Source organism: Canis lupus, chromosome 14, assembly GCF_011100685.1.
Source record: "Canis lupus familiaris isolate Mischka breed German Shepherd chromosome 14, alternate assembly UU_Cfam_GSD_1.0, whole genome shotgun sequence".
Taxonomy (NCBI): Eukaryota; Metazoa; Chordata; class Mammalia; order Carnivora; family Canidae; genus Canis; species Canis lupus.
In genome coordinates, this window is record NC_049235.1 from 56,973,901 (window position 1) to 57,118,079 (window position 144,179).

The following is a 144,179-nucleotide window of genomic DNA, read 5'->3' on the forward strand; positions in this document are numbered from 1 at the left end:
AAATGATGTGACATTTATTTTTTATTACTCTCTAATATGTAGCTTTAGAAAATAGTGAGTATTTATGACATTCCTGAATTAACTACAGCTTCCAGTGTGTGCAAGCCGAGTTGCTAGGATGTCATCACTTTGTACTGGCATCTGAAAACTTCTATATTATAGGATTTATAACTTCCTATTTTCTTATCCCAATTGAACTTTTAAAAAGTGCTTCTGATTATCTGCTATGAGACATAAAGGATTCTTGCATCACTTTCTCAGCAGATAGACCACCAATCCAAAACAGGGAAAATAAACCCTCAGTGCACGTACCAGCAGAATCCAGACTGATCTTCGTTCCTATCCTCTCCCACCTACCATCTGGACCTCCCTGCGGTGATGGGAGACACAGCAGAAAGGAGCCCCCCCTTCCCTCCATTAATCACTCCTAGAAGCAGGATTCAGAAAAAGAGGCCCCAAAGTCAGGATTTTCCTCCATTTTCAGTATCTTACAGACCTAACAGGAACTTTAGGAGATCTTCTAATTCCCTTTCAGATTAAAAAAAAAATCTGTAAATCTATGAATAATTAATAAGAAAAATTAAGCTTTCAAATGGAGCATTTTACCCCTTTTTACCAGGATAAGGGACTCAATTAGATCAACTTCTTGATGGCAGATGTATGAATAAATTACCAGCTCAATCCCTGCTACCCCTCTTGCATTTAAAATATTTTTTAAGCTTTAAGTTCTTCTCATAAAACCATCTTTCAACCAAGTTAGTGGTATTCCACTGCCTGGAGACTTCTTCAGAATTGTGTTCATCCGTATTCTCTCTCTGTCTCTTCTTCTGTCCCTTCCTCTCTTCAATTCTCTATTTCCTGTCATTGGTAAGTCCCGCTCTGCCCTTACTAGAGAAAGCTGAGCACTGTCTCACTGTAGCTGCGATCCCAGATCCCAGATCCCAGATCCCAGGTCCCAGATGCCATCTTTCTCCTCCCTCCATGACTACCGTCTTCTGATCCTCTTTCCCACGGGCTGGTCCCTTGTGCTGTCACTCTGATGAAGCTACAGTCACCATGGTCAGCAATGGCCTTCCAAGGAAAACCAACATTCACCTTGCTGCCACCATTTTATTTTGTTCATTTAGTCTTTCCTTCTTAAAATTTACTTCCATCAGGATCATGGACACTACATTCTCCATGCTTATTTCCATTCCACTAGAGTGGTTGCTGGTTTCTTGTCTTTTGCCTGCCCCTAAACATTGGTGTTTTCTTGAGTCCTATCCTATGTTTTCTTTCTCTTCCTACGCACCCCACCCAAATGATAATTCTAGGCCACCCCCATATACCTCCATCTCACTTTTGAGTTCCACATTGATATTTTAGATTTTCCAGTGGATATTTATTCTTTCCTCAAACATTCACTAGGTCTGTATATTATGCCAAATAAGAAACAAAAATAAGTAACCTGACTACTGATCTCTTGCCATCCATTTTCTCCTCTTTTCAGTCTATATTTTGTTCAAAGCATCAATTTTTTTTTAAAGATTTTATTTATTTATTCATGAGAGACCCAGAGAGAGAGGCAGAGACACAGGCAGAGGGAGAAGCAGGCTCCATGCAGGGAGCCCGATGTGGGACTCGATCCTGGGACTCCAGGATCATGCCCTGAGTCAAAGGCAGACGCTCAACCCCTGAGCCACCCAGGCGTCCCCAAAGCATTGATTTGATCATATTACTCCTCAGTGTTAAAAAACTCAGGGTCTCCATAGGGCTCAAATGAGAAATCCAAAATGTCAATCCTGGCTTCCTAAGTCCTCTTCTATAGACTATTCCTTCAACTTTATTGTCTTTCTCTCTCTCCCCTTATGCCCCTACACCCACCAAGCAGCCATACATACGGTGTGCTCCTAACCACATTATCTTTGTGCATAACATTGGGTTTCACCACTAGGCTGGAATACTCTTCCTCCCTCTTTCTTCTTTACCAGGTCAAATGTTTCTTCCTAATTTAGACTTTTCTATGTTTTTCTACCCCCATCCCCAGGTTTGTTGATCTTAACATTTTTACTTCATTGCAAATCTTACAAGCAACTGGGTCTCCCCACTGCCTGTGTTTATCACAATTCCTGATACACAGAGACTCTTCAAATGTATGAATTAACTATATACTCACCAACTAGCAAAATTTGAGTGGACAAAAAAAAAAAATGAGAAAGTTTGGAGCTCAAGCGAATAAACAGGACTTTCCTAGACTTATTGTGGTGACCACTTGTAGCATATATTATTGAATAACTATGTCGTACATCTGAAACTAATAAAATATTGTATTAGAAGCAGACTCCTCATTGAGCACGGAGCCCTAGGCGGTGCTCTATCTTAGGACCTTGGGATCATGACCTAAGCTGATGGCAGATGCTTAAATAAAGCCACTCGGTGTCCTAAGACTAACATTTTTTTTAAAGACCTTATTTATTTATTTGACAGAGAGAAAGAGAGAGAGAGAGAGAATAAGCAGGGGGAGCGGCAGAAGGAGAGGGAAAAGCAGGTCTCCACTGGGCAAGGAGCCCCTATATGGGACTCGATCCTAGGACCCCGGGATCAGGCCCTGAGCTGAAGTTAGATGCTTAACTGACTAACCCACCCAGATGCACCAAGACTAACATTTTTTGAAGCTATGCCTAAGGGGTGCTAATACAGGAAATGCTAAAAACTCAATACCACCATTAGCCTTTGCTTACGGAGAAAACAAGTTTACCCAAAGATACAGATGCAATGAAACTCCGGGACACCTGCACCCCGATGTTTATAGGAGCAATGGCCACGATAGCCAAACTGTGGAAGGAGCCTCGGTGTCCAACGAAAGATGAATGGATAAAGAAGATGTGGTTTATGTATACAATGGAATATTACTCAGCTATTAGAAAAGACAAATACCCACCATTTGCTTCAACGTGGATGGAACTGGAGGGTATTATGCTGAGTGAAGTAAGTCAGTCGGAGAAGGACAAACATTATATGTTCTCATTCATTTGGAGAATATAAATAATAGTGAAAGGGAATATAAGGGAAGGGAGAAGAAATGTGTGGGAAATATCAGAAAGGGAGACAGAACGTAAAGACTGCTAACTCTGGGAAACGAACTAGGGGTGGTAGAAGGGGAGGAGGGCGGGGGGTGGGAGTGAATGGGTGACGGGCACTGGGGGTTATTCTGTATGTTGGTAAATTGAACACCAATAAAAAATAAATTAAAAAAAAATAAAGTGCAGGTCGAGGAAAATAAAAGACATGCCCAGCGAGCATTCTAAGGGGCCTTTGGAAGGTTGACAGAGAAACATCCCCTCCCTCAGTGATGGTGGATGACTACCAAAGATTGCTTAGAAGGGTATGAAATTTGAGTCTTTTTGACTCTAGCTAGTGGAATCACCTCTCTCTCTCTCCTATCTATTACCTCCTGAATTACTACTCACTCATCAGCAGAAAGAACAGAAAAATGACCTTGTTTCATAGAGTGAGGGATACCTCTCTACTCAAATAGCTAGATCTTGCTGGTGGAATGGCACTTAGCTATTTATTAGCTTCATATCTCTGTTGAGAACAATGTGCTTACTTAACCTGTACATGACATAAAAAGCTCAACATTTGTTTCTACTCTTACATATTTTTTCCCATACCATTAAGAGAAGGTAAATAGGACAAATAATGCACAATTGTGGCAGTTCAAAATACCAACTTTTTCTAAATGCAAAAAGATTTTCCTTTTAAATGACAGTTGCTCTAAATATGGGATAGCGACTATGTACTTGTTTTTATTATCCCTACTGAAAAGTCTCTGAGAAATAAATAATTCACATAGTTGAATTTATAAGGGCAGCTTGGTTACTGTTGCTTTGGAAACTAGTTCTTCTGTGTATGTCTATTCACCCAAATGATATCGAGCCATCATTTTTCAAATATCAAAAATAATTCTGAGTTTTCCAGAGAGCTTTCTTTCTCTTTATTGATTGGATTAATGCTATGTGAATTGTGTAGAAAAGGATCTGATCAATAGTTACACGTAACTTGCATTTTCTAACTCTAAGGGCTGGAGAAAGGATATAGAACTAAGTTTTTGTGTTTAATCGAGGAAAGCTGGGTTAAATCCTGGGTTCCTTTCTGGCATTATGAATCTGACTCTCATCTCAATTAATGTAGTAGAGGTTGCTTTGTGATTCTCTGAGGAATTCATTTAGGAAAATTCAATTAAATATTTACATGAATAGATGCTATTAATAGATATTCATGCTCTGTTTAAAATATTTAATAAGCCAACACTGCAATTACTTCTCCTCTGTTCCACCGTAATTATACAATTAAAAAATGACTACTATTATTTAAGAAAAAAAATTAGAAATAAATAAATATCAATTCTATGCATTCAGGACATCCTCCTCTAGTTAAAATTGTACAAAATTATACAAAACAAAACAAAATTGATAGAATCGTACAATATAAACATGATAGAATATTGGTGTTGGAACAAACTTTGGATGCCTTCTAAATAAAGGTACAGGGATCACACTTTGATGAGCATAAAATGAGTGGAAATGCTATATAGTTCTAGAGTTGTAGACTGTTCAGTCAGATAAAAGATATGGAAGATGCTGCCAAGGCAAGTCGCAGAGCTGTCCCAGAAACAAAAGATACACATAATAAAAAATCTAAACCATCCAGACTTCATCTAAATTTATATTCTGCTAAAAAATGAGTGCATCAGTAAATATTTTCCTTATCTTCTAGATATGATTTGTTAAATTGGGAATTAACTAGGCATGTCATAACATCATTTAATTCATATTTCACCATCTTATCCACATGGATACCTGGAAAGTCAAATTGACTGTTAAAATTCACATAGTCTTATGAAATGTAAAGATGTTCAACAAATGCTGAATACATAACTGAATTAAAGAACTGGAGGAAACTTGGAGAAATAAATAGAAATGATCATTAGATGGTGATATGGGGATAATATTTGTCCCTTTTATTGCTACTACAATATGTTTCTATGTTAGTAAAGAACACTATTAAATAACTAAATTTAGTTATTTGATTTAATTAAGCTAGGGACCTTGCTACCCAGCCAGTTTTAACTTTTGTTTCCTCATCTATAAAATGATTGTCTCATCCAAAAATAACTAACTTGGTACATAATGTTTCCCTGAATTTCCATTATGATAATCCTATAAAAAGAAGCAGCAAATCTAATTTGTTGTAACTTGTCTTTTATGGCTTCTGACAGACACCACATTCTATTCCAAGTACTCACAAGTTATCAGTTCAATCATTTGTTCCAAATGCTGCCCAAATTTGATATTAATCTAATTGTTTCAAACTTACAGTACCCACTTTTTTCTTTTTTAAAAACTGTTGAGAAAAATATATTTGTCTATATATTTAAACTATTGTGTTAAAGGAATGGCATGACTAATAAAGATGCACTATCTATGAGAACAAAATACGTGGGATTTGTAATGTGTTTTTATTGCTATTGTTTTTCTTGCAAAAGACATTAGACTGATTCTGAATTAGCTTGTGAATTATTCATTTGGTATCAAGTAGTAATGCCATTCACTTCCAATTGTCTGGTACTAGATTTAAACTTGAAGTAAAAAATTAGAGCCCAATTACTCTTCTTTACCTCTTATGAGGTGTTTCCAAGGAGCTCTAACTTATAGACAAGGTCAAAACATCTTCTTCATCATTCATTTAATAAATACTTATTGTATATACTTTATCCACAAAGTGCTGTGGGGTGAATTAAAACTTTAAAAAGTTTAGTTAATAAATGTATGATGTGATAAGAGAGTAAGAGATGCATAAATTCCTTAACTTAAATGGTAGTAGTAAGTTTAAGAAAAATATCGGTGTTAGGTCAGGACTTCATGGAGGAGGCAGCATTTCCTAGGTCTTTGAATAGTGATAAATTATGTAGAAGAAGAAGAGATATGGGGGGGCAGAAGGGGTACAGGGTTGATATGGGGAGGTACTTAGCCCAAAACCTCAGGAGCAAAGTTAGGAGTAAAAGTATCAGGCACTTATGGAATTTTTCCACTTAGGATGAATATTACAAAGGCTATAATGAAAGACAAATCTAAAGATTAAGGTTTGAATAATATTGTAGGAAGTGGTAAATTCCAGGCTAAAAACTTTGGGCTTTTTCTATAGGAAATGGGAACTCATTAAGGTGTTTACACGAGAAGTGACGTTATCATAGCTGCACTCCAGCTATGTCAGCAGTGATATTTTCAATAGATTTTAGAGGAAGAGTTTGAGAGACGGTTGATTAGTAAGAGTCCAAATGAGTAATGAGGAGGGATTGATTTACGTGGTGGCATAATATATTTTATTAATCAATATATCTGAGTATTTAATACCATGCTTTGTATGATAAACAAATCAAAGAAAATGTTCATTCAGTATCTTCTTAATTAAAACCCAAGCAAGACGTCACATTAAAGATTAATTAGGGTGAAGATAAAATTAAAAAATAATTCGACCATTACTGACATTAACGGGTACTTAGTTCATGGGTATAAATAAGAGACCTAAAAATCTCACAGTATTTCAGAAGCAAGTAGATATGAATAAAAAGATAATCTAAGGAAATCAGACCTCTGCCAATAAAAAGCAAAGCTGTGGTGGGCACTGCCAGTTGTCACCACAACATCCTTCTTCCTTTTCTTCCTTAGTACTAGAACCTACAAATTTATCAAAGCATGTGACCACCCAGAATCGAGGTTATACTTCCCAGCCTCCCTTGAAGCTAACTAGGGTCAGGTCATTAAATCCTGGCCAATGGAATTTAGCAAAAATATCCTGTATGATTTCTAGAAATTGTTCTTAAAGGGGAAAAAAGGTGTTCTGTCTTGAATCTTCCTTATCATTATCATTAGCGGGATTGTGGCCCTCATGATTGGAACTTGAGCATTGTCTTAAAAAGTCAAGTATTGAGGATAGCAAAGAAATTATCCAATTCTGTCTTTTTTTTCTTTTTTTTTTTTCTTTTTTTAAGATTTATTTATTTGTTTGAGAGAGAGAGAACATGAGCAGGAGGGGCAGGGGGAGAGGGAAGAAAGAATCTCAGACTCCACCCTGAGCAGAGGCCAATTCAAGGCTCAGTCTCACCACCCTGAGATCATGACCCGAGCAGAAACCAAGAGTCACACATTTTTTTTTTCCCAACACTTGCAACTATACCTAATCTTCAGAATTAATAATTTTCTAGATCTTGAAAGATATCACCACAACAAAAAAATTTTTTGTGGCTATGTATGGTGAAGAATCCTAACCAGACTTACCAGAACCATCATTTTGCAATATATACAAATATGAAATTTACTCTGTTGTACGCTTAAAACAAATATAACCTTATATGTCAAATTATACTTCAATAAAAGAGAATAGAACTGATAAGGAGAAGGGCTGGCATATAAGGAAAGGATGCTGGGCTGGGAGTTGGGAGACCAGCAGCTTACCCAACTTTGCCAACTATTTACATTTGGTCAAATCTCTTAACTTTTTGGTGTCACTCGTATCTTGTAGGCTGGCACTACTAATCCTTGTGCCTGCTTTAAATTTCAGTATAAATTGTAAGGATTAAATGATATCATAGCTATTAAAAAAGGATAAACTTATTTTTTAAAGAATTAATATTGTTCTAGTACTTTTTATTAAAATGATATCAAAACCAGGGATGTGGGATATGATTCTAGGGGACACTTCACCCCACAGCTGCCACAAGGGTGGTACTAAATGGGCATCTGTGGGGAGCAGAAAGAGGGAACAAAGAAAGAGAGTTTGCTTTATATAAATGTGTAAATCCAAATCTACATCCTTCACAAGATCCCCAGTGTTACAGACGTATGCTTTTCCTGTTGATCAAGTTGGTGTAGGTCATAAATCATGAATACGGGTCCCCACAAATCAAAGTACACAGTAAAACCTAGATATCTGGATAAACCTGTTCTACAAGGTGGGATTGGTCCCTGATGTACTCCTGGATTTGGAAGAGGCTTACCATCCTGGTAGCTTGGTAAATTAGCTTGGGATTACAAAAAAGGCCTCTCCCTGCTAGAATTGCCATTCAGGAGGTTTGGGTGAGAAAAGAATATGTAAGTGTAAGAGCAATTAATAAAGAAGTGGATTTTTAAAAGTACATTAAACTTTTTTGTCATCAACTTAAGAATTGTACAAATGGGTCTTCCTCACATAAGGTACTCAAGGATATGCTTCCTTGTTGCCCCAAAACACCCAGACTAGAGGATTAACTAAAGAAATATTTTTAAATTGAGGAACATGCTCTCCATGGCCTTAACCAAAGTCTAGAAGACTGAAGGGACCTAGGCCTGATCTATGAGGGGTTCCTGGCCTAGGAGACGAGGTAGGTCCATTGGCATGGGACAGCAATTGGGGCTTTTTTTACTCAGTCACATATTGGAGCTCGACATAGGCAAAAAGGAGTCTGCTTCAGCAATGATATTCAAAAGCCAGAGGCAGGGAAAAGTCTGGGCAGGAATTCTGCTTCCGGGAGGTCTGTGAGTGAGCGAGTAGTAGATCCCAGTAGACAAGCTCTGCACAGCCTGAGGGAGTCTGGAAACAGGGAGGGCTGGCTGGCAGGTGGACTGGCAATGAGTGGTGGGACTCCAGCTGGGACTGCAGCATGGGCCAGAGGGAGACTAGCAGCTGGAAGATGTCAGGTGCAAATCGAAAACGGAACTCAGAGTTGGAAAGCAAGATGGAGGCTTTGCAACAAATGCTGACCATCAAGACAAGGTTCGAGGTAGAAGGTTAGAGGAGCCAGCAATGAGGTGAATGGATCCTGAACTACTGATATGCATTGGTGTTTTTTTGACTCGGGCCTGGAATGAAGTTAACAGGGGGAGCCAACTGGCTTCATATCTGGAGCCCAGAGGACTTTGGGGAGAGGTAGACGACTAATCACAAACACTGAACAAGAACGACTCAGGCGTGCAACCAGGAAGCAGCTGTCCATGCAAACCCACTCAGTAGGCTTGGTTCTTTCCTGGCTTCCAAAGGTGCGCCTTAGGGCAGGCACTGTTGACTTTTCTGGTCGCCCTCAGAGTAACTTCTGGTCATGTTTATTCCCTAAACCAAGTTCTGATATTAAAATGACCAGTCCCACGTAATTGTAAAAACTTCCAACTCTATTTATACCAAATCTCCTCCTGCCTAGATCAGATCTGTTCGGAGGAATATCAGCTTTATTCCTGTTTCTATCTTATCCTTCTGTCACTCTTCCTCCAGCTTGCTAACCCATGGTTTCTGACTTCTCCCAAGATGGAGCTGGTGGGGTTTGGGGGGGATGAAGTAGCAGGAAAGATTTTATTCATCATACACTGTCATAGAGAACTGGGGATGACATTCTCCAGGCTGGCAGGTGTTTACAGCTCTAGTTCTTTTTTTGGGATGCTTTTTAAGGTTCTTTGGAGAGAAGCCCATTTCTGGGGAACACTTCTCCAAAGTGCCTGGGGTGGAGCGCGAAGCATCGCCCCTGGCTGATTGCCTACCCCAGGCCCTAGACATCCACGGTATGGCCCCAGCTTCTCTCTTCTGAGAGAATCTTGTTGGGGAAAACGTAAAGCTACCCCACCTGCTCTGCTCTATCTCTCCATTCCCTCATGTGAGAACGGAGAGAAAACTATCACATGTTCTTTCCTCTGCAAAATTCTGGAAGAACAGACTGCACCAATGCATTGGTTTCTCTCAACTCCGCCATCAGGGCAGCCAGCCAGCCACAGTCAGCTTCCTACCCTGTAATTTGTCTGGCTTGAGACTGTGTCCACTATGCCTTCCAAGTAGCAAGGGACACGTGCCAAGCTTTCCGAGTGGTTGCTTTGATGCCTACTTTCCTGAGCATAATCAAGAGGCAGAGGGTAGGGGACTCGCAGGTTCCTGATAGCTCTCCCCATAAACCCGCTTCTAATCTCCATGCCTGCCCTTTTCTACCTTCAACAAGGGTGAGGACCGACACAAATCTCCCATTGGACCATCTCCTTTGCAAGTCCCATGGGGTGCTCTCACAGCTCATTTCAAATAGGGGAGTGGTCTGCGCATACTTGTAAGGCTTCATCCAGCCCACGCTAAGGCTTTCATTAAATGCTTTCACTTTAGTATGCGATTAGAATCATGGACATCTAGGTTCTTGTTAAAGTTTACATTTTTATCAAGTTTTGGTAATTCTGATGAGTTTCTTATTATTGTTTCTGACATTGTTTCTGACAATCATTGGCTTACCTAAGAGATTCATTATCAGAAATTATGATGCTCACTGAACATGGTAGGACAGCACACTGGGGTGTTTGCCCAAAGGTACATCCCCACCCTGATATACTCACGCAGTCTCCCTTAAAAACAGTCACAGGTGACATTAAGTACCAAGAAGCCATCTTTTGCTGTGGAAGACTTAAATATCCCCATAGGAAGTTTCTCCCCACTACTTGGTCATAAAGAGACTCTTTTTTAAAAAATTCAAATTCTTCTTGATTGACGTATTTCAGGACATCTAATATGGTACAGTTTACTTTAGAACAGGAATGGTAGGGTCTTAGGCAACTAGACAGTGTTCCAAATTTCCATTGGCTAACTTTCAGGAAATTTGCTTAAACTATTCTGGGTGTGTATGCTATTATCCCACCTTTTTTTTTTTTTTTTTTTTTTCATCATGGGTAGCCATTGTTTTTTTGTTTTGTTTTGTTTTTTGTTTTTTGTTTTTTCCTATTTAAGTTGGTACATCTGCAAAGATTGTTACACAACATTCCAAGCTGACAATAATGCCATTAAAGATACCCTGCATGGCTGGAGAAACTTAAGGAATATAACAAGTAGGAAACATTTACTCTGTTGGTTTTTTTTTTTCTTTCTATTTTTGGTTTAATGGAAGTATAGCAATGGTTCAGCTCTATTGTAAAACCAGCAAACCAGCTTTCAGGAAAACCATAGAATAAGATATGAAAACTTTCCAAATAAATTATTCTTTTGCATTCAGGTTAAATAATTGGGGGGATTTTATAAGCTAATATCTAATTAACAGGCCCCTGATTGAGAGCTTTGCATCTCCTAATTTTGATCTTTGGACATCGCTTCATTGCAGACATGAAATAAAAAAACAGACACGTGGATACACTGTAGGAATGAGAGAGAGAGAGAGAGAGAGAGAGAGAGGTCTGCGGGAATGAGAGCAGGAGACCTGCAGTATTACCACCAAATACAAGTTGATGGTTGACATTCACAACTAATCACTTCATTCACTGAAAAATAATAAAGTCTCTACTCAGTTAATAAGATGATTCCAGTATTTTCCATGTATTGGGAGATATTACGTGTGTGGCAGTAGGAAAGAATAAAGAAGACGAAGGTGTTTGGTGTTGTAAGGCCTGTGTTTTCAAGGTATTATACATGTGAAGCAGCATTTTAAAAATGCACAAGGAATGGCCAGCCTGGGTGGCTCAGCAGTTTAGCGCCGCCTTCAGCCCAGGGTGTGATCCTGGAGACCCGGGATCGAGTCCCACGTCGGGCTCCCTGCATGGAGCCTGCTTCTCCTTCTGCCTGGGTCTCTGCCTCTGTGTGTGTTTCTCATGAATAAATAAATAAAATCTAAATAAATAAATAAATAAATAAATAAATAAATAAATGCAATATTAAAAAAAATAAAAATGCACAAGGAAACAGAATAAAGTACTACTAGCACCTGCCATTGATAAACTGAAATATGTTCATAAGAGAACTATAAAACTGATAAAATCAAACTGTGCTATGTGAGGAGAAAAGAAACTGGGCATATTAGTTTGCAGCAGAAGAAAATCTCAAGGGACTATGTCAGCTATTTCATGTGTTGGAAGGATTGTCATTTGTAGAGAGAATATTCTGATTCCTGGTTTCTTAAAGAACAAAACCCATGAATCTCAGTTTGGCATACAAAATTCTGCCCAATCTGATTCCAAACTACCTTTCCTACTTCATGTCGAATCGAGCCACACCAGTTTCGGACAGCTTCTTTCTTACTTCTACATTTTCTATGAATACTATTCCTACCTGGAACGTCTTATGCCTCTCTTCTGCCTAAAAGAACAATTACTCGTCCTTTAAAGATCCTTATGGGTTTCTAGATAAACAACTAATTTCCTATTCTACACTCGTATCCTTATTGAAATGACAAAAACACAAACAGAAATACCTTATATAAGCTAGAATATCTAGGGGTGTCTGCTAGATATAGTGCAGGTAGGTTCAGGTGGAGAAAAGACACCAAAAATAACTTCCCACTTTCCTCCTTGAAGGTAGCTGCTATTCCAGGAAGTGAGTATAGGAGATTCTGGATGCTTCCCATGGGAACATACCCCCAAGGTCTCCTTGGTTGAGGTCTTGACAGTACTCAGAAACAGCTCTGACTGTATCCCTGAGTTCTTAAGCCACTATTACAACTAGAAAGGCAGTATTGAGCAAAAACATGAGAAATGAAGGGCTAGGCTAAATTGGGTATGGAGAATAATCAAAATAATTAAAGCAGTATGTTTTGATGTAACAATAATCAGAAAGCACTGTCTCAGAAACCAACTCAACTATAAATGAGTTGTTGACTTCTCTTATTCTCACGTTCCTCAGCTGTAAAGCAGAGATGACAATAACAACAGGGTTGTTGTGATTTTTTTAAGTAAGATAACACATATCAATTGCTTAACGCAATAATTCCTAACTTCAGAACTATTATTGTTGCTATAATTTTCCACTATCTTTTTTATATAATGGAATTTGGAATTTTAAAACACTTTGGAAATAATCGTACGACAGCACTGATTAAGAGTTTCGGAGAAAACAGTTTGACCATTGCTTCCTGAATTGCTTCTTATAACTACTGATGAAAAGTTAGCTACACAACCGTGGCATGCAGAAAGCCTTATATAGCAAGCATAAAGAGACACAGTGCATGAGGAAAATATTGCTTGATTTGCTACACAGAAATGAGAACAATTGTAATTAAAAAAATTAAATGGCAAACAACGTGAGTCCCAATATAAGTGAAAAGTTAAATATATTTAAATACACAGAGCACTTACGAGTCAATAAGAAAAATAAAAATACACTGATCAAAACATGGGAAAAATTAAATAATGTCTGAATGTCTTCAATAAATATTTACTAAGTAACAACTATATATCCACTGCTAACTATATATCCACTACCACATTGGGAACTAGAATATTGGGAACTAGTAAAATAAGAGATATGGTATTTACCTTCATGAAGTTTTATCTTTAGGAAAATTCACAAAAGCAAAATAGAAATAGCCAATAGATATATTAAAAAAGTTTCCTTGTTAAAGCCCAGAGATATGAAAATTAAATTAAAATATACATTTTCACCCATCAAGTGGCCAAGTTTCAAAATGTACAACGTTGATGATTAGGTAGAGAAATAGGTTCTCTGAAGGCAAGAAAGGAAATTAAAGATACTTTTCTGGAGGGCATGGGAAATTTTTCTTTATGATGAAAATCACATCATTAGTTTAAGAATAAGAAATTTTAAAATATATTTATGGTTCTGTAAATAACAGTTTAAGTAAGTTGCAATCCATTTGCAAAACGGACTATTATATAACTCAAAAATATCCTAGAATATCTTACGAAGTGAAAAAATATTTGGTGTCCTATTAAACAGAAAAAAATTGTTTACAGAACATTACGGCAACTTCATTTTTGTATCAAAGTTTTTACACAAGCAAATATGCTAAAAATGTCCATAAAATACTAACTCTTTTATCCTTGAAAGTTTAAGATTTTTGTTTGTTTTATGCTTTTCATATTTTCCAATCATCTACACTGAATATGAATGTTTTATAATCAAGCATAAAATTAATGGGAAAAAAACAAGTAGTGAACTCCTCCATGAATCCTCGTTCCACCTGCCTACTCAGGGCGGGACACTTCTCAGCATTTTTGTTCTCAACCACTTTAGACATGTACTGATTCCTTTCTTTCTTTCTTTCTTTCTTTCTTTCTTTCTTTCTTTCTTTCTTTCTTTCTTTCTTTCTTAAAATAAAAAAATAAAAATAAAAATAAGATTTAAGCAATCTCTACACCCAATGTGGAGCTCAAGCTCAGGACCTCAAGATCAAGAGTTGCATGCCCCTCCGACTGAGTCAGCCAGGTGCCCCTGAACATGTATTAATTCTTTATGGACCTTTTTCTGACTAGACTGAGATCCTTCAGTGTGCAATTCTTTAATCTTTTTCTTTCATCTTTTTCTTCCCCCTTTATGTTCTTTGGTTACTAATCCAAACCCTGGAACAGAGTAGATGTTCAGTGTTTTGAGTCGAATTATGTCCCCTAAAAGATATGTAGACGTCCTAACCCCTGGTATCTCTGAATATATTACCTAGAAAGAGCGTCTTTGTAGACGTTATTGTTAAGGTGCTATCATTAGGATGAGCCCTAATCCAATATGAATGGTGTCCTTAGTAGAAGAGGAGACACAGGCACAGAGTCACAGAGAAACACCGTATAATGATGGAGGCAAAAAAGGAAGTGATATATCTATAAGCTAGGAAATGCCAAAAAAAAAAAAAAATTGCTGGCAACACCAGAAGCTAAGAGAAGGGCATGCAACAGATTTTCTCCCAGAATCTTTTTTTTTTTTTTTTTCTCCCAGAATCTTCAGAGAGTGGCCCAGCCAACAGGGCCAGAAATGGAAGAGAACAAATATCTACGGTTATAAGCAATCTAGTTTGTGGTACTTTGTTACAGCAAACCTACCTATTAAACTAATATGCTAGGAAATAATTGTTGAATTGCTTCTGCATGGCCCCAGGGAATTAATTCAGAACCAGTGGATGGATTTCAGAAGATTCCTGTTCTCCATTAGAAACAATTTCTTAGAGCCATAGTAGTTCATAGGATGACCACCTCAGGAGGTACTGAGTTACCCCCGGGGCAAGGAACATAAACCTCTGCTGAGAAAATACCTAATGAGAGTGTACAAAGAAAACTCAAGCCATCGATAGTTATTGGAATCCATGATTCTCAAATATGAAATTAATAGCTAGTAACTATTTGGAAGTCTAGTCTTTGCAATCCAAGTTCCACTGACATGAGTAAGATACAGCAAGTTCTCCTGGTTTTAATAGGGGTTGGTAATACTAGCATTGGCTACTGGCGTATGAACAATGCTATGACTCTACGTTAATATTTATGCAAGTTACCTGGGATAGCAGGTAAAAGAGGATGTTCTTTCCTTTACCCTTTCCAGAAGGTAAACAACAACAGAAGAAAAAAAAAAAAAAAACAACCCAAAACTATGAATGTTTTGAAGTTTCCAAATTCAATATATTTAAGATAAATGCCTATATATGATAAAAGTAATTCATGCGTACACAAAGTTAATTCTAAACGCTTAGACTTGGTGGACCTGATTCGAGTAGAAAGGATTGCAACTGGTGCAAAACTGTGGCAAAATACAAGATCATAGCTCAACTAAACAAATACAGACTGAGTCTTTACAATGAGTTAAAAATACTGCAGGGTGGGAAAGAGACATGACCTTTTAAAATAACAAGTATAACTAATGTGTTGAAGTATATTGAGGTATAACTAATATAGAGCATTGAATTAGTTTCAGGTGTACAAGATAATGACTCAACATTATTCAATGCTCACCAAGATAAGTGTATCTTTTTTTTTTAAGATTTTCTTTATTTATTTGAGAGTCAGAGCATAAGAAAGAGAGAGAACACAAGCAGGGGGTCGAGGTAGAGGGAGAAACAGACTCCCCCCCTGAGCAGAGAGCTTTGATGTAGGACTCAATCCTAGGACCCTGGGATCATGACCTGAGCCGAAGGCAGACGCTTAACTGGCTGAGTCACCCAAGTGCCCCCAAGATAAACATACTCTTGATCTCCTTTATCTATTTCGCCCATAACCCCCCACCTACCTCCCTTCTGGTAACCACTAGTTTGCTCTCTATTTTTTTTTATAAGGAAAATCATATTGTTTTGTTCTCTATTTCTAAGATTCTGGTTTTTTTGGTTGGTATTTTTTTTTCCTTTCTTTGTTCTGTTTCTTAAATTCCAAATATGAGTGAAATCATATGGTATTTGTCTTTCTCTGGCTTATTTCACTTAGCAGTATACCCTGTAGGTCTATCCATGTTGCAAATGGCAAGATTTCATTCTTTTTTATGGCTTCATAAATTAGTAGTATGTATATATATATATATATATATATATATATATTTGTTTAAAGATTTATTTATTTATGATAGACATAGAGAGAGAGAGAGAGGCAGAGACACAGGAGGAGGGAGAAGCAGGCTCCATGGCAGGAGCCCGACGTGGGACTCGATCCCGGGACTCCAGGATTGCGCCCTGGGCCAAAGGCAGGCGCTAAACTGCTGAGCCACCCAGGGATCCCCCAGTAGTGTGTGTGTGTGTGTGTGTGTATATATATATATATATATATATATATAAAACGAAGAAGTGAGATATATATATATATCTCACTTCTTCGTTATCCATTCATTTGTCAGTGGACACTTCGGTTGCTTCCACATGTTGGCTATTGTAAACCATGCTGCAATAAACATAGGGGTGCATATATCTTTTCAAGGTTGTGTTTTCATTTTCTTTGGACAAATATCCAGTAGTGGAATTACTGGATCATATGGTAATTCTATTTCTAATTTCTTGAGGAAGCCCCATACTGTTTTCCACAGTGGCTGTACCAATTTGCATTGCCACCAACAGTACACAAGGGTTTCTTTTTCACCACATCCCACCGACACTTGTTATCTCTTTTTTTTATATATATATTAGTCAATAGTTTTTGATATTTACCTACACACGTAAGGTAATACTTCATTGTGGTTTTTATTTTCATTTCCCTGATGATTAGTGATGCTGAGCATCTTTTCATGTCTTATTTGGAAAAATGTCTATTCAAATACTCTGCCCATTTTTAATCAGATTATTTGGGGGCTTTTTTTGGTGTTGAGTTGTATAAGTTCTTATATTTTTGGCATATTAACTCTTTATCAGGCATATTATTTGCAAATATCTTCTCCCATTCAGTAGGTTGTCTTTTTGTTTTTGCTGGAAGTTTCCTTAGTTGTGCAAAAGCTTTCTGTAGTATCAAGAGTTCAATTTTGCTTTTGTTTCCCTTGCTTGAGGAGACATATCTAGAAATGTTTCTATGCCCAATGTCATATAATATAGAAATTAAAAACAAATATAATGAGTCAAAAATACTGCAAGATGGGAATACAAATATGAATCATTTTTAACAACACATTTCAACTATTGGAATAAAAAATATGCTCTCTTTATTGTGCTTGTATAGAAGAAAACATTGAATCAAAATATATTTAACTATAACTGTCTAGTGGCCATAGGGATTAAAACATCCTTTGGTTAGCTAAAATGGATGTAGCTCACTCTCAGTGCTTTTTGTCCACTATTATTTTCTGAAAGTAAAGTAAATAAAAACTCGATTTTACATGTATATGTGAATAAATGCATATAATTACATATCCGTGTATGTATTATGTATCCATAAATTTATAAAGGCTTCAAATTGTCACAGTTGAGGGTATAGATTAAACACTTATCTGTGCATATATTTTTCCCCAGCCATGATTCATCTCTGTTAGAACTGATCTGTAATAAAATGTTCCTATCTACCAAAATGTTACAATTTTCCTCCTTCACTGCTCCTTCCAGAAAGCATTTGGAAGCAAACACCACGTTACATAACATTAGTCTTTTTAACCCGAAGTTTGTGGAAGTCAATGGACAATGAAATTACATGTAATCCCCAGCCCAAATAACTCCTGGGAAAGATTATGTATGTGTCCTGTGCAAAGGTAAATTCATTGTTTCAACATTTTAAGAAACCACAGTCAGTTAGAAAGCAGTAGTGTACAATAAATGTGTATTTAAAATACGCCTCCAAACGGGCTGGAACTCTGAAATGTTAGGTCTCCTTTTAAAATGTATACCTGAATTCATGGATCTTTCAGACTGTGTCTGTGAAGAGTTGCTGACTCAAGTAATTTGTTCAAACAGGCTTCTGTGGTACCTTTCCATGTTGCTCCAATGAAAATATTCTCAAGAGCAAGGGCCCTTTTTCTTGAGAGAACATTTCCACACACTGAAAAGTTTATTTCGATTAATTCTGCCCTTGAGAACTAAATAAGCTGGGAAGTTGAGAAGGCAAAATAGATGCTTAAACACGTGTCTAGTTTTTAGGTACACGTTATTAATTATTTTTTGAAAGATTCCTTTAGTGGAGTCTCCACACAACCCGCTCTCCCCTTTAAAAAAAATCTGCCAACGGCACAGTAATGAAAATACAGGTGAGAGGGAAAAAATAAGTAAATAAAAGATGGTTAAAGCAATTCCAGATCTGTTGGAGATGTTGGGGATACCGCTCAAGTTTTAGGATCACAGCGGCAGATTCAAATCTTAGTGCTGATGTTCATCTAGCCACATGCCCTTGGGGAGTTCACTTCATTTCCAGCATAATTGCCTAATCCTAGGCAAATTAGGTTGCTAACATGCTAACATGGTTGCAAAGTTAAATTAGATCCTGCACACCAGGTGTCTGTCACATGAGGACACCCAACAAATATTGACATCCTTTCCTTTTTTGCTGAATAATTGGGATGGGGGAGGAAAGAGGAATCAAAACAACCTTAGAAATACTCATCATAGGATTTTGTTTTTTTCCTTTTCCAACATAATATTGGACAATTTATAGAGATGGTTCCAGGGAAGGGAGGGTACCATTCGTGCCTTTCAATTACTTTATTTTTGGTAGAAATCATGGGACTATAAAGTAGCATTTTCAGAGACAGGGATCTGACATCAAGTGAAGGATGAGTGAACGTGGTTGCACTAAAATATTTCTTATCTCAAGAATTTCAAGAGCACGTTCACACACAATCCCACCCACATCATTATGTGTCTGCAGTAACACATGGTTGTTTGAGGCGGAGCCAGGTGTATTGCTGGGCTTGGCACAAGTGCACATGGCAAACACAGCTTGGGTGATTTAAACTTCCATGTTTCCCAGTCATCTGATAGGCTTCCTGACAGACTGCTGTGGGTGGATGGCAACAATGCCAAAGAGCTAAGAAAAATAAAGACAAACTTCAGGGTATTATCATGGTTGGTTTCCCACCAGGGCACCGTGGCCTCCACAAGTTTGATATTTGTTCACTTATTCTTTCAACAAATATTCATTAAGTACCAACTTTATGCCCAACTTTGTATGGTTACTATCCGGAATATGGCAGTAAACAAAATTCATACTGCTCTTGCCACCAAGAACATGCAGGCCATTCGGTCTAGTATTGGAAAGAAGATGCATCCGTAAGTACTTGTGAAGATGATTAGAATGTTAATAAAGAGGAAGACTGGGCAGCCCCATGAATACAACCGACAGACTTACAGGCATCACTGGAGGACACCTAATTTCTCTGCCGATGATGTTTTTGCATTAAGATGATACATAAATGTGTAGTCACACAACTATCACTTAGGATAAAGTGGCAAAATACACTGAAAGAGAACCGTCAAAAGATTTCCTGAATATAAAACATTTTACATAATGAGTCTCATTTGGGTAATTCATAAAAGTCTGTTGATTACCATTTCTTTAGATGGAAATCTAATTTCGAGAATCTCGTCAGAAGGATTCTGAGTATCTTTGTGAGCTGGCCTTTTAGAGATAAAATATCTAGATGATTTACCAAGGTATGATATGCCTGATGTCTCTGTTTTCTGGTTTTAGGCATAAAATTGTCAAGCCTGTTGACTGACTTCAAAAGACAGCACCTCAGACTCAAAATAATGAAACCAAGCCTATAAAATTAAGAAAGATAACACCAAGAATACTTAGGTATGGTAATAAGTAGTATGGTGTCTTTCTGGGTAGAATAGGGATCACTGCATATCGATGGAGTCTTTCTTTGGCTATAAGTGACAGGCTTGCTCTGCTGCTTGCTGCTTATCACTGAAAGGGTTTTAATTGGCTTTTGACAGATTCTAGTCATTTCTTCAAGTTCTACAACTTTCTTTTCCTTCCACGTTGCCTAAGAAGAAGAAAAAACATTATACCTGCATAAATGCTTTCCCGTGTTATCAGCACGAAGTCCTTACAGGTCTTTTTCCAATCAGAAACAAGTGATTTTCTATTTTATTTCCAAAATCAATGGCTCTTATCTTCCTAAAGGAAGATTTTAAATTCCAAAGTATTTGGGGGTTGGGAAGGGGAGGAGGATGAAATAGTCACCAAGAAATGTAATTTCATTTCTTATTTCTCTCTTCCCCTTCCACCTCTAGTCCCTCACACACCCTTTTGGCTCATATATTCCTTCATATGGAACTTTTGAGAAAAACTATAACCTAGTTTCTGTGTTCCAAGTCCAGTTTTCAGACTCAGCATCTAAAACCCCTTACTTTGATCCTTGCCTTCACCGAGCTTTCCAGATAATGACTGTTTTACTTTAAAAGTACAGATCACTGGACCTTAGTATATTCAACTTCAGTCTTTCAAAGTTTCTTTTTTGTCAACTCAGGGCTTTTTTTTTTTTTTTCCTTAACAACTTTTTAGTGAACTTTCTAATTTTGACATCTATGTAGAAAATGTATCTATTTTTATTTTCTGTCTGTCTCACGTTGTTTTATTAGGAAAGAACTTTTCAGTGTGAATTTCATGAGATCAAGTGGATGACTAATTCCCATCACACGGTTGTGGGCAGGTTTCTTAAACTCCTCCCCTCCTGATTTCTGAAGATATCCCCTACTCTGTGGGGACTTCATTTGTTCAACATCATTTGCTATGCAGAAAAGGTTTAACAGAGTTAAATACAGAGTCAATTAAAAAAAAAAAAAATTACTTCAGGGAGGGGGTTTCCTGAGTGCAGGTGCTGTTATGTTTCCTGATCTTGGTTCTTGTTATATGGATGTGCTCTGTTCACTTCATGAAAATGCATCCAGCTATCCACTTATGATTGGTGCACTGATCTTTGATAAAAGGTTTGCTAAGAATATACTGACTTTAAAAATCACTTTTTGTTTAAGTTCAATTATATTGTGGCCCATTTTTCCACTGAGATGTTCATCATTATTCAATTGGTCTATAAGGGTTCTTCCAGTAACTCAGGCCAAAATCCTCTGAGTCATTCTTGACTCCTCTTTTCCACACCTCCAATCGGTTACATATAACCAAAAAATTAACACTGGCCTAGATTTATTTAGGATAAATAACATGGAATAGCCATCATTTGACCATTCTATCAAAGGATTTTGAGACCGTTCAAGTGAACAGTTTGGATATATTCAGTTATGGAATTTAGTATGAATTCAGTTTCCAAAATTTTGTTCAGGGATTTGGAAGTCTGAATACTGAAGTTCAAATGATCTTCGTAAGAAGATGACTCCATAAGGATGTTCTATGACTTAGTGAAATTAGCACTTAATAAATTTCTGTTATTATTCATCTCTCTAATAAACACTTATTGAGCACCTATGGTGTGCTCAGACACTTTCTTTGGTGTTCAGGATAGTGAGATGAATGACAAAGCTCTGGAATGTACGGAATCTGCAATCTAATGGCTTGTATCCATTTGAATTTGAACAGAGGCATTCATAGTCTATGCCGCCAACTAATTATTATGTATATATTTAAATTTAAATTTAATTAGCCAGCATATAGTACATACTTAGTTTCCAATGTGCTGTTCGACAATTCATCAATTCCATATAACACCCAGTGCTCATCACATCATGTGCTAATTATTTTCTGTAAAAAAAAAAATCTCTTCCATTTTTCTAATTAAGAGTAATTATTATAATTATTATTTTTGCTTGGAAAAAGTAATACCTGCCCCTTACTAAGGAAATATTATAGACATGTATAAGTTAGAAAATAAACTTCCTGTATGGTCATCTACCATTCGGAATTATATTTCAATGTGACTATATTCTAGACAGTGCTAAGGCTGTTTTGTAACAAGACCTTGGGATGTCTTGTCCTGAGAAAAATGCAAATGAGAGAGGAGACAAAGACAACTGAGAGGCCCTGTGCTGTCAGAATACAAATCTGGCCAAGGAGCCCTGTGATCCTTATGCGTATCTCACACATTTCTGTATAAAATATACAGTGAATACACATAACAAAGGAAGTCCAGAGATTCCCTTCAGACAAACTCAAAAGGAAGGAAGATTTATTGAATAATCGTGAAGAACAAAGAAATCCCAAAGGAAAAACAAAACAAAACAAAACAAACAAACAAGAACTGTGCAGAGGATTTCTAATAAAAGAGACCTAAAAAATGAACTTAACGGCCTAGGTCAGCCTGCCAAAGTTCAGAGCTGACTCTTCCCACTCTGCCACCCAGTCGTGAGGGACAAAAAGCCAAGAGCCCCTCTGCAAAATTCAGCCAGCAGGGCCTTTGACGGGTTGCCTCTCCTCTCTCAGAGCCATCTGGGGCAGGAGCCACCTACTCTGGCCTTCTGGGGACAAACAGAGCAGCGGGCATCAGCAATGGTGAGGTATCAAGAGAACACTTCAAAGAGCTCATCCCCCAAAAAACCCAAAACAAACAAACAAAAAGAAAACCCCAAAAACAAAGAGCTCATCCCCAAGCACGAACTGCATAAACCCGGCATCCCTTGGCAGCGACAACTACACGACCTCCAGGAGTAGCACGAAGGAGCCGAGAGGGTGGTAATGGCCAGAGGTCAAGCTGCTGCCACTGGTCTCAGGACATCTTCATACTCTTAAAAAAAAAAAAAAATTACTGAGGACCCCAAAGAGTACGTTTTAGAGGGGTTATGACTATTGATATTTCCCATTACAAATTAGAATGGAGAAAAGTTTATGTGCTATTTATTTAAAAATGGCGATACCTGTGTCTGCTAACATAAGTCTATCTTAATGGAAAACACCTGTCGAATGGCAGCCTCCGCCAACGTCTCATGCTTCAAGGCCACTTGCTGCGTCTGTGAGGAGGCCAGCGCTCTGACCGCTCGCTCTTCGGTCAGGTTTCCCCAGGGCTGTAGGGGCAGCAGAGCAGCCCTGCGGGTGAAGGGGCCCCCCCAGGCCACGACGCAGGCCTGCCTCCCGCCCCGAGCTCAGTCGGCCTCTCCAGTAGGCACCAGGGTGTGTCCAGGCCTCCGTCCAGGCCTCCGTCCAGGCCCGTGTGTGCTGCCCCTGCGGGACCGAACCACTGGGGGAAACTCAGGCAAACACCTCGACGCTCTGGCTAGAGTTTCGCTGTGAAGATAAAGTCTTTCCGTTCTGACACCAGAGTCTCATGTCTTCCGTCCGCCTCCGTTAAACTGTGGTAAGCCAATGCGCCACCTTGCAGGTGGGGTAAAGCCTCAGACCCTTTACGGTTCTTGACAGTCACAACCCCCAAAATGCAATGAAAACAGCAGTGTTAACTGCTGTTTGCAAATCCCTAATGTCTGGCTTAGTAGGAGAAAGGTTCCCAACTGATTCAATCCTCGGAATGGGTGGTCTTGGTTGACATTTATCAAGAAAAGGTGGCCTCACACGGACATGCAGTTGGAAAAGAGACAACTCTGTTCACCTCCTTTACAAGGATCTCAGGATCCCAGTGGTCCTTGGACCACACTTAGAGAACCAATGATCTATGTCTATGCAGCTCACCGACTACATTAAGATAATTTTACTACAGAACACCGTGTTTACATGGCTCACTTATTCCACACACTTCTTGCTCCGGAAGATGAAATTATGAATAACTTTGAATTGATTCTTTCCCTACTGTTATTGTTGCTTTTGTTATTTGCTGGTTATTATTTATTACAAGAACTTTCTGAAAAATCTATTTATCCAAATAATCAACCTCTAAACTTGCCCTCATCAGAGTCAATAGATCATTCATCAGGCTTATCAAAGGTTGTTTATTCTTCAAGGCTAACTTCAAAACCATTGCTGGGCCCATCCAATCCTAAACTATTACTTCATAAACTTTGCCCAATCCTAATCAGCCCTCCTACCACATTGAAAGACCTCCATTAAACTAGACTCCACAACTCTTGCAAATGCCCTGCTTTTCACCTCCCTTTCCTGAGACGCTTTCAAAACACTGCCAATAGAGTGGCCTCCCTTTAGGCAATAAGCAATTCGTTGGTCTTCCTTTATATATAGGTTAGTTTGGTAGTTTTTATAAGGTGTTGTTTGTTAACAATCTACTTATGTAGATCACTGCCTCTCCAATAAATGGGTCTCTGTTTTGAGAACCTAAGCCTCAAGTGTGCTTAACACAATGTTTCCTGCACACATTAGGAAGAGGAAGTTCTGGGGTCCTTTATTACATGGAGAAATCTTGGTATTCAATCTATCATTAAATCATATAAAATTAGGGTTGTCATATCTAGTGAATAAAATACAAGACACCCAATTAAATTCCAATTTCAGTAAAACAATGAATAATTTTTTAGTAGAAGTATGTCCCAAATATTACACTGAGGCATCTTGTGTTTTATCTGGCAACTCTACATAACACCTGTGCTATAGGACTTGTGTCCCTACTTTAACCACACACGTTCTCCATTTGCTTTTATTTATGATCTGGTAAGATCCTAATGACTTTATAAAGCCAAATTCAATAATTACCTTAGGGTCCTTCCTTTAAGTTGGTAGGCAAATTACAGATGACGTATGAAAAGAACAAAATTCTAAGGTAGTCAAAATTCTCGCTCTGTCAAAGAATCCTGAACCTTCTGTTTAGATCTTTGAGCACTCGATTTTAAGGCTTCAGCTATAACTGGAGGCTAGAAAGCTCTCTGTAATGGTAATGTGAAGCTGGATTCAAATTACACAGAGAGAAATTTGTGAGACTGAAGACACTACACACAGTACAGAAGAAAGTAAGCTGAGAAGCAGGTAAGCAGAAATGATATCAAAGATGAAATTATTATAATAACCAATGTCAAAGTTTTTCATTTTTAATAAGCTCTATATATTTGAAATGGTACAATCCTTAGTCTTAGGATTTTGGGGCATAAATGTGTTACACTTAATGTTCAATCGCGTGCTGATATCCAACATTTGTTAAGACCATCCAACGTTCAAGGTGGATGAAGAACAAGAACAATCTTCAAACTATTCTGTTATGGTCCCTATGATTTTGCATAATGAAAGCTTTTTAAGAATTAATTTTTTATGTATGAAGAGCGTCATGACATAAAGAAAAATATACCAGACCAAGAGGCAGAAGATTTGGACATTTTAGTCTCAGTCCTACAGCTAATTGGTCCTTTAACCTTGGGCAGTTTGGTTCCTGTGTTATTTTGCCATAGTTACAATAACAAAATGCTGTTGCTTAAACAGCAGCAATTTATTTTCTCACAACTGTGGAGATAAAAGTCCTACATCAAGGTCGTTGGCAGAGTTAGTCACCTCTGAGTCCTTTCTCCTTTGCTTAGAGATGGCCATCTTCTACTTGGGTCTTCATATCATCTTCCCTCTGTACATACCTGTTATGAACTGAATATTTGTGTCCCCCCACCAAAATACATATGTTGAAATCCTAATCCTCAGTGTGATGATTTAGGAGGAGGGTACTTAGGGAGGGGATTAGGTGATGAGGGTGTCGCCCTCATGATTGGGATTTATGCCCTTATAGGAGACCACAGAGAGCCTTTGCCCCTTTCACCATTGAGGACATGGCATAAAAATAGCAGTCTATGAACCAGGAAGCTGGTCTTCACCAGACACCAAATCTGTTGGGACCCTGACCTTGGACTTCCCAGCCTCCAGAACCATGAGAAATAAATTTCTGTTGTTTATAAGCCACCTGGTCATGATAATTTGTCATAGCAGCCCAAGCAGACTAAGACCCATGCTTATGTTCAAACGTCCTCTTATCAGGACACATTTCATGTGGAATTACCCTCATGAACTCAATTTAATTTAATTACTTATTTAAAGATCATGTCTCCAAACACAGTCACATTCTGAGGTACTGGGAGTTAGGACTTCAACATACAAACTTACAGGGACACAATTCTGCATATAATCGTTCCCCTTTCTGATAAGATATTGGAATTGATCATTCTAAAGTCTGTTCTCACTCTATGACTTATATAATAAATATGTATGTTCATATATATTTATTTATGTATATTTATATAATATATGTATATTATGTGTATTTATTACATAAAACCTAAATCAGATTACCTGTTATACTTTATAGACTACAAAATTAAAACTAGTGGGTATAAAGCTCAAGAAAACTAATATTCATCAACAGAAATGTCTGAAATCATACCATTACAATGTTAATGAAGACCACAGATGGTAAACGTTCATCTGAATTTCAAATAGTTGTAGCTTTTCGAGTATAGTGAAATGATTCAGCAAAATAGGCACGGTAGGAAAAAAATGCAAATTGTCTTTCTCTTATTCCAGTAGGACCTAGGAGGACATTCTGCAAATGTCTGTTGAAACTTCCAAGGACTGATACCATCAAAAGGCTTTTTACCCAGGCTACAAAAACTATTTAAGTCTAGATAATACCAGGGTCTATGGTTTGAGTATATAGCAAGAGATTTGTGATTGCACCTCTTGTTACTTTCTTTTTATTTTCCTGTAAAGATTTTACAGCTAAGTTGATAGCATTATATGTTTTTTTTTTTTTTCCCTCAAGAATCTTTATTCTCATATTCACCCTGAGAAACTCAAGGGGAAAGCCATCCGTAACTTACTTCTCCACTGTTGACTCAAAGCCTCCATAAACTCTTTAGATGCATTTTGGTCACAGCCACAGAACCATGAATGCCCTCAATGAGACATGATCGAGACCAGTGCATCATGAAATTGGTCACACGGAATGATCTGAAGAGTACCTTAAGACTATTTAGGCCTCACTTTCATACATTTAGATTCGGTAAGTCTAGGATAGAACCCATGCATAAAAATTTCTGACAAAGACCTAAACCTCAAAAAAAAAAAAAAAAAAAAAAGACCTAAACCTCTGACACACACACTCCCCACCAAGATTTTTATGTGGCTGGCCCACCAGTGTTTGGCAATTGTTGACAAACCCTCCATCTCTTAGATCTTGGAATCTATTGCAAGACCCCATCTTTCCCTGAAGCAGTGAAATGGTTTGGTTTTTACTCTCTATTGCCAGAGATACTCTGCATCCCACAAGTCAAGAACCATGTATAAGGGGATGGTGTTGTGAGGGCAGGAAGATCCATCTGTGATATTCCAACATGTTTAAAAGATTCTCTCATAATCAAGGAACATTAAGTCCCCAATTTAGTGTCCTAACTGCTTATATGAATTTGAAGAGAAAAGAGCGAAGACTATTCTCTTGCCCTGGCCCTTCCTTGGGGTGCCTTTTCTCCACCTGTACCACCCACTTATAAGAAAAAAATCTGCAAGATTTTGAAACTTAGTGAGCCCACTGTCTCTAGTTCATCAATACAGGTTATCTTTGCCTTTGCTGTCAACTAGGTTATTTTACAACACGGTAGATGTAGGAGTTAATTGTAGAAAACTGTTAGCAATGAGACCAATTTCTGGACCTAGAAATGCAAACTGTGTCCAGTAGAATGCCATTGATTATTGCCCCCCTGTGAATATTGACCAATTTGGCTAGCTTGCACCCGTTTGTAAATATCAACTCGGTGTTCTTTATCTGACAATAAATATTTGGTACTCTGAATTTTCATTTGACTGGTTTATAATATCTTAGTTGTGTTCTCATTAATGAGTGAGTTAAGTAAAAATTTGACAGATAATAAGTTGTATGAGAATCATGCCCATAACCGCATTTACAATTTATCCTTTAACCCCTTCCTTTATTAAACATTTATTGGCTACATATTAGGTACCGTATTTGTCAGAATAGTGAATGAAAGAGACACAGCCCTTGTTTTTTGTTTTTTTTTTTTAATAGAATATAGAGTTTAAAGAGAGGAACATAGAAGTACACAGGTTCTAAAGGAGCAGGCAATGATAGTCCAGTGTCTTTGTGGTGGGCCCCCTTGGATATAGTCCCTCAAGGATCCCTGTACAATGCTCATCTGCTCTTATGCTGTCCTCCCCCCTTGAGTATGGGTTGGATTTATTGACTTGTCTCTAAGGCATAGAACCAAACAGAACAGAATAGATGGGATGGCGTGTAATTTCCAAGACTGAGTTACAAAAAACTATAAATTCTAGGTTGAGCACCCTTTCTTGTTCTCTTGCTTGCCTGTCCACTGTCGTGCTGCGAGCTGCCCTATGAAGAGTCTCACGTGGCAGAGAACTGATGTCTCCAACCAACAGCCACGTAACTGAGTGTGGAAGCAGATCCTCCCTCAGTCAAGCCTGAGATGACTGCAGCTCCAGCCAATCCCTTAACTGCAAACCTGTGTAAGACTCCGAACCAGAGGCACCTGCACTCCCTACCCATAGTTATGGTACCCTAATGGATGTTGTTGTTTTAAGCTATTACACTTTAGGGTACCTAGTTGGGCAACAACAGATAACAATTATAGTCTTTTTCTTGGAAAACCATTAGAATATTCTATCACAGATGCCCCAGGATGAAGCACAAAGCTTAGGGTCAGGGTAATATTGTTACCTTGTGGCCTAATTGTCCAGGAATTAGTTATACAGTATCCAGGTCTAGGTAAACCAACACTGGAAATTGCAGACACAACAGCACAAGCATCCAGAAAAGAAAAACAAAACAAAACAAAACAAGATCCTCCTGCCAGAGGGGATCTACTGTGACAACAGAATCCTAATAAATACCTGAGAAAAATAACTCTAGCAAACAGGAAGTATTAGTTTGTGATGCTGTATAAATCATGGAATAGTTCTTTTTAAAAATTTTCGTTAATTTTTAATTTTTTGGAATAGTTCTTTTTAACTCTTCAAAGAGTCCCTGGCTTCTTTGAATGCCATGATTTCTCCTTCGATGTTTTCCTACCCTGGTCCCCGTATTTTTTTCTCCTTTCTTTTGATCTTAGCTGTTCCATATGCCATCCCCTTCTAAGAAGTAGCACGGACCAGTATGAGAATTTGGTAAAAGAGAAGCTGGAACCAGAAATGTCTGAGTTTAGTTCTGTTACCGATTGTAGAGCTTCGGGTGAGTTACTGGATCTATAAGCAGGCATGAGAACGTTTACCTTTCAGAGTTGCCATGAATCTACCGGCTTCAAGATTTGAAGCAATGCACTGAAGGACCAAGCACACAGTAGGGACACATTATTATTATTATTATTATTATTATTCCCGCTCTCATTGTTTTTAAGACTGCTCCTACAGTATCCTCCAATATATTTCATTAAAAATCCGTTTGTTGTGCTATGTTTAACAGAAAAAGACGTTCCAGATCCCACCCATATGCTTATCCCAAGATCTAGAAAATTCTATTTCAGAAGAAATATTGTTTCTTCGGTGCTAATGCAGAGGAAAGGCTGTTTGTTTGTTGGCATTTGCCAAGTAAAGTAGATGCGGAATGTCCAGGAAATTTGTCATAAGGTGACCCACAAGAAGGCAGCCCTTCTGTGAAAATAAAGTTAAATATGAAATAATTGATCAACGACTCAAAACGTCTAAAAATCTTTGAACTAGGGGGCACCTGGCTGGCTTAGCTGGAAGAGCATGTGACTCTTGATTTCAGGTTCATGAGTTTACTAAAGGTAGAGAGTACTAAATCCATAAATAAATAAAGTTAAAATATACATTTTTACAAAAATCTTTGAACAAAATTCAACAATGTATATTTGGTTGCCTCCTGAGTAGAAAATACCAGAGAACCAGAGAATAGGAAGGAAAGGGAAAATTGCTCTTAACAGTATATTTGTAGGTAGCTTAAAATTCTTTGTACTATATATAAATATTACTGAATCAGAGTGTTATTAACTAAAATGTATGCACTCTGAATGATATGAACATTGCACAATTAATCTTTCCTCTTCAGTTTTATTATTCCCAATATTTTTTCCCCATTTTAGTAGAAGAGAACATTAATTCCAAACATTCTTTCAAAAGTAGTACAAGGGGATCCCTGGGTGGCTCAGCGGTTGGGCGCCTGCCTTTGGCCCAGGGCGTGATCCTGGAGACCCAGGATCGAGTCCCATGTCGGGCTCCCTGCATGGAGCCTGCTTCTCTCTCCTCCTGTGTTTCTGCCTCTCTCTCTCTCTCTATGTCTATCATAAATAAATAAATAAATCTTTAAAAAAAAGTAGTACAAGTATCAGTTTTATACCCCATAGAGACAGCTTCCCCCTCTCACAGTTTTACTTCCATTTTGACTGCACATTTCACCCAGTTTCAGTCACCTGTGCTGAGGAAGGAATCCACCTCTCTTTGGTCTTCTCCTAGAGGAGAGTAAACCCTGAGACTTCCCACCATCTCCTGAGCCAACTATTTCTCATTAGCTATTGCGTTAGGCCGTTCGCCCTACGTTTGCACCCAGGACACATCTAGAAGCATTCTTGTTCTCTCTTCACCTCCAAGAAGGCGGCTTGCTGGGACGTGAGCTGCCCTCTGATACTCTGTCCTCATCCTTGGACCATCCCAATAGTTCCTCTTCACTGAAGAGTCAGAATAAGGAATGAGGAGGGGGAGACACACTTGACAAAACTTAAAATAGAAAAAGCCATTATAATCGTCCTGAAACCCAAATAATCAGCGTAGTTTTCAATGAGCTTCGGGTTCTTATCTCTGCTGGGTGGCGAGTGGAAATTGTGCATCTTCAGACGTGCTGAAGCCATCACATCCGACACTCAGACATGACAAAACAAACATTTTCGACTGAGACAAAGCAAATTAACTCCCAATCAGCCAGGACAAACCAAAGATTTTCCACCTTTGCTAAAAAAAAGAACCAAATGAGGCTCTCATGCAATAACAGGTATGGCACTTGTGCTGGAGGGAGGTCTGTTGGTCTGAGATCTGCTTCCAGCTGGGTGGAGAGCTGAGAGATCCTGAGACGGGGCGACGGGGAGCCATGGGGGGTGCCAGGCCTCCAGCCTCCACTTCTTCACAGCCCTCTGCCTTGGCGCCGGGAATGTGCAACCATCTCCGCACTCAGTTAGGGGCCCTGTTCCTCTTTGCCTCTTTGCTGTTTCCCACCCCACGTATATTTTTCCTCTTCTAGTCCTTGACCTTCCATTTTATTTTAAGATTTTATTTATTTGTTTGTTTGTTTGCTTATTTATTTATTTATTTCAAAGAGAGAGAGAACGAGTGGTGGAGGAGCAGAGGGAGAGGGACAAGCAGACTCCATGCTGAATGAGTGCAGAGCCCGCCTCGGGGCTCAAGTCAAGAGTCAGACACTTAACCAACTGAGCCACCCAGGAGCCCCTTGACCTTTCATTTTAAATTCGTTAACCTCACGGGCTGTTTTTATTTATTTTTGTTATTTTTTAAAGATTTTATTTATTGATACATGAGAGACATGGAGAAAGAGAGACAGAGACACAGGCAGAGGGAGAAGCAGGTTCCCTGCAGGAAGCCTGAAGTGGGACTCGATCCCAGGACCCCAGGGCCAGGACCTGAGCAGAAGTCAGATGCTCAACCACTGAGCCACCCAGGCGTTTCTCTAATTTTATATTTAATCTGGTCTCTCTTAATAGGTATGTTTTTTATTGCCCTCCTAGCTGGATTTCTGCTCATTTTACCTAACAAGCTGTGTGACTTTGGGCAAGTTACCTACTCCTTCTGTGCCTGCCTCTCCTTGCTATAAAATGGAAATAGCAATGGTCCTCACTCATTGTGTTATTGAGAGAATTAAATGAGATAGAAGAGTCACCTTTCTTAGGACAGTGCCTGATATGAAGAATATATGTGGCAGATGTTATTTTTATCATAAGTTTTGCTTATTTTCCTTCTTTCATTTTTAACTTTTAGCTTATTTTATTGCACTTTAATGTTGGCATTATCTTAGATCTTTTTCTTAATTTCTTAAGTCATTGTATTTAATTTTGTCTACTGTTAGCATTCTCTAGTAGTTTACTTCAAGTACTTAGGACTATCCTTCATTTGGGTTTCATTGACCCTCTTTGTCCTCCCGTTTCTTCTTTTTGATTAAAGTCAATAGTGGTGATTTTTAATGACCTGTCTTCATTATGGGCAACAAGAAGTGAGTCTACAGAAGTGGTTACCAAACTTTAGTGTGTCTTAGAATCACCTAGAGGGCTTGTAAAACACAGATTGATGGCACCAGCCCCAAAGTTTCTAGTTCAGCGGGCCTGTATGGTGTGGGACCCAGATGATGCTAATGCTATGAGTTGGTGATCACATTTTGAGAACCACTGGTCTGGAAAAGTAAGAATAGGGGATAGAGTCCTTATTATAATCAGGAAAAACCCTTCCCCTGCATCCTAGCCCATTTTTGCCATGCACTCGCATGCTTCACTGGATTTTCTCCAATACATTTCTAGTCCCTGCTCAATATGAACTTTTTCCAAGGCCAATAGCCTCCCCCCTCTGGGTATGGGTCATTGATTGGCCGAAAAGTTTGCTTATTAAAATATCATATCCAAAAAAAATACATCACACCATTCTCCTTTAGAGAAAATATGTAACTCAGTATCCATGGTAACCAAAATATATAATAATTGGTTTTAAGGAAATCTTGGCAATTGCATTGTAGGAGAGAAGACAAGGGAACCTCATACCCAAAAACATGAAGTTCTGGCCTGACCCTTGTGGGAAGCCAACAGTAATGGGGCTCTCAGGGGTCCCACAAGAATCCAGGAATCTGGAAATCAGAGTCCTGTCACTGCTTTCAATGTATTCACCTCCAATATACTTTGGGGAGAATAATGACAGACAACTAAAACCTAGGCAGTGGCCCATCTTTGTCCCCTCCTTTTTCTCCCCAGGATAACTGTTTCCCTGTAGTGGATGCAGACAATCCCATGCATGTTTGTATAATTTTATTACGTGTGCCTACTAACAATATATAGTTTTGTGTGTTATAGGATATTTATATACTTTGTATCTTTTTTCACACTCTCTGATGATGGTCTTTGTCTACATCTACATCTCTCATCCTGTCCCCAAACCCCTCATTCTTCCAAATTCTGAGAGTACAGGGATATGGCTGGGCTGGGCTTTTCTAGGCTTTTTTCTTTGTCCCTAAAGAGTATAGGATGCTATTCTGCAAAAAACTAGAATCCCTCAAAGAATACTTTATCAAATATGCATCTAAGCCACACTGGTAACTCTGACAATTCCCCTTTTTTTGCCCCAAACTGCCTTGACAGCTTTGTCAAGCTGAGAGAATGATATCCCCCTTGAAAGGATTCTTGCTCAGTTATTAAATAGTCTTCCTGTCTTCTCCCTACCTCTCACACGCTGCCATCTTGAACATACTGCAAAGACTCAGAAAGTGGGAGGGAACGTAGCTTTCTCCAGATAGAGGGTCTCACCCACTGCCTGATTCCAGCCATTTCACCAGCGACCCCCTAACCCAGTGGGGACTAACGGTCAGTCAGAAATCCTACAGACTCATCCCCAATCTTGACTCAACTGGCTGGATATGGAGTGGACCTCTCTGCAGGAAATGGCACCCTAGCACCCGGGGGCCAGAGCTACGCAGCACCACCAGTGAGTGGGGGTGGTCCTGGCGTACGGCCTGCATTTTCCAGAAATCCTCGTCTGCATTTTGGCTGGTTGGGACCCCGACAGTAACGTCTACAGAATATTGGGGGCTTTTAATGTCCGTTGCCAGCTAGGATTCTGGATTTTTCATTAACAATTTCTCTATGTTTAGTCTTTTGGGGCTTTTAATTCTCTAGCCGTTTCCTAGGGAGTTGCAGCTAGATCCATCATCCTGACCGCTATCAGTTTTATGGCTTCTGTTGAAAATTGTCTAATGCATTAGGAAAGAAATCTTCTTCTGTGATTTTTGCGCTTGTTCCCCGGCAAGCTGAATATCTGATGTGTCTTCGTGTTGAAGTAAGCATATGATTTATCACCTAAACTGGAACGTGTTTTTGAGAGTGACAAATGCTAAACCGCTCGAGACGCCAGCACAACAGAAGAACCATGGACAGTCTAGACAAACCAGATGCACGCTCACGGTCACCCGCTGAGCGTGCACATTCCCTCCCCCAAAGGAAGCTTCCAGAGGACGCTTTCGGCAAACGGACTGCGGTGTCACCCCTGCCAGGACCATCTGCTTGTGTTTGCAGGCCAAGGGAGCCTTGAGACTCGCTAAGTCACACCAAGTATATTTGGGCACATGTGGGATCTGTGGTCCAACTGCCTGCGTTCCTGCAGTGGAGAAATCTGTATGAATCCACGTTATAAATAGAAACTTCATTATCCGCACCGCGTGTCTCTGTCTTGGCTCAAAACGCAGGAACTTCCATCAACATTTCCTTTCTCTAAGCAAAGTGTTGGAGACTTTGACAAACATTTCTGCCTTCTCAGAAATGCCAAGGGGAAAAAAGATCTTCCATTCTCGGCGGATCTCAATCACCAGCAACTTCTCGTGCAAGGAGGAGCGCCTGACCTGGTGGGGCAGGCTGGGGGGGGCAGGTGGCCGCGCTTCCCCGTGGGTCAGGGCAGTAAGAACAACGACTGGCCTGCCCTGAGCCAGTGCCATCTGCTGGGGAAGCCGCCGTGCTTGGCTGCATTAGCCCCGGGCCAGCAGCTGAGCACAGCCCAGGAGGCCACGGAGCGCGTGAGAAATGCACGATCGACCACAGAGCGCCCAGGAGAGCGACGGTGCAGGACACGGGCTCGCTCTGTGGGTGTCTCAGCTGAAGCCCTGAGCCCTGGTGGGGCCGCCGGCGGACACCCCCCACCGCTGGCAGCTCTGCGGCCCCCACCCGCCCTGGCCCGGCCGGGCTAAGCAACTCGCCTTCAGATCTGACCTTAAAGCCAAAGAGGAAACAAAGAGGAAACACAACTTCATAGGACAGTTCTGTCACATGTATTTCTGTAATGTCATTTAGCTCATATACAATCAGGAAAAATGGGGGGACGCCTGGGGGGCTCAGCAGTTGAGCGTTTGCTTTCAGCCCAGGCCATGACCCCTGGGTCCCGGGGTCGAGTCCCACGTCGGGCTCCCTGCATGGAGCCTGCTTCTCCCTCTGCCTGGGTCTCTACCTCTCTCTCTCTGTATCTCATGAATAAATAAAAGAATCTTTAAAAAAAATTAGTAAAAAAGGGGAGTAGTAGCATGTTAACAAAGTCCAACCAGCTCACACCCAGTTTTTCCTTAGCCAAAGGAGAGAAGAACTCTAATTGTCAGCAGGAAGAGAAAGCCCAGCTTCCACACTGGCAGCGGGAGCACGTTTGGCTTTAATTTTTAGAATGTGAAGCAGACATCTGCACCCTCAGAGAGGCACCAGCCCCGCGCAGTTCCTGGCTCCCGGCAGGCGGGTGCTGCCCCGAGCGCCCACCATGCGGGCACCCCCAGGGGCCCAGAGGTCTGCCTCCCTCCACGCTGTCTCTGTGCCATCCGGCACTACTGTCTCCTGTTTTCAACTGGTTCAGAATCTTGACGGAAGGAGGAGAAGTGAGGGATTTGATCCTGCTCAACTCTTTTTTTTTTTTTTTTTTTTTAGGATTTATTTATTTTAGAGAGAGTGTGTGAGCAGGGGGGAGGGGCAGAGGGAGATGGAAAGAACCTCCAGCGGACTCCTCATGGAGCACGGAGTCCCATGCGGGGCACGATCCGCAACCCTGAGATCATGACCTGACCTGAAACCACGAGTGGGACACATAGCTGACTAAGCCACCCAGGTGCCCCTAGACCTTCCTCACCTTTAACTCTGTGGACTCTGGTACAAGCAAAGCTCAACCCAAATCTTTTTTTTTTTTTTTTCAACCCAAATCTTCACTTCCGGATGGCCAAACAGAATTCCATCACAGCAGTCATCACGGTGACACAACACGCATTCAGAGAGTGTTCGCTATTCGTCAGGAATGTCCTAAGAGTATTACAGGGTCTTACACGCTGAAGGGGATCGGGATATGCCATCCCAAAATATGCCTCTTTGACAGGATTATTTTGAGCTAAAGGCATTTGACTTCTTGAAATCCCTTATCTGCCTAAATGCAGGGCCTCCCAAAAGAACTCAATTGTCACAAATCCCCTCCCAGGAGCCACTTTAATAGCTTCTGGGAGACAAGAAGTCGGCACCACACCCAGACACACATCGTCCCAAACTATCTATCTCCCATATATGCCTCCAAGGACCCATTTATCTTTCCAAAAAGCCGTTTGTTCTTCCACACACACCCTTTCCCATCCTTTCCCTGCTCAGTTGAGTGCAGAGACCTCAAATTCTAACCACTCCTTTGAGTTCCTCATCTCAGGGTGCTCCATGTGTATGCGATGGACGTGCTGAGAGACTGTTTTCAAGTTAATCTTCCTGTCTGCCAATTCACAGGCCCCAGCCAGAGGGCCTAGGAGAACAGAAGAAAAAATAATTTTTCCCCCTCCCCTACAGCTTGTGTACATTAACTCATTTAATCACCACAACCCCATGAGGTAGGTGCTTTCAGCGGAGGCATGAGACCTGGAAAGGTTAAGTGATTTAGCTAAAGACACTGTTAGTACAACGACATACCCTGGAGAAAGGCCAAGGTTTTAGAGTTGGAACAACAGCGTTGGGGGCTTGGGGGTAGGGCTGAGCAGATAAAAGGGAGAAACAGCAACCTGGAAGATGTGTGAGGAAACAGCTCTTCAAGGTCAGGTATTCTATAGGTGCGAAAAGGAGGGTTTTTAAGAACTGTTTTTGTGGTTTTTCACCTGAAGCGAGTATCTGATTCTAACTGCTTGACATTGTTTTGAAGCTCAATCAATCGTTGCCATGCTACACAGAGCAGAACTTTTGGATTCCGTTCTATGTTCATCTGTATGCTAGAATCGATCCAAAATTATATTTTGGGGAGAACTTCAACCTTCTGCAGGTATTTTTCTATATTCACCTCAAGTGGAGCAAAGATGACAAAGGCCAGCATAGGAGCACATATATCTGGATGTATATTTGTTCTGTGCTCTTTCTTCTTTTATTTAAATTCCAGTACATTCTACACGGTCACATTTATGTATCATTGCAAGTAGCTATCAATCCTTTTTTTGAAGATGATACACAAATAAATGGTAAAAGAAATATAATTTAAGTACATTGCTTCAAATATATATCTTCAAATATAAATTCAATTAGTAGTGTAAATACTCACATAGACCTACTGAAACTTCCAAAGTTTGCATAAAAATTTCTTTCCACTGAACAACTGAATTACTACCGATGAAGGTGCCAGCTCTTAACTTAAAAACCACGTTTAAAGCCTTTGCACTGAATATTTTCTTTTCCGAAAACAGGAAAATTTTGCAACAGTCACCTTTCCTAAGGAGACAGTATCACCTTGCCAGTAAGGTTTAATCTATCTTGAAAAAAAGAAAGTTGCATGAGCATTTTAAATGCACTATTTCTAAATCCAGGGATATCCAACTTCTTTGCAGGAATGGCCAAGACAGAATGAGTCATCCTCTCCAGTTGGTTTCCATTTAACAAAGGACTAAACTTTCCTCATCACTTCAATTAGCTTTATACACGGAAACACATTTTCTGCTCTTAGATTATAAACTCTTCTCACTGAAATGGTAAGATTGGAACTTATGGGCACAGGTTCAACCATTTTCACAAGTCCCAACTTTGTTCTTTAAATGAAACATGAGAGGATTTTTCTCATTATTAGATAAAATACCTAACTTTGTTTCCCCAAGAAAGAAGAGTCAGAAAGAAGATCTTGAATGCAGGCAGCTTATTTGGGTGGAGATCCTAGGACATAGGAACGAGGGACCAAGGCATGTGAGTTCAAAAAGCAGAAAAATCCAGTGTAAGTGTTCATAACCAAAGTTCTCTCCATGAGCAAGAGGAGCTCGATTCATCAGGACATATTGAGTCCTGGGAAGCATCATGCATAGATCATGCTTCCCAGAATTATTTTCCCAAGGGACAGGGGGCTGGAGCTTCCACCTCCCACCAATGTAAGGTTGTCCTAGAAGTGAACTCACCTGTATTTTTGGGTTCCCTGGTATGAGAGAAGGATTTCAGGCAGAAAGATGAAAAATCTGGCTCTCACTTGAAATGAGAAGTGCAAAGTCAGCCTCAGTTTGCACAGAAGTATACACTTTGGCTTCAGCTGAAACCAGAGGAATGTGTTCTGGAGTGTTCTGGAGGTATCTAATAAAACTACCCAAAGGAACCACACTTCTTGTGCAGTCCCCCTTCCACAGTCTTTGGGCTGAGCTTATGACTCCTCTGTTAGACTAAAACAGAACTGATACTATGCTTGTTCTGGGACTAGCCCTCAAACGACCCAGCAGCTTCTGCTTCCTACTTTCTGGAACGCAGTCACAATAACTTAAAGCTCAATGTAAGGACCATGTGGCAAGAACTGATACCTGGCTGAGAGGTCTGGCTGAGCTCCTGGTCAAGCCTGCAGATTACTGAGGCTGTCCCAGTGAGCCTGGACAACACCATGTTGGGAAGAACTACCCAGTGAAGCCATGGAATTAGAAGCCACACACAAAAAATTATTTTATGTTCTAACATTTTGGGTTACTTACTTTGTTCACAGCAATCAATAATTAAGATACCAGTCAAGAAACCTTAAAACAAATAGGGTTGTCAAAGTCCCTAAGAAGGAGAGCTTTGTTTTCCATGACATATCCATAAGAGAACTGAATTTTCCTAGCTTTGCCTACTCCTCACCAAGCCACATGGCAACCCTATCATATCCCTGACCATTGGTCATGGCTCTAAAGGATTTCAAGTCATTCTAATGCTGCTGACAGGAAATGTTTTTGATATCTTTTGCCAAATTATATTGCTGAGTAATATAGTGTGAGAAATCTTCATGTCTACTCTAAGCTTCCTTCCCAGTGTGATTGGTTATGGGGTTACCAGATTTATGTGATGCTCACTCAACAAAATAGTCGTTTAAAATCCACTGAACTGGGATTCCTGGGTGGCTCAATGGTTGAGCGTCTGCCTTTGGCTCAGGTCATGACCCTGGGGTCCCGGGATTGAGTCCCACATGGGGCTCCCTGCATGGAGCCTGCTTCTCCCTCTGCCTGTGTCTCTGCCTCTCTCTCTGTGTGTCTCTCATGAATAAATAAAATCTTTAAAAAATAATAAAAAATAAATAAAATTCACAGAACAAATATTTATTGAATACTTACTGTGTGGCAAGCCCTGTTGGAGGCACTGCTATTATAATAATGGACAAAACAGACAAAGATTCCTATCCTCTTGGAGAGGGGAAGATTGACAATGAGAATTAATACACGGAATATAAATATATAATATCTAGATAGAGTTAAGTGTTGAAAAAAACTGAAGGAAGAAAGGAGAATAGAGAAAATGTTTAAAAATAGGTGTTAAAATTTTAGATTGAGTGACCAAAAGGCGGCCTCACTGAGATGGTGGCACTTGAGCAAAAGCCCTTAGGAAGAGGGAACCACAAGGGAATCCAGGGGAAAAGCAGAGAGAACAGCAAGTACAAACCTGAGATGAGACTGTTCCTCAAGTATGCAAGAAACAGTCATGAGGTCATTGTGGCTGGAGCTGGATGAGCAAGAGAATAGTAGTGAAGAAGGTCTAGGAGTTAATGCAGGCCTGGAACACATAGAATCTTTCGGAAGTCAGTGGAGAAATTGAGCAGAGGATGGATATGATCTAAATTCCAGAGGATTATTCTGGCTTCTGTATTAAAAGTAGAATGGAAAAAAAAAAAAAAAGTAGAATGGGAAAGAGGACCCAAGAAGACTCAAGAAAACCAACCGACCCATCACGCCAAATCCAGCTGAGAGGAGGTGGACATATTCCAGACTGGTAATAGCATGAGGGGTGAGAAATGGATCGATTAGACAGATTTGGGCTATTATTGAAAAGCGAGTCAGACAACAGAATTTGCCGACACTTCAAATGTGAGATGTTTTTAATACAAGAGAGGGGTATGAAGCATTACTCCAAAGTTTTGGGCTTGGCAAATGAAGACTTAATTTCCATTGACTGAGACAAGGAAGTGTGAGAGTTTGTATATAGAGTTTAGTGTTAGACACATTAATTTTGAGAGGGAACTAAAGAGGTTGAGGAATTTTAGGCAACAAGCCTGGAATTCAGGATAGAGGTTTAAGCCAGAGATATAAATATGGGAGTCATCAGCATAGGGTGACATTGGATAAAAAAATTATGAAGAAACTGCATATAGATAGAAAAGGAAGTGTTCTTAAGACTAACTACAGGGCATTCCAAAATATAGAGGTTGGGAGAGGGAGCATGTAGAGGGAAAGCAAGAGATTGAGAAGGAACAAGCAAAGCTAAAAGCAACCCAGCAAGGTGCAGGGGAGCTAGGAAACCAAGACAATGTTCCAAGGAGGAAAATGTAACTGACCCTATCAAATACTGCCAAGAGTTCACGGAAGATGAGGCAGGAGAGATGGTTATTGAATTTAGCAATATGAATTGCACTGGTAAAAATCATAGTTTTCGTGGAGCAGTGACGGTAGAGACCTAATGGATGGAGTTCAAGAGAAAATGGAAGCAGAGAAAGTCAACCTAGAGAATTATAAAAAGTTTTGTTTTATAAAAGAAGCAAAATGAGGCCAGCGCAGTTAAAAAAAGAAAATTAATGGGCGAAATAGTAGTAGTTGGTATGGTGATGGGAATGATCCAAAAGAGAGGGAATAGTAATGATCCAAGAGAATGGGTGAGGACTGCTGGTATCATGCTTTTAGTGGTGAAAAGGGATGAGAGGCAGTGTATCAGTAAGAGGCTGGCCTCAGCGAAGAGTACGGCCGGACGTTCAAGTGCATCCTTAGAGAGAAAGCCAGTAGGGCGCATGGAGCCATGTGCATGAGGTGAGTAGATGAGGTGGGAGAGTCCATCAAAGTCCTCTGAAGGCTTCTATTTTGCTAATGACATAGGAACCAAGATCATCAGCTAAGAGTGATTATGGTAGAGAAGGCCTTCCTTGGAGGCTTGAGGTTCAGAAAGTATGAAGTAGTCACCAAGGAAAGGACGGTTTGGGGATATACAGTATTGTCGCAGCGGGACAATGTCACCTACTTTAGGAGCAGTGGTAGTGACGGCAAGTGGGAACAGTCGGCGCTGGTCGTGGGCTTCCCTTCCCTTCCGCTGCGGAGGTGCAGGAACAGCAGAGTTGGATTTAGCCAGGGTGTGTTTGGCTAATCGCAGCGTCATCACCCCCCACCCCCACCCCCACCCCCCTTGCCTCCTCATGGAAATATTAGCTATTTTCTCCCTAACAGATACTGTTCAGAGGGCTTGGTGATTCTGACTCAGCTTTCAATACTTCTCCCAATGATGTCTTGCAAAAGTTTTGTGTTTTTGTCACTTACTTTTCTTCTTCCCATCCCACAATTCATATGTTTTTCTGTTTTCGATGTTATGAAATACAGTTGTATTGTGACTAATTTCCCAAAAGGGGCGAAGACAACCGTGGAGGGAGAGATATAACTGGAGGCTTAGCAGTATCTCAGTAATGTTAAATACCATCTATGCAGCACCTTTTAACGTCCTAGGTACTTAGCGTACATCTCTAATCCTTTCCACAAGTTTCCTCATTCTAAAGGAATGGAAACTTAGAAGGTAAAATGAGTCACCCAGCTAACAAACGCCAAAGCTGAGATCCAAACCCTGGTCTGCGTGTTCCACAGTGCTGACTCTGGCCACTCCACCCTCTAGCCCTTACTAGCCAAGCCAAAATCAAGCTTGCCTTGTCCTGGCTCCAACTGTACATATTTGAATGCCGCTGAGTGGGCTTGCCCAAATAGCTTTAATCTAAGGTGCTGTTTCTGGCCTTTCTTCCCCCCCAAACACCAGACCTCATCTGCCCCTAAACTTGAGACAAAAGTTATAGTTGTCATGTTCCAAATGCTGAATTTTACCTGTGTTCTCCTGTCCAATTTTAAACCTCTAGATTCATTCATCCATCTTTATAATACCTTGGTGCTGTTGACATTTGGGGCCAGGTAATTTTTTTTCTTGTGGAGGCTGGTCCTGTGCATAGCTGGCTGTTTAGGAGCATCCCTGACCTTTATGTACTTATGATGCCATTAGCACCCTCTCCCCAACTGTGACAACCAAAAATATCTCCACTTCGGGGCACCTGGCGGGCTCAGGTGGTAGAGTGTGTGACTCTTGGTATTGAGGTTGTGAGTTCAAGCCGTTCACTGGGTGTAGAGAGAAGTTAAAAATAAAGTGATGTGTGTGTTTGTTTGTTTTTTTTTTTTTTCTAAAAAAAAAACCCATCTCCAAACATTGCCAAATGTGCTGTGGGAGGCAAAACTGTCCCTGGTTGTGAACCACTGTATTAGAAGTAAAGATTACATAGGAATTAGTTTCGTTTCTTTAAATTTTATTTAAAGTTTTACACTGCCATTTTACCCATAACAAAAGATAATTTATTTTTGTGCTTTTTGTTTTAGATTGTTTTTTGTTTTGCTTTTCAGAAGACAAGTTACATTCTCTGTAACTTTCCAAGAACTCCTTGTTTCAACATCATCACCACCGGCAGAATTAATTTCTTTAGTCCCTATGGTCCCATTATATTTTGAAATAAAAAACCTGTCATAGTGTTTACCACATTCTATTAGGGCCTTCAAAGACAAAAACAAAAAACCCCCACACACCTATCTCCAACTATCATCTGTTTGGTGACATAGGTTATATAACATTCATTTTGTGTCTCCAGCGTTTACAAAAAACCCTATCATATAAGTATTTGCTTAACTTGTGCATTTAAACTGTATTGCAAGGAATTCCAGGTACTGACTTTTTAAATGATCTATGCCTACAGTGTCCCTTTACGGGGTCTTCTGACCTACATGCACATCACAGTCCTGCCACCTAGTGGCCAATTACCCAAACTGTAGTTGAAATACCTAGTATGAAATAAACCGATATGCGGGGTTTCTCAAACATTTAAATTCCATTCGATATTGTTAAGATAAAGAAATTTCTAAACTACTTTTACACATATACACTTTTAAACTAATAACATTTTCCAATTTTTAATTTTTTGCTCTAAGTTAGTGAAATTAATTCACATGTATAAGGTTTTAGCTCCAATATATTGTATATATATATAATATATATTGGAGCTAAATTATACATACGTAATTTTTTATTATTTTATATACTATATTTTTAATATTTTTATATTCATATTACATATATAGTTATATATATAATTATATATATTACATATGTATAATTTTTATTTGCAAATAAGGAATCTGTAATGTCTACATTACCCTGCTTTGATTTTATGCAATATTCTTTCCCAACAAAGCTCAAATTCCTGCTTTTTCTCTTAGACATCTCTCTCTTTGAAGAAGAGTCTAAGCCATTCAACAAAACACCTACCAGGACACCAAAGTTGGCTAAAATCAAGACATCAGGACAAATTCCTTATCAGCTGATAAGATCCATCATCTGATGGGACCCAAAGCTGTTCCACAATTTGGACTGAAATAAAGTTTTTAACCAGTAGGTTATTAGTTTGGTTACAGGGTTGACTGAATCAATCCATCAATTCAACTAAGTAAGTTGGTAGAAAATTAGTCTAAATATTAAAATATTTAACATTTTATTGTGAAGAAGCATTTTCATTCTTGATTGAATGAACCTCCTAACTCATTGCCTTCACCAATTATGATTGGATACTTTCAAGTGTCTTCTTTATGCATTATTCTACTGTTATAGTAACAATAATACAGTTAACTAATAACACAGACTGAATGGGAAGGAGAATAAGAATGAAAAGAGGATGAGGGATAAGGGTTGGCAATTCAGTTTCAACTTTAATTATTACTTAATATTTAAGATATCATAAACCTATTACTATTTCATATTTGCGAGTTAACAAAGTGTCTTTGCTTTAGCAGGAAGGCATTATCAAATATCTCTAAACTATGCTGGATTGTTTTGTCACGTATCTCTATTTTGTTGAAATCACTAACATACTTTGAAGCCAATGAGGCATATGTATAAACTCTCAGATAATCTCTTTATTCCTAATATTAGCCCTTGATACATCATTGATTTGCAAGATAAAATATTTATTTCCAGTATTGCAAACTCATGTGTGGCATGACCCTATCTCTTTCCTCTCAGATATATTTTAAATGTCTGAAGTTCACAAGATTACTTAGACCATTCTTCACTGTATAGATGGAAAAACTGAGGTTTGGGGAGACTCTGAGCCTCCCCCAAACTAACTGAGCTAATTGTAGCAGATTAATCTAGAACTCCCAGTTTCTGAAAGAATAACCACTAGCCCCAAGGCCAACACACCATGAAGAGAATTACAAGGTAAGCCTCTCAGGACCGATGCCATGATGCATCACTAATTTGCAGGAGTCCCAGCCTACGTCGTTCTTTTTGTAACAAACTCTTAATCCACAAACTGTATATCCTCTCCACTCCCCTCTCTTGCCAAACAAACCCTTCCAGTGTGTCTCCTGTGACCCTAATCTGAATAAGCAATTCCTGTTTCTTCAAATATTTATTCCCTTCACCTCCTTGGCTTACTTGAAACCTACCTGAGCCCTGAACAAACATTAGGGCCAAGAGTCAATTATATTGAGTTGATGGAGCTAAGTGTACTCCTTGCTCCTCCTTGATACATCCAAATTATCTCACTCCTTCCCTCCTGAAAAAAAAAAAAAAAATCAGTTCTTTTAACACTAATGTCATTTGGATAGATGACTGTTTCCTACACCTACTTACACTCTTTTCCCAACCTCCTGGTCATACTTCCGCTTTCACTAGTCTTCTGTTCCCAGCAGTCTTCCATTCTGATTTCTTTTCTTTATCCCTGGTGATTTCAATACCTAAGTGGATGCCCCATCAAAAAACCCCAGCTTCCTCAATTTCTTGATTTCTGTATTCCATTGCCATTTTGGTCTACTTCAGTCAATTATTTTACAGTCACACCCTCAACTTTTACATCTCTTAAAAAATACAAATCTTTTTGGAAATTTCCTATTGAGGCATTTAACTCAACTATGGCAGCTTCCTATGTGTTCAGTGGCACAATTACTTCCCTACGACCACACAGTTCTTCAGTGATGTGGGGACATCTGATCCTCTCCTCCTCCCACTTTCTTATTATCCACCAGTCCCCTCCTGTCATCACTTCCCATCTTGTTTGGCAGATTCCGTTACCATCAACATGCTGCCTCTTTGCAAATACTTCCAACTCCCAGTTCCGTCTCTCCCTCAGCTGAGCTCACGCTACAAAACCCCAATCCATGTATGAAATCCTCTTGTTGCAGACTTTCTCCTGGTTTACACAGTAGTGTTAGTGACCACAGATCACATCATCACGTAACTAGTTTCGCTCTCATAATCTCAGGCCACAATTTGAATCTTGCTATGAACCAGAAATCTTGTTATATTTCTCTAATAATTTTGCTTTTCTGCTCTTCAGGATGATCATATTGATCTGGATTCTCTTCCATTGACCTTCTTCTCCACCTCTTCCACCTTTATCTCTCAGCAGGTATCCTTGCTAATAACTTACTGAGAATACTGAACTATCAGATGGATGTATTCTCATCCTCCCATAACTAAATCCCCAAGTCCACCTGCCACTGAACCATCATCTTTCCCATCACCATTAAACTAGGAGAGATCAAGGAACATATCAAACTATGGATGGAAATTTCAGAGTTTGAGGCAATTGGCTGTAAGGGGTAAGTTAGTAATGCCAGTTAGGAGGATGGTGAACTTCTGATCTGTACAAAATGGAAAGGCTTTGGTGGGGTGATACATGATCCAAGTTATGTTGTAGGTTAGGGGTCAGCAAACTATAGCCGTGGGCCAAATCTAGGCCACTATTTCTATTTTTTTTTTTTTAGGCCACTATTTCTATAAGTAGAGTTCAGCTCGAACACAATCCTATCTAGTCATTTGTGTTCTTGTCTGTGACCATCATATGACAATGGCACAGCTGAATAGTTGCCAGTTGCCACAGAGACCATATAACCCACAAAGCCTAAAATATTTACTATGCTTCTCTAGAGAATTTACCAGCTCCTTTCTAGAAGGATAACTCTGGCAGTGGGATGAAGAATAAATAGTAATGGGGGGGGGGTGATTAGGTGCATGGCAAATATTTGGAAGGAAATTGTGTCAGTTCAGTAAGAATGAAAAAGACTTGGTGTAGGCCAATGGACGTGGACATAGAAAAGAAAAAAGAGACAGACATTTTGTGTGTAGAATCAGGAATAAACAGGGGATAAATTAAGACAGAAAGAGGTTAAAAAAAAGTGAACCCATATTTTCTATTTTCAGTGATGGGGACAGTGGTAGTGTTTTCAACTGTGGTGAAAAGAGGCAAGAGAAATGAAAGTTTCCAGGAGAAATAACAATGGTCAATTTAGACAAGTTCAATACCTACAAAAAATATATACATAGAGCTTGCCGACATTATCCCCAATCTGATCTCGAAGGCTAATGGAGTTATGGAGGTCACTGGTCTATAACTGGTAGCTGGTGCAATGGCAATTGATGAAATCACTTTGGAAAAAAAAATAACAACAAAAGTCTCTTAAAAGCTTGTATTCAGGAACTGAAAACTTAGGTCCACACAAAAACTTGCACACAGATGTTTATAGCAGGTTTATTTACAACTGCCAACACTTGTGAGCAGTATGCCCTTCAGTAAGTGAAAATGATAAACTATGGTACACCATGAAAATGGTGAATATTATTCAGCACTAAATCAGAATGAGATGTTAAACCAACAGAGACATGGAGGAACCTTAAATATACATTACTGAGTGAAAGAAGCCAGTCTGGAAAGGCTACACCACCATATGACTCCAACTATAACATCCCAGCAAGGACAAATCTATGGAGGCAATAAAAAGGTTCATGGTTGGTAGGGGGTGGTGGGAGAGGAAGGAATAAACAGAACACAGAGGGCTTTTAGGGCTGTGGAAATATTCTATATGATACCGTGTGGTAGATACAAGTCTGTATACGTCTGTCCGAACTCACAGCACAAACAGCATCAGAAATGAACTTGTAATGTAAGCTATGGATTTGGGGTGATTATGATGTGTCAATTAGGTTCATCAATTGTAACAAATGTATGCTCTGGTGGGGACGTTGAGAATGAGGGAGGTTATACAAGTGTGGGAGTGGAGAGTATATGGGAGATCTCTGTACGCTCCCCTTAGCTTTGCTGTGAACCTAAAACGGTGCTAAACAATCAAGTTTTAATTCTAAGAGTCTGTATTTAAAAGGTAGTTAAAACTGTCATTATACACAAAAGATTAGAGAGAAGTTAACATCGATTAGCTGAATCTAGATATATCAAAACAGGTAAATCTCAAATAATGTACAGTAAAGGCAAGCTACAAAGAATGCTATGATTCCATAAATGTGAAATTTTAAAACATAGAATAACACACTGTATATGGATATAAAATGCGGAAAAGTAGATCAATGATAATACAACTTCAGAACAGGAGAATCAATTGGAGGGAAAGAATAGGAGATTAGCTTTATTTGCTATGTTATATTTCTTTTTCGAAGAAAGCTTGCAGTAAAATACACCAAAACAGAGAAAGGCGTGCGTGCATTGCCAGGAGAAAAATTAAGAGGAGACAGTAGGTCCTGGACATCAGAAAAGGAAGGAGATATGTTTTCAAAAGAACCACGTAAGACAGGCCATCCAACTCTAGAGACAAGTCAAGTGAAATGAGGATTAAGAAACTCTATTATCAGTCAGAAGCCCGAGTTTCAGCAGAATAATGGAGGTGGGAGCCAGATGGTGGGGGGTGGAGAGGGGAGACTTGGCACCAAAGAAGTGGAGGCAGTGAGAGCAAATGGCTCATTCAAAAAAAGTTGGCAAGGAAGGAAAGAGAAAGATATAATACAGCAGTTTGAATGAGAAATATTTAACGTGTCTGGTGCTTCAATTTCAGGCAGGTGGGTACTCAAATAACTCAACATTTTTTTGCAAAACATTGAGTCCTTACATTTTCAAAAATAAAAGACAGAAATAAGTATCTTTTTTTTTTCCTTAAGAGAATACCTGCAAACCATCTCACATGTTAATGTGGCATAAAAGGACATTAAGAACTTGGTTCAAACCACAAATAACGTGAACAGGAGAGTTGGAAAAGAAAAGGGGAGCCTTGAGACATCGGGGTTTTCCAGGTGTGCAGCTCACCCAGATTCCCACAAAGCAAGCACCTATGTTCATGCAATCACCCAGTCCAGGAGGCGGCCTTCAGGCTTTCAGATGTAGAGACTTGATCCCATCATACAATTAGCTTCTCAAGAAGCAGATCCACGCTGACAAAGCTCATCACAGACTGCTGTTTGAGCCGCTTTACTTATTTATAAGGAGTGTAAGTGCCAAGCAGTCTAGATACAGCAGTCTGACCACCGAGCCCAAGTATCACGAGGGAGTTTGGGAAACGAGGAAGAAGGAGGATTTAGGTTTACTGGAATGTGTAATGAAATTTGGCTTCCATGTGACGATAGCAATATCCCTGTCAAGTGGCTTCTTAATCCAGCCTCACGGAACATCCTTGCTTGCTCTAGGTGAAGGCTGCTCTTCTGGCAAATTTCCTTTTTCTGCACCTTTATTTCTAAACACCCTTCTTCTAAGGTACATACAACCATTCCTTACAGTGTTAATGCCTTTCTGCCCGGGAGAAATCAGCTTGCAGAGATGTAGGGATAGAAAACCACCTCCGTAAGCTTATTCTGCTTTTCTTTGCGCTGCATGCACTGCACTTGTTACTGGTTAGCTTTCAGAGTTCTTGGAGGGGCCTAGGATCACCTCCCCATAGAAGGTAACACTTCATTTGCGGTTACGAGTCCATTAGCACATGCTGAAGAGCAAAGTCCGCGCTCCCTGAATCCCAGTTATGCCTACACCATCTTCATGATTGTGACTTAACCTGAGGACATCTCAATATATAATACAGGACATAGAATTTCGTTAGGTCATTTTTATTCAAATAAACTCACCTTGTGACCTAAATTTATTTGTAAAAGATATTTTTATATTAACTACCATTACTTAGCGACCCAGGCTATCCTTGGCAGAAGGAAAAATAATAAGAGAATAATAGAAATAATAGGCTTCAATAGTTTGTTTCACGACTACTGTCCATCTGTATATGCCACCACTGGTTATCACAGCTGCTAAAATAGGACATTCTGGTCGGCCCACACAGGACACCAGCACTGCTCAGATTCATCAGACCCTGATGTGAATGCTGGTTCCACGTTCTTAAAAAACTTTAAAAAAGCTGTAGAAAACACAAATTGCTTATGTTGTTAAAAGGAACAATAAGCCCCAGAGTCACTTGCTAATAAGCCCCACCAACTTACATTACTATCTAACCTAACTGCTGCTTCAGCCTCCTCCAGGAGTGGGATTTTAGAGCAGTCTGGAATTTCCTGGTCAGCACTAGTGAGGTAATCAGCCTGATAAGACCCCCTGGCCTTCCCCAAAGGGAAGGTAATTTTTCCTGAAATAAAACACTCTTTTGACTTTCTTGTCTCACCTTCCCACCTATAAAAACTTTCCATTTTGTGCAATTCCTAGATGGGACGGTGGCCTGATTCATGAATCATGGAATAAAGCCAAAACAGCTTACTCAGTTGAACTTCTTTTGTTTTTTGTTTTTTAACAATGTGGAATGTTCCTTAGGATAACCTCTCTAAAATGAGACTAATTTCCATGGAAATAATCTGGCAAGTCTTTCGTGGAATTCTAGTAGAGTTCTAATGGTGCAATAAAGGGCTGTATCGTTAAATGATTTACTGCTGTGTAGGTGGCAAGTTTTGAAGTGTTTTCTTAGACATAAAGGTATAGTTCTTTTTTTTTTTGTTTGTTTGTTTGTTTTTTTTTTTTTTTAGGTATAGTTCTTTTGGACTTAACAACAAAATGTTTATTTCGCACAGCTCGGTTCATTCACTGTGCACTCTTAAGACATGGAAAAACGTTTGAAAATTATTCAGGAAAACAGAATAAGGAATTATGGGGTTTGTTGGGAAAGATACAGAGAGTGTATTTTCAGAGGTTGCTTGAAAATATATAGGGGAGCTGATTAGGTGCAGGCAACGCAGAAAGAAAAGCCTGAGTTAGCAGCAGCCTTAGGTTATGTTCACTGTCCAGAAAGTTTGTGACCATGAGTCCCTAGGAAAAAACTGTATACTAAGCTGTAAGATTCTTAGGATTTCTCACTAAGGACAGCAATTGTAAATGCCATATATGTTTAAATCTTTATTTCCAAACTTAGATTCCTGGTTATATTAAAAACCTCAAGCAAATGCAAAAGGAAAAAAATAGACATTTTAATAACATTTTAGATACTACAGGTATTACATACTTATAGGGAACATGACTCAGCTCAATAGAACTGAATTTATGAGCTACTCAGAGCTTTGGAGCTTTGTTGCATTGGTTTCAAACAGCTCTTAGGGAAAAGTGGGTATCTGTTGGCTGCTTCCTCAGGATTCACTTCCTCTTTTGTCCAAACATTTTCTATCACAGGACTCACCCTATTCCAGCACAAAGCAGCTGTGTGGTCTGCGTACCGATCCCACCCCCAGGTGAGTCCAGCAGAGCATCCTGCACTGACTGGCTCAGGGATGGGCATGTATCAGATTTCGACCAATGATATGTGACTTAATAAAGTCTCCTCCTATGAAGTTTCCTTGCTCTCCTGGGAGAGCAAGGATCTGCTCTCAAACAAGGGGAGGCCCATTAATGCTACCAGAAGGGGTGCTAGCCTAAAACAGTCTAGCACCTGGAGTAAGACAGCTGTAGGGATCAGAGGGGAGTTGGTATCTTGACAGCATCACGAACCCATGAATCAAGACTCCCCTGAAGGCCTCAAATCAGTACAGTCTGTGGACAATTTGGTTGCATGAATCTATAAATACCTTACCTTTTTTTTTTTTTCCCTTTGCTGCTCCGCTTTGGTTCACACTTTCCATTATTTGCAACCAAAAGACTCTCAGCCAATGTAGGAGCTAATTTGGAACCCTGGAGGAAAGTACTGTGCTCAGGGGTCGGAGTTCTGGTTTAGTTCAACATCACACGTGTTTGTGTGATCTTAAGTGGGCTCTTTAACCAAAAACCTTTAATCCTCATTTGTAGATATGTATGTAGGTGTGTATATATCTATACATCCATCCGTATCCTCCAGAATGGTGAAATTCTTAAAAAAAAAAAAAAAAACTGTCTTACTCATTCGATACTCTGTATCAAATAACTTTTTCTTCTTTTTTTTGGGGGGGGGGGGCACGTCAAACTAAAGATTTTTAGATAAGTGAGTTAAATCCCACTGCAAAATTACTTTTTACAGTTTTCAGTTGTGTGTGTGTTTCTTTGGAGAGGTGTCAGGGAAAGACACATTTAAGATTAAGTTGTATCAACTGCTAGAAATCAGGTCAGGCTGAGAATTTCTCAAGTATTTGCCATCATCTATTTGCCTAAGTTCCTTTGTGTGATGGGAGGAAAAAAAGAAAACAATCTTTTTTTTTTTTTCACCCTTCCCCACGGTAATGTCTAAACCCTGGGAGCATGGAGGCAGGAACAAACGGAAGCTAGAAACAGCTGTTTTCACAAAGATTCTCTGAGACTCGGTACCCATGCGGCCCTCCTTCAGAAACCAGTAACAGGCCACGCTATAGAAACGCTTACAATCTGAATATGATACAGTTTTAGCTCAATAAAGACATTGAGAACAGACTACCGTTTCGGCAACCGTGACAATCCTTCCGAAGCTCTAGAAGTTTTGAGGGAAAAGTCCCCCTTTTCCCCAGTCTCCCAGAGGCATTCACTGTCACTTGTCACTGAAGGCATGAGTCGCGGGTGGAAAGGGTCACCTTGAAGAAAATTCTCCAGCCTCCATGATCAGTAAGAAATCTGAAAGACAAGACAAGACCCCTGGTGAATTATTGCAAAACACCCGAGACGGACTCCCAGAATGACCGGAAGACTGTGAATGGGAGATGCAAATCCTGCATGAGACACGTTAGGCATGAACTAGAGAAATCGGAGTTCTTCTTGGTATGACGTCCTCTGTGTCCTCAAGCTAGGAGAACCCCCGGCAAACCCGGATACATATTATTTTAAAGAGCAATCCAATGGTCAAGTTTGCCAACAAATGTTTCAGACGATGTAAGCCTTTGTTAATGACGTCACGAAAAAATGTATTCTATGTAGTGCATAATTTTCTCTACAAGTTCTTCTTCTTTAGGATCCTGGTGTAACAGAAGATCGCCTTGATCGCAAATGAACGTGCTCCGGGGCTGTATAACTCGTTAACAAGTAGAAACGTACTTTTAAAATCTCTTTTGCCAAACTGTAATTATCTTCTGATCCTCCTAATATTTTCCCACTTCAAATAGTCCCAAAACTTAAACAGACAACAAAAACTTGAATCACCTACTAGAGTGGACACTCCGGGCTCCACTCAGGTCCCCTAAGACTGCTTTAATAGTTTTGGGGGCCGCTCTCCTGGCTTCACATGCGTTTACTTCCAGAGGCTAGACCTGCACTCTTTTCCAGAATACTGTCTACCCGTGGGTTGGCTGGGTTTTGCCCTCACTTACACTGAGCTGGGAGCCTGCTGCCCCCAACCCAGGCAGCCCCTTCCTAAGAACTGCAGAAGACATTCTTCTATATAGAAAGGTCTGCAGAGACCCCAGGACTCAGGGGGGGAATATAACAAGGTCAGTCTCACGGAAAGGTGGAGTGCACGGTCACCATCTCAGTATGATTTTTATTTATTTTTACAGATTTTATGTATTTATTTGAGAGAGAGACACACACAGAGAAAGAGCATAAGCAGGGAAAGGAATAGCGGGAGAGAGACAAGCAGACTCCACGGTGAGTGCAGAACCAGACGTGGGGCTCGATCTCATGACCGTGAGATCATGACCTGAGCCAAAATCAAGAGTCAGACGCCTAACCGCCTGAGCCTACCAGAATGATTTGAGGAAAACCGAAGAAGCCTTTGCAAACTCAACGCCCTACACCCAGTTACTCCGGGAAAGAGGCACGGGGTGGCTCAGACCTTCATTCCCACCACCACCAGATCACCGCACTGAGTTTGGCTCGGGCTTCTGGATGTCCTAACTACTTCGCTGTGGTATTGAGGAGGAAGGTGAGCTCAGACTTGGCCAAATGTCTACCCGAAGAGCCCGACGTTTGGGAGATGCACAGGCTTACTGTTGGCACCTACCTGAGGCCGGACCACAGGCCGATGGGCCAGAACGGCCACTCTGATTGATCCAATGGTGCTTTCACTTGGCCTTTGAAGCAGTAAGCAAATGGGGCAAAGGCTATACAGGAGGTAGGACACAGATCAGTCACTGTGGCCACCAGGAGGCTCATCTGGAGTCTGGGGATCTCACCCTCCCAGAGGAAGGAGTCAGCAGGTCAGAGCAGCGCTGAACTGTGGGCTCACTCTCACCTTTTCTACCATTTCACTTTTGAAGGAACATCCTGAAGTCAAGAGTCTATTCTATAAAGTTTTCTATGTCCTAGTCAGACAATGGAGTAGTTTCTGCACTCATTTCTTGCTACGTCATTGAGCCTAACTGAAATTTCAGTGCAGCAGCCTCATTAAGGTACCATACACAGGTCTCTCATTTTTGAGTGAATATCCCACTTCAGAGCAACTTGGGTGGCAGCAGGGGTCGTTTACCTAGGGGGCCTGCCTAGAAGCCCCATCCTGTCCTTTGCATCATGTACAAGATGATCAGGAGAAATCAGATGACAAGGGCTGTGGTTAGGCTGCAGCTATCCTCAAACTCAAGTGAGATGCAGACCCAAGTATCTATGATCTCTCAGTTGGGGTTTTTCCAGATACAGATCCTGAGGCAGGAATTCAAGTGCAAGTAGTTTATTTAGGGGAAACCATTAAAGGGGGAGAGAAGTGTCACAAGAAAAGGAAGGCAGCCAAAGAAAGGTGCACTATTAATGTGGCCACAGGACTGAATAACTGGAGAGACCCCAACTGAATTATCCCACCTGGATGAGGGGGTATTTGTAAACCCACCTTGTCAGTCACTGACTGAAGACCGCTCTCTGAGGGTGCTAAGTTCCTAGCATTTCCAACCTATCACTACACAGACAGGGTTCCAGAAAAAGCCCTCAAACCCAGAGAGGCCCATGTCAACAAGTGAAAGTCACTGGAGCACCCTGAAATTTTTTTTTTTTTTTAAGATTTTGTTTCTTTATTCATGAGAGGCAGAGAGAGAGAGAGAGAGAGAGAGAGAGAGAGAGAGGCAGAGACAGAGGCAGAGGGAGAAGCAGGCTCCATGCAGGGACCCCGACGTGGGACTGGATCTCGGCTCTCCAGGATCATGCCCTGGGCCAAAGGCAGTGCTAAACCGCTGAGCCACCCGGGCTGCCCACCTTGAAATAGTTTTGAGAGAACCGGAAAATGGCTGTCAAGGAACCTATGTATCTAGAAATTAAGTTAGAAGGGACATGAGATTGATGGGGGCCTTATATCCACAACGTACCTAGAAAGGATGGGCAGGGAAATTCAGTTCTCACAGAATTCCTAACACCTTAAACTGAAAAGAATGTCAGCTCATGGGTCTGATAATGGCTTTGCCATAAACTTACAAGTCAAATCTGCAGCATCAAGCTTTTAATGAAAACATATTTAAAACACATACACAAAATACTATATGGTAGAAATAACATTATTTGTAATTCATAAATCTACGATGTTAAAATGTAGAGTTTTAAAGTAAGCTTGGATAAGGTAGCTTGTTACTTTTTTTTTTTTTTTAAGTTTGAAAAAATGTAGAAGATGGATGCCTAGCTGGCGAAGTCGGTGGAGTATGGGACTCTTGAACTCGGGGTCATGGGTTCAAGCCCTATTTTGGGTATAGACATTACTAAAAAAAAAAAAAAGTATAAAAATGTAGAAGAAATAAGCAAAAAAAAAAAAAAAAAAAAAAAGGCTGAAGATCACTGTAGCTCACTGTTAGAGCATTTCTACAGTTAGCATTCTCAGTTGTCAGTTTGAAACCAGAAATGCACTTGAGCTGATTTAACCGGGAAAGGGTTATTAAAGGATATTCAGTAGCTCCGTAATTGTGAGACAGGCTGGAGAATAGGAGTCAGAAGTTACGTAGCCCTGCAGCATGTCCGGAACACACAGCGAAGCTGAAGCTGGGTCAGTTAGGATGCTGTGGACCCCGGTGCCGACCGAGCCTCAAGCTGAGGCCACCAGGAGCATCAGTAGTGTGGCTCCTTTGTGGACTCGCTCTTGCTGAGACAAGACTGCATTCGCTGTAGGTCCCAGTTCAAAGTCTGACAGTTAGAAGCAGAGCCTGGTGCTCTCCTCCTGAAAGACCAGGAAACAAGAGTACCTGATATACTGAGCTCTACCTCAGACCTTCTGATGTTGAATAGCCGAAAGCAATGATTAACATCCCTGACAAAGTGTGTTTAATTCAAATTACCACTTTTTGTTTCCAAAAAAACTCTCCGCTGATTTCCTTTATTCTACTGCATCATGACACGTCTGTGGGTTTTAGTTTCTGATGTGTATGTTAAAAGGCAGACAATTATTTATTTTCTATTATTTTTATGCATGAAAAATCCCATTACGTGAGTCATGCTCATAGGGGGTAATGACTTGGAAAACGTTTCTGCCATTCTGGACTAAAATGCCAACAATTGGAAAGAAGGAAGAAAAGAAGGCAGGCAGGCAGACAACACACATACTTCTGAAGTCTAATCTTTTGTGTTTTGTTATTCATGGTACAAATTATTAAATTCAGAAAAATGGAAGACTCATATCCCAAAGCTGGTCAAAATGGGCATTATGGTAATACCTAAGGCTTATCAGGATGATGAATTATCCCATTTTCCTGGTGGAAGTTGTGCAAACTTTATAAAGGACAATTTGTTCATATTGATATAAAAACTTTAGGGGATCCCTGGGTGGCTCAGCAGTTTAGTGCCTGCCTTCAGCCCAGGGCGTGATCCTGGAAGTCCCGGGATTGAGTCCTGGGATCAAGACCTGCATCGGGCTCCCTGCATGAAGCCTGCTTCTCCCTCTGTGTCTGCCTCTCTCTCTCTCTCTCTCTCTGCCTGCTTCTCCCTCTCTCTCTCTGTGTGTGTGTGTCTCTCATGAATAAAGAATAAAATCTTAAAAAAAAAAAACAACCAACAACTTTAGAATCTCAGTTGTTCACACTGGAAAACAAAGGTCTGCAAACTTTCTGCAAACAGCCGGACAGTAAATATTTTAGGGCTTTGTGGGCCATACGGCCTCTGTCACAACTCTGCCACTGTCCCCCAAGAGCAGCCACAGACAATATATAAATTAGTAGGTGTGGCTGTGTTCCTATAAAACTTTATCTACAAAAACATTTGGTCTGAGAGCTACAGTTTGCCAACCACTGTGAGAAAAGTTGAATATTAATAATACAGATGATGCCTAATATAGAAGAAAAACCAGAATTAATGCAGCAGAGGAACTTGTTATTGAGTAAGTTTTTTTTAAATGTCCTAACCAGAAATCTGAAGAGTTACAAGTGCCCACATCTGGGCCATTAACCTTAAATGACCTTTTGTTTATACCATAGTTTTATTCCTTCACTCTCTTGGGCATTTTCCTTGGACAACAAGAAAACTGCAGTGTAGTACAGCGGAGACTGACGTCCCAGGTTCAAAAACTGGCTCTGTGATCGAGACAAAACCCAAAGACACTGGAACCATGGAACATGTTCACAGGAGACATGGAGCCTGAGAAGACTGGGTGCTTGATCAAGAACACTGAACGTTTCAGTAAAGGCTGAGCACGTACCACTCCTTGCCCTCCACCTTACCGTGAAGACAGGATGACGAGTCAGAAACACACACATGAAGTAAACAGTAATTTGGGCTGAAGAAACCCATGTTTTACTTAATTCCACTGTGGAGGAAATTCTGGGGGCAAGCTCAGAACTTAGGGGGGCTCTGTACCAGAGGCAGAGGGCCATGAGCAATAGTACTTAAGTTGCGTATACGTGCTCCAAAATCAAATACGCTCCAATTTCTCAGGTACAGTACAGTTGATTTTCCAAATGACTTTCTTTAGTCAATATCCAGGAAGATAATAAATTAAGACATTGACTATCTCCATTAGTTTCTACTGCTGATATAATAATTACCACAAACCTAAAGGCTTAAACAACAAAACTATTCACCGTTCTATAGGCCAGAAGTCTGGCATGGAGCGGACTGGACTAAAATCAAGGTGTTGGCAGAAGGTGCTCCTTTCTGGAGGCTCTGAGGGACAATCCCTGTCCTTCCCACCAGGCCTCCTGGCAGATCGCAGTCCCTAGCCTCTGTGGGACCAGGTCCCTGCTTTCCTGCTGGCTTAACTAAGGGCTGTTCCCAGCTAAAGACGACCTCATTCCTTGGATCATGGGCCCCTTTCTCCAACTTCATAACCATGAACAGTGGAACCAGTCCTTCTCACATACATCTCTCAGACCCACCCCTTCACCTCGTTCTTTCACTTTTAAGGACTCAAGTGAATAGAGTGGACCAACCTGGATAATCCAGGCGATTCACCCCATCTCAAGATCCTTAACCTTAGTCACATCTGAAGAGACATTTGTCATACAAAGTAACATTCTCATAGGTTCCAGAAATTAGGATGTGGACATCTTTGAGGTGGGATGGGGATGATTTTTTCTAACACAATACCATCTTTGCTTCTTCTAGTCTTCCCAGTGGTACTGATACCTCAAAAATGTCAGTCTGCCTGAGTGTATTCTTGGATATCAGTTCCTTCTGATCTTTAACAGAAGTCCACGTAAAGGGATGCCCGGGTGGCTCAGTGGTTGAGCTTCTGCCTTAGACTCAGGGCATGATCCCGGGGTCCTTGGATCAAGTCCCGCATTGGGCTTCCTGCAGGGAGCCTACTTCTCCCTCTGCCTATGTCTCTGCTTCTCTCTGTGTCTTTCATGAATAAACAAAATCTTTTTTAAAAAATTAAAGGTCTACATAAAAAGACAGACATATTTATGGACATGTGCTCATCTATACATAGACTCAAATCTTGTCTTGTAAGTAAAACAATTTATTACTATTGTCAACATTACTGATTTAGAATCCATAAGGCTCTGCTATGTGACCTGACCTGGTAAGAGAGTCACCGAGCTTCTGTGGGATTCAGTTTCCGTACCCACAAGATGAGAAATGTGGACTTGGAAACTCTGAAACTTCTTTCCATCTCAAAAATCTAGCTCCATGGTCTGAAAAAAAAAGGAGGGAGTCTAGAGGTGGGAGAGTAATTATATTTTAGGTATAAAAACAAAAGAACAACAAACCAAAAAAAACAAAAACAAAAAAAAAAACAACAAACCTTTAAGAACTATTCAGAAATAATAAGAAAGCTCTGATTTTATTTTTTCCTACCCAAAACATATTTTAATGTAATTGCAGCACTTGCTTTCCATTAGTGGCTGAAGGTTATTCATGGTTAGCTTTTGTCAATGTAACTCATATATTTCACTCTACCACTCCATTTATCTTTCTGTACATTCTTACATTATTCATCCTTCATAGCCTAACTTCAGTATTTTCCCCCAAGGATACCAATACATTTTCTCTCTTCTTTTTTAAGATTTAATTTTTAAGTAATCTTTATATCCAACGTGGGACTCAAACTCACAACTCTGAGATCAAGCGTCACATGCTCTACAGACAGTCAGGTAGGCACTTCTAAATTGATCCCTCTTGCAATATAATGTCACAAGTCTAAATCAATCTATTTCTTCAGTGTGGACTACACTATTCAGCAATGAGTTTAGGCTAAAGTCCAGAGATCTAGTCAAAGTAAATTTTTTAATAGGAAAAGTATCTTTATTTTTTAAATTTAAATTCAATTTGCCAACACACAGTACAACATCCAGTGCTCAACTTATCAAGTGCCCGTCACCCAGTCATCCCATCCCCCCACCTCCCTCCCCTTTTGCAATCCTTTGTTTCCCAGAGTTAGGAGTCTCTCATGATTTGTCTCTTTATTTTCCCCCACTTTCCCTTATGGTCCCTTTCAGTATTTCTTATATTCCACATATGAGTAAAACCATGTAATTGTCTATCTCTGACTCATTTCACCCAGCATAATACCTTCCAGTTCCATTCACGTCGATATAAACGGTAGCTATTCATCTTTTCTGATAGCTGAGTAATATCCCATTGTGTGTTTGTATGTGTATATATATATACTTTTTTCTTTAAAAGTAATTTGTCTTCAGGATTATTTTCCCACTTTGTTGTGCCAAAATCACCATGAAAAGGACAATATAATTTTACCTGTGTAATAATCCAAGCCACTAGACACTAAGCTTTAAATGCCAGCAAAAATAACAAAATACAAGTAAATGCACTCAGCTTAAAATGATGTTTCTTAATTTGCTTTGTAATAGTGAAACACATTCATGATAATTTTTATTTAAAAGAGATCGAAAGGCTCAGGCCTGAGTGCTCCATCTGGATTAGACGTCCTCTTTACTTGTTATTTGAATAAAGCCACCCCATGCCGTACGAAATCAAGCATCCTCTTAGGGCAGACACAGAGACTGAAGACCTGCCTGCCAAAAACCAAAACCAAAACCAAAACCAAAAAACCAACCTGGTGCTGAGGATGACCACAGGAGGAGAGAAGTAGACAGGGGCAGATTAACCGTATAGAAGGCCTAGATTCTCTGTGGAATAGTGACAGCCTGTTGCCCTACAGCACTGTTCTGTAGAATACAAATCAGTTCAGGTGATAATTAATAGGAGAGTGATGTTAGAATAACATGGAAGGCGAGCTGGTTTAATTTTTCTAGTACTTCCGGTCTTGTGCTACCAAGAAACAACAGTTGAATGTAAAGCAAGCAGCTGAGCACATGACTGCACTAGGCCTGGGGGAAGACAGTCCCCAGATGACATCTTCCGTCGCGTGGCAGGCACCCCATTCTTCCTTTGGCCCAGCTCAGCCCCGTGCTCCACTTTGATAGGGAGTAGTGTGCAGGTCTCTTAAATCTTTGTGCAAGAGCCGTAGCAGACAATCAAGCAGAGAGCCATCTCCGGCATCTCTACATTCGGTGCAAGGTCTGCAACTGCTTCTCTCCTCCTGCAACGGCTGATGAAATGTCCTGCTCTTGCTTCCGTCACTCGGCAGTATCAACTTTCCCGTGAACTCATTTTTCAGGCTACCTTCGACTCTTATTAAAGGTGACTAAGTAACGATAACTTTTCTGTTTTTTTGGGATTGTCCCTGTTAAGGATGCAGTTCAGTGGTTCCCACACTGAGCTTCCCATTAGTCCCCTGGGGAGCTTCTGAGATGTCCAGCCTCTCTCCTGATACCATTTAATTCAGAACATCTGGGGGTGGGGACCAGAGCATCAGTTTTCTAAGACCTCCAAGAGATTTCAAAGAGAGAAAAGTCAGAGAACTACTCTAGGTCAGTTCAGGCTTTGAGTGGTCCCTTCCAGATCTATTTTTTCCCTTCAGCTGTTATTTTAACTGAGCTATTTTTTTAAATGTAGTATTTACAGGAATGTACACAGCACCTGTAGCTAAAATGTTTGTATCACTGTGAGGGTTTCCAAAATAAAAATAATGTAAAAGATGAATGGAAGTATATATATTTTATGTGTACTGCAATCCAAGTATTTTATAAAATACTTATAAAAGTATTTTATTGATAATTTATAATAATATGCATTACCTTTATAAAGTGAACCACTGGACCTCCTGAGATAGACTGGCTTTTCAGACCTTTAAGGTAAAATGAATGTCATTTTTTTTTTTTTAAGATTTATTTACTTATTCACAGAAGATACAGAGAGAGGCAGAGGCACAGGCAGAGGGAGAAGCAGGCTCCATGTGGGAAACCCGATGCAGGGCTCCATCCCAGGACTTGGGGTCACGACCGGACCAAATGCAGAAGCTCAACTGCTAAGCCACCCAGGTGTCCCAAGTCAATACCATTTTAAGTGTAACCAGTATGTTCTATGGCCTCCCCACGAGCTGGTGAGCTACATGTGTCACATGCACAGTTCTACACATTGGCCCCATCTATTTTTTTTTTTTCTAAGATTTTATTTATTTATGAGAGACCGAGAGAGGCAGAGACATACGTAGAGGGAGAGGCAGGCTCCACGCAGGGAGCCCGATGTGGGACTCAATCCCGGGACTCCAGGATCATGCCCTGGGCTGAAGGCAGATGCTCAACTGCTGAGCCACCCAGGCGTCCTCCCATCTACTTTTATCAACAAGCAGTCTGGTCTTCCTTCTCCTGGGTCTCCCTCCTCTTGCCATCCTAATTGGCCAACCACTATCACTATGCAGCCCATGATGTGCTGTCTGCCCCACTGCCTTTCTTAACCACGATCTCTGAATCATATTTCTTGTGCTTTCCATTCCTACTGCTGTGAACCAGAAACTCACACCTGCATTCTTGCTAGCCCTCTTATCCCCAGTTCCTACTACCACTAAATATTTAATGTCAGATTAATTTTCCTGAAGTGCATTTGTACTTTCTCAAGCCTCAAATTTTTTTTTTTTAAAGATTTTATTTATTCATTCACGAGACACACAGAAAAAGGCAGAGACACAGGCAGAGGGAGAAGCAGGCTCCCTGTGGGGAGCCCGATGCGGGACTCAATCCCAGGACCCCAGGATTATTACTTGAGCTGAAGGCAGACGCTCAACCATGGAGCCCCCCAGGGGTTCCTCAAGTCCTTATGCTTATGCCACTCCTAAAACCATCCAAGATTCTAACACATATGCCTCTTGCCCTTCCTTTAGCACTTAAAATGTGTAAACATCCAATTTGACCAATTAGGAAAAAAGCCGTGAACAGAGTATTGTAGGGGAATAAGCTCTGGGACTGGGAGAAAGGTTATTACCTGGGCTGTAATGTCCTTTGGTAATCCTAACTAACATTTACTAAGTGCTTATTATATGCCAAACTTTAAGCAAAATTACTATTGGTCCCTCAACAATTTGATGAGGTATCAATATTTTCATTTTACAGTTGGGGAAACTGAGGCAAGAGGGTTAAGTAATCCCTCAGAATCCAAATCTAGACAGGCTTGCTAGTTCCGGAGTTAGTGTTCTTATTCATGACTCTATCCTTCCTTCTTTCTTTCTTTCTTTCTTTCCTTTCTTTCTTCTTTCTTCTTTCTCTCTCTTTCTTTCTTTCTTTCTTTCTTTCTTTCTTTCTTTCTTTCTTTTTTCTTTTTAAGATTTTATTTATTTATTCATGAGAGAGACAGAGAGAGAGGCAGAGACACAAGCAGAGGGAGAAGCAGGCTCCATGCAGGGAGCCCGACGTGGGACTGGATCCCAGGTCTCCAGGATCATACCCTGGGCTGAAGGTGGCGCTAAACCACTGAGCCACCAGGGCTGCCCTCTATCCTGCTTTTCAATTACCAAGTCAGTTGTATTTCTTCTTTCCATCCCTTAACAAATGGGAGTTTAAAATGACTACCTTAATACCTTAAAAGACAAAAATCAAAATAATGAAAAACATTTTGGAATTTATACTGTTAAATGAGCTAATATTCCCACATCAACTATCTTTCCCTATAATTTGGCCTATTGTTTTTCCATTAATAACTGTTTCACATTTATAATTAAAGTTCTGTACTTATTCAGGAATTTCCTTGGAAGGAGAGACCATGATTTATGTCCTTTTCTGACTTGGAAAACCCTAGAAAAAGCTATTCAGTACATATTGCTAACTGGTTGACACAACTGGTTGACACTTTTGGAACTCGTAGGAATGGAAATCAATAAAAAAAAAAAAAAATGAAAGTCCGTATTATATTAGGGCTAAAAGTAGTATTTTCCATGGGCCATTCATAGGAAAGCACAAATTCAGTCTCCCCAGACCCTAGTAGGAGTCTGATTCTTCAGCTTAACCAAAGAACACAGGATACAAAGGGATGAAGTAGGTCCTGCTTCTCAGGACATTAAGATCCTCCTAAGCAGTACATCCAGAGGCCATATTATGTACACTGATTTCTACTGAGAGGAATTCCCAGAATGTTAAAGGTCTAGGGATTCTCCTTTCTAGCTTTTCTGTCCTGTTCTTGATAAATCTTGACTGTCTTTCTAGATACTGGCAACTGGATGACTAATGAGGGGGAGGCTTGCAATCGGGCTGGGAGACAGATACCATATGAGGCTAGTCTTTAATGAACTCAATATGAAAGCAAAACTTTTCTCCTTAGGGTTTAGATTCAGAACTAATGGGATCAAAGCAGTATCTATTCTAGCATCCGCTGGGTGACTCTTTCACAGTAATACAGGACCGTGTAAATGAGTAGCACTTTGAGAGGTTTGGACTGAAACTAAAGGCCTCACTGTGCCCCCTAGTTTTTTAGTTGTCAGATGCTTACGTCCTCTCCCTCTGTTACAACTTAATTTTCCTATGTGAGGTGTTGAACTCTCCATGTCCACGCACCCCCAAGGTTATGTGTATGGGACTCATTTTTTTGTCTAACTGGACTTTTATCTAGAGGCTTTCTCTCAGCACCTGTGATCCTCTGGGACTGCAGGAAACATAGCAGCTTTAAGACTTGCGTAAAAAAAATTTCAAACCAGAGATTTTGTGATGCTCCATAAACACTACACATCTGCTATTTATCTGGCAGGTTAGTTTAATGGAAACTACACAAGGTCATACACTTGGGATGTATTCCTGATAAAATTAGTTCCTTAAGTTTACATATATAACGTCAATAGACGCTTTGAAACATAAAGCAGTCTAAGGGATGAAAAACTACACGGACTATTATTCATCTTAAAAACATTGCACAGGGGATCCCCGAGTGGCTCGGGTTTAGTGCCGCCTGCAGCCCAGGGTGTGACCCGCAGTCCCGGGATCGAGTCCCACCTCCGGCTCCTGGGATGGAGCCTGCTTCTCCCTCTGCCTGTGTCTCTTCCTCGCTCTCTCTCTCATGAATGAATGAATAAAGTCTTAAAAAAAAATAAAAACATTGCACATTATTTCTTTAAGACTCCTTACTGGGATGCCCGGGGCCTCAGCAGATGTCTGCCTGCCTCTGGCCCAGGTCGTAACCGAGGTCCCGGGATCGAGTCCTGCATCAGGCTCCCTGCATGGAGCCTGCTTCTCCCTCTGCCTGTGTCTCTGCCTCTCTCTCTCTCTCTCTGGGTCTCTATCATGAATAAATAACTAAAATCTTAAAAAAAAAAAAAAGAAAAGAAAAGAAAGAAACGGCCGACCCTGCAGGCTACTTCAAACCCACCGTTCCTCACCTAAGAGACCAGAAGCCTAACTAATAACCATAAAAAGGATCCTGTAAACCCCAAGGCTCCCGCCGCTATTCTGCACGGGGACCCTCTTCTAAGCCACCCGAGGGCGGGCCAAGTGGGACTGGCGAGGTCTCCCAGGGGCACGCGGGCGAGCCCAGGTGGGCCAAGGCTACCCCTGCAAGGACACCCACGTGACCCGGCCCAGCGGCTCCCCCGAGCAGCCGCGCATGCGTGCTGGGGCCCCGGGCGCTGGAGGCGGCCCCGCGGCCTCTCCCGGGAGCAGCCGCGCATGCGTGCTGGGGCCCCGAGCGCTGGAGGCGGCCCCGCGGCCTCTCCCGGGAGCAGCCGCGCATGCGTGCTGGGCCCCGTGCGCTGGAGGCGGCCCCGCGGCCTCTCCCGGGAGCAGCCGCGCATGCGTGCTGGTGCCCCGGGCGCTGGAGGCGGCCCCGCGGCCTCTCCCGGGAGCAGCCGCGCATGCGTGCTGGGCCCCATGCGCTGGAGGCGGCCCCGCGGCTGCGCCCTCGCCACCGCTTCACTTCCGCAGCATCACCTCCCGGCCCGTGGGGGCGACCCCCAAGGGTCGTTCCGCCTCCCCGCACCCGCGCTTCACAGCAACACGCATCTCTCCCCCTCCTTGGCGTGAAAACAGCCGGCTTCGCGTCCTCCGCCAGGGACTTCTCCCTCGTTGCTGCCCTAGGACCCTCGCTCTCCCACCGACTCCTCCCTACCCCGCCTTCGGGAAGCCGCCTCCTTCCTTCCGCCCGCCGCTCGCTTTGGTCGCCGGCCGGAAACGCGGCGGAGGCCCGCTGCGCACGCGCACTAAGCCCCCCCCCCCCGCGTGGTCGGCCGCGCTCCTTCCGGTTCCGGCGCGCGCAGGCCCCGGCGCGGTCAGTCTCGCGATAGCTGGTGGGCGGGAGGCGCGGCCGGGGCCTGGCGGGCCTTTCCCGCTGCGGCGTCGCCCGGGTGGCTGTGCGGCGCGGCGCGGCGGCCCGAGCATCATGACGTCCGCCCTGGAGAACTACATCAACCGTATCCTGGGGCCCGGCTGCCGCGGGCGGGGGCGGGGGCGGGGGCGGCGGGCGGGGCGCTCGGGCCTGGGACCTGCCGCGCGGCGCCTTTTCATAGTAACCTGACCCCCCCCCTCCCCGCCAACAGCCGTGATGCGCGCGGGCCCCGGGGCCGCGGGAGGCCTGCGCTCGGCCGAGGGGGGCTGCGGCGCGAGCACGCCCGATGCGCCCGGGGGGGACCCGTGCGGCGCTGCCCGCGGTTTGGGTTTTGCTTCCGGAGGCGGCGGGGCGGCCCCAGGCGGCGGTCCCCGGGGCGAGGGCGGGGCCGGCCCCCTCCTCCCGCCGCTCCCGGGTCTGGGCCCCGCAGCCCCCCGCAGCCCCCCGGCCGGCGGCTGCCCGGTGTTGGTCTCCGTCCTCCGAGCGCGCTTTCCTTGACTCGGTTTCCCAGGAACCGTGGCAGTGATCACTTCCGATGGAAGGATGATCGTGGTAAGTCCCGAGGCGCTCTGTCTGTCCCCGCAAGCTCTCGGGTCGTACGTCCGCAGGGCAGGCTCCTGGCCGCCGCGGCCCTGTTCCCATCCAGCCCGTAGACAGGAGCCCGCCCGCCGACCCGCGCTTTCCACCCAGAAACGTGGGCTGCGAGGCGCCTGCTGCACCTGCTGCACCTGCGCGGCTTCCAGGAGCCAATCAGTGCAGCTGCGCGGCCCCCAGGAGCCAATCAATGCACCTGCGCGGCCTCCAGGAGCCTAATGCACCTGCGCGGCCTCCAGGAGCCGAGGCATCTGCATGGCCTCCAGGAGTCGAGGCATCTGTGCGGTCTCCAGGAGCCCAATGCACCTGCGCGGCCTCCAGGAGCCTGCTGCACCTGCACGGCCTCCAGGACCCGAGGCACCTGCACGGCCTTCAGGAGCCGAGGCATCTGCAAGGCCTCCAGGAGCCCGCTGCACCTGTACGGCCTCCAGGAGCCTGCTGCACCTGCACGGCCTCCAGGAGCCGAGGCATCTGCACGGCTTCCAGGAGCCGAGGCATCTGCACGGCTTCCAGGAGCCGAGGCACCTGCACGGCCTTCAGGAGCCGAGGCATCTGCACGGCCTCCAGGAGTCGAGGCATCTGTGCGGTCTCCAGGAGCCCAATGCACCTGCGCGGCCTCCAGGAGCCTGCTGCACCTGCACGGCCTCCAGGACCCGAGGCACCTGCACGGCCTTCAGGAGCCGAGGCATCTGCACGGCCTCCAGGAGCCCAATGCACCTGCACGGCCTCCAGGAGCCCGCTGCACCTGTACGGCCTCCAGGAGCCCGCTGCACCTGTACGGCCTCCAGGAGCCTGCTGCACCTGCACGGCCTCCAGGAGTTGAGGCATCTGCACGGCTTCCAGGAGCCGAGGCACCTGCACGGCCTTCAGGAGCCGAGGCATCTGCACGGCCTCCAGAAGCCGAGGCATCTGTGCGGCCTCCAGGAGCCGAGGCACCTGCGCAGCCTCCGGGAGCCGGGATGAATTGGAGATCCTACCCTCACCGCTGCCGGCCTGGTGTTCCGGCATCTGCCCGTGTTTCATGCTCCTCTTCCCCTCCCGTTGTCTTGTTTCCTTCCCCAACCAGGCTGACATTCACTACAGGAATCATAGAGATTTTTTTTTTTTTTTAGATTTTGAGTCTGCCTCTTAGAAACTTCTTTATGATTTCGATACGACATGTATGCAGTAAGGGACGGTTAAGACTTGTATGGTGTTAACGTACTTTCAGTACCTGCAGGTTGTATGACCTGTTTTCTGCAGGACAAATTATGGTCCGCTTTTTTTAAAGATTTTATTTATTTACTCATGAGAGGCACAGAGAGAGAGAGAGAGAGAGAGGCAGAGACACAGAGGGAGAAGCAGGCTCCATGCAGGGAGCCCGACGTGGGACTTGATCCCGGCACCCCGGGGTCATGCCCTGGGCTGAAGGCGGCGCTAAACTGCTGAGCCCCCCGGGCTGCCCTCAAAAAAGTTAAAGCTGTTATATTTTCTCTGTTTTCTAACTGCATCTAATTCATATGTTTTAATCTCTTACTTTCCTTTTCTGCAGTTTTTTTTTTAATCCTTGTGATTTTTATTAGTGGGTCCATGACTATTATTAAAGTGTTAGCCTTAACCATTTATTTAAATAAGTCATGGGGCAGCCCGGGTGTCTCCGTGGTTTAGCGCCCCCTTCGCCCAGGGCCTGATCCTGGAGACCCCGGATCGAGTCCCCGGTCGGGCTCCCTGCGTGGAGCCTGCTTCTCCCTCTGCCTGTGTCTCTCTCTCTCTCCCTCTCTCTCTGTGTTTCTCATGAATAAATAAAATCTTTAAAAAAAATAAATATAAGTCATGTACCAGGCACTTTACAGGTATTAATATCTATGATACAACTCTGAAGAATTATCCTTGAATTCGAGGTTAGGAACCAGGTTTAGAAAAAGTGAGTCCCTTTCCTAGAGCCACCTGGATAATAACTGGCAGGACCAAACTGGGATTTAAATCCAGCTTGACTCCAAGGCTGAGGCTAGTTGCCTTGCTCCCTTCTTAATCAAGAGAACAGTCTTTTCCCTTAAGGCACCTTAGTGTGTTTTGTCAAATAAGGACAGTTTGAAACGTTTTTATCTCAACTCTTCAAGGCATCTATTATACTAATAAACATTTGCAAATAGAAATAGTTTTTTACTTGGTGAAAATCTCAAATTTAAATTTTCCTATTTTTAACAGAATAGATCATAACTTTGAGAATTACTTTAATTTTATAGAAAGAAAAATATTTTAAAAGAGCATTTTGAGTACCAAAGTTCAGTAGTCCTGTATGTTATTGACACATGGCTTACGAGTAAAATGACATCAAGAGGCTGCGACCAGATGTGTTAACAACTACACCGACTTATCATATTGACTTTACATATTTTGATTTTCAAAACATGAAACGTTTAATAAGTGAGCTTGAGAGAATTAACCAACCAAAACTAACACGGTTGATATTTCTTTAGAAACTTGAAGAGAATCTAAGCTACTGTGTTGTGCTAGACCCATACCTTCCTTTATTCAGAACAAAGATCTCCCATAAAATTTCCTCTGAATATTTCCTTCAAGTTCTGGTTCTAATAATTACAATCCTATTTGTATCTACCTTACTGGATTTGGGGAAAATTAAGTAAGTAAATACATGGTTTCTGTGTTGAGAGTAGGCTGCGGGGAGTCCTGAGTAGAACCAGGAATATTGGCTAGAAGGCTACTGCAAAAATGCCAGCAAGGGATGATGTTGGGTTGGACTCGATTCTGGGTAGTAGGACCAAGGGAGAAACGGTCATGTTGCGAGGCTCATAGAACACTGGCCGCTAGTAAGTCCTCATTAGGTGTGAGCTGTTACTACCAGTTGAAGTCTGAAAGTTTGCATATACTTAATGGGACTGATGTGAATTTCTGAAGAACGATGAAATTCGTTTGTTTGTTCATAGGAGTGTAATGTGGTTCAGTGGTCTGGCCCTGAAGCTAGCCATTTCTGGCTTTGCTACTTTATACTCCTGAAATCTTGAGAGATTATGTAACCTCTGTGGGCCTTAATTTTTCTCCTCTGAAGTGAGAGTAACTAGTATGTGCCTCAAAGGATAAAAATTTGAGATAATGTGTGCGGTGCATTTAATAGCACGCGGCCTAGTGCTAGTGTGCAGCGTGAAGGGATACTGTTACGTTGCTATGGCTGGTATGTAGGCCTCCCACCTTCACATATTTACATGGTTTTCCTTAAATCTCATCTGTTTTAGTCTTTGTCTGAAGTTAGCTCCTGGACTATGTGGACTTTTATGCTACTTCCTTACACTGGGATATAGGTGTCCTCTGTAACTGAACAGTTCTGTCCACTAGTCAGATGTGTGGTGGGCTTTTTTTCCCCGTCTTAAAAAACCAAGAGGTAAGTTTTGTGTCCCTGGATACTGTTGGTTATAAAGAGGTATTCTATTTTACGGTGGATTTATATTTAAAAGAAGTACTTCTAAAATAATAAATTAATTAAAAATACAAATACTCTGTTGGTACAGCTGGGCACTACAAAATTTTTATGTCCTTGAATTTACACATTGAGGTAAACCAGAAGGTTTGTCTTTTTCTCCTGAATGTTTTCTTTACAGGGAACACTGAAAGGGTTTGACCAGACCATTAATTTGATTTTGGATGAAAGCCATGAACGAGTGTTCAGCTCTTCACAGGGAGTAGAACAAGTGGTGCTAGGGTTATACATCGTAAGAGGTGACAATGTGTAAGTAAAATATATTTTTTTTTTTTAAGGCAGGTTAAATATATTAGAGGTATATACTGTTTACTATATGGAAAAGAGGTCTTTATCTACTTAGAGGCTTCTTAAAATGTTCTTCCAAAATACCCCCTGATTTTAGAGAAACGTAAAGACACTTCTAGGGTCCAAGGCTAGGGTTTGAGGATGCCTTCAAAATCTCTTGTGTGAACAATTCTAAATAATTCATGTTCAGTGCATTGAATTTATAAATATTCATTATTAAGTTCTTAGTGTAATTGGAACACTTAAGATGCCCCATGTTTATGGTGTAGCCTCAGTGAACGTGACATACCAATTATGGCAGTTTGAGAAGATACACTTAAGTGGTAGCAATTTAAGAGAAGTCTGCAACAGCAGAGAGTACTACTGTCCGTTAGAACTCGTGGTGATGATGGAAATGTCTATCTGCGTTGTCCACTCTGGTAAGGTACTAGCCACATGTGGCTATTGAGTACTAAACTGGTATGACTAAGAAATTAAATTTTATTTAATTTAATTACTTTTAATAGTCCCATGTGGCTAGTGTAGTTGGATTAGAAGCTTGTTGAATCAATTTTCTAGGAAGCATAGAATTCAAACATAGCTGGAAGGAAGCAAAAGATATATTACACATCTCGTATTATTATTATTATTATTTAAGATTTTATTTATTTATTCACGAGAGACACAGAGACAGAGAGAGGCAGAGACACAGGCAGAGGGAGAAGCAGGCTCCATGCAGGGAGCCCGATGTGGGACTCGATCCCGGGTCTCCAGGATCACACCCTGGGCCGAAGGCGGCGCTAAACCGCTGAGCCACCAGGGCTGCCCATCTCATATTATTTTGGAAGACAAATAGGATATAGAAAATGAGAGAATATTTTATTCATTTAAATTATTTATCTTAAAATCACCTTTAGATGGATAAATTATTTGATGATTAATCAAAAAATCGGGGGTTTATAAAAGGTGAATTTTAGGTGTTAAAAAGTGAGCTGAAAACACACACACACACACACACACACACACACACACACAAGAAAGGCAAAGCATTTAATGGGGACCAGGTCCCCTGACCAGAATAATAATGATTATATTGGGGCTCTGCCTAATAATTGATTTTTTAAAAATATTTATTTATTTAAGAGAGCTTGAGAGCACACAGAGAGGGAGAAGCAGACTCCCCGCTGAGCAGGGAGCCCGATGTAGGACTCCATCCCAGGCCTCTGGGATCATGACCTGGCAGAAGGCAGGTGCTTAACTGAGTCACGCAGGCACCCCCACACACCCCACACACTAATTGATTTTAAGAAGCCTTCTCCTGCTTTGATAAGAAAGAAAGAAAGAAAAGAAAAGGAAAAGGAAAAGGAAGAAAGAAGAAACCTTTTTGTTTTTGAGCTTCAATTTAAAAAATTGTAAACTTTGTTATGAATTCAATGGTGTGCTGGAGCCAGCTTGACTGGCTCAAGGAAGCTGATTGTTATATTTTCAGGAATTTTGCAAGCCAATTAATTGATGCTTGTTGGTGTAGCTTGAAACTGACCATGTGGGAGTATTTGCACTACAGATAGGAGTAAACACTGCAGAGCTGCCTCCCCGTTTTCCTTTGGAGAGCTAGTTTTAAAACGTGTACCAGCACCTTACTGTCTTCCATAAGGATTTTAAATGTTACTAAATTTTTTAAGGTGGAATTGAGATCTTTGATGGGTGCTTTATATTAAGAAAAGATCATATATTTTCCCAGCGCTTGGTATTTCTATTAGAGAGCTGAAGGCTTTATATAGTTTAAAGCAAAATTGGGCAAATTCTCTATTACAAGTTTTCATCTATAGAGCCAAACTAATTTAAACAACCACTTTCTTATGGAATAATGTTTCATAATGATCTGGATATAACAATGACTATCCAGCTGGAGAGCCATGGCTTGGTACCTAACATAGTCTTAATGAGGTTAATGTTAGGTAGTGTTGAATCAAGGAAAGATTTGCTGGCTTTAAACCTAGCCAGTCACATTGAAAAACCATCTGTTAGGGCACCTGAGTACTCATTGTTATTATTTTCTTGTACTTTTTGGTGTTGGGTTTAAATGGAATGAACTGAGAAATCCTAAAAGGGAAACTAATGGATGTTATATATAAATACTGTACTATATTATATATATAATTATTATATATAAATATATAATAATATAATATATAATATATATAATGGATGCTATATATAAATACTATATAAATATAAATAAAGTTACTCAACTAGTGGACAGTCCATGTTCGTATCTAGTACTGCTTTTGTGTGGTTTTTTTTTTTTGCTTTTGTGATCAACCCCAACACAGTAACACAGTTCCTGGATTGAGATGAAATTACAGGATTGGAAGCTGTGGGGTTATCTATCTGATATGTGTGTTTTTCCTTTAGAGACTCCTGATAGAATCACACTGTATGCAATCTGTCCTTTACATCAGCTCTTAGAATGTTGCCTTCGAATTACGTCTTGAAGTAATTTGTGACTTAAATCACATTCACTGCTTCATAAAAGTGATACTTGCTTTCGCCTTAAGTAGTTTTTACTGTGTCCTTTCAGTTTTATTTAGAAATGCATTTTTTTAACTGATTTTTTTTCTCCTTAAATAACTACAGTGCAGTCATTGGAGAAATTGATGAAGAGACAGATTCTGCGCTTGATTTGGGGAATATTCGAGCAGAACCTCTAAACTCTGTAGCACACTGAGGAAGAATTACATACATTGGACATCTGTAAATCTTTGTATAGAAACTGATTATTCTGAGGATGATGTATGGAATTTTTATGAATGTAATTTTGGACTTTTGACTTCATATTGATTCATTGTAATATGATATGTAAATTAAAATATTTCTACATTTCCTTGAAAAACATTTTTTTCCCCTAAACCCTAGGTTTGGTAGCTTGGTTTTATTTTTCTCTTAAATAGTATGAAAATCTCTACTCTTTTACTTTGAAAACTTCTAGAAAAAATATTTCATATTTTAATATTTATGGAAAACTAGTTAAGAAGAGAAATTTGTGTGCTATGTAAGTCAAGCATTCAAATACCGTCAATAGTGCAGGATACACGTGTTTTCTGATTTTTAAGAAAGTCTTAAGGAAGGTAAGTCTTGTAAATTGAACCATCCCCATTAATCACACTGCCCTGGTGGTTGGTTGCTATCCAGCACCTTAGGAATGTAAGTACAAATATGTTTGGTTGAGAAAAGGAAAAATGCTAACAAAGTTGAATATTATCTGAAAAAATGGATTCCATATAGTCTTAAAAGCCACCTTAGCTTTTAATCTCAAAAAATGGGGAATTTCTAGTATTAAAGGAGTTTTTTGTTGTTGTTTATAAATATGAGTAAGTAAATCTTGTTTTTATTAAGGCAGTGCCTGCTGTTATTGTCAGCAACTTCACATGACCCCTTAGTTTCATAAACCTGTTCTCAAAAGAAATAAACATGGTTTCCCAGAGCAATAATCAAGAAGAATGGGTTCATCACTTGAGTGAATCAATAAGTGGATAATGTCCCTCATCTACAAGTAGGCTGTTTTCTAAAACCCCTTGTACAGTTGTTTGGACTTTTTAAAGAATCCATAGAAACCATGGTAAAAATAATGTTGAGATATCCAGACTAGTCCTCAGAAATTCTCATCAACTCAGTGGGGGCCAAAGTGTGTAACTTTGTGGTGAGTAGAAAATAGAAGGATATTTTGCAATCTTGTAATTCAAGCAAAATTTAAATAGTTTTTTCTTTTTTTCTTTATGAAAGTGTTTGGCAATAGGGGTTGGCAGGCTTTTTTGTAAAAAATGCAGATAGTATATATTTTAAGCTTTGAGGGCCATATGGTCTCTGTCACAGCTACTCAACTCTGTTGTTCTGCTATGAAAACAAGCATAGATAATACATAAATGAATAGTTGTGGCGGTGTTCCAATAAACTTCATTTATAATAACAGGTGGCGGGCTGGATTTGGCCTGTAGGCCATGGTTGGCTGACCTTTGGCCTAAAAGTAATACAAGCTCAGTAAGAAAAGATGAGGGCTAATTTGTATGGAATTTGGAAAAGGCTTCTGGAGTAGACCCTTTCAGAGTTTAGAGGTAGATTTCATTCATATTTTTAAATATTTAAAACTCTATTAGATATGATAGTTTTTTTGGTTCACAAATAAAACATTTTCCAGAGGAAAATTCCTTCATAGAAACAAGACTTGTAAGGAGAGAACTGTTGAGAGAATTTTCTTCACTTCACTGGTCACCAGGCACCATCACCTAGCATAACCTGGTTAGTGTTCTGATGTTCAGGCCTGCCCCTGGATTAGACGAAGTTTACTTAGTGTTGGAGACCATAAATATTTGGGTTCTGTAGTATAAGGTTTTATAATCAGTAATAAAATGAAAATAATGCAAGGTGAATAAAGCAAACAGGCAATTTAGTCAGGGACTATAAACCAAGTGTATTTAAGTAAATAATGGTATTTTAAATGGGTGAACTATTTCCGAAAATCAAATAAGGAATACTGGTCATTCATTTGCTAAGTGAAATGTTTCAAATACAAATGAAGTCCAGCTCAGATATTTTGCCAACATACTTGATAGAACACATGAACCAGTAGACAAACTACTCCCCCAACCACACGTGGTAATGAGTTTCTAATATGTAGCCTCTGAAATCTTATGATGCGTTTACCTGACTGATGTCAGGAAAATCATTCCCCGAATATGAATTGGATGTTTTTATTATTAACGGTTGCTAAGGGGAAAATGAATGAAAACACACAGAATGGTATACGTAGTTCTTTATTCCTGGGTTCACAGGGTAGGCTTTTTGTGTTTGTAACCAATTCAAATTGGATTTCTTTTTTCATGAGCATTAAAAAGGAACAACTATAAGTGGTAACTTGACTAACACACAGTGTCAGGTTTTTTAGGTTCTTTAATGAGACTTAACTGTAATCACTTTTTATTTATAAAGAGCTTCAAATCAATTTTAACCTGTAATTACCTCCATGTTCTGTGATTCAGGCACTGTCTAAGCCTAGCTTAATAATGAATCAAATTTTTCTGGGCAAGATATTTTCACTAAACTTTTTTGTAAAGGGCAATTAACTGCAAAAAGGACTTCGATTGTTTCTCTTAAATAGAAAACATTTCTAAAGAGGTGAAAGCATTGCTTTTAGGCTAAAGCACTTTGCTAAGTCAAGTGGCCTTACGTGCTGATGGTTTTGGCTTAAATATTACAAATCTTGATGCCAGAAGAATAAGATACCTAAAGATAAACTTATTAATATTTGCTTATTTTAAAAAAATTTTTATTACTGCTTACTCCGGTTTTTAAAAAAATTTTTTTTAAAGATTTTATTTATTCATGAGAGACAGAGGGAGAAGCAGGCTCCATGCAGAAGCCTGACATGGGACTCAATCCCAGGACTCCATGATCATGCCCTGGGCTGAAGGCAGATGCTAAACCACTGAGCCACCCAGGGATCTCCATAATCTGCTTCACTTAAGTATCCAGCTTAACACCTTTATAAAATCATTCAGAATTTTTAACCTAATACGAGATAGGATAAAAACTTTAGCATTTAATGTAAATATAGACTGTGTCCCTGTGTTTCTCAGACATGCAACAAAGGAGTCCCCATGTGGATGAGAAAGGATACAGTACCTTCCTGTGAACCTACTTGGGTAGTAGCCGGAATTCTAAAGCAATCCTTAACCGCAATGTAGTGTGTTCGGGGGCTTCACCTTCGAAAGTTAGCAGGTAGCATTTATTGATTGAGTGATACCGTGTGCCAGGCATGATGCTCGATGCTTTCAACAGTGACCATCTTACGTGGGAAATTGAGGCTCAGCAGGGTTAGTGCCTTAATGAGGTCACACGAGTAACAGGGCTCTAATCAGACCAAGTCTTTGTATTTTTATAAAACTGCGTATCAGAAAATATAGTGTCGAATTCCTGCTGTCAAATATCTATTAGAAGCCTGAGTGAAAGAAATATTTACATGATCCAAGGCAGTTCACAAAGCTGGGTTGTGGGTCATTTTCATAATTACCTGAGCTGCTTTAGACATTCTTGGGCCCTCTCTCGCTGATGTGGTTCAGTAGACCTGGAATGGGGCACAAAGGAATACGCAGCAAATAGCTAAGTAAGGAAAGTGGTACAATTATTAAAAGACCGATCATATGGCTGGATGACCCCTAGCTATGCTTCAGAATCCTTACCTTCAAGACATGAATAACAACATGTATTTTAGATGTTGTGACAAATGAAATTAGACAACACTTAAAAATTTTGAGATGATTTATGGGATTTCACAGTAAATAGTTTATTCTAGGTATTCTAAGGCCAAAGTGGAAAAGTTGCAGATGTGGGTCTTACCACTTTCATTTTTCAGAGTGCCTCTGGCTACCGTACATCTCTGTAAAAGACCTGGATGGATCATGTCAATTATGAGGATTAAGGTTAAGTGGAAGATAATGTGTAAGAAGTATACATTATTTAACAAACATGCAGTATGATTACATTTGTCTTCCAGCAATCCTATACTCTTGATTTAAGGGTTTTAAAAATGAAAACAGGTATTTCACTTGTGAACTATGATCTCTCCATTCTGAATTTACATGTTCTAGATCTCACTTTATAAATTTACTTTCACTCACTTTTATATTTTATTTTACTAATTTGGAGCTTTTTTTTTTTTTTTTTTTTTTAGCTTGAGCTGTTATTCTTAGCTTTTAAGTCATTGGCAAATTTAGTAAAAAAAAATTTGTTTACATGTAAGACTGAAAAAACCAAAGTTGACAAGGCAAGGTTGATGGTGATCCATTAAATAGGATAGTATTCCCATTCAACCAGCTACAGATTTGCTTAGTTACAAGATCCATAGTCCTTTTTCTCCATCTTGTCTGCAGGGATTATTTGTGTGAAATTTGGTCAGATGTTTTGCTGTGATCTTTATTCCTCGTTTAGCAGGGAAATTACGTGACGTGGGCATATTCTTCATGAATCAATGCTGCCTCCTAGTGATCACTGCTTCCTTTTCTGTTTCCACAAAAGAAAAAAGTATATTTTGGAATTTTGTCAGAGACGTTTGTAAAGCCATTAAGGTCTACTACGTACCACGCTTGCAACTGTGGATATTCCAGGGAACGACACTAACAGGTTGTCCTTGTGAGGCATGTATCTGTCCTTAGCACCTCAACCAAATCATCTTGACTCAAAGGCTTACTGTCCAAGCTCATGAGTTATTTTGTCAATTTCCTTAAGTACTCAGGGATGTAACTTCTAGGGCTTGGATTCATTTAAAGGACTAGAACTGCTTTTTAAGTGGATATAATTTGCATTAATCATTTTCCCAACCTTTTTCCTGTTTTAAGATTGCAGAGTCTGTGTAGGTTGTGTAACACTAAGGATAAAGGCAAAAGAGGAATTCACCAGCAGTTTTCTCTCATTAGGTTATAGAATACCATCCGCTGCCCACTGGCGTTATCTGGTGAATAGAGAGTTGAGAACTATTCTGCGAGACACCGTTCAGATCCTAGGTATAGCATTAAAAAATTTTAAACATCTTTATTGATTTTTTGTTATAACCCTTTACTCCATCCTTTTTGTACACGTTTCTTTTTTCAAACATCCTTTTATCTTATAGATGTGTTACTTGTCAAAAGTGGCACAGGTCAAGTACTGCTAACACTAGAATCCAAATCCCACCCTATTATTTCTACCCTAGTGTTCTTTCAACTAAAGCTTCTCTCTTCTCATTAGGATGATTTTCAGTTATACTGTAAACCTCTGGTTTTTGTTTTCCCTATATACTGGCTTTATAAATATCAAATAATGCGTGGCTCAGTGGTTGAGTATCTGCCTGTGGCTCAGGGCATGATCCCGGGGTCACGGGATCGAGTCCGGAGTCGGGCTCCCTGCATGGATTCTGCTTCTCCCTCTGCCTGTGTCTCTGACACTCTCTGTGTCTTTCATAAATAAACAAAATCTTAAAAAAAAAAAAAAAAGTGTTTAGATCTTTCAACCTGATTTGGGTAACTTTACCGTAGTTATGTAGAAAAGGACCAGAGATACTAAAGTAGGAGGTATGATTTTTAGGAATTTTTAAATTAGAGTCTGGCAAGGCCAGTGTAGCATGGCGATGAAGGGAATCAGACTCAGCTTGTAGTTTTAGCAAATGAATCTTTCCATGTCTGCGATGCTCCAACAAAAATGGGAGACAACCCTCAGTGAGTTGTTAGGAAGATTAAGATAAACACTTAGAACACTGGAGTAAAGTAATGTGTCAATGTTAATAATAGCTAACATATATTCTAATACTGAATGAAAGACTCCACGTTATCTGTTGTTACCTAGGAAAAATCCTCAAAAGTAACTAAGAGCATTCCTTGATAAAACCCTTTGATGGAAAAATATTAGTAAAATCTCTACAGAGCTGTAAGTTTATTGGAAATGAGTATCTTTCCCTTGTGCAAAAGGTGATGTGAAGTTTTGACTACCACTTTTTTTAAGTGCCAGAGGTAGAGAGAGTACAGAGAAAAGCAATTAAAGTCAGTGATTAGAAGTCCTAAAAGGATTAGATCTCTTTAGTGTGAAAAGATCAATGAGAAATGAAAATATTCTAGAAGTCTGAAATTGAGAATGAATAAGAACTTGCATGTTTTATTTTGTATATTAAAAATAAGTAATGAGTGGAAGGATAGTTTAGGGCAAATAAAATTCTACATTAAAGAATGAATAATAAATCTAAGCAATTTATCAATAATACTTCATTTTCTGAGAATTTACTATATGAGAACCTTCACTGAGAGATGACATGACCCGTAAAGTGACATTTGAAGGCGATATTATAAATGTGCCCAGTGTACGGCAGAGTTTGCCAATGCTTCTACGTGCAGAGATGTTAGGGAGCACGGAGGAGAATTCACAGAGACGGATTTGTGCTGGGTCCTTAAGGAGAGTAAGGCTTTGCACAAATGGTTGAGAAGGCTTTCCACGTTGGTAGACAACAAAGGCAAGAATGAGCAAGATGTGTAAGAATTCCTTGAGTAGTAGACTGATTTATCTCTACGGTAAAGGCTCAGATCCTGCACACACCTCCACCCCCCCACCCCCCACCAAAAAAAAAAAAGACTGAGCCTTGACCTTGTATCTTCTGGAGGATAACCTCTGAGCCTTTGGTATATCCTTCCCGATAAGAGAGCTCTTGTATGCCTGAAGCCCTGGGCCATGCCAGTTTCTGTTCAGTTTCTGAGGGTTGGAGATGCAGTAAGGAAGGCTAGTCCTGTGGGAGCTACATACCCATCTACATATCTATTCATTGTTTACAGAGCCCTGATAAAAACCCTCGAGCACTAAGACTTGAGTGAACTTCTCTGGTTCGCAAGACTTCGCCTGTGTCATCAAATATCACTGGGAAAATTAGGTGCTCTCTGCAACTCCACTGGGAGAGGACTAGTGGAAGAGTATACCTGTTTTTTTTTTTTTTTTTTTTTTTTTCTGGGATTTCACCCTAAGTGTCTTGTTCCTTGCTGATTTTAATCCGAGAAAAGGGAAAGCAATCTAATAATCTGTAGTCTTGAGACCACAGCTGAGATCTGCCCTCAAACCCTTGATGGGTGAAAACAAACTTGGTTACTACATTAACTATCAAACATATTAGAGCAAATAAACTCTAGGCCTAATCAGGCTTCTCAGAAAAAGAAAGAAAAATATTAAACCAAAGGAAACACAGTTAAATCTCATTTCTTGAAGATCCAGGATCTTAACTGCATCCCTTCTCTTGATACTGTGGGTACAAAGGTACCAGGGGGTGGGGGTGGGGGGCGGAGATTGGGTTGGAGTCTGGCAAAACTGGAGTTGAATTATAGTTCAGCACAGAGTAGCTATGGAATCATGGGTCAATTAACCAAGCCCTCTAAATCAATTTTGTAATTAATAAAATGATAGCATGCCAACTTTGCAGAGCTAATATGATGTTACACAGAGAACACGTGTTAAGCACATAATGTCCTATCTAGCCCAGAATAAAACACCGAATAAATGTCTATTCCATTTCTCTTCTTTCCCCTATTTAAGAGGTAATAAGTGGATCTATAAAAATCTATAAAAATCCTACCTGCTAATGAGTCTTCTTCAGAACTCTCGTCCATAGCTAAGAAGTAAAAATGAATTTGAATCAGCAATAGAAAAAATATGCAATGATATTATGAGTACAATACTCTTATGCTTCACTGCAAAGTATCCCTAAGGAACACAACTGGAGAATATTCCAGAGTAAGTATTAATTATACTCGTGGTAGGCAAGTGATGCATTACGATCTTCCCCACCATCACAAATCATATGCAAGGGAGGATATGATTTATCAAAATATGATACAAGTGAATTACAATGCTAGCCTACCCCAATAAAATCAACAGAAATAGCATTATGAGCAGAATTGGTATTACAGCTAGAGAATAACAGATTTGAATAGCACGATTTCTCTAGACCTCTTCCATTAGGGGCAGTAAGGAGACGGCATACCTACTTAGCTGATTCTTCAGTTCAAGGAGGGAACGTCGGTAGAGACTGTTCAGTTCAGCAGGAGGAACCCATCATAAGGTCTAGAGGCACTGATTTGTCACATTAAAAATCAGGTAAGAGACAATGATCCTTGCAAAAATGTTCCAGTGGCCAGGGGAGATGAGTACAAAAGAGACAAGTGTATTTGCTCCCTCTTCTCAGAGAGATGGCAATAAACTCATTTAGTCCTAGGCATTTTATGTACCCTGTGAAGAGAGTCCTGCAAACATGGGCTATTCCTTGGAAGAATAAATGGAAAAGTCCAATGCTAAGAACTTACCTACTCTAGACTACGTGGAGGTTCTACTCAGTAAGTTTAAGATCAACCATTTGGGGGCACCTGGATGGCTCAGTTGGTTAAGTCAACTCTTTACCTCAGCTCAGGCAGGTCTTGATTTCAGAGTCATGAGTTGAGCCCCACACTGGGTTCCATGCTGGACGTGGAGCCTTCTTAAAAAAAATAGATATAGATAGATAGATAGATAGATAGATAGATAGATAGATAGATAGATAGATAGATGATAGATAGATCGATCGATCAGCCATTGAGCAGGTTGTGGAACTTTTCCAGAGTGGAACCTGCCAGATATGTAAATAACAATTTCATCAACACAGCCAAGCTGCCAGAGGGTGACATTAGGTGTCCCTGTCTCTACTGGGAGGATTCTTGTTCATACCATGTAAGCCAAAACTGTGTCATTTAAAACAAAGTACTTTTCATGACAGAGAAACTAGTAGAAAGCAAGCCATATGGTGTGGTACGGGCTGTTTTCAGATCATCCCTCAAGAAGATCCCTTCTGCACATATATTTTCCCAGTAAAGAGATGGTCGTGGAAGAGTCGGTGATTCTAGTTTTGTAAGGTGACCTCTTGAGATTCTGTCCTTCAGTGCTGGAGACTCAACTTTTGCATAACAGGATGGTCCAAAGAGTTAGTGTTGTGCGATGTCATTTTCTTACAACAGGCCCTACACCAAAGGACAAGAAAGACCTTTTCCATTAACTTGGCATTTTCATTTTTTACCCATTCAGGGGGTCAGCTGCATGACTTAGCAGCTGAGAAAATTGAATATAAAGATCAAAGTAAGACGATATAGATATTACTCTCAAAAGCATATGGAAACACACAAAGCCAGTAATTTTTAATGTATATTGAGGTAGGAAAAATACTTTTCCTTCCCCAATATTAGAGACATACTACCACACCTTTAGGACAATTATTTGTTGAGTAAGTGAATGAAGGAAAACAATGTTTTCCTTAGAAAAGATTCTCAAAAAGCTATAGAAATTAATTCTGCTCTATAGTGACTACCTGGAAGATTAGAACTACATCTGTTTCATGTTTGACCTTCTGACATAGGTCATAGATTCATAGAATGCCTACCAATTTAGACTAAACTAGGATGGCTTCATACAGTTGTTTAGGTCTGCACTGAACAAGTCACCACACCTAAGGGTACAATTTTCATTGCAGTAATTTTGTTCCTTGACATATTTTCGTACTTCTGTTAAAACTTCAAGTCCAGAGATGGGATGTTTTGTATATTTATTCTACAAATACAAATCTAGGGGATCCCTGGGTGGCGCAGCGGTTTGGCGCCTGCCTTTGGCCCAGGGCGCAATCCTGGAGACCCGGGATCGAATCCTACATTGGGCTCCCGGTGCATGGAGCCTGCTTCTCCCTCTGCCTGTGTCTCTGCCTCTCTCTCTCTCTCTCTCTCTGTGACTATCATAAATAAATAAATAAAATAAATAAATAAATAAATAAATAAATAAATAAATAAAAATTAAAAAAAAAAACAAATACAAATCTAACTACTGGTAATAAAATATCTTTTTCTTTTTTTTTTTAAAATATCTTTTTCTAACAACATTAATAAATGTTGTGAACTAAATGTTCATGCCCCTCCCCCAAAATTGACAGGTTGAGTCCCTAATTCCAATGTGATGGCATTTGGAGTTAGGGCCCTTAGGGGGTAATCAAGTCACAGAAACCCTCATGAATGGGAATAGTGAGTGGCCCCATAAGAGACCAGAGATCTAGCTAGTAGCTCATTCAGCCATCTGAGGACACAGAAACCAAACCAAGGATTAAGACAATTAGCCAACAAATGGAAGACATATATTTTGTTCTAATGAAAACAACTCATTCTCTCCAATTTATGAAAGAGAAAGGTTAATAGATTGTTAATGTAACAATATACAAAAGAACTTGTGATTCTCAATATGGAATTGCTTTTCCAACTTAAGATAAATTAAAAATGTAACCTGACAGTGCTCGCTTTGGCAGCACATATACTAAAATTGGAATGACATGGAGAGATTAGCTTTGCCCCTGTGCAAAGATGACACGCAAATTCGTGAAGTGAAGCATTTCATATATATATATACACACATACTCATATCCTGACATTTTTTTATTGAAGTTCATATTGCTTTGTGTTTGTTTACAGTTTCAGTTTAAATAGACAGATGCTTTTATTATGAATAAATTGATATCATTTATTATAAGAATTTGTTTTAAAAATAACAAACCCATTTTATAACAAATCCACTGTTTGTAATTACATAGAAACAAATAACACTTACTTATTTGCTAATTCATACAAAGACACCATATGGATTTAATGAACTTCTGAAACTAAATTTCTCTTCGGACGTTGTTATTTCAGAATCTCACAATGAACATCTTACATAATCATAAATTGTAGAATTTTAAGCAAATGAAATTTACATATTGATTTTTAAATAGCTCTTTTATTATGAAAACTTTTATAATCTTACTTTCTAGATCTTTGGCAGAACCAACAATCAGAAGTTTCACTGATAGCTATGTTTGAAATAAATATTTGGGTCTTCTTTATTATTTTTTTCTGGGATATCACATGGGATATTTTCACATAGGAAAAAATGTCATAAATAACATTGCTATTTTAATACTGATATAATGTACCAACCATAATACATAACACTCATATTTCTCATAACAGGACAGAAGCTCATAACTATTAATAATAAGTATATAAAATTGGCATATAATTTCTATAGACTTCAAATTTCTGAGCTACACTAGCTTTATATTAGCATTTAAGTGAAAAATTGTCATCAAGTGGTCCTGAATTGAGGGCAGTACATTTCATTAAATCAACCAGGGTGACATGATATGGTGGAAAGATCCTGAAGTCCTGAAGATTAGTCTAGGCACATAGCTATTTTTTCTTGGTCAAGTATTTTCTCTTCGGCTTTTGTAAGATGTGACTTTTGCCTGACCTTCCTAACTCCCAAGTGTTGTCGTAGGGATTTAATGACATAACATATACAAATATTTTTGTGAGATTTTCACAAGGGTTTAAATCCTAATATTACTTATTAGATGGCTTATTGCTTTGGTTTATCATTTCTCAAATTGCACTCCACTACTACATTGCTTGTAACTAGAATTACATATATTATAAGCCATTAGATAATAGATTTGTGATTGCATATAAGAAACTTTAGGGTCTCTGTTAACAGTGGCCATCATGCTAATGGAAGACAGCTAACAGAAGTCAAGACTGATGTGGAAAACTATTCCCACTCTGTCCATTCACATTCCAAACCAGGTGATCTTTGGGAGAATAATGCTCAATCTCCAGGTCGATCCTCCCAATTGTTTGGGAAGGTGGAAACCACCTTTTATTCTTGGATTGTGATACATGTGTGGGTTTGAATGAACCTTCCCTAAGAGATTTAGGTCCTCTAGATTCAGAGAATCCTGTTGAACCTTGAAAATTATGACAGCCTCTCCTGAAACAGGTACAGATACAAGAAGCCACCTGGGGTTTTTTAATACTTATCAAACTCAGAACTTGAGTAGCTGACCTTAGTAGTGGGGACCTAAGGGAAGTAGTAGTCCCCCGCTGCCCTGGAGGAAAATGACACAGGAATTTTCAGTCTTGGGAGACCATCTAGGAGAAAAGAAAGAGACTGATGCCTTTTTGCAATACTATCTGAATCTGATCACTTCAGCTGGGCCCTATTAGCACTCCTTGGATTTGCACCCTAAGTGTTGTAATTCCCTCATCCTAGTCACAGCCCTGATTTCTTAGCAAGAAGAACAAAGGTGTCCAAAGGGAATCTAGCATGAAGGTCTGGGTGATGATCTGAGCTCCACATAAAGTTCTGACTGAAATAAATGAATGCTTTGGAAACAATACCTGAACACTTCGTTGTACCCTAAAAGAACCATACTCTAAGAGTCCAGGCATGGTTCACTACTAAAGATCGGGGCCAGCACTTACGGACAATTGAGCTTTCCCTACTAATTTGGATTTTCATCATGATTCAATACTGATTCTCATATATATTTGGATGTGTTTCTAAACTTCCTATTCTATTCCATTCATTTGTCCATCTACTCTGCTGTCATTAAAAAAAAAATTAGTGGAAATGTATAGATCTCTTAATCTTTTTTCAAAACTTTTCTTAATATCATCATAAAAGTCTACCAGAATAGCATCAAGAATACTTCTAATTTTTTAAACCCTGATACTTTGATTTGGTCTACAGGAAATTGCTAAAATACTAAGAGAAAAGTTTACGCATTTTAGATAAATAAGTCTTGGTTCGACAACATGGAGCACCTCTCCACTCCAAGAGTTTTTCTTAGATGCCTTAGGAAAGCATATAGTTTATACCTATCTATCTACCTATCTAAAGTATGTTGATGAAAACAATAAAGAGATCAGCACCTATTAGAACCAAACCCAGAACACTGACAAGATCAAACGCAGGTGAGGATGTGGAGCAAAAGAAATTCTCATTTATTGCCCGTGGGAAGGCAGAGCAGCATAGCCACTCCGGATGACAGTTTATCAGCTTCTTACAAAACTAAACATACTCTTACCATATAACCCGGTAATCACACTCCTTGGTATTTATGTAAAGGAGTTGAAAACTTATGTCCATGAAAAATCTTGCACATGAACATTTATAGCAGCTTTATCCGTAAATGCCAAAACTTGGGAGCAACCAAGATGTCCTTCAGTAGGTAAATGGATACTGTGGTACGTCCACACAGAATATTGTTCAGTGCTAAAAAGAAATGCGCTATTAACCATGAAAAGACATGGAAGAAACTGAAATGCACATTACTAAGTGAAAGAAGCCAATGTGAAAAGGCTACATACTGTACGATTCCAGCTAGATGTCATTCTGGCAAAGGCAAAACTGCGGAAACAGTAAAAAGAGGTTGTCAAGGACTGGAGGGAGGGTGGAAGGAATAGGAGAACACAGATGGTTTTCATGGCAATGGAACTCATCTGTAGGATACTGTAGTGGTGGATGCATTTCCTTATATATTCGTCCAAACCTATAGTGCATACAATTCTGAGGATAAGAAGCATCTGAATAAGGACGCCTGGGTGGCTCAGCGGTTGAGCACCTGCCTTTGGCTCAGGTTGTGATCTCAGGGTCCTGGGATCAAGTCCTGCATCGGGTCCCTACAGGGAGCCCCTTCTCCCTCTGCCTGTGTCTCTGCCTCTCTCTCTGTGTCTCTCATGAGTAAATTTAAAATAAAAAATAAATGACACTGACAAGATTTAAAGAAATTCCTCCTCATACAGCCTTAAAGAATTGTTAACATCATCAACCTGCTACTTTTGTACCTAGCTTAATTACATGCAAAGTGGTTTCACATTAAGGACTTCCATTTTAAATTCTATTATTCAAAATAAATCTTATTCATATAAATCTATTTAGTGTGTTTCTCTCTTCCCCCTCTTATAAATTATAATGAGATGGTCAAATAAGAAAGTGGTTTTGGTCATTTATGGTTTCTGGTCTTTCATTTTTTTCATAGAGTCATCTTTTTTTTTTTCAGTCAACTTTTGATTCAAGTGGATCTTAAAACACTAGAAGACACTGGGGGAAATATTGGCGGTGTATTTTATGAAACATACTTTCATATGTTGTGAACTAGTAATCTTAATCATAGAACTCTGTATCCAAAGGACATTAATTCCAAAGAAGAAAACATGGATAGCAAAACAAGCTTTTCAGTCTTTAATAGTGGGGGGAAAATGAGAAAAAAAAATGTAAGACCTCACAGTAAGGGAATGTCTGAGTGAATTAGAGTGTCATATAGCCAATCAATACAATTTATATCAAAGATACATGATTCCAAGGATGCTGCAGTAGTATAAATGTGGCATAAAGGAGAAAAGATCTGCCTCATGAGAACAATCTTGGGAAGCGATTAGCATATCATCTTTATATTACATTAAAGGAGCCAAGGCTATAGTTAAGAAGCTTGAGCATTCTTCTGCTTCTAAGTGGCTAGGTAGGAATTTGAGTCTGCTATGTATTTTCCACTCTGCTACTTAAAACATCAGTGGAAATCCTAAATATATACAAGAAGTGCAGAAGTTGACAAATTTTTCTCTTATAATGATTATACAGGGCAGAAAAATTATTTTGAAATCTTAATAATAACTTGTTGATCAAGTACTAACATTTTGTCAAGACTTAGAAGTCAGGAGATAAAGAAATTGATATTAGAATATTTGTGAAAAAGTGAATACACAAATGGACAGTAGCCAGATCATATATGAAAAAAGAACTCCAACTCATAATCTCTGCAATCAGCCCAGAATTCAGTGAGTGAAGGTTTTGACCAAAACCTTGTCAGTGACTGTCAATTTCCCAATATTTCATTCCTCCCTTCTTCTACTTCCAACTCAGCACAAGCCAGAGAAAGGCAAATATGCTCCTCAAATTAATCGCATAAGATGCAACACTTCTAATTAACCAATCTCTAGCTTCCCCATGCCAACTATCCGCGGACTTCAAAGATGAAGTCTTCCATCTTTTTGAATATTAGAGCTTTTCCACTTTCCTGCTTTCCTTGGGAGTCTCTGTCGAATGTAAGTGATAATGGCTGACTCCCTTGCAACAATCTCTGAACTGCTTCTATTTATCCCCATTTGGATTATCTTTATTTCCACAGGTTTCTTAGATCACTCAACAAGATTTATTTACATCACCTACCACTACAGATCCCAATTTCAACTGGGTGCAAATTCCATGGAGACAATCCCCTTTGCTTTCAGGGGCTTATTGAGTCCTTGCTAACAGAGAAAGTTATGATGGTCTGAACCTTGCTCTCTTCATGTTGAGTTTCTGGGCAATTTATCTCTACTTGGTAATAAACTCAATGAATTTTTTTAGTTTCTCAGTATAAAAATTTTTTTAGTTTCTCATTATAAAATAATTTTTTACACTTTATTTATGTTTTATGATTTACAGAGAATATTTAATAATCAGAACTCACCATTTGCAATATTGTACATTAAATTATAATATAACCCCTGCTACAAAAGCTATCTATGTTGACCCAAGATAAAAACTGTCTCTAGTTTAAATACATTAGAAATTAAAATATATATATATTAGAAAGTGGTCGTTAAGTGCTGAAAATCTAGAAGAATTCTCCAACATCTGCTCTCTTATCTCGACATTTGCTTCGAGCTTTTGTTCGAGCTTTGAAGGCTGCAGAGTTATACAGGTGCCTTTCAAAACAAGAGATCTTCATTGTTTTAAGTGTTGCAGCATCAAGCATCACGGGGGGTCCAAGCTCAAATACATTACGAAGGAATTCATTGATACTGCATCCCTGATCCAAGAACTTCCTTAAAGGTGTCATAGGTGTGTTTTTTGACCCAGCAATCAATATACATTCGTTCAGGATCAAATTTAACAGTTTCTGTTGGAAAATCCCGTTCCTCCACTGCCCTCAGGATGTCTCTGAACACTGACCGCTGCTTTCTCTTGTCCACTTTGGCACGGTGCTTACTTCCATCTGTAGCCAAAGCCCTAAGCATCTGAGTCAAAGATTCCATGTCTTCATAAAAAAAAGTCACTCTCCATCCCTCTGGCCAATTCAAACATAAGTCCCAAAGATTCACCAGCAGCTATTCTCATGTTGACATCATCAGAAGAGAGGAGGCTTGGAAGTTTATGGAAATGCATCTAGAGCTTTTTCTTCACTTCATTGATTGGGCATATGGTCAATAATAATGTCCACGCAAGAAGCGAGCTGAACTCTGCTCTCTTCATGTTTAGTTTCTGGGCAATTTATTCTCTACTCGGTAATAAACTCAATGAATTTTTTTAGTTTCTCAGTATAAAAGTTTGGTTTACACTGTACTGTAGTCTACTAAGTGTGCAATAGCATTGCATCTAAAATTATAATGTACATAAATAAAAATACATTCTTGCTAAAAAAATGAAAACCATCATCTGGGATTTCAGCAAATACATTCTTTTGGCTGGTGGAGGGTCTTGCCTTAATGTTGAAGGCTCCTGACTGACTAGGGTAGTGGTTGTTGAAGGATAGGGTGACCATGGCAATTTCTTAAAATAGGACAACAGCGATGAAATTTGCCACATAGAGGGGTTCAACCATATGAAGCAACAACTCATCTATTAAAGTATTATCATGAGATTGCTGCCAGTCATATCTTCAGGCCCCACTTCTCATTCTAGTTCTATTTCCACCATATCTGCAGTTACTTCCTTTCTTCCTTCTCCCCCAAGTCATCCACGAGGGTTGGAATCAAACTTCTGTTAATGTTGATATTTTGACCTCTTCCCATGAATTGTGAACGTTTTTAATGGCATCTAAAATGGTGAATCTTTTCAGGAAGGGTTTCAATTTACTTTGCTCAGATCCATTAGATGAATCACTATCAATGGCAGCTTGGGCCTTACAAAATGGTACAAAAACAATCATATTTCTTAAATAATAAGACTTGAAAGTCAAGATTACTCCTTGATCCGTGGGCTGCAGAGTGGATGTTGTTAGCATGAAAGTAGGCATTAGGGAAGTCTGGGTGGCTCAGAGGTTGAGTGTCTGCCTTTGGCCCAGGGCGTGATCCTGAAGACCCGGGATCGAGTCCCACATCGGGCTCCTGGCATGGAGCCTGCTTCTCCCTCTGCCTCTGTCTCTGCCTCTCTCTGTGTGTCTCTCATGAATAAATAACTAAAATTAAAAAAAAAAAAAAGAAAGTAGGCCTTAATCTCCTTACACATTTCCACCAGAGCTCTTGGGTGACCAGGTGCATCGTCAATGAGCAGTCAATCTATCTTAAAAGGAATCTTTCTGCCTCAGTAGTCAGTGTCAACAGTGGTCTTAAAATTTTCTTGTGAACCACATTGCAAAGAGATGTTCTGTCATTTAGGCTTTGTTGTTCCATGTTCCGAGCACGGGCTGAGTAGATATAGCATTATTCTTAGGGGCCCTACAATTTTTGGAATGGTAAATGAGCAATGGCTTCCTCCTAAAGTTACCAGCGTTAGCCCTAACAAGAGAGTCAGCCTATCTTTTGAAGCTTTGAAGCTAAGACATTGACTTCTCCTCTCTAGCTATGGAAATCCCAGATGGCCATCTTCTTCCAGGATAAGACTATTTTGTCTACATTGAGAAGCTATTGTTTAGTGTAGCCACCCTCATTAATTATCTTTTTTTTAAAGATTTTATTTATTTATTCATGAGAGACACGGAGAGAGAAAGAGAGAGAGAGAGAAGCAGAGACACAGGCAGAGGGAGAAGCAGGCTTCATGCAGGGAGCCCGATGTGGGACTCGATCCTGGGACTCCAGGGTCATGCCCTGGGCTGAAGGCAGGTGCTGAACAGCTGAGCCACCAGGGATCCTCTAATTATCTTAATTATTATTATCATTAGCTAGATCTTCTGGATAACTTGCTGGAGCTCCTATATCAGCACCCGCTGCTTCATTTTGCACTTTTATGTTATAAAGATTGTGTTTTTTTCTTTAAGCCTTATGCCAATCTCTGCTAGCTTCAAACTTACCTTCTGAGGCTTCCTCCCTTCTCTCAGCCTTTATAGAATTGAAGAGAGTTAGAGACTTGCTCTGGATTAGGCTTTGATTTAAAGGGATGTGGTGTGTGTGATCTTCTATTCAGACTACCAAAACTGTCTCCACATCAGCAATAAGGCTGTTCTGCTCCTTATCATTCATATGTTCACCAGAGTAGCACATTTAATTTTTCTTCCAGAACTTTTCCTTTGCCTTCACAACTTGATTAACTTTTTAGCACGAGAGACCTAGTTTTTGGCCTACCTCAGCTGATAACATGCCTTCCTCATAAGCATAATCATTTCTAGTGTTTGACTTAAAGTGAAAGACTTAAGACTCTTCCTTTTACTTGAATATTTAGAGTCCATTGTACAGTTATTAATCATCTTAATGTCACAACTGTTGTGTCTTAGGGAATAAAGAGGCCTGAGGAGAGGGAGAGAAAAGGGGAACAGCAGGTTGTCAGTAGTCAGAACATACACTTATATCGATTAAGCTTGTTGTCTACATGGGTATGGTTCTTGGCCCCACAAGATAATTATAACACAACATCGAAGATCATTGATCACATCACCATAACAAATATAATAATGAAAAAAATTGTAAATATTCAGAGAATTGCCAAAATGTGATACAGAGACATGGAGTGAGCAAATGCTGTGGGGAAAATGGTGCCAATAAGCTTGCTTGACGTAGAGTTATCACAAACCTTCAATTTGTGAAAAAAAGAAAAAAGCAATATCTTCAAAGTACAATGAAGCAAAGTGCAGTAAAATCAGTTATGTCCGTATTTGGCAATTGAGTATTTAGTATCATCAGACATTTTACAAGCGATAAGGATTTAACTATGAACAAAAAGTTCAATCTCATGGATCTTCTTATTCAAAAGGCAAGGAGGGGAGGAATAGACAATAAAGCATCATAAGGGACAGGATGGCAGGGCAGCCAGAGAAGGCTTCACTGGTGTGTCATATGAGGGGAGACAGGAGACAACCAAAGGAAGAGTCTTCCAGGGAATAGTCCCGAAGCTAGACCATGCTAGACGTGGTCAAGGTATGGCAAGGAGCACAGTGAAAACTATCTGTATTATGTTTTTAAAAAGAAAAATGCAAAATTGTAAATTCCCTTTGAGGAAAAGAAAAAAGTTAAGCAGATTTTAAAAGATTACAAAAACATGCCAGGAATTTAATGTATGTTTTGCTTGGGTGATATGAGACTCTGAGTGATACATTTTCTTAGTTCCTTTTTTCTTTTCTATAATACTCAATTTTTCTTACTATGTAGGCAGCAGCAAAGTACTTGTAGAAATGAGGTTACATGACTAGAAAACAAGTAATATTTGTAATGTCTTCATTTATGTTCAAATATTTTTACGTCTAAGTATATTTCTTAAATTCTATGCCTCAGCTACAAAACAATTATAATTTAGCATTGATATTTCTACATTTTATGGTCATTTAAAAAAAATGAATAATTAAATGATCCCCTTGGAATCTGACAAAAACACAGCCTTTAACATTGACCATCTTTTGCAATGTGTTTTGACAATTTTCTTGACCTAATATTTCTATTATGCTTCAAAATATACAAAAATAAACATTTCACTAGAAGCTGCAACATGTATGGCCATGGGTGAAAGGATTGGGGGTATTTTTGATTTGTTTAGCCTCAGGAGATACTCAAAATATGAAAGAGGTAGTTTTAAGTTTCTACTGCTTTTTTTTCCCCGAAGAAGTGAAGTATAAATCCCAGAAATTCTTTATGCTTATAGGACATGAGCATTATAGAGATGAGAGCATATAGAGAGAGGAGCATATAAAGACGAATAACAAGAGTGCAAAAAACAAAATTTCTTGAGTGTGTAAGCTTAAGTTATAAAGGAAAACTCAGGCAAATTCTCTCTTAAATTCACTTACCTAAAGGCCATAGAACCAAGCACTGTTCTAAGGATCATAAAGATAGATTTGAGGGGATGGAGAGTGTTTGAATAGTTGTGACAGTCATATATGATCTATTGCCATCAGGTTCCCTCTCTTCCTTAAGTTTTCTTTCTCTTCTTTTTTACACTATAATTGAAGGGTGTGGGGGGAGTGTGGGTGCTGGTATATTCACAGAGAATAACTGTAATAATTTTTATGTCATCCAATGAAAAAAGGTTAATGTAAGACATATCCGCCCCCCCCCCCCAAAAAAAGAAAAAGCTATGTTTTACAGACCTAAATAACTATATGGTATTTTTAAAAAAATAAATACCAAAAATTATTCTAATAGGTGCATGGTATTTTTAATTAACAAATTGCAACTAAGTTTAAGTTTTATATAATGATTAAGTATATATTATATTAATAATCATCAAATGTACTTATCTGAAATGTTTTTAGACTAAAATTAAAAATTTACTAATAGCTTTATATTTATTGTTAAAATTTGTTTTTATAATGAGTCATTACTATTATAACTAGTCACATTTTATTTTTTTACAACTAGACTATGGATAAAAATTATCTTAATCATTCAGTATCTCTACATTTTCAGTCAACACAGTGTCAGAATATTTTAAATACAAATTTTCTTAAGAACAGTTCTTAAGACTAGTTAGCATTTCAAATAGGAGAAAAATTTCTATTTCAAATTTAAATATTATTTGAGAAAACTGTGTCCCTTCCTAAAAAGCAAACAAATAAAAAACATTAAAACTACTTGTTCAATTTTGTATCTTCTTACCGTCCCTGCAGTTCTTCTGTATCAAATGTAGAGCTGGAGGTTGTATCTTCAGAGTTAGATATCTGCTCAACATTCTTCCCTCTTCCATAAGTGGCAATTAATGGATGATATCTGTCCATAAAGAGAAAAAGAGAAAATGTATATAAGTTCCAGCATTACAAATAGTTATAGTCACAACACATAATCATCAAGTCAAAACCTTAGACATTAGCTAATACCTTCCTAAGTTTGCCACACACTGGCTGCTGACCTCAAGCCTCCTTTCAAGCCAATTCCACTAACAGACCCCATTTTCATTTCACATACTCCCATTCTCAGTGCTTTTCTTCCTGCCATCACAAATAAACAACTAGCGAGGGAGAAAAAGTTGCTTTAGGTTATCGCTGGTATATTAGTTTGGTAAGGTTGCTGTAACAAAATACCACAGACTGCACGGCTTAAGCAACAGACATTTATTTTTCTCACAGTTATGGAACCTGGAAGTCCAAGATCAAGGTGCCAAGAGGGTTGGTTTCCTCTGAGGCCCGTAAGGGTTGGATCTGTTCCAGGGCTCTCTCCCTGGCTAGGAGATGACAGTGCTTTGCTGACTCTTCACCTAAAAGTTGCCCCTCTGGCAACAAGCACCTTTCGTGTCTCTATGTCCTAATCTTAGTCAACCTGGATTAGGACCTACTCTACTGCATATTTTAATTTAACATCTCTTTCAAAGCCCTCTCTCCAAATACAATCATCCCAATTCTGAGGTACTGGGGGTTAGAATGTTGACATATAGTTTTGAGGAGGTAGGAATAGGAGACAATTCGGCTCATAACAGTTGGGTCTAACAGCAAATTGGCAAAGTGAAGACAAGTAACTCAGGGACTGAAACATATCCAGTAAAGAATAAATCTTTTCCCCATGCCTGAAAGAGCCCATCACTTATTAATAGACAAATGGTTTCAGAATTTCAGTGAGAGGAATGAGGCAATATGCAAGTTAAAGCTAAATGTAAAATATCTAAATATAGTTCTCTCATTTAACACAGTTCCACTTATTTTTTTAAATAAGTGGAAATAAACATTTTTATTTACTAAAATATAGTAAATAAATATTTTTATTTACTAAACCCACTTTTACTAAGCTATAGAACCCATTCGCCAAAGAAGAGAGCTAACAAGTGGTGCTGATAAGCAGAGGCTATGTGCTCAATGTGGTAGATAGGCCACAGCTACTCAAGCCACAAAAGTCACAATTACAGAAAGCTTCATTCCCATCACAAAAGAGAGACAAAAACAGAAAAGAGAACAGGAAGAATTAGATTGAGCTTAGAGTTATTTGCAATTTTTATTAAATGTTCATAGTTCCCACATCCTAAAGGTATTATTGCTTGGTCGTGAGGAAGTTACTTACCTCTCTTCGCTTTTACCTCTTTGAAAAAAATAAATGTAATGCTCCTAGAATTTTCAATATTGAAAATATTAAAATAATACTGAGAGGATAAATAGTCCATGGTCAACACGATTCTATTTCTTTTTAAATTAATGATGGAGCAAACTACAAAAAAGAATGTTCTAAAAAGTCATTTGGGGGAGATGAAAGAAGATGGTGAGATTTCCTTCCCATCGAACTAGCCAAAAGTAGCTTCACAAGATTTATAAATGTAAACAAGTTATTTTAGATATACAGTGTTGTTTTTAGACCAATGGATATTTTAAGCATATATATATGTATCTCCTAGTTGCATATACCCAAACTTTTTTTTTTAATTAATTAATTTGAGAAAGAGAGAGTCGGGGGAGGGGCAGAGGGAGAGGGAGAAAAAGAGAATCTTCAAGTAGACTCCCTCTGAGCACAGAGCCTGGCATGAGGCTCCATCTCAGGACCCTGAGATTGTGACCTGAGCTAAAATCAAGAATTGGCGCTTAACCAACTGAGCCCCTGTATCCAAATTTTTTAAATGATGAAGAAAATTTAAAGGAACAGGACCTTTTTTTATAAAATGGAGGATCCTTTCAGAGCATAGATATTCATCAGTAATTTATGTCTTTAAATTTTTATACACATGGTTTGCTTAAACCAAGATAAAGCAAGGTACATATGTCCAGTATTGCAAAGAAAATACTGTATTCAACTATGGTTCATATATTTAATGGATTATGAATCCTTTAGTTTATAAAGTTCAATTTAGACTTTAAAAATAAACATCTGAATGTATGTATAAAAATTATTTCTCTCTCTTCTTTTCTCTTTTCTCTCCCTCACCCCGTAGTATTCATATGGAATTAATGATCAAAATATATTACTAAAATGTGAATAAAGTAGGTGGAAGAAGAATAGGAAAACAAAAAACTAGAAAAGTACCTATGTATAATTAAAATTTTGCCTTAAAATGAAATTATAAGGAAAATACTTTTATGTTGTTTTGACTTCATTAGCTGTAATGTAAATTTCTGTTCATTGCATCTTACTTCCTCATTGACTATTAAAATTAGAAATGCATATTCATACATGAAAAGTTTTGCCATTTAGTTTAATAAGAATATACTTAAGAATTCTGAAAACTTATCAGACTAAAACAGCTAACAAAACAATAACAATATTCAAAATTTGAATAAAATTTTTACATTACTAATATGTAAAAAATAAAAATGAAAGAGTCTTGTATAGATAAATCATCTTTAGCCCGACGCTATTAACCCAGATGTTTTGTTATTGACTATGTCACTATTTGCTGAAATCACTGTCCTGAAATACTTCAAATTCCAGTGCCACCGGGAATTCATCTGTACACTCAGCCTACCTGCAGTTCTTATATCGATTGGACCCTACAAACAAGTGAAATCAGGGATCCCTGGACCCATGGGATCAGAATCCATAATACGGCTCGCCCTACTGTGGTGCCTATTTCAGCTGTGGTTGCACTTTGAGGCTCATGGTTCTTTCCTTATGATCAAATCCCATGCAATTGTTAAAAGATATGCAGTATCACCTACACAGTAAGACCATTAAAAGAGGCATATTCCTCAGCTGTGAATCCATAAATATCTTGGCAAGATAGATCCACTTCTTGCTGAAGAAGACCGACTAAATTTGTTGGTTCATCACTTAGAGCAATCATAAGGGCTGTTCTGGAGCAAGAGAGACACATGAATGTGTATTTATGGATCTTAGACATATATTATACTTTTAAAAAAAAGTCTTCTAAATTTACTATTCAAATGTGGAATCTCTAACGGGGAAAGAGTTAGGGCAAGGATTAAAAGGTGGGGCAGATTTGCTAAAAAAGGTGCACCAATCACAGGTTATCATGGAGTTTAAAAATAGAAGAGTCTCTAGGAAGCTGCTCGCTCAATGGTTTTCAATCCTTGTTCCCTGGAACCCTGGTGTTTTCAAGATGTCTCAAAATACTAGGGAGGGGCAACCTGGGGCTCTGGGTCCCCTAGCCCCATTTAACTATAGCAAGTAGGATTTAGAGATTTTCTGTGTAAGATTCAAATTCTAAGGTTATAAATACTACTATTACTATTAATGACCTACCAATTTGGTCCAACTGTTTGATTTTACAGAAAAACACATCCTGGGAATCTAGGTAGTTTGGCCGAAATATATGGCCAGATCTTTTATCAATATCACAAAATATATTTACAAATATACACAAACACACACACACACATTGTCTTGTTAGGAAGCTATAGTTATAGCTTAATTTAACTTGCTATTGTTAAATGCTCTTATTTGGCGTGTATTATACCTTTGATTGTTATCTGAAGCATTCACATCTGCTCCTCTTTTCAGAAGATACTCTACCATTTTTGCATTATTTTCAGTAATGGCAAGTAACAGTGGAGTATACCCATCCTGAAAAAAAGATTTCAAAATGATTACTTAAAATACTGTACGTACATTATATGCCTTTTAGATTTAAGTTCAATCTAAAAGACACTCTAATTTTTAAAAAGTTTTGATACATAACAAAATATGATTTCAGAGACTAAGAAAATAGACTGGAGGTGGGTCATTCAAAAATAAAATTAAAGTTTTTACTTTAGGCCTAACTTGAATTGTGGACAAGAGCAGCCTGGAGTATTTAAGCAACACACATCACACGCTTCAGGCAAGTATTACAAACCATCAATTGCATTTAGACCTCCAAGGTTGGCATTTGTTTTGGGCTGTCATAGAGAGAAAATTTCAGTGACCTTAAGTGTTAGGACGCTTAAACAAGAAAATAACAACAACTCATCTCAATAGGAGAGTTGGATTCCTTTTAGGACAGTGATTTTCCAATTTAACCCTATTATCATTATCTGTGAGTATTTAAGTTAAGACAGGAAAAAATGCAGACTTACGGTTTTTAACCGATATCAACTTATAGGGAAATCAGATATTTCCCATTTGATATAGGCCTTTGAACACTTATCATTGTTAAGTATAGCATTGTTTTGGGGTTCAGTGTTACAGTCTGAAATGAAATGGACCAAGACTTTTTTTTTAAGACGTTATTTATTTATTCATGAGAGACACAGAGAGAGAAACAGGGACACAGGCAGAGGGAGAAGCAGGCTCCCTGTGGGGACCCCGATGGGGAACTCGATCCCAGGACGTGGGATCACGCCTGAGCAGAAGGCAGACGCTCAACCACTGAGCCACCCAGGAGTCCCTGGACCAAGACTTTTAAAAAAGGAAAACCTTACCAGTATTTGATAATCTCATTCTTCTTTTTCTTTTCCCCAATTTCATTTTGGAAAATTCATGCTTCATACAACATGTGTTTCATCAGATATGAATTATCTGTAATAAATACCTTCTTCCATTGCTTTCTCTAAAATATGTTATTTTCAATAGACTTATTTTGATCTTCAAGATTAGCTTTGTGTTCAAGCAATTTTTCAACTAAGGAGACACTTTGGCCACAGACGGCACAATGGAGCGCAGTATTGCCATCTAAATCTGCCAGATTCGGGTCTGCACCATGTCCTAGAAGAATGGTAGCACAGTCCTCCTTAGCACACTGTACTGCCTGTCAAGACAACAAGAACAGATGAGCAACCAACCCATTACTCAGGATATGACGTATTAAAACTGTTTAATACTATGTTTTAAACTGAAATCCAACAAAAGTTAACTAGAAGAACTCAGATGCATTCCAACTGAAAAGGAAAAATTAACACACCTTAGTCAATGGAGATCGGTTTTCACTATCGCAGACATTTATTTTGCGCAGTTGCTCAATTAAGAGAGAGACAATATTTGAATATCCATTAGCACAGGCCAGGTGCAAAGGTGTTCTACATCAATATAACAAAACACAGAGTTAGAGAGAAGTCTTAGTTTGAGAAGTTACAATACCCAAGAACATGCCAGATCATATATTGTTAAGATATTTGCTTCGTGCGCTTACTGATATTCATATACAAGTTATATTAATTACAATTGTTTCTTACTGTATTAAAAGGGCCATGCAAATGCCCTTAAGATCAAATGCTGAACTGGTTTCACTTCAAAGTAAGTTTATAATGAGTCAAAAAATACCTGTGTACGCATTCATAAAAAAGTGTCTAGTAAGCATTTATGATGGCTAGGCAGGATTCTAGGTGATGAGGAGACAGCAGCAACAAAATAGACAAAAATATCTGCTCTTATGGAGTAAGAAGAAGTAAACAAAAAGCTTAAAACAGAAAGCATGCCAGACAGTGTGCCAAGTAGGAAATGTCAGCAAGGAGAGAACACGCAACTGTACATAGGGAAGCCAAGGAAGCCCTTGCTGATAAGGGGATATAATTAAATACGCAAAGGAAGGAAGGGAGGGCGGGAGCCATGTAGATATCTGGGGGGAAAGCACTTCAGGCAAAGGGAGTAGCAGGGACAAGTGCCCTCATACATTTCTGGATTTCTGTGGAACATTGAGGAGGCCAGGGAAGCTAGAGATGAGTGAAAGGGAAAGGAGTGGGTCTCAAGATCCGAGAGATAGCAGGGTGGGGGGTAAATGTCATGTAAGGCCGAACGAGCCATTGGAAGGACTTTGGCCTTCACCCTAATGAAATGGAAAGCCAGTGGAAGTTGCTAAGGCAAGGAACGACGACGCATTTCACATACACTTTATAGGCTCATTCTGGCTACTGCATTTAGAATAAACAGAAAAAGTTAAAAGACAGAAAACTAGTTAGGAGGCCACTGCAGGAATTTTGATTAAGATATGATAGAAGCTTCGACTAGAATGGTAACTTGTGAGGTTGGCAAGAAATAGTTGGATCTTAGGGGCACCCGGGTGGCTTAGGTCAGGATCCTGGGGTCCTAGGATGGAGCCCCTTGTCGAGTTCCCCGCTCAGAGGCGAGTCTACTTCTCCCTCTTCCTCTGCCTCTCCCTCTGCTTGTGCTCTGCTCTATTTATTCTCTCAAAGAAATAAATTTTTAAAATCTTAAAAAAAAAAGAAATAGTTGGATTTTAGAGATATTTTGAAGGTGGAACCAAAATATTCCCAAGATGGGTGATATGAAAGAAAGAGTGGAGTCAAGAATGACTCTAGGGTTTCTGACCTAACAACTGAAAGACATGATTTGGTATTTCTAGAGAGAGAGAGATGTAGGTCTGAGGAGGAAAAACAGGAGCACAGTTTGGGGATGTTTGAGATGTCTAAAGAGTGATGTGATGGCGCTAGTGGCTCTCACAAGCCAAGTGTTAAATTTGCAGGAATGGTTCAACCCAAATGACATCACACTGGTAGCTTGAAATCAGGGCTTCTCCTCCCTTCGCTTTACCCCCACCGTCAACTAAGAGCCTGCTATTAAACATTTGCCAGGACACCATAGTCTATCCGATATACATGTTCAAGTGTAGGTATTTACATATAGGAGTCTGGAGTTCAGGGCAGAGAGCTTGCTGGAGATAAGCTGTTGGAAGGCACTGGAATATAGACATTTAAAGATAATCTCTCTTCACAGGGCAAGTGAAGAGTAAGACACAGAGAATCATTTCAAGTTCTGAGCCCTCAAATATTGACCAGACAGGAAAAGAAATCAGCCAAGAAGTCTGGAAAGAAGTGCCCATGGAAGTAGAGGAGATGCCAGGTGAAGACGCCAAGTGTCCTGAAAGACAAGACAGTATTTCAAATACTACTGACAGGGCGAGTAAGATATTGGGCCGGGATGCCCACTGGGTAAGACTGAGAATTGACCACTGAATGAAGTGATGTTGAGGTTACGCATGACCTTGGAAAGTAAGTCAATGAGGCGGTGTAGGATAAAAGTCGGATACATTTAGATAACCGTGTTTTTGTCGAAGGGAAGGACATAGAACTATTAGCAAACTGACACGAACCTTCTTTATAACCATAGTTTCCAGTTACCCAATTATGATGAAAAATGATGTTTTTCATACCGTATGGCTTGCAAACTCCCCAAAAGATTTTAAGGTAGGCATAGACAGTACGTATTTTCTGTTATTAACACCAAACACGTAACGTCTTCATTTCTTAATGTATAAAATTAATTTTGTTTTTGCAGTAAGTGATTGCTATTGGGCTTTTTTGAAGATACTCAGCAATTGGCAAAAAAAAAAAAAAATCATAGAAGATCCACATTAAAAAGTCAATTGTTTTGCTGTCTCAATGTCTTAAAATCTTAATAACCACTACCCTGGGAAGTCTCCTCTACTTTTTTCCTATTAGCACATCAGTAGTATGGTACATCTTGGGTGGGTAGGGAGTATATATAGCAAATTAAAAACAAAAACAGCAACGGCAGTTTGGGTAAAGAGTGAAGTGCCAGGTGGAGATTAATGTGGTGGGAGGAGAGGAGGCAATCAGGGAGGACACCAATGACCTCAAATATCATTTTTAAACACTTTTAAAAAGAACAAGCTGGAAGTTGGGAGTGTGACCCTCTGCCAGTGGTTACCAGACCTCTGTCCCCACTATGGGAAACCTAGAGGGACAGCCGATGACACGGCCCAGACAAATCCCGCTCCTGCTGAGCCAGCCTCCACTCCACGGTGGCCTTCATCCATCTGGTCACCTGTATTCTCTGTCCCGTACATTCACATCACGTTTCTTGAGCTGAAGGTGCTCCTTCACCTTCTCCAAATGCCCCACTGAGGCTGCCTTGTAAAGTTTCTTTAAATCCTTATCTTGGAGGTTGTAGCCTGGCAGGGTGGGGTGATGGGTACTGGCCCAGCCTGCGGGTGGGCTGTGGGGCTCAACCTTCCTTCTCCAGGAGGCGAAGAGCTTCATGGTGGTACAGGAGACAAGCCCTTCAGTTGCATCAGGGCGCCTCCCTGCTCTCCTAACGGCCCCATCTGCCCCTTTGGTCTGGCCGCTCCCCACCTCCCCATCTCTCCTTCCCCTCACTCTCCCCTCCTGCCCCCCACCCCACTGAGGACACATCCAGTCAGGTCTTCACCCCACTCCTGGAGTCCCAGCTAGCCAGGGGGAGGGCCTGGAAGTGGGCCAGGGACAGGAAGTGGGCAAAGACCAGAGACAGGTGGAGCCACTTGCCTGGGGCAACACAACCACTCCAGTTCCTGGCAACACACAGGGCCTGGTGCACAGCACCCCTAAGAAGTCGGTACTGGGGGCGTCCAGGCCCAGCTTCTCACTGAGGTCTTTGATTGACAGCTACACTACCAATCTGACTAGTACATCAAGAATCTTTTGGTAGAAACCTATTGGCTTTCTTAGAAATAACCCCTTCTCCTTCAAGGATAGACCTAATGACCTGAACTCTTGAGAACAGCTTTACCTTCCTTGTGGTGAGGATGGATCTCCTCCAGGGGTTTTGTCCTCAGTCTAGAGCCACCCCCCACCCCCAACCTGGTTCACCTGATCTAGCACATCTTTAACAATAACAGAGAGCCCCCTGTGATCCCAATTTCAAACTTACTTTTGAGTGCGGCCTCTCATATTCCAGTTCACTCTCTCATGTCACAAAATTTCAAAAAAATCCTTCTGACACATTGCACCCACAGCCCCTTAATTCTGTTACCTGTCACTGGCCTTTACCTCCCCACTCTGTCTGCATTTCCCTACCTAACTAGATTAAATTACGTGGTGAGTCATCATCACCATTCCCCTGCATATACCTTCAATCTTTTTCTTGCTTTCTACCTAAACACGGTCCTGGTTAAATGTAAAACTCTGTCTAAACTGGCCTGTCCTGAGCCACTGAATGTGGCTAAAGGAAAAACCAAAGCCATGAGCCATGATGTCTTATCTCATTTTTAGTTCATGGAAATTGACCTTACGTGGGTTGCTATGCTTTCCGGCAGCCCTCAGCTATTTCCCTGATCCACTCACACTTGCCTTGATTATTTCAGATCTTTTCTCCAAATGCATTCTTGGCTGATGACCTGGTTTCCTGATCCATTGAGAGAAGAGAATTATTATTATTATTTTTATTTTTTATTTTATTTTATTTTTTTTAAGAGAAGAGAATTAATGAGAAAAGAAATTCTGTAGGCTCTCAGGACATCTACCCACCTGCCTGTCCCTTCCCCCCAAATATTTTACCTTCTCTTCTGTTCCTATTGATATGTCCCTGTTTCTAGCAAAGGCCAGCGCTTCTCTTGCAGACTAGAACCCATTCTCTATAGCCTGCCCGTGGAAATTTCTTCAGCAACCTCCTGCTTTCTTATGTGTCTATAAAGTTTGTCTCTCTGTTAACTAATTCATATTAGCACAAACACACGCTACTATTTATCCAACCTACAAACTAACAAAACTGATCACACCTCTCTCTGTAACCATCATCTCATTGCTCTCCTTTATAGCAAAACTCCTTAGAATTGTTATAATCTTATAATGTCTTGATATAATTTTTCTTCCTCTGTTCTCCCAGCAATTCCTATCATTACCTATTTTTTTATTGAGGTATAATTGACATATCACATTATATCACTGTCAGGTATACACATAGTGATTTGGTATTTGAATCCACTGCAAAATGATCACCACAATAAGTCTACTTACCATCTGTTACAAAAGCTACAAAACCTTTTTTCTTGTAATAAGAACTTTTAAGATGCACTCTCTTAGCAACCATTCTTTTGTTCCCATCTCTCTCCGTTGATACTACTTTAAGTATGATAGACCATGACCTCGGTCATGTGAAGTCACATTGTAATTTCTCGGTTTTCATATTAATCCAGTAGCATTTGCCACAGGTTTCAAGGACCATTGATTGCTCCTTGATACACTGTCTTCACTTGGCTTCTAAGATATCACACTTCTCTGGTTTGATTCCTTCCTTTCTAACTCTTCCTTCTCGGTTTGCTGATTTCTTTTTATCTTCAATATTGGAGGGCCCCAGGATCAGCCCATCAATAGCCTCATTTTTTTTTTTCTCCAAAAATCCTTGGAGTCATCCTTGAGTCTTATCTTTTACATCTACATTTAAATTGTCAGCAAATCCTGTTAACTCTAACTACAAATATATCCAAAATTCATCTGATTTATTCCCCTATCCGTATTCCCTTCTGGGTGATCTCATTCAGTCCATGGCTTAAGCCATCTATATGCTACAAACTCCAAAACTGGGAGTTATAATCTGGTCCTCTGTATTGAACTCCAGACTACTATTTTCTTCCAATGTCAGGGCAAAAGTTGCTCAGGTCAAAAGTCTTAGTGTCATCCTTAATGTTCCCCTTTCTCAAGGGCCACATGAGTTAGCAAAACCTCAATGCGTTACCTCCAAAATACAAACGAAATTTGACCACTGCCATCCATATAGCACAGGCCAACATCACTTTTCTCATTTGTACTATTTTACTTTAATATTTTATAGGCGAATCCTGGCTGGGCTTCATGCTTTTGCTCTTGCTCTTGAACATTACCCTTGCCCCAGTTCATTTGGAACCCAGCAGCCCAAATGATCCAGTTAAAGTGCTTTCAGATGATATCATTTGTCTGTTAAAAATACTTCAATGATTTCCTAAGTCCCTTGCAATAAAAAGCTAGATTTCTTATAGTGACCTCCTGACCCTGTACAATCTGTGACCCTCCTCCTCCACACCCCAGCCTTTACTTCTCTGGCCTTCAGTCCTTCTTATTACGTAAGCTCACATTGCTCCAGCCACTTTGGTTTCTTGGTCTTACCCCCAACACACTGAGCATGTTCTTGTCTAATAGCCTTTAACCTTGTAGCTCTCCTTTCCTGAAGTGCTCTTCTGGCCACCATACTGCAAGTTTTGAAAAGATAGCTATTTTTGAATGCTTTGTTTCCAGACTAATGCTCAACCTCCATCATGTTTGACACATTAAGTGCTCAATAAGTGTCTATCGAATGAATGGATAAACATTTGAATAGTAACCTCTGCTTCTGTCTAATAAGAACCTCCTCTTCTACCTTTTCAATTCTTTTTTTTTTTTTTTAATTCTTTGGTGCAATTTTGAACACAGAACTTTTACTTAATTCCATGGATTGTAGGTAAAAACCAGGATGTAATATTTAAACAGAACCTTGAAGGTAGCAGATGAGAGTGTGAACACAGAACTTAATGTGAAACTGGCCCATCAGATGTAACTGTTGGCCCAAATCACAGACCCCAGTCCATCTCCACAGGAGCTTTCAGTAGGCAGCTTCCGGGCCATGAAGAATGCCAATCCCTCATCAACCCTCAGTGTGCTCCTAAGAGCTGAAATCTTTGAAGAGTAATACATAGCACTCAAGGCATGCAAAAAAAAAAAAAAGAAAAATAATCCACTGGGTGGGGAAATATCAGAACCTCTTTATATCTATTATTGTATGTTGCTCTGAAAATAATTGCATAAGTTCGTATGTTCTGTAATAGACATGATATATTAGTCCACTGACACCTGCACACGTATACATACGCGACAATAACTGACACTTGGCACGTATTGCTCCAAGTGTTTTGCATAGCTAACATGTAATCTTCACATAGTCATGTTGAGATAAGCACTATTCATATCATCATTTCATAATGAGGATACTGAGGTGCAGCAAAGTTTAATGACTTGCTCGAGGTTATTGAACTAGGAAGCTGAGAGCTGGGATATAAACTCATGCACCATGGATTTGAACCTACCCCGTCTGACTCTAGAATTTGCCTCATTGGCCAAAATACCACATCGTCTCTCTCATGAATAGATACCATCCCTGTAAACCCTATTTTTAATGGCTAAGAAGAAAGGTTTAGTGCTATTTGCAAAGTATTTAAGTCACTTATTCATTTAAATACATTCGTTGAACTCCTTTCTAGTGCTACACGATGTGGAAGAAGAAGGTGGAGGAAAAAATTGGACAATTCCTGACGTTAAGTCAACACACACTGCTTTCCACTGTGGTTTAGATCAGTGGTTCTCATCCAGATGTAGTTTTATCCCATCAGGAGTATTTGTCCGTGTTTGGAGAGTTTTGGTAGTCAAGAATGAAAAAGAAAAAAAAAAAAAGCTGAAGAAGAAAACTGCTAAATATCCCACAACGCACAGGACAATCCTCTACAACAAATATTCAGCTGGCCCCAAATGTCAGTAGTTTCCAGGCATAAAAACTCTGATCTAAGTTCCCTATTATTTCAAGGGAGCAAAGATGGAAAAGTCATCCTACATCCTCTGCCTTCAGTAAGCTCACAAATGCTTAGTTTTTTTTGTTTTTTGTTTTTTAATTTTTTTTAAATTTATTTATGATAGTCAGAGAGAGAGAGAGGCAGAGACACAGGCAGAGGGAGAAGCAGGCTCCATGCACCGGGAGCCCGACGTGGGATTTGATCCCGGGTCTCCAGGATCGCGCCCTGGGCCAAAGGCAGGCGCCAAACCGCTGCGCCACCCAGGGATCCCCCACAAATGCTTAGTTTACCTCCACTCCTGCCTTCCCCCCCAAAATCTTCCTCAACTATATAAATTAGTGAGGGTCAGATTATGTGCACTCTATCTTTAATGTTAGCGTAAAGGGAGGGAGTGACAAACTACCTAGATCAGGTTGTGGAGGGGCAGGGGTGGTTTCAAATAAAAAAAGAGCTTTGGGGCTAGGCTTGAAGGATAAGTAGAGTTTTTCTGGGTATTCTAATAAAAACTTACCCATTATTATAAAAGGTCTTTAAAAGATTTTATTTATTTATTTTTGAGAGACACACAGAGAGGCAGAGACACAGGTAGAGGGAGAAGCAGGCTCCATGCAGAGAGCCTGATGTGAGACTTGATCCTGGGTCTCCAGGATCACACCCTGGGCTGAAGGCAGGCGCCAAACCGCTGAGCCACTCAGGCATCCTGATCATAAAAGTTAATTCATAGTGGAGGCACAAACAAGACACCCAAGGATCAGAGGATCACCCAGTATCAGTTGTGGAACCTTGACCAAATTAGTCTGGGATCTGAGTCAGGTCCTAAAGATTGGGTGGAATTTTGATATGGTATATCTATAAATCAATCAATCAATCAATCAATAAAAACTAGACAGAGAGGCACCTGAGTGGCTCAGTGGTTGAACATCTGCCTTCTACTCAGGGCGTGACCCCTGGGTCCTGGGATCGAGTCCCACATCAGATTCCCCTCAGGGAGCCTGCTTCTCCCTCTGCCTGTGTCTCTCCCTCTCTCTGTGTATCTCTCAAAAATAAATAAATAAAATCTTTAAATAAAAGGAAAGGAGGGCACATTTTTCTACTTTCAAAGGTTCTTCTCATGGGCCAGCAGTGTCCCTGTTTCAGCTCCATTATAAATGCTTCTGACTGTATTTCCTTGGTTATCTCTCTCTGACTGCAGCTGCTGTTGGCACCGGCCAGTCCCTGGGGGCTGGAGCTGCACCACTGTCTTCCAGAAATCCATGGACCATGACTTTGCCTGGTCTACTGATTCGGCTTGTTTTAACCTCATTTCCACGCAAAACAAGCCCTTCCCAATTTTGATGGGGGTTGCTATCTTGTTCTGTTTTTCTAGCTGCCTATTTTGAAAGAGTCACTTCCTATGCCCATGGACTCAAGAGTTCAACTTTCCTTAATGATACGCTCCTGAGTTGCCATCATGGGATACAAACTAGAGGGACTTGTGCAATATTCTTAACCTTTCTGAGCTTGTTTTCTCACCTCAAAACACCTGTGAAGATGAAACACCATGAACTTATTCAGCACAGCACCTGATAAAGGGATGTTATCAAAATGTTGGTTCACTTTTCTTTCCCTTTGGGTTAAAGTAAAAATAAAATTAACTCAGTTGTTTCTTCTTTTGCTCTTTTCCTTACTTGCTTGGGCTTACTGTTGGCAGTCCTGTGCAGACTTCAATGTAAAACTCCACATACACTCTGGCTGTCACCGATTTCCAGCGACGCCAGCTCCATCATTAGTTTCCTAGTTTGCCTGAAGTGTTACGGGATTATGGTAGATTGGACTATTGTTCAGCAAATATTGTCTCCTCTTCAAGGAGTGACAGGTTGCCTTCTTCTCAGAGAAGCCCACTGCCCTCCAGCCCTCCTACCATCCTCCATGAGAACAGCATGCTTAGACGGCCCTTCTTCAGCCTGGATCCCAGCATGAGACGCACACAGTGCCGCTCTGAACCCAAACCTCGCTGATACCAGGAACCCAGTGGGGCCCCACAGAGCCACAACCGACGCTCCCCAGGGAGACATATTATTTATCATTTAAGCCACTGAGCCAATGAGATCGTTTATTACCCTAGCAAAAGCTCATCGGGATAGAAACGGAGAGGGGGGTCCTGCAGCGCCTGGCATTTCACTCACCCAGTCCCCAGGACATAAACTCTGTGCTCTCTTCCTGGACTCTACATCCCTTCCCTGGTTGTCCTAGAGCAGCTCAGCCCTGTACTCCATCATCAGCCTCTTTTATTACGCAGAATCGTTTTCCTGTTGCCTGTGAAACGTGCAAGGAACTTGTCAGCTCTGGAGTGTGTATCTCACTTAAAATGTGCTAACCTAAGTACATTATCAAGAAATCAGGCCTTTCTCCACAAACAATTATTTTACCAGTTAGAGGGAAAACATTTTCATTATCTGTTACATAAGACGGATGCTTTTTTCCCTCAATAGCCTTTTCTGAGACGTAAGTAAACCTTATTCTAGTATAGGGGATCACTTTCTTGCATTAAAAGAAATAGCTGATATTTCTTTCCTAAGGAGTTGCATTTTTTTTTTTTTATTGTTGCTGTAACAACTTTCCACAAATGCAGTGGCTTAAAACAACACGAACTTTCTGATCATATAATCCTGGAGGTCAGAAGCCCAAAACAGGTCTCACAGAGCTAATATGGAGATACTAGCCTTCCTCTCTGGGGATTCTATGGGAGAATCTGTTTCCTTGCCTTCCCTAGCTTCTAGGTGCTGACCACCACGTTCCTGGTCTCTTGAATTCCAGAAACAGAATTACTCTGAGCTCTGCTTCTATGCTCACACCTCTTTCTCTGCCTCCTCTGCCTCCTTTTCTCATGATTAAGGAGCCTGTTTGCATTGGTTCTCCCAGGAAAATCCAAGATAATCTCTCATCTCCAGACGCTAACTGTAATTGTATAGTTTATCCTTTTGTAATAGAATATATCTTGTGGAGAGGTACTTTTTCATGATACCCATCCTAACCGGTGTGAGGTGATATCCTATTATAGTTTCTGCATTTCCCTGATTAGTACGTTGACCACCTTTCTACATACCTGTTGGCCATTTGTGCATCTTCTTGGGAAAACTGTTCAGTTACTCTACCTATTTTTTAAATCTGGTCGTTAGCTTTTGTTCTCTTCAGTTATATGAGTTCTTCATATATTTTGGATATTAATAGCTTATCAGATATATGAATTGCCAACATGTTGGTCAGTTCCATAGGTTGCCTTTTCATTTTATCGATAATTTCTTTTGCTGTGCGGAAGCTTTTTAGTTCCACAGAGTCCCACTTGTTTATTGATTGGTATGAATACCTGAAATATTAAGCCTACTGATGTGTTACTTGTCATTTTTATTGCATTCGACAGTATGTAGAGATGCTTTTAATTTGATTCAATAGATATTAATTTGGTAATTCCTGGTAGTAAGCAACTCCACCGCCACTAATATATTTATCCTTCACTAAACTATTATGCTATTTAAATATGTTCTCTTCATATGATCATTCATATTTCTCCTCTAGACATAATTATCATTTATAAGTGATCACAGTGTTTTTCAGTCTAAACCATCTTACTGACAGGGCTGCTTATGGTGCATTTTCATTTTATTTTTTTCTATCTTAATGATGAATAATTGTGAACCATTTATTTGGTCCCTATAGTTAGGAAAACATTTCCTCCCTATAACCTTTCTTCTATTTATTTATCTTTGCTTTGTTTTCTGATTCATAAATATGAGGTAATAGGAATCTGGAAAGTGCTTTCAGATATTTCATTTGGTATTTGCCCTATTTGTAAAAACAGAAACAAAACTGCCTTTTCTTTGTAACTAATCTAATTCTACAAAATCTTTTTTTCTATGGTCAGTCTCCCTGTGTGATCATCTGCCATCTAGTGGAAAGTTTAAGTATTTAAGCATTGCTCCACTCTGTAAGAGGGATGTATATAGGATGTATATAGAGATGGAAACAGGTCAGAGATATTTTGGGGCAATGTGAGATTTCCAATCCTATGTACTAGTTCAGATTATATAAGATAAGAATACTTAATCTTTCATTTTGTCCTTATAGGCTGATATTAGAAATACATATACTTATCATAGATAAAATACATAGCTCTTATCACAGATTTAATATTCAGAAATAGAAGATGAAAAGCTGATTTATGATGCGATGAGCACTGGGTGTTATACTATATGTTGGCAAATCAAACTTAAATAAAAACAAATGTAAAAAAAAAAAGCAAAGCCGATTCATAGAAAAGTAATCAACAGTTATTTAAAAGAGAAAATACAAGCTGGAGAGAGGAGGCGAACCAGTAGATAGGATAGTGGTGAGGAGAACAAGGGATCTAATGTGAGACAGAGAAGAGAAAAGGAGAAAGAGAAGGATACACGGAGAGAAAGGAAAATGGAGAGGTAGAAAGAAGTAGCAAAGAAGAAATCGAGGAAGCTGGGAAGAGGCAGCTGGACAAAGTTGAAATGGGAAAGGGTATTAAAAGTGTGTTCAAAAGAGAAGAAAGATGAGTGGAGAGAGAATAGAAACGTTTTGCAATGTGTCACCTGTCTAGAAGCACCACCTCTCTGATTTTGTCTGCCAGATTCCAAGCAAGTGGTCCATACATCCTACTTCCTGGTTACTACTATCAATGTATAATTCACATTATGTATGCATGTGTGATGATTGAGTTTTTTCCTTTTGCATTTTTCCTATTTAGAGTTCTCATAATGCAGGGACATAGTGTATGAGGTTGTGCTTCCTTTATTAGAAACCGATTTCGGGATCCCTGGGTGGCGCAGTGGTTTGGCGCCTGCCTTTGGCCCAGGGCGCGATCCTGGAGACCCGGGATCGAATCCCACGTCGGGCTCCCGGTGCATGGAGCCTGCTTCTCCCTCTGCCTATGTCTCTGCCTCTCTCTCTCTCTCTGTGTGACTATCATAAATAAAAAAAAAAAAAAAAAAAGAAACCGATTTCACTTGGGATTTTGTTGGAATATTCAACTAGTGAGGCCTTACAAGTGGAATCTAGGACACCTGATTGCCTTGAGTAATTAAGGCACTCAAGAGTGCTGGAGAATAATGTTGATCAATGTATTCTTTCAACTTCAGCTATTTACAAAGAAAGTCAGGTGTTCCATTTAACAAATACTGAGTTCTCATTATATGTCAGGCATGTGGTAGACGGCACTGTAAGGTGAAAAACATCTTACTGTCCAGTAAGATTTGTAGTTAACTGGAGAAGTCACAGATTGAAAATCTCTTATCTTTCTTCTTTACGAATTATGTTTTAGCTTATGTGAGTCTCCCTGCCTTGTGTGTTAGGCAGAATTAATAAGATGACCCCCAGGGGCGCATGTCCTGAATGTGGATGGAACCTGTGAGTACAGTGTGATATTATTTCTGTGAATATGTTACTTTTAATGGCAAAAAGGAGCTTAGTCTATTTGGGCCTGGTTTATTTATTTATTTTTTATTTATTTATTTTTTTTGGCGAAAGATTTATTCGATCTGAAGAGAAACCAGAGTATTGGGCCTGGTTTAATCACAGGAGTCCTTTAGAGCATCTAGAGATCAGACACAGAAGGCAAAGATGTAAGTATGAGAAAGATTTCAAGAGAGAAAAATTCTCTTAGTGGCTTCGAGGATGAAGGGGGCCATGTGGCAAGAGCGTGAGAATGGCCTGTAGGAGCTGAGGGCATAACCTAAACAAGAGCCAGCGAGGAATAGATCATCTTAGTCTTAAAGACACAAATCACTGAATTCTTCCAACACCTACATGAGCTTGGAAGAAACCCCTGAGCACCGTACAGATTATGGATATCTTGATTTGAGACCCAGAGTAGAGAGGACATAGTAATTTTTATTATAAGGTTCTTATCTATATGTGGAATGGTATAATATTATTGGAAGATAGACTGTGATAAGATGTGTATATGTGTGCGCATATTTTATCTAGGAGAAACCACAAAATTAAAAGTAATAGATGTAACCAATAAGTCAGTAGTGGAGATAAGATGTAGTCATGAAAAGTACTTATGCAGTTATCTCAAAAGAAGGTAAGAAAAAAGGGAAAAGGCCCCAAAAGTGGGCATCTACAAGTAACGTATTGCATCTACATTTAAACATATCAGTAATTCATTAAATGTAGATGTTCTAAACACCCAAGCAAAAGGCAGAGAATATCAATATCAGGCAAAAAAGCAAAATCCAATTCTATACCATCTATACAGCACCCACCTCAAAACAAAGACAAAGAGGGATTAAAAAATAACACAAGAAAATGACGTGCCATATAAACAAATTGAAAGAAGATTAGATTAGCTATACTAATATTAGATGAAGCAGGTTTAGAACAAGAAATATTGCCAGGAATAAAGAGGGTCATCGCATAATGACATGGGGCTCATTTAATAAAGAAAATATCCAACTCTAAATGTATGTATACAGTAACAGATTACATCAAGTATATATAATACAGTAAGTAAAACTGATACAACTAAAAGGAGAGACAAATCTACAATTCTAGTTACAAACGTCAACACTCTTCTTCCACTAATTTATACAACAAGTAGACAAAAACATCAACAAGCATATGGAAAGACTTACCCAATTCGACATAATTGACATTTATGGAACACTCCATCTACAAGAGAAGAACCCACTCTTTTTTTTTTCAAGTGTACATAGAACATTCACTCAGACAGACCTTATAATGCAAATCTCAACAGATGTACAAAGACTGAAATATTAAAATCATGTTCTATGATGACCATGAAACTTGAAATAAAAATATATCGGGAATATCCCTCAATATTTTGAAATTAAACAACATACTTCTAATTGATCCTATCTCAAAGAAGTCACAAGGTAAGTTAGAAAATATATTGAATTAAAAGAAAATTGAGAACCTGTAAAAATGTGTAGACTGCTTCCTATGTAGCTTTAGCAAAGTGGCTAAAATAGTCCTTAGAAGGAAAGGTATAGCTATCAATGCTTATATTAAAAAGAATTGTCTCAAACAAATGCTTTAAAATTCTACCTTAAACTAGGAAAAAACATACAGCATGAGGAAAAAAATAAATAAGCAGTAATCAATGAAATAGAAATAAAACCCAACAAAACTAAAATTACTAAACCTAAAGCCAGAATGATCAAGAAAAGAGAAGATGCAAATTAAAATCAGAAATGAATAAGGTTGTGATTGCTGATCCTACAGACATTAAAAATATTATAATGGAATAATGTCACAACTTTCAATAAATATAAGCGCATAGATGAAATGTACAAATTCCTTAAAAGATGTTAACAACTAAAGCTCACTCAAGAAGAAATATATAACATGAATACACAACCATTAAGGATGTATAGTTAAATACCTTCCCACAAAGAAAATTCTAGATCCAGAGGACTTTAATTATTCAATATAGTGCTAGAAGTTTTGGCTAGTGCAACGAAGGCAAGAAAACAAAGATTACTAAACTCTTTCTAAAGATTAGAAAGGAAAAAATAACCTTGTTCCTATTTTCAGATGAGATGGTTGTATACATATTAAATCTGAAGAAATCTACAAAAGAACTACTAAAATAAGTATCTGTCAAAGTGGCAAGAATAAAATAAACATACAAAAATCAATAGTATATATATCAGCAATGAATAAATGAAATGTTTTAGAAAACGTGTACAGGGCTTGTATACTGAGCACTACAAAATGTTAATGAAACAAATCAAGGAAAATCTCAATAAATGGGAAGACATAATATGTTTGTAGATTAGAAGACATATAACGATGACAGTTCTCTTGAAGTAGAGGCAGGTTTAATGCGATCTTATCAACACATCAGCAAGATTTCTTGTAGATACAGCCAAGATTCTAAAATTTATATGGAAAGGCGATGGTACTAGAAGAGCTAAAGTGATATTGAAAAAAGAATAAGAGTTAGAAGAAGAATTCTTCTACATGATTTAAAGACTTATTATGCAGCCACAGTAATTAAGACTCTGTGGTATTGGTGGAGAGATAGCCATAGAGATAATGGAATAGAAAAGAGAACACAAATATGCCTGGCTTTTGACAAAACAATTTTGTAAAAATAGTCCAATTGAGGAAAGATAACCTTTTCAAAAATTGGTGCTGGAACATTTGGACATCCATAGACAAAAAAAATAAAATGACCTAAGTTTCACATCTTATATGAAAATGAACTCAACATGGATCATGTACTTAAATATAAGACATAAAATTATACGTATTTCTTTAAAATTCTGTTAGAGAAAAGAAAAACAAGAATCTTCAGGCTCTATAGCTAGGCTGAGTTCTTAGACCTGACAACCAAAAGTATGGTCTACAAAAGGAAAAACTGATAAACTAGACTTGAGAAAAATTTAGAACTTTTGTTTTGTGAAAGACCCTGCTTTATCATCTGTTAAGAGAATAAAAATAAAGCCATATTCTGGAAGCAAATGTTTATATATTACATATCTGACAAAACACTAGTAGTGTCTGAAATATAAAAAGAATTGTCAAAACTGGAAAGTAAAAATAAATAAATAAATAAATAAATAAATAAATAAATAAATAAAGCAATCCAGTTAGAAAAAGGACAAAAATACATGAAAAGACCTTTCACCAAAGATACACAGATGACAAATAAGCACATGAAATGATTTTTGACATCATTAGGAAAATGCAAATTAAAACTACAATGAGATACTACCGTATATCTATCAGAACGGCTACAATAAGAAATAGAGTCCATGTCAAACTCTAATTAGGTTTCAGAGAAACCGGATCACTCACACGATATGACAGGGATTTAAACATTTTTCTAGACACTCTAGAAAAATTATTTGGCAGTTTCTTCAAATGATAAACATGTTAACTACCGTACAAGCCAGCAGTTGCACCCCTGGGAATTTATCCCAGAGAAATGAAGACTGACGTTCACAGAAAAACGAGGACCTGCAGGTTAACAGGAGGCTTATTTGCAATAGCCACAAACCGGAAACACTCTAGATGTCCTTCAAGGACCGAATGGTTAAACAAATTATAGCAGATCCATCCATGGACTCCCACTCCACAATACAGCAAATGAACTACTGATGCACACCACCATCCGGGTGAGCTTCCAGGCAGTTAGGCTGAGTGAAAAGGCTAGTCCCCTAAGTTTGTATACTGTACGATAGATACCATTTATCTAACATTCTTGAAATGCAAAACTAGAGAATTGAACAGATTAGTGACAAGGGATCAAGGAGCTGATGGGAGGTAAAAAATGAGTGGGTGTGGTGATCAAAAGGCCACAAAAGATACCCTTTGTGATGATGCCCTGACCCTATCAATGTCAATATCCTGGTTTATTGAAGTGTGGTTTTGCACCGGGAGAACCAGAGGAAAGGATTAACAAGGGGCACCTGGGTGGCTCAGTGGGTTAAGCATCTGCCTTGGGCTCAGGTCATGATCTCAGGGCCCTGGGATTTAGCCCCACATCAGCATCTGGCTCCGTTCAGCAGGCAGTCTGCTTCTCCCTCTCCCTCTGTGATCTCTCTCACTCTCTCTCTTAAACAAACAAACAAACAAACAAATAAGTTTTTTAAAAAAGGATAAATAATATTTCTCTATTCTTACAATTGCATGTGGAATGACAACAATCTAAAAATGACAATGAGATACATAGAAAAATAATTACGAGGGCAAAATGTGCTCCTCTGAGGACATGGGCACTTAAGAAGAATTTACTTCTTCCCTAATATAAATATCAGGGAGCTTCACTTAGTGTTTCTGTGTCTTGAAACCTCTAATTATTCTGTACAATTGGGCAGCCAGCTTCTATTCTGTTTACAGTGTTCATATTTCTCCAGAGATGGGAAAATTGTCACTTAAAATAGAATTTTAACAAAAATGGTGTACTTATTTTTCTAAACAATAGGTGGCATCTGAGTTTCACAAATAAAATTGATGATTCATGCTCCTGTATCCGGAAATGGAATTGTATTTTTCAAATTAATTTAAATCTAACTTACATACATAATACTCCTCATCGCTGATAATACATTTTTACGTATTTGTTAACTGTCTGAAATAATACACTTTTTCTTCTAAAGTTAACACTGAGAATGCTGCCAGTTTTAGGGGGAAAATATTTAAAAGTAACCTGTAGATTTCATAATGCATTTTTGGTGACTTTCAATGTATTAAAATTATACATAACTGAAATCTAGTAAATTCTAACACATATCAAATGTTAACTTTTCTTATTTTAGTTAATATTATTGAGATGTGTAGAAAGAGCTAGCATAAATATTCAATATATGAATAATACATAACTTCTTTTTTTTTAAAGATTTATTTGAGAGAGAGTGAAAGAGATCACAGAGAGGGAGAAACAGACACACGCATGAGTGGAGGGGGAGCAGAAGGAGAGAGTCTTCAAGCAGACTCCCCACGAATTTGGGAGCCCAACATGGGGGAGGATCCCACGACCCCTGAGATCATAACCTGAGCTGAAATCAGGAGATGGCTGTGCAACCGAGTGGGACGTGCAGCACCCTCATAACTTTGTTTTCTAATAAATTTTACATTATTTGGAAATATTAGTCTTCCACCTCTATGACCTTTGACTATTCTTTTATATCCTTAGGCACCAAATGTCTTCCTGTTCCTCTCTCTTTGAACTTATCCTGAGGCTATTTTAAGCCTGAGGAACCACCGTAGGTGAGACTACTCACTTCCTGTTGCTTTCAGGTGTTTGGTGTTTGTTGGCTACCTCTACCCCAGTTAAAAAAAATAAATAAATAAAAATAAAAGAAGCCTAACTAGTCTTTTGTGTTATTTCTCTGGTTGTAAACTCACATACATATTCAGTGCAGTTGACTTTATTCTTCCCTAAGAACCACTAGGCTGTATTATTCCAAATATATTTATATTTAATGTCATTTTTGTCATGGTGCCTATTGCCCATAGCCCTTCAAGAGTCCATGAAGAAATCCACTTTCCAGCCTTGCTGTGATTATCTGGGTCCTGGCCTTCAGTCTCTAGCCCCCAGCGTAATAGGATAAAAATCCTAAACCCTGACTCAACGAGTGGTAGAAAAAAATTCCAAGTTTTCCATTGAGAGATTGGATTTGATTCTATGTCCAGCCATTTCTGACCTCTGAAATCATGCGTAGGACTCCAAACCAAACCTCAGTTTCATCTACAACATGATCTGTTATGAGAATTAATTTAAGTTAAATAATATATGTGTAACCTATTCTTTAACAGGGGTCTTATTGTTTTCTTTTTTTGATGTTCATTAGAAAACAGAATTTTAAAAAATGAATTCAATGTATAAATTCAAGTTATGTCAGAAGTGTATTGAATATAAGTTGCCAGTAATATCTAGCCTGCAGTTTTCAGCTACAGGAAATTTAAATTTAAAAAGAGAGAGAGAGACAGCTGGGTGGCTTAGTGGTTGAGCACTTGCCTTCGGCTCAGGTCCTGATTCCCTGGATCCCCGAATCCTGGGACCGAGTCCCTTATCAGGCTCCCCATAGGGAGCCTGCTTCTCCCTCTGCCTATGTCTCTGCCTCTCTTTGTGTCTCTCATGAACATACAAATGAAATCTTAAACAAAAATAAAGAAAGAAAAAGAGAGAGAGAATGAAGAAAAAAAAACCAACACCTCTTTTCGCTTTTAGCACTCAGGGTAGAAATGTTCCATTTTGTCAGCCTCACCTTGCTTGATCAAAATACTGCTACGGGATCTTTGAGCTGGGGGTCTGGACCAGCAGAAGCTGCCATGAAGAGGGTTGTTCTCACTAGAGGAGGTTAGGACAGCCTTGGGACAGGTGAGCATGCCAGGAGTGCGACGGGAGAGGCTGATACCAATACTGAATTGAGGATGAGAATGCGTGGTTTAAAAACCTAAACTAAGACATCATTTCACAGCAATACACTATACCATCATTGTCATATCCTGTCAGATGTTGAATAATTTCTGTGGGAATACATGAATATATCTTATCTCTATAAGCACAGCTTTTTGAGTGGTGGTGCTTTATAGCTTCGTGTCCCCTAGAGTGTCGAGCACTATTATATATAATCTGTTTATATAATAGATAAGGGCTTAAATTAGCCTTTCTGTCTGTAAAAATAAATTCTTAAACTATGCATCCAGATTACAAAATGGTTTTATTTAACTCTGAAGTTATATTTTATTTCAGCTTTTACTTTTATGCTCTTCAAGGATTTACTGTAGCTAAACCTCTTTAATCGAGTTATTTATTTTCTATAAATTTAAGCCATTGTAATAAGATAGGGAGGCCCCCAACTATATTTCCTACTTGAATTAGCTGGTATCTTTAAAATATATTTGTAGATGCCAGGTCTGGGTAATAAGGCAAGTGTTTTGCCTAAGACCTTGTGTATAATTAGCATAAGTAAAAGCAAAGAAAGCAAAGCCCTGAAAGCAATGGAGGCAACACAATGACTTATTTGAGCCATCTCTCAGAATCTACTGTGAATCTGACTTATGTAGGACACAGGGAATAAATTTTAGGTGACTTGAGGAATCATGTCTCCACAGTGATTTTTCCTTTTACTCCTTAGTTTATGCTATCTATAAATTATCAAAGACATTAACAAATGATTTAATAGCACACCCAGATTTTTTTAAGTACATTAACTTTTTAAATTTGGACTCCATGTCAGAAAAGTTGTGTGACTGGAATGAACATGGTTGAAAATGAAATAGAATATGGATTCCTTGCAATATGGTGCTTTGACCGGATTTACTTTCGCAAGCACTATATTTGTAATTAACTAGCCAAATCAAATTAAACCTACCAAATTTAGAGCAAACATGACCTTTGTGTTCTGTGCTGACTCGTTCATCCACAAACTGTCAGCAAATCCCATCAATATTCAATTCCCCAGCCTGTGGTAAAGCAGAACCTTTCCCTGCCACACATACACCCATGGGAAGAAGAGTTAAAGAGGAGGGCGATGATATGGTCCGTGGCTTTTTATTTATGAAAACATGGTTCCCATCTTGTCTGCACTGGGTAGGAATGCAATAGCACGTTGCAGACACATTCACTGTTCACTTACCTGTGGAAAATGGTTTCCATGAGCAAATTTAAATAAGGAAGAAATATGCTTAGATTTTTTGTGTGTATGTAGAACCAGTGACACCCTCATGTAATATTTTTTTTTGCTTGGCAACACTGCTGAGCTCAGCATAACCTGTTGGTGCTGTAAACTGTCTAATAAATCTTCAGCCCTGCTGTATATTGAAAATAACACAGTGATATGATAGACACATCAGCGGTGGGAATGACTGTCCGCGCAAAATGATCTACCGCTAAGATTAGTTTAATTTTATTGGCATTAGTGAGCATTCTATATTGTAGGAAGTCTTGAGGAGATCTTGTTATTCATGTTCCCTATTGATCTCAGTAATCTGGAAGCTAATCCTTCAACTGCTGAATCATAGCTGTTCTGTTTTTGGTGGCAGGTGGCCCCGAGTTCCCCCCTTTTCTGGTAAGTGCTGTTTATGGAGAGTTTCATCGACTATTGTAGTTCAAGATGACTAAATCATAACACAAATGGAGTGACTTTAAAAAACAATGCATGTAATATGTGTAACAGATAGAATCGTCATTGCAATAATCAGAACCCTAGAAAGAAACAGAATCAAACCCAGATGATATGAGACTTTAATATGAATATAGAAATCAAGGAATTATGGCAAGATTAAGGAAACCAATGAAGAGGTTGAGGAATTTAGAGACTGGAAATGCAGAGATGTCCTTAGTAGCCCAATGAGAGCAGGAGTTCCTAGACAGGGAGTGTAGGCCAGAAGCCGGGGTAGGGTAGGAGATGTAAAACACTGCCAAGAAACACATTTTAGAGAAGCAAGAGAATGGGTAATACGCAAACCTCTTTCTAGCATCCTCTAATCTCGGATGTCTCCAACTGGCTGAAAGCAAATAGGAGCCAGTTGGCCACAAGCAATCCACAGATGCAGTCCACAGGGTTCAGCATCTTGGAACCTATCTGGCGCAAGATAAGTGGACAAAAGTTGAATAATCAGCAAACCCACAGAAAATTTTATTTTATTTTATTAAAATAAACTTTTGTAATGGCTGCTTCTTAAATGAAGTTTTCTATTTTGGGCACCAATTAGAGCTTCAATGGTAAAGCATCAACAACACTCAGAGAGAGGTTCTTTATGTCAGAACTTGAAGTCCTGGGGCTCAGAGGCTTCTTAGTGATGCCCCAATTCCAAATATCCATTTGCATGTCCTAAAATACACAGAGGCCACAGAGCTCAGAAAGAAAAAGCCTTAACTTCTGTTCATCAATGAGACTCAGACAATTGGATGGTTAAGGGGGCTACAATAAATGCTAGTTTGCAGAGAAAAAGGGAAAATGGAGTCTGGTGCTCTAGCAATGGAGGCCTGGTTAGCAGAGTTCAGGTCCTATGCAAAACTACACAGCTGAATTTTGGCAATTTTACTACTTCTCACCTCATTACTTGGAAAGTCTTTGCTGAAACACTGTTGTAGCATCGTCGGTGGTGCTGGAACCAGAGGAAACAGTCTGCTGTTCAGGGGCAGTGCCACTCCACAGGATCATCTTATCCTGAGCTCTGAAATCCCAGTTTGGTTTGCTGTGGTGACTGCTGGAAAAGCTGTTGTCACTCATCACCAGAATATTCTATATTTCAAACAACAGGATAAGTTCGCTACCTCTGTTATAGGTAACCCAGAAGATTCCTTCTTCTTTTCAAGAGCAGTAAAGAAGATTTTCTACTTAGTAACCACAGTAACCACAGCATCTCAAAGGTAGTGCCCACTTTTGTCTACTTTGATGTAGTAGATTTCAAGCCTCCTTTGGCCACAGTTTCTGTAAGTCTGGAAACAAAGGAGATGACAGTGGAATTCCAGATCCCACTGTGGAGCTCAGTTACCATTATTGTGGGACAATTCATGAGTTCTGATTTGTCAGCACAGCACACACGTGATTGGGGTTCTGTGACAAAGCCTGAATTTCGCCTGGCCAACAAGTGGGTAATTGGGGACAGGGCGGTTTGAAGATTGATGTCTGAGTCTGCCTGTACCACCTGGTGAAGCTCACATACTGAAGTCATAAATAATCTATGTATAAAAGGACAATCTACTAAAATATTAATTTGAGTATGTGTTCTCCCTGCAGTGTTCCCTCCTCCCAGTCTAGGTAGGTTTGGTAGGTTCAGGGATATCTTGCCTGAGAAGCCGGGAAGATGTGAAGCAGAAGAGCCTAAACTCAAAGGCTCCTCTCTTCTTTGACAAAAGCAAGAAGGGTGGTTTCTTCAATAAATGGTGTGTGAAAAATTGGATATACACTGCAGAAGAGTGAACCTGGACCCCCAAACCTGAGCCTTTTGAAGAAGAGAGGCTAGAGGGGAAGAGGCTATCGAACACAGAGACACAGGAAAACTGCCCAGAGACTGGGAAGGAAGGAGTAGAGGTTTGCAGGTTTGGGAATGACTCATTTTCCCTTATTAGGAATTCCCTTTTCAGAGAAACAGCGGGCCGTTACAACCACCAGGGCTCCCATCGGCCCTGTAGGTTCCCGCGTCCCCCATGTGGCGTGGATGCTAGGGAGGCTGACTGGGAGAATGATTGTCAGTACAGGCTGATTGCTAATGGGCAAGGGCCTGCCAGGACCTCAGGACCTCCGCACAACCTTGCAGTGACTTCAAGCTATATTACAAAGCTTTAGTAATCAAAACAAGATGGTATTGGCATAAACACAGACACACAAATCAATGGACCAGAATAGAGAGCCTGGAAATAAACCCGTGCATGTAGTCAATTAATCTTTGACAACAGCTCCGAGAATACACAATGGGGCAAGGATACTCTCTTCCATAAAATGATACTGGGAAAACTGAATATTCACCTGCAAAAGAATGATATTGGACCCCTATCTTATACCACACACAAAATCCAACTCAAATGGATTAAAGTCTTAAGTGTAAGATCCAAAACTGTAAAACTCTTAGAAGAAAATGTAGGGGGTAAGCTCCTTGACCTTGGTCTTGGCAATGGTATTTTGGATTTGGCAACAAAAGCATAAGCAACAAGAGTAAAAACAAAACAAAGCAAAATGGAAAAAAAAAAAAAAGAAACTATACCAAACTAAAAAGCTTCAGCACAGCAAAGGAAACCATCAAGAAAATGAAAAAGCAAGCTATGGAATGGGAGAAAATGTTTGTAAACCACACAGCTAACAAGGGGCTAATACCCAAATATATAAGGGATTCATACAACTCAATAGGAAAAAAAAATCCCAAATAATCCAATTAAAAAATGGTCAAAGGAACTGAGCGGACATATTTCCAAAGAAAGCACACAAATGGTCACTGGGAATGAAAAGATGTTCAACATTGCTCATCATCAGGGAAATGCAAATCAAAACCACAATCAGGTATCACCTCGCTCCTGTTCAAATATCTGTTATCAAAAAGACAAAAGATAAATGCTGGTGAGGTTATGGAGAAAGGGAAACCCTTGTATGTGTTGGTGGGAATATAAACTGGAACTGATAGAATTTAAAACCATAGGGACACCTGGGGGACTCAGAGGTTGAGCATCTGTCTTTGGCTCAGGCTGTGATCCTAGAGTCCTGGGATCGAGTCCCACATTGGGCTCCCCACAGGGAGCCTGCTTCTCCCTCTGCCTGTGTCTCTGCCTCTCTCTCTGGGTCTCTCACCAATCAATAAATAAAAATCTTAAAAAAATTTAAAACTGTAGATGGTTATGTAGGCTACCACCTTCATCGGTTCTTTTATTGTCTACCTTTAATGAACTACATGGGCCTTGGACTTCAATTTCTTTTCTTTTCTTTTCTAGAGCAGGGTTTCTCAACTTCGACAACTAATGACACTTTGTAATGGATAATTCTTTGTTTTGGGAGACTGTCCTGTACATTGTAGGATATCTAGCAGCATCCTTGGTTTCTACCCACTGCATGCCAGTTAGCATCTCTCTGCCCCCATCACAACAACAAAAAATGCTTCTAGATGTTGCCAAATGTCCCATGAAGGTGAAAATCACCTCCAGTTGGGAACTACCTTCTAGAAGGAACTAATATAATTCACAGTTAAATGTCTTTTGGGATAGGCTGTTAATATGCACAGCACATACTGAAAGTTTTATATTCCCTTTTTCCTTTTTTTTTTTTTGTTTGTATAGAGAATCATTGAGCATTGGAAAAATGCATTGATGGTGTTCTGTATGTATTACAGCGATTTCTCTCAGCTCTACAGAGACAAACCTTGGGAGAGGATCTTTTAAGAAGGCAGCCTTTAGATTAAACAGAAATATATACAAATATAGCTTACTCTTATTTATTTTTACATGAATATGTTTAAGTATACATTTATTGTTCTATTATATCTGAGAACAGAAATTCAAATGAAAAGTGGGGCTTAGCTTAAAGAACCAAGCTGAAGAAATGTTTTACCGTTTCAGCACCAAAGAAAAAGGAAAGATAAAAATCGTAATAAAATTTAAAATGTCAGCATTTTGAAGAAGTTTGCCTTAGACACAGAGAAATAAGATTTCCTCAAAAGGTAATCTTCTAAAAGATATACCCAAACAGAATTTTTCTGTGTTTTAATACAATATAAATTGTCTTAAATTTAATTTCTGTGTCTTTAAGACAATATAAATTTTATATTCAAAACATTTAATTTGCTAATAATACCTCTTCATTATTAAAAGATTCCTAAAAGTCATACCATAAAAAAGTACTCCGTTATTTCCCCTAAGGCTTCATTCCAAAAGATAAGCAATCTCAAATTTAAACATTTTTTTTATGACTATGTTAAGTACATCTATTACACTACTTGCTATAAAATCTCTTCTGATAGAAAGCAACAAAAATTAAATCTGCTTTTTCATGCCAAATCTTCAGTGTTTCCCAGCTCTGCTGGTGTTCCAAGGCAGGTTCTTTCTCTTTGGAGTCAGTGTAATGATGTATAATTGATGGTGGCAATGATACGATCAAGCATGAAGTGAGCACTTCTCACATAAACTCACTCAAGAAATTCTGTGCAATCACTTCTGCGTCAGTCTCAAGTTTTTAGAGTGAATGAATAAAATCATTAAAAAAAAAAAAGGAAAGGAAAAGAAACCCACTAATTTGAACATGGTTTTTGTTTTTTGTTTATTTTATTTTATTTTATTTTATTTTATTTTATTTTATTTTATTTTATTTTATTTATTATTTTTGCTGGCCCATAAATCTCGAAGTTCTTTTCTTGTTTTGGAGGTTTAAAGTGGTTTATTTTTTAGAGCTTGAGTTTCCTCCATTCAATGATTTCTTCTTCAAAGTGTTATGATGGGGGATCCCTGGGTGGCTTAGCGGTTTGGCGCCTGCCTTGGGCCCGTGGCGTGATCCTGGGGTCCTGGGATTGAGTCTCACGTCAGGCTCCCTGCATGGAGCCTGCTTCTCCCTCTGCCTGTGTCTCTGCCTCTCTCTCTGTGTGTCTCTCACAAATAAATAAAATCTTAAAAAAAAAAAAAAACAAAGTGTTATGATAGCTTAAATAATCTTGAGAAAAAAATAATAAATCAAGTATAAGATGAAGAAATATACTTCCTGAGGCACCTGGGTGGCTCATCAGTTAGGTGTCTGCCTCTTGGTTTCAGCTCAGGTCATGATCTCAGGATCCTGAGATCAAAATCCACTGCTTCAAGCTCCATGCTCAGCAGGGAGTCTGCTTGAGATTCCACCCCCTCGCCATGCCCCTACCCTCTCTCCATAAGCACAGGTGCCCACCCATGCTCATTCTCTCTCTCCCAAATAAATTAATCAGTGAAATCTTAAGAAAAGAAGAAATATACTTCCTGTGTTCTTTTGGGCGCTGCTACAATTTTGCTGTGAACTTTCAAAGTAGTGTGTGGCATGTTATCTTATTAGTGCATGGAAGGGGTGCAAAGCGGTAGCTTTAATAATGTCCTGGTGAGTAAATTGTGCACACATTTAAAGAAAAATAAATGCAGAGAGGCCTTTCATAAAAATTATTAAAAATTCAGTTAGAAATTGCTAGATGTGGGAAACAAAGACAGAAGGAAATATCAATAAAATTAAAGGTCCATATAAACTGCAGCCCATTGACAAATCCTTGAGGCAGGCAGAGTATAAAGTTCCTCCAGGAAGCTCCCAACTGTCTTTTTTTTTTTTTTTCTCCCAACTGTCTTAATGTCAATGACTTGCCAGCAGAAAAAATAACCTTGGTTTGACAACAGCAAGGCCTGTAGTATCCTGCGAGTCTCCTTTAGCAGATGAAAATCCCATTGGAACTTCCCTTACCTTTACTTCCCCCAACCCCAAAGCATCTCATCAGTTGCTCTTGACAATCCTGGAGCAGCAACAGCTCCTTCTGCCCACGGGTCCCGTCCCTGCGTTTTAGTAAAGCCACCTTTTTGCACCCAAGACATCTCAAGAATTCTTTCTTGGCCGTCAGCTCTGGACCTCACCACCCTACTCCAAAAATGACATCATCACAGACTTGTACAAACGTGAAATCATAATTGAAAGAGAACGGTAGACGTCCTCAAGTTCAAAACTTCGAACTCACTGCAAAAAAAAAAAAAAAAAAAAAAAATTCTTTCCCAAATCATGGTGATCCCTGGAATTAAATCTGATGAGGAACTTCAAGGAATGATGAGGCGTCTGGAGCTAAGAGCCTATATCTTCTCTTGGCTAAAATCTTCACAGCCCCGTAGTCGAGGTGTCAGTACCTTCATTTCACAGAAGGGAGAACCGTGGCTGAGGGAAGCTAAAGGAACTTGTTCATGAGGCCACAGATGGGAGGTAGTTGAGCGGGCATTTAAACCTCAGTCTTTCTGAATTTGAGGCCAAAGCTCTGCCTGTTTAATAAATTTCTATAATTCCCTTTTTACCCCAAAAGAAAGTTTCAAACATTCAGAAATCTTGAGTGGATGTATAAACGCTCTCTGCCTGGCTTCTTGTGTTTTATGCCCGCATTACCACATACCCATCTCCCTAGATCGCTGCTCATCCACCAACCTATTTTTGTAAGGTGAGTCACAGACGTCGGTTCACTTCCTCTCAAACACTTCAGCATGTATATTAGCTAGAGTTTAGTATTTGTATCTTAAGATGACATTTATATACGGTGAAATGCTCAGATCCCAAGTACCCCATGGGATGAGCATCTGTAAATACACGTATCTGTGCAACCCAAACCCTACCAAGCTACGGAACCTTACTCGGGAAGACTCCTCCTGTCTCTTAGCAGTAAAATCCCCTTCCTCCCTCAGAATTATTTTGATTTTTTTTCCCTACCCTAGATTAGTTGTGCTGAATCTAGAACTTTACATAGAGCGATACAGTATATACTCTTCAGTAAAGCTTCTTTGGCTCGGCATCCTGTGTAGAGCTCCATCGATGCTGTCGCAGGTTGTGACTTTGCCTCCCTTCTGGCTGATGAGTATTCCATTTGAGAATAGGGCACCTTGTGTTTAGCCATTTTCCTAGTAATTGATACCTGAGCAGTTTCTAATTTTTTAGGTGTCAAGAATAAACTTCTCCTTTCCAGTTTCCGGCATATAAGGGATGAGGGAGCAGAAGGCAAGCTGAGGACAAAGCAGAAGCTGACGCCTCCCAACCTCCCATCCAAGGTGGGAGCCTGCGACATTCCTCAAGCACCCCTGGCCACCCTAAAACAAAGACAGAGGGAAATGCAGGTAAAATGAAATCTCCTTAGAACTTGCAAACCATTGACAAATACTAGGTCGGGTAACAATCTTTCAGGAAACTTCCAACTGTATTAACGTTAATGTCTTGCTAGAGGGGGAGCCGACTTCAGCTTGACAACAGCAAGGCCTCTGGTATCCTGTGAGTCTTTGCATATGAAAATCCTTTTAGAAACCTCCCTTTTCCCTTCCCTCCCCCAGTTCCCAAGTATATAATCTGTCACCTCTCACTCCTGTAACGCAGCTCCTTCTGCCCACAGGTCCTGTCCCTGCATTTTTAATAAAATCACCTTTTTTTTTTTTTTTTTTTTTTTTTTTTTTTTTGCAGCAAAGACATCTTAAGATTATTTTCTTGGCTGTCAGCTCCAGACCTCACCAACATTCCAAAACTGCATCATAGGGAGCCTGGAAGTCACCACTCTTAACAAGTACAGTGCTGAACAGACCGAAGAATCAGCAACTCTTTTTGGGTCCTAAAGAGAGGGAAGGACACAGGGTAAACCTCCTTCCCCCAGATTGGAAAGAAGTCGAATCTGGGGAGTCATGGCTTACCAGAGATTCCCACGCAGAAACTGCCACCAGAACAAACACAGGGGCTTCGGGGAAACCTGAACTGGAGCAGACAGAGTGCTGGAGGCTCCGTGTGGACCCGTCAGGGCTCCAGACTCCAGGGGAACCCGGTGGCAGGGCGCCCACAGGATTGTGAGATTTACCTCCAGGAATCGTGCCAGATTCTCACAGTAAATAATGGGAAAAAATCCCTCCTACTTCAAGCAGAGGGAGGGCAAAGGAACCCTTTGGAAGCTTGCCAGAGCCTTGGGTTCCAGGACTAGCACCTGGCCTCGGGGACACTGATTAACCTAGGCCCAAGCCCGGGTAGGGGTAGCCTCACCCCCCGGGGAGGGAAACACCCAACCCCAGCCCACTCGAGCCTCCTGTCCCACCCATGTGGGAGGAAAAACAAACCTGACTTGTGAGATCTGCCGTCCAGGGGCGAAGGCTCACGAGGAGACTGAGCTCTAGCCAGAGGCCTAGTGCCTGCTTCTCCTCCCCACATAGGTTATGCCACGTCGCAAAAGTCCTAAGTGAGCACTTCCTTCTACTGGTAAGTTCTGTCCAGCTGCCAAGAAAGACGTACCAGGCCTGTCGGGGCACCCGGGTGGCTCAGTCTGTTAAGCCTTGGACTCTTGACCTGGGCTCAGGCCGTGATCTCAGCGTCCTGATGCTGAGGGACCAGAAGGCCGGCTGAGGGCAAAGCAGAGCTGACACCTCAGGACCCCCCGCCCCAGGCTCGGGTGGCACTGCCTCCGGCCCCCTAAAGCCAAGGAAAGGAAAAGCAAGTAGTTAACTTCTAGAGGTCCCGGCCTGCGAGACCCGAGTCTCCCTCAGGTTATAAATCTCAGCAATTGAGAAGAACGAAGCATTTTTGTCAAGAACCGGGTTGCCCCAAGGAAACGGAGGTACCGTCCTGTGTCCCTACAGCCTGCTGCCCACTGATGGGGACTGGGGGGCAGAGAGATGGCCCTCCGGGAAGCTCCCAGCTGCCTCAATGAGGCAAAAGTAAAACCAACCTTCATTTGACCAAGGCAAGGCCTCTGGTATCTCGTAGGTCCTCTAACACAGGAAAATCCCTTTGAAACCCCCCTTTTCCTGTCCTCCCCCAACTCCCCAGTGTATAATCAGCCTCCCCTCAATGGCTGGGATCAAGCCCACGTCAGGCTCCATGCTGGGAGTGGAGTCTGCTTTAGATTCCCTCTCTCTGTCTCTGTCCCCCTCTGCCCCTTGGCCCTGTCTCCCTCCCTCTAAAAGAAAAAGAGACAAAAAACAAACAGAAAAAAAAAAAAAAAGTATTACCAGACCCACCAAAAGGCAAACCACAGTGCTTGAATAGACAGAGCAAGCACCAAAACAACACGGGAGGCGTGTTAGAATGGTCAGACCGGACATTTCGGGTAACCACGCTGGACACGCTGAGGGCTCTAGCGGGCGAGGTAGTCGGCGTGCAAGAGCAGGTGGGCAGCGGGAGCAGAAACATGGAACTCCTAAGCAAACGACAGACTTTTTTTTGTTGTAAAGATAATTCCTCATCGTTGACAAAAGTAATAGATGTTGGTGAATCAATGACATAGGCAATGAGGCTTCTGGAAATCATATTACTTGAGAAATGATCGATATAGAGAAGACACACAGAGTTACAGGACGTTACCAGCAACATTTTCCGACCAGGAAGTCTCATTCGTTATTTTTTCCAACATTTGTTAACACTGAAGCCGGAGAGCGAGGTTCTTGTCCCGTGGAGTCAGTCCAAGGATGAACCTCGGGACACAGGAGGCTGAGGAAAGCGCTGGGAGTTTATTAAGCAAGGATAAGAGAAAGCTCTCAGGAGGGAGAGGGGTCCTGGCGGGGTTGCCCACGTGGGCCCCACGGACGGTCTTTTATGTGGAGCTGACCGGGGGGCTTGTGGCCTTCTCATCCTTGTGATGGCTTCGTGTGAGTAAGGACTCGTGATACCATCTTTAATGGCTTCTTTTCTAGGTCTGGTGATTCTTTGTTGGTCATGGGCGACTCTCATAAAACAAAAAGAAAACAAACCAAACACCCTCCCCACACCTAGGGAGGGGTGGTCCCGTTTGTCCCCTTATCTCCGGCTTCCTTACACCTCAGCATTTTGGGGACTTCCATGAGCCTGATCCTGTAGCCCCGTCTCTCCCTACCTTGCCCTGCCTGTCCCTTACTCAATAATGTTAATATTGACTCACTTTTAGAACAGGACTCACTTTTAAAATCACACCCTAAAACTTTGTGCTCTTTGGCTATCATCATTATTCTCAAACTGGAAAATTACAACTATGTTGATACCCAAACTTGGGGGAAAAATAATTTTGAGTTTATTTTTTTAAGTTTAATTTTTTAAAGATTTATTTATTTATTTATTATGATAGACAGAGAGGGAGAGAGAGAGAGAGGCAGAGACACAGGCAGAGGGAGAAGCAGGCTCCATGCAGGGAGTCTGATGTGGGACTCAATCCCCGGTCTCCAGGATCGTGCCCTGGGCCAAAGGCAGGTGCCAAACCGCTGAGCCACCCAGGGATCCCTCAATTTTGAAAGCTTAAAAGTAACCATTACTTTTCTGGGAACTCTGCAGATTGCTGTATCTGGACAAAATTACTTTATAGTTTTCATTATGATAATATTCTAAGTCCTCCCAATTATGGTCAGCTGCCTTAATATGTATCGTGTCTTTATAAACGACCTCATTATTTTGGGGTGTGGCTGGAAAGGTTCGTCTTTAAGAATGATGTTAAATGTGTAAATTAAGGAATCGTATAAAAAAGAACGATTTTATTTCAAGCACATGCAGTAATTAAATTGCTAACGTGATTCCAGGTAGAAATCTGTGTCCTTACTTTGACAAACGGATGAACTACACTTGTAAATACTTCTATCTGCATTGGTTTAAGCAGTAAGCCTTCTAAATCTCCATACAATTTATTTACTTTTTTTAAAAAGTGGAACTCGATTTAGAATTTGGTGCTAAAAATGACTTTGGATATCATTTGTCAATTTTGGAAATCAACTTGTTTAGCAAAGCCATTCTTTACAGAGGGAGCATTGGTACATTTCAGCCCCATTTGAATAAATGATTGAACATCCTAGATTATATTGCATTTGAATACTTGAGATGCAAAAATAGCAAATGTCTGATTTTGGCAAGGGCATGTATAAGTATATACCTTCATAGTTTCATTCTTGACATGGAAAATTCACTATTTTGGTGAAGAGAAATTTAATTTACAGTTAAAGATAGTTTTAAAGTAGCCAGATATTATTTTTGACCAAAATAAAAGTGTGCAGTTCATCTTGTGACATTTAAGCATTCTTATTTGCAGGGAAAAGGGCTTTTGGCCTTAATTACAAAGATTTACATTTTCTACATCAATAAAAATTCTTAAAAGTCTTAGAAACTTTGGAGTTTTTAATATTTTTCCTTGAAAATATTTCAGTTATGAGGTGCTCCATATATATTTAGTGACTACAGAAGTTAATTCTGGGTTGAGTACTTCTACACAATTTTGAGTATAATTATTATTTAGTTAACCAAAATTTACTTAACAGAATTCCAAATTTGAACAGTTTTGAACTTACTTTATAAGTTAAGTTACAGATTTGCTCCAAAGGACAACAGCTCTCCCTTCACGCATTGTCACGCACCCTGTCCACTGGGGCACCCACAGAACTTCTGCAGTCATGGAAATACTCTACATCCTTGTTCTCTGATAGGGAGTCACCACTACATGTGGCTACTGAATGCTTGACATGTGGCTAGAGTGAATGGGGACTGAATTTTTAAATTATGTTAAATTTTAGTTCATTTAAATTTAAAGAATCACACATTGTTAGTGGCTACTATATTTGACAGCACCACTTCCAGACTCTCATGTTCCTAGGTGGTAATTCTTTTTCTATGCCAAGAAGTTCGAGTGAAATATAGCTATTGTCTAATTCCTGACTCTTCTGAGATATTTTCAAGTTCAGCAGCAACTGTTTTTACATTTCATCATCCTTTCGTTATGACACTGCCATTTGTTAAATGAATAAATAGTTTAGAAATCGGATGCTCAATACAAAATTTACTAATTTACAATTCCTATTGTTACGTGTTCATCAATTGCTAGATACCTGAATGTTCCAATACACATTTCACAAAAATCATTGTTTATAAATGAAGACTGACCACTGCTCCATTAATTTGATGTGCTCTTCCTCTCATAGAAGAAAAAAATGAATAAACAGAAGCATTAAAAAGAGATATTTGAGGTGTGCATTTGAGTTTAACATAATGGGGAAATGCAAAAACAAAGCTTAAAAAATAAAAGAGCCAACCCTCTAGTCTATATCTACATCTATTATTTCATGACCAGTGACTTTTACTCAAAAGTCAATGCCAGCTAATTTCAGTGCTTGAAACGCTGTACATGGGACCAATGACAACTTAGTCTGTTCAGGTGCTTCCCATTAATAACTCAAATGTGCACCAGTATGACTGTCATCTTCCTAAGACTTCAGAAGGCAGCAAACAGGATGAAAGCAATAATGACTATAAGATGCTTACCACAGTGTCAGACACAAAATCATTGCTCAATAAATGCTAGCTAATGATAATAAGCATTAGTAAGGACCCTGGTTCAAGTTTGGAGAATACACAATATTAAAAATTAAAGGGCCTCCACTATGTTTCTGATATGTAAATATCTAAGTATGTCCTAGGTAAATCCAATCTATATTTTGAAGAGAACCAGGTTCTGGCCTGGGAACAATGTCCAGAAGTGGCCTGGGTCATCTGAAGACAGAAGAGATATATAATAAATGATCCAATGCAAGTATTTACTGAGCAATTTTGGTGTGCCCAGCACTGGATTAGGTAAAGTGGTGGACACAAAAGGAATTTTAAGATATTGCTTATTCTCTGAGTGAGTTTGCAATTTAATGGAAGGAAAGAAATAAACATTATTGAATTTTGGAAGATGCACATGGGAAATAACAATAAATCCGGATGAAACAGGCTAAGGGAAGGTAATAAAAGATACACAGCTGTAAGTGTGCAAGGGGAAGGCCCAAGACCTAAAAAAGAGAGAGAGATTCACGTGGATACCATCTTGAACTAGACAGTCATATTGTTTCCAATCTGAATATTATAATCATTATATGATTATGATACTGATTATAAGCATTTGTTTTTCAATTGGAAAGACTTCTGGTAATTAATTTAAGCATAATTGCAATTGGCAGCATAAACTGTTTAGCTAGAGTAGAGGGCAGTGCTTCCTTTCTTGGGTTTTATAACCCAGGGGAGAAACCTATGAGTTGGGGCTAACGGATGCCTGTGCACAAAGTCAAACTTAATTTCCCTCAATTTAGGACTGTACTCTTAGACACCTCAAATAGTATTCACTGTTTGGGGCAAGGAGTTCTATGGGATTTAACACATGCATAGATTTTGGTAACTACTATTTCACCTGATTATAGCACAATTGCAACACGCCAGATACTTCCCTATTGTCGACTTCTTAAATCAGGATCTCCTCTCCCCTGCTTTTAACCCTTGGATACCTCTGATTTGTTCTGTTCCAATATATTTTTTTCCAGGATGTCATATTAATGGGATCACTTGCTATGTAACCTTTTGAGACTTACTTTTTTTTACTCAGCAAAATGCCTTTGTTGTTGTGTGTAACAGTAGTTCATCCATTTTTATTAATGAATAGTACTGCTTTGTGTGGATGTACCACTGTTTTTTTCATTCACTCATTGAAGTGTATTTGGGTTAATTCCAATTTTAGGCAATTGTAAATAGCGCTGATATAAACATTCACGTATATGTTGAAATTAGAAGCATTTTCTCTGAAAAGAAGTTGAGAACAAAAGGACCAGCCACAAGACTAGGAGAAAGCATTTGAATATCACATTGTACCCGGAATATAGAAACTTGATTCTTGAATTGTATTAGAACGGGTTTGCCCTGAAACAAGGAAGATAATGTTAGCGAAATTGAATGGTAACGTTGTTAAGCCAGTTGGGATTACATTTTGCTCTGAAATGAAACAATAATAGGAGCATTATAATATGGCTATAACAATAATGTAAAATAATATGAGAACTGGAGAGGTGCCTAAATACGGGAAGGTTAGATTTTGGTAGATGTAGATCTATGAAAAAAACGAAAAAGGAGCAAGATATTTAATGCAAAAATGTAACAGAGGAAGAAAGAGGTCATTGCATTTATAGGGCTTCTGCACATATTTAAAATATGAGAGCATCTGAGCATGAGCCCTGGCATTTGGAGAGCTTTAGATGTTAGAAGCCAGGTCACAGAAGTGATCAACCAAAATGCCATTATTCACAAAATATGTGGGAAGGAGGGACACGTGATTTCCTGGTTGTCTTAAGGCTGAACATATTAATGGAGAACAGAGGATGGAATGGAAATTTGAGCAGAATTAAATCATAAATCACCTGGAGCTTATAAGGGCAGGTGATGTTAAAGGCTTTGGGAAACAAGCATAAAAGGATCTGCAGAAAGGATGCGAATGAGAAGGCATTTATGAAGGAGGTGGGAAGAAAGGACAACTAGGTGGTAAAAAAGAAATATGCACAAGTGGCAGCTTGTGGCTGTGGGTGTTTCCCGAGATGGCAGTCCCATTTCTGAGTGCTCTCCTAAGGACAAAGATAGATACTTGGGGGGAAGCAGGAGCTGTGCACATAGAAGAAAGAAATTCACATTGCTTGCAGGAGGAACTGTCTTGGAGAAATTTAATGCTGGTCCCCACATTCCTTTTCCAGATGTTTTCTGAAATGAAACTGTGTTCAGTCCCTGCTTTTTTAACCTTGCGCTGCTCCTGGGGACCACCGTGTGGAGCGGCGGCTCCTGGAGGAAAACCACCTTCCCCCAAAAGGATCTGCGTTTTAATTAGTGACACTGAAAACAGACAATATGTCGTAAAAACACAATAGTAGAGGGTGATAGACAACGAAATTTAATAAGCATCCATTATTTGGTTTTATGGGGCTAAGTGCATTCTAAAGCTTCAGTTATCATTTAAAATAGTAAAATGTGTCTTGGGGTCATGGGATTGAGCCCTGTGTTGGGCTCTGCTGGGAGTCGGCTTCGGATTCTTTGCCTCTCCCTACCTCTCTCAATCAATCAAATCTTAAAAAACAACAACAACAACAACAACAACAACAAAAACAGAGTAGTAAAATATGCCCCTCCTGGATGTTAGGGTACAAGGCAGTAATGATAGGAAATTTTCTGTACTTAGATCACTTAACTTTTTTTTTTTTTATGAGTAGCAAATTCATTATCTATTTTCCCATATCAATACATATCTCTATCTTTGTGCGTGTGCGTGCGTGCGTGCGTGTGTTTAAATATTTTAAAGCAAAACAGGAGAAAAAGACAATGAATTAAAGGTCTGGAGCTGCTAGGAAAAAAAAATAGGTGGACAAAGAACTAGTACTTTGGAGGAGCATCAGGCAGCCCTGTGTTCAAATCCGAGCTTCAGGTCCTGGACAAGTCATAGGATCTTACAGAGACCTGACTTCCTCAGCTGTAAAGTGAGGGTGAGCAACACACCTACTTCTTGATTCCTTTGGGGGATTGAATGAAATATGAGTGTCGGGAGCCTAGCAGAGTGTCTCACGCATGATAGTTTCTTTAAAAACAACGCAGATTATGATCTCTTTCCCTGGCCTCTGTAGTACCACTCTTGCCAAACATTTCCTCTTGACCCGAGAGACTGAAAGTTCTGACTTTATATTTTCATTCGTTGAACCGCCTTATAAATCATCGGAACCCAGAGTTTTAGATTTCAGCTGGCATCTCCGACAGATCCATCCTCCGGGAATTAGGGAACATTCCCCTTCAGAGGCAGTTCCCACTGAAGGCCCCTCCACCCCATCAGAAATCACTCATCTCAATACACAGAAGATTGGGAACTCAGGGAAGGGCATTAAGTGTCCCCCGAAACTGCCACGGTTCTGCTGTCCTTGTCGAGTCCACCTGGAAAGCCTCCCCCCACCATCCGAGGCCTGTCTTAGCGCTGCTGCCACAGAGTCAGCGCGACTCGCTCGGGCCTGTACATACATATAGGCTGTCCGTCTGCGCGGCTGCTGGGTCCACGTGAAGTTGGCATAGACTTTGAAATGACCCGTGTGGCTTCTCTCCAGGGAAACTGTTAATACGGGCCTTCAAGTAGACAAAGTAACAGCGACTCATTTTATCCTTATGTAGTCAGGTAGCAGGATGAGGTCAGAGCGGTTGTTTATCCCACAGCAAGTCCTTGACCAACGCCTGGGCAGTTTCAGCTGCAGCCAGAGCACCCTGTGCCCACCTGCCTCAACCTGGGTTGACTTCTTGTCTTGCCCACCTCTCCGGTCTCTAACCAGACTTCGTCATTTCACTAATACGTGACCATCCTGAAATACACCCAGAATACAACTACATTTTACTCTCTCTACTGCCGCCACCCTGGCCCAACTCCCACCACTGATCCCCTGGGCTATTGCAATACCCTCTCAATCAGGTTGGTCAGACTTCCTGGCTTCAGTCTGGCCTTCATTTTATTCTAACCAAACATCCAGAGAGATCTTTTGCAAGGTAAGGCGCATCTTCTTCTTCCTTTGCTCTTGGGTCTCCTGTGACTTCCTCTGAGTAAAAGCCAAAGTCTCCAGAGTGACTGCGAAAGCCTAGAAAATTTTTTAAAAAGGCTTTTTTATGTCTGACCTTTCTTCTCTGCCGTTCCTTCTCTGACACACTGGTTAACCAAGTGAGCGAATGGCCTAGCTATTAAAAAAAAAAAAATTCAGGAAGAAAACAATTTTTAAAAAAATAGTCTTCTACCAAACAGTTTATACACGGAGCACTTGGCATTGGGTCTGTCACTGTGTCATGCTGGATAAAAACTTCCTTCCCTGTCCACCCTAGTACTTTTTCTTTAAAGTTAATATTGTGTCTATTCACATAAAACAGAGTAGAGAAAATGTGGGGTTGAGCTAGCTCTCGAATCCTCTAGCACAGTCCTCTAAGGAACGACCAGAAAGGCGGCGTAGCCCAGCACGAGTCTCAATCTGCCTGCAGGCCTGGCTGATGCCAGTGTCGTGCTGGAGCTGGTCCAAGACTATAGGGTAGTAAGAGGCATTTTAAGAAAAAAAAAAGTAGTGGCTATAGTCAGCTATAGGAGGATGGTTTGACCCGGGGAGGTATCTGAGTTCTAACAGCATTCCAGCCGGCGGGGACTGGGATAAGATGTGGAGCTGGCAGGCATGAGATAAGACATCAGTGTGTCAGCCACATGGACTGGGTTTTATGTAGGTTTTTGTTGGGCTTTGCTTTACAGGGGACACTGGAGGGCGACCAGATTTGTGGAGGCAAAACTGTCCTAAGGAAGGAGGGAACAAAACCTGTTGGTGTTAAAAGAGGAGGCTAGGATGCTCATTACCATAATGCGGGGCATCTACATCTAGTAGCTCATTTTAACTTTGGATAAAATTGTCCTCAGGCTTCCCCTGGGCATACCAGGCTTGAGGCAGGAAAGTGCATTTTAAACCTGACCAAGGAGATATTGCTGGACTAGTCGGGCAGGCTTACGTGGGCCTTGGATAGACCCGAGCCTACAGGTTGTCGGCCTTGAATACACAGGGCTGAAAGGAGCCGGGATGGCAGGTGGGCATTTCCTAAACCCTGTGTTTCTCAACTGTGACACAGATCCACGGGGTGTGCAACCGCTCCCTGGTGCCTCTTCATCACCCCGGGGACTTGATGGAGGTAAAGGGAACCAATGCCAACGCGAGGCTCTGTCTGCTGTGTCGTAGGCGATAAACTACCTAAACCCGTTTGAACGAGTTATCCCCTTGGCAGCCCAGGGACTGCCCGTCCTGCTGCCCAGGGACTGCGTGGCGCCTTCCCAGGCCTGAGGAAAAGGTGCTAAATGTCCTTAATTGTGCCCTTTTGTTCCTCTCCCAAGTCTATCCTATCAGTAGAATAAGAGTTCGAGATTTCTTTTCCAGATCTTGGGAAGTTCAAAAGGATAGATGTTCCAGGAAGAGCCCCCTAGGGAAATAGGACGTGTTTATTGTTTCCAGGTATCTATATTTGCACAACTTGGTTAATCCATTTACACATAAGTGAGTATTTTTCTGTTCCTGGTTGTCCCTCCCCTCCTCCCACCACATGACCAAACAAAATTAGTTTCGGCCATTTAAAAAAATATCCTTAAAGGAGACATAGATGCCCCAGAGCTGAGTCCCACATATTTAGAAATTTGACAAATTTTCGAGTTGCGTGTGTTTGTGATTAGCTGTGTCATGCCAATGTTGTTAGGTGATACAACACGGGGACTGAGCCTGCTACATACATAGGACACATCTCTGAACGAGATGACCTGGGAAATCGAAAAAAATTCTAGCATCTTCAAAAAATCATTCTCTCTGGTAGAAATAACTCATTTTATGCTGAGGGATTTTAAATGGGTTGGATTTATCCCTGAAGCATTGGAAAAAGATACGGAGCACAACTTACCAACTTTCTGAGCAAGGCTCTACTAGGGACAGAAAAACACTTTGAAAGTAATGTCCTTGCTACAGACTTTAAGGGGGACAAAATATACTGCCAAGGTTACCGTGTGGACAGAAATAATAAAGTTAGTGTGCAAACTCAAAGTTTCACTAAAATCATAATGAGTATTTCAGTTTTCTGGAGTACAAGAGAACTGCGATTGCATGCTCCCCTGGGATTAGTTTGCCAGTTGTCAATAGAAAAATACTAATATTTAAAAACAAGGCCTAGCACAGGAGGTAAGCACAGGAAACTAATAACTGAATATAATTATATACACGTTGGGTGAGAAGGAGACTACTTAAGATTCATTATAACACCTGCTAAGAGAAAGAGGAGGAAAATCATTTTTCATGGTGCGGAGCTGCTCACGTTAATGCGAATATACATCGAAACTGCCAAAGTCCAGTAGCAGCTTCTAGGACCTGCCATGTCCTGATAGGTAAGTGATATCATTCTACCCACAGCAATAAATAAAAGTAGTACCAAATTTCTTTAGGGAGGAAAGCAAACAATTATTTTCAAATTTGAAGGAAAATTCAAGTTGGGGAGAGTTAATGGTAATTTTGCTTCGTGCTGTGTGTTTAATATACTGGGGCCTTGGATGACCAGCCTAGTGGCTGCGAAGACCAGGATGATGACACAACAAAGGCTATGTCGGATGCACTTCCCACGGGGACCTTTATTCCATTTCACCTTAGGTTTTCAGGCTCTTGATCCCCCTTGCCAACATCAAAGTGGTTCCACTTGGACACCTTAGATGGCTTTTTTTTTTAAGGTTTTATTTATTTATTCATGAGAGACACACAGAGAGAGAGAGAGAGAGAGAGAGGCAGAGACACAGGCAGAGGGAGAAGCAGGCTCCCGGCAGGGACCCCGATATGGGACTCGATCCCAGGACCCCGGGGTCACGACCTGAGCCAAGGGCAGACTCTCGACCCCTGAGCCCCCAGGGCCCCTTAGATGGCTTCTTTTTAGTTTAACCCCAAGGAGTTAAACCCAAGTGTCCAGCTTTCTGTGGGCTTTTTTAAAGACCCGGAAATTGTCAGTTGCTTTTTCATTCATTCCTCAGGGGAAAAACCATTTATATTAATAATGAGAGAATGTCCCTTTCTATTGCCAGTATATTCATTTTATAAACAAATGAGCGCCCTAAAAGATTTCTGAATACGTCTTCTATTATTTAAATTTTACACACAAAGGTCTTTAGCGTCCTCCTTAGCTCCATTAAACATCAAGAGTCATGACTTCTCTGAGGATTTTTTTTTTTTTTTTTTTAATTTATGATAGGCAGACAGTGAGAGAGAGAGGCAGAGACACAGGCAGAGGGAGAAGCAGGCTCCATGCACCGGGAGCCTGACGTGGGATTCAATCCCGGGTCTCCAGGATCGCGCCCTGGGCCAAAGGCAGGCACTAAACCACTGCGCCACCCAGGGATCCCTTCTCCAAGGATTGATAGAAGTGGATGCAGAATTGCCCGATCTAGATTTTTCCATAAAAAACCTTTTTTTTTTCTTCATGATGTGATGGAAAACAAAAATAAATATGTATATATTTAACGATGACAACCCTGTAGCTACATTCCTCCTAAGTGAGCATCTTGTTGCAGCAAGAGATTTGTTAATTTAGAGCAAATAAATCAGAGTCACCCGACTCTTTTTCCACCAGTGTTCTTTAGTGGCATAATTTCAGGAAACCTTATCTCTTTTAAGGGAGATAAAGCAGACATCTCTTGATAACACGAATATTCTATATTTAAAAGGTATAGCTAATTAATCATAAAAAATTAGACCAAATTCGTGCCATCATACAGCCAACAAGACCTAATTCTGATAAGGGTTATTAGCAAGAAAAGAGCTACCAAAGTATTTTTTTAATTGAATTTCAGTTCCCTGTGATCTGAAGATGTATCTTTGCACTTAAGTCTTTGATTATTATAGGTTTTGAATTTTATATTTGACTGATGGAACATAAACTATGGACTTTTGAAAATAAATCTTCCTAGCTTAAAAAAAAAAAAAAAGGAAGTCTGGGAGGTAATAATACTCCTGTATTTTTTTTCTAATAACGTTTTCAATATGTAAAATGCAGTCCGTAGCATATATTTAATTTGCTCAGTAGAGATTTTACCACCTTCTGTTACCATATTGGTTTTTACTTCCCTGGATAACAATTTTTGTTTGATGTACATATACAATGTGCTTGGAGCTCTGAGGATTAAAAAAGTCAATAGCCTTAGTTGGAGAACTTGTATCTCTAGTTGGAAAATTCGCACATTTTGGATACCTGCTTATTTTTTATATGATTTGTCTAATCTTTAAGAAGTAGGTGTTGTTTTCATGCCCAACAGTGAACAAAAACCCAGACTTGGAAAGATGAAATCACTTTCCCAAGCTGAGTAGCAGAGACTGAATTCAAGGTCATATATTCTGATTTCAAGTTCAATGCTCCTTCCGTGATTTTATAATACATCACAGTACATGGCAGGTTTGTGGCTGTCACACGCCTGCCATCTTTAGAGGAAAGGTGATTAAATCCTCCTGGGAGAAGATGATTTGCTCAATTGTTTTTGAGGGAATAAAACTATAAGGAAAGAAATTTTTTTCCCCACAGTGTAATGAATGGTTTAAAGGGGGAAAACTTCTGGTTTGTGGAGTGTGAATCAAGGTCAAACAGGGACAAAGGAAGTTCCTGAGAGCAAGAGGTAAGAGAATATGGTAAAATATGATGAGGTAAGATGCCAGGGCTTCAGATGGCCACGGAGGGTATCCCAGTCTGGGAAGGTGGGGGGCTGTCATTATGGCCGGATGTGTTACAAACAGGTGTCTTTTGCTAAGCCATGGTGGTCACCCTGACGTAAGTGACCAGGGTGCCCCCACTCTCGAGAGGAGTTTAGTAGGTGGAAATGGCTGACTTTCACCTAATTTTCCCCAAAGCTGCACCAGAACTGGGGACAGAAAACTCAGTGAATTCAGAAAACTCAGTGAATTGGGGCCCTGTGTCAAATGAAACCTTGTGACATCATCCGAGAATATACCACAGCAGCTCAAAAAGGTCATTGTAGGTGCATCGGCATGTCTCTGGAAAATAGCTTTTTCTAGGATCGTTGGGTGGTGTGTAAATTACACATACCGAGTTCTTCTGTTCTTCTGGTTTTATAATTCAGGGAGCTTCCTCTGACTTCCCAGGCATCTGCTACCCTGTTCAGTAGGATCCTACTGAACCTTCTCTGTAGACATAATTTTATGGCTCTAATGGAATTGTCAATTCTCTCCTGGAAAGAAACTGAAAAGCCAGTGAAAACGGAATCATTTTCAATCTTTTAAATGGCTTTTAGGTCTGTGCTAATACATTTTGAATCCATAGTTCATAATTTTTGGTTCAAACTCATAATTCTTCTTATTTTGTTTACAGTCTCAAGAGCCTTAGCATAAAATGCTACTTTCATCATTCTAGACCCTAAAGAAAAATTACCTGCCAGTTTGAATTAAAGGTAGCTTCTTTTTTACAAATACTGTAAGAAAACCTTGCTATTTGGAAGTACCCAACAAGCTGAAACTTTTTGTTCCCATACTTTTAAAATGTATACAAAAAGATCAAAAACAAATAGAGAATTCTACGTTTAAACTGTTTTGTACTCTAATTCTATGTTAACATAGGAATAATTTTGTCATGAATTATTCAATAGATGAAGATTATAGAAAATATACAGGAAGGTAGCACGGTACAGTGAAAAGTGCAGAGAATCCTTGGCTTGTTTCCGTTTCTTCTTGACTGTGTGACCTTGACTGAATCATTCAATCTCTGGGTTTCATGTTTTATATCTGTGAATGGGGATAATATTTACCTCTTACCCTTTATTGGCTGATTGAGTTATGCCCCACACGTGGCTGAAAATAATATGTAGGAATCTCATGGCACTACTTACATTAACTCCTCGTCTTGATCAATACCACTGGTAGGTAGTGATTTATACCGAGTAGTGAAAGGTATTTTAGTTATAGTTGAAAATAATAGGGCTTGAAAATCCCTGCTGAAGGCACGGACACAGCTTCTCAACTCCCTGCTGGGCAGACGCCACCAGACCACTGTGTTCTGTGCTCATGACCTAGCCATGTAAACTCCTCGGTTTGATTACAGGACCTCCTTTGATCAAATTGAGTAGCGTAGAGGGGCCTGGGTGGCTCACTCAGTTAAGCGTCCAACTCTTGGTTTTGGCCCAGGTCATGATCTCGGGTCCTGGGATCGAGTCCTGTGTTGGGCTCTGTGCTCAGCATGGAGTCTACATGAAATGCTCTCTCCCATGCTCCCATGCTTTCTCTCTCTCTCTCTAAAATAAATAAGGAAATCTTTATAACAAGTTTACTACTGTACATGGCTAGGCAGTGAGCGTGGTTTTGGGTCCCTGTCTGGGGACTGACATGCAAGAACTGAAGGTATTTTGCTTGGTGAATGAAAGAAGTAGGGACCTGATAGCTGTCTTTGGTGATCTGCAGGATGTTCCTGTAGAGAGAGGTTTGGATGAATTTTATGGAGTTCTGAAGGATGGGAGCAGGATGAACTGGTAAAATTATGAGAAGGGAACATATGACTTTACATAAAATAATTTCCATCTATTAGGCCAGACGTCAAAATGGATTGAGGTCATGAGTTTCTGCACACTGTCAGTGTTTAATCAGAGTGTAGACAGAGGCATTGGGGAGCTCTTCATAAAGGATTGCCTTAGATTATATCTTACCTGCGAAGGCCCCTTCTCTCATTAATATTTTATAATTTTGTCATTTTTATTGCCATTTATTATTATTATAGGTTAACTGTGAAAGCATTGGAATAAAACGATTTTTATTCTTGTCCACTTATTTATAAGTGTATAACTTTGTTTCTAGGAAACAACAGCTGAAAATCAAATATATTTGCATCACCACTTTCTAGCCCTTCAAATTTCCTCAGGTAAAAACATCAAGCTCATATTTTTGAAATAGATATGACTTATTGATAAATAGATTTGTTGTATTTTGTGTTTGATCTTTTCGCAGTTTTTGTAAGTTGTAAGAACTTTTTTTCCCACTTTGATATGATCTTATTTAGAAATCACTAAAAGAGTAAGGACTGGAGGTCTCTTAAAGGTTTGAAGTCCAAAAATTTATGCTGTTCTTATTCCTCCCTCTATCATTTTGACTACTGGCAGTCCATTTTATTCTTGCATACCTCAAAATGCAGGAATTTCTTCTTAAGGCTTTGGCATCTTTGCATAGGTCTTCTTCCAGAAGATCCTTCCTCCATATTGAGCTGAAGTCTTTATTCTTGTCATTTATTTTAGTCTTCCACACTGACACCATCCAGGATGAATCTAACCCTTCTTTTATATAAACTGCTTTTTGTACATTTAAAGACAGTGACCCTGATGACTCACCTCTTATTTCTGGGACTCCTGCTGGGTTTTGAGTATTATTGTTATTCTGGCAACTTCCCTCTGAATAGTCTGACTTTACGCATCCAACTTTAATGTTCAGATATGGACATAATCCTACTCTGGCTGTGGTCTGTCTAGAGGGCGCAAACAGGACCGTGTTCTCCCTTGTTCTGCTGCTTGTCCATTTCTATTAAAGCAACCTAAGGTTCTAATGACTTTTCGTAGTTAGATTTTACATTTGACTCATTCATTCAAATGATATTTATTGAGTGTTTACTATACCCTGGAGTGTCTTCTAGGCAAATAAAACAGTGAACTGACCAAACAAAAAAACACATTAGAGAAGTAAATTTAGTGAAAATCCTCATTCTTTTCCGTAATTTCTGTCACGAAACCACAGTCTCCACCTAGAAGCATTGTAATTACCATTCATCTAAGTGTAGGACTCTGCATTTCTAAATTAAGTTTCATCTAGAAATATATAGCATATTATTCTAACATTCTTAAGTCTTTATGGCATTTTGATTCCATTAATCAATGGATTTACAATGACTTGGCTGTGGGCACAAAAGTGATAAAATTTGTATCTTTATTCATATCAGGGATTAAAACATTGAATGGGAAAAGGCTGAAGGTAGAGCCATGAGGCATTGACTAAAAAAGTTCTAGAATGACATATAACACATTATTTAGTTCCCTCTGGGTATGAGCAATTTACCTATGTATCTGTCCACTTGATTATACCTATATCTAACTCATAGTGCTGTCGCTGCCCCCCCTTTTTTTTCTTTTTGCATATATGTGAGGATGTGAGAAAAGGCTTTGCCAGATGCCTTGCTAGAGACTTATCTTTTCTTTACTCTCCTTAAATGCCTGGTTTCTTTTAAGAGGCATTTTTACACACTGGCTCCATTTTCCTACGTCCCTTTATATTTTTCCTTGTGTTGCCAGTCAACTAGAACAGCACTCCATTAACTGAAACTGTCCCCATTCACAAAGACTGAATATATATTTTTAAAGAATATTTATTTGGAGCATAGCCTGTCCAGAGTCTGACAACTCTAGATTCAGATCTGCCTTCAGTAAACAGCTCTCAAACCAACATTTTGTCATTGTTCCTTTCTTCCTGTTTCTGTGGACAGGGAAATGTCACCCTCCCATACCCACAAGTCCAATATTCTTAGGGCGTTAATGAAAAATGGTGATTCAGAAATAGTTCCACAGTGGAAACAAGTTTTTCTACCCCAGACCCGGGAAGAATTCAATATAGAGATATTTAAATGCACTATGTCTAGTACTTGCCTCCTTGTTTTCAATTCTGGTATTATTCTCGTTGTATATATATTCTAAAATGAGCCAGCAGCAAATCAGATCAAGGGGAAGGGGATGGGAGTTGAGTATTAAAAAGAAATCCAATGTCTCTTTTATATATAGCAGTTATAAATATGTATAAGAACACTGTATTATTTTATTTGAACCTTACATTTTAAAATTATATTAGATTTTAAAATACTGGCACTTCTGTCTACCAAAAATGAAGGGCATGGAGGCTAGTCCAGTTT

General features: G+C 39.9%; 1 protein-coding gene, 4 long non-coding RNA genes, 2 other non-coding genes and 1 pseudogene across 11 annotated transcripts; 3 read left to right on the forward strand and 5 right to left on the reverse strand.

Annotated features, from left to right (window-relative positions):
- Positions 1 to 31,531: 31,531 nt before the first annotated feature.
- On the reverse strand, positions 31,532 to 31,614 carry TRNAR-UCU. Its single transcript has one exon. It is a non-coding gene; the product is annotated as a tRNA-Arg (tRNA).
- A 4,207-nt stretch (positions 31,615 to 35,821) lies between these two features.
- Positions 35,822 to 37,061, reverse strand: LOC119867606. 2 transcript variants are annotated; one of them, XR_005369248.1, is made up of 3 exons: positions 36,700 to 37,061; positions 36,319 to 36,446; positions 35,822 to 35,968 (listed from the first exon to the last, which is right to left on the reverse strand). It is a non-coding gene; the product is annotated as an uncharacterized LOC119867606 (long non-coding RNA). The 2 variants fall into 2 exon arrangements; XR_005369247.1 differs by having other exon boundaries at positions 35,822 to 36,446.
- A 5,352-nt stretch (positions 37,062 to 42,413) lies between these two features.
- Positions 42,414 to 65,150, reverse strand: LOC102151760. Of its 3 annotated transcripts, XR_005369804.1 has the most exons (6): positions 65,094 to 65,144; positions 60,809 to 60,858; positions 58,228 to 58,342; positions 51,817 to 51,989; positions 46,498 to 46,603; positions 42,414 to 44,732 (listed from the first exon to the last, which is right to left on the reverse strand). It is a non-coding gene; the product is annotated as an uncharacterized LOC102151760 (long non-coding RNA). The 3 variants fall into 3 exon arrangements; XR_005369803.1 differs by lacking the exons at positions 58,228 to 58,342; positions 60,809 to 60,858 and having other exon boundaries at positions 65,094 to 65,150; XR_005369805.1 differs by lacking the exons at positions 42,414 to 44,732; positions 46,498 to 46,603; positions 58,228 to 58,342; positions 60,809 to 60,858 and adding an exon at positions 46,693 to 51,279 and having other exon boundaries at positions 65,094 to 65,150.
- A 108-nt stretch (positions 65,151 to 65,258) lies between these two features.
- LSM8 (LSM8 homolog, U6 small nuclear RNA associated) lies at positions 65,259 to 72,555 on the forward strand. The gene is made up of 4 exons (XM_038557472.1): positions 65,259 to 65,394; positions 65,821 to 65,861; positions 69,500 to 69,627; positions 72,283 to 72,555. Exons 1-4 carry the CDS (start codon positions 65,364 to 65,366, stop codon positions 72,371 to 72,373), a joined length of 291 nt encoding a protein of 96 aa, XP_038413400.1. The 5' UTR covers positions 65,259 to 65,363; the 3' UTR covers positions 72,374 to 72,555.
- A 9,945-nt stretch (positions 72,556 to 82,500) lies between these two features.
- Positions 82,501 to 82,606, forward strand: LOC119867700. Its single transcript, XR_005369861.1, has one exon. It is a non-coding gene; the product is annotated as a U6 spliceosomal RNA (small nuclear RNA).
- Positions 82,607 to 87,483: 4,877 nt separating this feature from the next.
- Positions 87,484 to 89,094, reverse strand: LOC100688105 (annotated as a pseudogene).
- A 30,361-nt stretch (positions 89,095 to 119,455) lies between these two features.
- LOC111098702 lies at positions 119,456 to 120,310 on the reverse strand. Its single transcript, XR_005369806.1, has 3 exons — positions 120,175 to 120,310; positions 119,846 to 120,035; positions 119,456 to 119,621 (listed from the first exon to the last, which is right to left on the reverse strand). It is a non-coding gene; the product is annotated as an uncharacterized LOC111098702 (long non-coding RNA).
- Positions 120,311 to 120,316: 6 nt separating this feature from the next.
- LOC111098855 lies at positions 120,317 to 129,071 on the forward strand. Of its 2 annotated transcripts, XR_005369808.1 has the most exons (4): positions 120,317 to 120,384; positions 125,907 to 126,082; positions 126,187 to 126,233; positions 126,420 to 129,071. It is a non-coding gene; the product is annotated as an uncharacterized LOC111098855 (long non-coding RNA). The 2 variants fall into 2 exon arrangements; XR_005369807.1 differs by having other exon boundaries at positions 125,907 to 126,233.
- Positions 129,072 to 144,179: the final 15,108 nt, after the last annotated feature.

Coding starts and splice junctions, on each gene's coding strand:
- LSM8 (XM_038557472.1), top strand. CDS start 65,364: ATGACGTCCGCCCTGGAGAACTACATCAACC. Junction 65,395..65,820: donor CCTGGAGAACTACATCAACC/GTATCCTGGGGC, acceptor TCGGTTTCCCAG/GAACCGTGGCAGTGATCACT. Junction 65,862..69,499: donor CCGATGGAAGGATGATCGTG/GTAAGTCCCGAG, acceptor TTTTCTTTACAG/GGAACACTGAAAGGGTTTGA.